At 32.7% G+C, this 118,660-nt stretch overlaps 6 protein-coding genes, 2 long non-coding RNA genes and 1 other non-coding gene across 12 annotated transcripts; 4 read left to right on the top strand and 5 right to left on the bottom strand.

Moving 5' to 3' along the window:
- Positions 1-2,184: 2,184 nt before the first annotated feature.
- On the bottom strand, positions 2,185-4,811 carry LOC108476852 (uncharacterized). Of its 2 annotated transcripts, none has more exons than XM_017779213.2 (2): positions 4,679-4,811; positions 2,185-3,629 (listed from the first exon to the last, which is right to left on the bottom strand). In XM_017779213.2, the coding sequence occupies exon 2, from the start codon at positions 3,625-3,627 to the stop codon at positions 2,626-2,628; it is 1,002 nt and encodes a 333-aa protein (XP_017634702.1). In that variant the 5' UTR covers positions 3,628-3,629; positions 4,679-4,811; the 3' UTR covers positions 2,185-2,625. The 2 variants fall into 2 exon arrangements, with proteins under 2 accessions (XP_017634702.1, XP_017634703.1); XM_017779214.2 differs by having other exon boundaries at positions 4,604-4,753.
- A 2,697-nt stretch (positions 4,812-7,508) lies between these two features.
- Positions 7,509-8,244, bottom strand: LOC128285140 (uncharacterized). The gene is made up of 2 exons (XR_008275557.1): positions 8,098-8,244; positions 7,509-7,796 (listed from the first exon to the last, which is right to left on the bottom strand). It is a non-coding gene; the product is annotated as an uncharacterized LOC128285140 (long non-coding RNA).
- An 8,132-nt stretch (positions 8,245-16,376) lies between these two features.
- Positions 16,377-19,259, bottom strand: LOC108476740 (endoglucanase 24-like). Its single transcript, XM_017779034.2, has 4 exons — positions 18,422-19,259; positions 17,503-17,802; positions 17,263-17,424; positions 16,377-17,174 (listed from the first exon to the last, which is right to left on the bottom strand). Exons 1-4 carry the CDS (start codon positions 18,833-18,835, stop codon positions 16,566-16,568), a joined length of 1,485 nt encoding a protein of 494 aa, XP_017634523.1. The 5' UTR covers positions 18,836-19,259; the 3' UTR covers positions 16,377-16,565.
- A 26,660-nt stretch (positions 19,260-45,919) lies between these two features.
- LOC108476898 (uncharacterized) lies at positions 45,920-47,935 on the bottom strand. Its single transcript, XM_017779264.2, has 3 exons — positions 47,357-47,935; positions 46,452-46,658; positions 45,920-46,354 (listed from the first exon to the last, which is right to left on the bottom strand). The coding sequence occupies exons 1-3, from the start codon at positions 47,885-47,887 to the stop codon at positions 46,295-46,297; spliced, it is 798 nt and encodes a 265-aa protein (XP_017634753.1). The 5' UTR covers positions 47,888-47,935; the 3' UTR covers positions 45,920-46,294.
- Positions 47,936-48,005: 70 nt separating this feature from the next.
- Positions 48,006-48,077, top strand: TRNAP-CGG (transfer RNA proline (anticodon CGG)). Its single transcript has one exon. It is a non-coding gene; the product is annotated as a tRNA-Pro (tRNA).
- Positions 48,078-49,100: 1,023 nt separating this feature from the next.
- Positions 49,101-50,700, bottom strand: LOC108478004 (protein MEI2-like 7). Its single transcript, XM_053022683.1, has 3 exons — positions 49,931-50,700; positions 49,327-49,468; positions 49,101-49,244 (listed from the first exon to the last, which is right to left on the bottom strand). Exons 1-3 carry the CDS (start codon positions 50,611-50,613, stop codon positions 49,101-49,103), a joined length of 969 nt encoding a protein of 322 aa, XP_052878643.1. The 5' UTR covers positions 50,614-50,700.
- A 50,505-nt stretch (positions 50,701-101,205) lies between these two features.
- On the top strand, positions 101,206-104,988 carry LOC108476735 (uncharacterized). Of its 3 annotated transcripts, none has more exons than XM_017779028.2 (12): positions 101,206-101,427; positions 101,964-102,082; positions 102,233-102,338; positions 102,852-102,950; positions 103,065-103,130; positions 103,238-103,354; positions 103,596-103,670; positions 104,008-104,110; positions 104,223-104,270; positions 104,354-104,475; positions 104,577-104,678; positions 104,726-104,988. In XM_017779028.2, the coding sequence occupies exons 1-11, from the start codon at positions 101,365-101,367 to the stop codon at positions 104,676-104,678; spliced, it is 1,020 nt and encodes a 339-aa protein (XP_017634517.1). In that variant the 5' UTR covers positions 101,206-101,364; the 3' UTR covers positions 104,726-104,988. The 3 variants fall into 3 exon arrangements, with proteins under 3 accessions (XP_017634517.1, XP_017634518.1, XP_017634516.1); XM_017779029.2 differs by having other exon boundaries at positions 101,207-101,427; positions 104,745-104,988; XM_017779027.2 differs by having other exon boundaries at positions 101,207-101,427; positions 104,729-104,988.
- Positions 104,989-108,623: 3,635 nt separating this feature from the next.
- Positions 108,624-114,120, top strand: LOC108479298 (coatomer subunit alpha-1). Its single transcript, XM_017781807.2, has 4 exons — positions 108,624-108,884; positions 108,996-109,247; positions 110,135-110,629; positions 110,874-114,120. The coding sequence occupies exons 2-4, from the start codon at positions 109,040-109,042 to the stop codon at positions 113,819-113,821; spliced, it is 3,651 nt and encodes a 1,216-aa protein (XP_017637296.1). The 5' UTR covers positions 108,624-108,884; positions 108,996-109,039; the 3' UTR covers positions 113,822-114,120.
- A 3,263-nt stretch (positions 114,121-117,383) lies between these two features.
- On the top strand, positions 117,384-118,125 carry LOC128285752 (uncharacterized). Its single transcript, XR_008276301.1, has 2 exons — positions 117,384-117,585; positions 117,713-118,125. It is a non-coding gene; the product is annotated as an uncharacterized LOC128285752 (long non-coding RNA).
- The last annotated feature ends 535 nt before the right edge of the window (positions 118,126-118,660 follow it).

The following is a 118,660-nucleotide window of genomic DNA, read 5'->3' as shown; positions in this document are numbered from 1 at the left end:
GAGCATGAGCGTGTGCGATTACACGGGTAAATTAGGTAGGCCGTGTGGAGCACACGGGTGTGTGCAATTACACGGGCAAATCAGGTAGGTCGTGTGGGACACACAAGCGTGTGAAATCACATAGGCAGGATAGGGAACCAATGTGGGCCACATGGGCTGGTCATCTGGGTCGTGTGAAACCACACGGGCGTGTGGCCTATTTTTCTAAAATTTTCATTTAGGGTTGATTTAATCTATAATTTGTAATTAAACCCTCCATGGGGTCCATTTTGCTTTAAAAAAACTCGAAATGATGTATATGTGTTGTTATGTTCAGTATGTGAGTTACATGTATAATATATGTGTCAATAATTTTTGAAAGCATGACTATTTTTTGTAAAGCATGTATGACATTTGTATTCTATTATCTGTTCTGATATGATAGCTGATTCGACTATGAGATATGTACATATGTTATTATGATTTTGTATGTGCATTGAGGTGGGTTTTGATGATGGAGGAAATGTTTCAAGCAGTATTACTGCAATTTTGGCTATTAAACCATAATATATGTTTGGCAGTTGAGTTGCACCATTATTAGTAGCAGACCACCACGACCCGGTGTGATTGGATGGATGGACTTATGTTGTATTATTGGTGTGATTGGTTGGACGGAGTTAGTGTGTAACGAATGGGGTAGGATTTGTTCTGATATGATATAACATTTTGATATGATATATGTTTCTGGTATTGTGTCATTCTTATATGATATTCGTATGTATGAACATTATAAGTAAAATTATGTGTTAGTATTTACATTTGTGTATGTTATAAGGAAATTCTGTTTTGTGGGTTGAGTCACACACTGGGCTTTTAGTTCACTTATTTGTTAATACGTTTCAGGTGAACTATAAATTTAGGATCAGAAGGCTTGCAGGAGCTCGGATTGTTATCGGTTAAACATAAGTTGGTTTTTATGCTGCTTGTTGGATTTTGGTATTTTAACGTTAAACTACAAAATCGCATGATTTACCAAACTAAAAATTTGGCTTTCAAAATTAAAACTCAGGAAATTTTTGCTGCAAAGATTAAGTAATCACTTAAGTGTTTTTCTGTAAAAATTAAATGGTTTAATGTTTGCCTTGGTTTGGGAAATGATCTGCCAATATTGGTATTTTTAAAACACACGATTTCGAATTCAAATTCTGAGTTTGAGATAAGTGATTCCAGACTTAAGTTTTACTAAACATTTGTGAGAGTTTTTCCAAATTTTATGTTTTCGAAACGCACACCAAGTTTGATTAAATCGGAAGTTTTTAAATGAGTTAATGTAATTCCTCAAGATCTAATCGTAACCTCTAGGTCGGGTTTGGGTGTTACATATATAATTAATTATTGTTTAATAATATATTTTATTTAATTAAAGTAATTAATTATTTTCAAATATAATTAAAATATATAAATAATAGGGAAAATTCACCCAAGGTCACTAAACTATTTGAAAGTTTTCATTTAAGTCATTGAACTAGTTGAAAGTTTTTATTTAAGTCACTGGACTGTTTAAAAAGAAAAAACAAAGTCTGGCTAGAGAGCTCCCAAGTGATGATTCGACAATCGGTATAGTGGATCGATACTCATCGACATGTAGGAGAACATATCTTAGATGATATGTCTGTCAACGTTGAGGATTGAAGAAAAAAATTATTTGGATTTTGATTCGCAAATTCATAACATTCAAAATTATTTTATGAAAAAAAAAACTTAATTGTATAAGAGCAAGGGAAGTAGAGCTTTTGATTGATGTAAGCGATGCAAACAAAGATAGCCATACAACAATAATTTTAACAGTCCAATGATTTAAATAAATATTTTCAAATAGTTCAATGAATATTTTGTTACATTTTGAAGTTGAGTGACCAAAACAGAAGGTTAATAATAGTTTAGTGAAATTAAGTGAAATTACCCTAAATATTATAATAGTAATAAAAATTTAATTGTAATTAAACTAGTTGTAGATGAAAGATGTAATCAATCTCTCTCATTCTTTGCCATATTTTCTTTGACGCCACGATACACTCTTAAGCATATTCTAACTGATTGTCGATTATCATCCGGGCCCTCCATAAATTATGGGAAGTCGGATATATTTACTTTGTTGCCCTTTCAGAAAATAGCCAAGAAGAGCATAGCCCGACAACTACCTCGTTTTAATAATAAGAGAGGAGTTTTTCCAACCCCATTATTCATAAATTGAGACACAAGTTTGCTGTCTACACTTGTACCACCCACACTAAATTATATTCTCATACATACATTACCATGTATAAGAATATTGTTTTGCTCTGATGAACTAACCAGCCCCTACACTAACAAAAAAACAGGGTTTTCACCTTAAAAGACGAAAAATGCTTCTTTGAGAATTTAAGTCCAAGGCCGGGCTATAACCACTGAGTTTCAGAAGTATGCGTGACGGTGCTGGGGAGACCACCTGGTCTTGTTTGAAATCCTAACCAAAACAATGGGGCATCTTAAACTGACAAAGCAACAAAACCCTTGTAAACCTCATCGGAAATGTCATAGGTTGCAACATAGTTAGTCTAGGCAATATTTGACAAATCTACATATGTTTATGGACATAGAAATGAACTAAAACTTTTCAGCGTTTAAAGATAGATCTGCAATGCCCGCAATCAAATTATCCAGTGGTTCATCTTCCAGGTCTTTCAATGCTGTTGAATCATCAAAAGGCAATGGCATTGATGGAAAGGAAGTTGTTGTCTCTGCAGCAACCTTGTTCAACTCGTTAATAAGATCATCTTCCTCATCCGGAATGTCCAAATCCCATACCCTGAAGATATCCACTGTTGATGAATTCATCTCTTCTGCAGATAAGCTTGATTTAACTCCTGAATCAACAGCACTATCCTTTCTTTCATTCTCCTTGTAGGTGGGTCGGAAAGGATCTCCCCGAAACATTTTATTGGAATCTTCCTGAAGAAATTGCAGCTGAGTACCAGTCCTCTTTTTGATAGGAATGTTGTTGGTGTTTATTCCATTGTCTCCATCCACTGGAATGTCCAAATCCCATACCCTGAAGATATCCGCTGTTGATGAATTCATCTCTTCTGCAGATAAGCTTGATTTAACTCCTGAATCAACAGCACTATCCTTTCTATCATTCTCCTTGTAGGTGCGTCGGAAAGGATCTCCCCAAAACATTTCAGTGGAATCTTCCTGAAGAAATTGCTGCTGGGTACCAGTCCTCTTTTTGATAGGAATGTTGTTGGTGTTCATTCCATTTTCTCCATCCACTGGAATGACAAGAAGATCTTCATCAGTTCTCCCTGAGTAATTGGCAGCCTCTGCCTCCTTGATGGAAGGAGCTATACTGATTTCAGTTCCACTAAGAAAACCATTGCTTCCAGTTGCAGAAGAGTCAAGTGGCTCAGGTTGGTCACCAATGATCTCCAGCAAAACATCTTTGAAAGAAGACCAATTTCTTTCCAAAATTTCAGTATCTGTAACCAGACAAGAATTAACCCAAGCCAAATCCTCATCAGAAAGCTTATCTCCCTGCCGAGTGGATTCCAAAGATTGAAGGATAATGGAGGAAGCCAAGCCCTCTCTTGTGTCATCTTCTACATCCATTGCTACAAAATTTACAATCAAGTTGTAAACAATGTAAATAACAGTAACCAAAGACAGCACCATACGTGTCGAACTTTCATCAAACCAAACATACTTGCTTCAGGAGCAATGTAAAACAACTATAATGCTTTCACTCAGCGAATGTTGAATTTTACGCATCAGACAAACCGCATAAATGAACCAGGTTACATTATTATTTGGTTAATACACTCCAAGATGAATATGTATATATATATATATATGTACTCATCCTGTAGAATTCATGTTACTATGAAACATTGAAAAGCAAAAAATAACAAAATCGATTCCCCAATATAAGTTTTCATCTAACGATTCTCTGGAAAAACAATTTAAGAGTAAAAAATGGATATCATCAACTAAAATAGGTGGCACACACTTCTTCAATATTGCAATCTGAAGTTTTAAGTTTGATTTCAAATTTTCAACTAAAACAAGCAAATTATAGGACATTGCAGCAATCTTCTCCAAACAATCATGGCCAAATAGTACCCAAGTGAGTCAAATTCTTAATGACAGATACCCTCAGCAGACGAACACAAATTCAAGCATAACCTTCTTCCCTTTTTCATGCCCAAGAACAAAAAGGCGTGATTAAAATAACTATATCTAAGAGCAGGAATTACACGAATCAAGTAACTTCTCGCATCAGCCATCACAACACCTTAAATAAAACTGAGATAATGTTGAAATTAAAACAGAAAGGTTTAAATTGATTTGCGAATTAACGATCAAACAAATAACTATAACAGCAAGAACTTGGAAGTGTCTTTCGTGGGTCATAACAATGGGGATGAATCTTTCATAAAAAAATTTAATGAAACATTAAAGAGCCATAACAAATTAATATAAAACCCTAAACCCTAAAGCCATGCATGAAATTTCCATGTCAAAAACACTGATGAAATGGAAAAAGAAAGTAAGAAGCAAAAAGAGAGAGAGAGAGAAGCATACATACCAAATCGAAAATATCAGCAAAATTTTAAACCCTAATTTGCATAAAAGAGAGTGGGAATTTATGTTCTAGACTTACTTTAAACTTGGAGGTGAAGGGAAGAAGACTTGAATTTGAGGGAAAGCTACAATGTTGATGGGAGGAGGCATGTGTAAAATTTTTTAAAATAGATAATCAATGTTGTTTGGAATGGACCGAATTGGCCCATTAGATTCTTGAATTAAAAATCAGTCGAAATACAATTAAATTTATATTCCTAATTTTTAATTTTTAATAATTTATTCAATTAAATTAAATTAATTAATTAAGTCAAAAATTAATAATTTAATTATTTCGACTGTCAATAACCTTTATTTCAACACATAACTCTAATGAGAGACAAGTATATTAACCATCTAGATTACAACAAATCTTAAAGAAGAATTTAACACCATCGTCAATTTTTTTTTCCTTTCTTGGTCTCTCTACTTTTCTCTTTCGTTTTGTAATCCTGAAGAGAACTTTTTGCCGAACTTTTGTCGCCAGCTGCGGCCTTTTGGTCAGCCGGCACTCCCCTTTCCTTCCCATTGTATCTTTGCTTTCATCTCTTTTTTCTTCCCCTTTGGTCTCTTTTTCCTCTCTTCACCGGTGGGTCGCTGCCTCGTGAGACTCTTCCTTCACTTGTTGCCCGATGCTTTTCGATTGGTGGGGTGATCTCTGATCACCACCCATCGTTTTCTTTCTTTCCTCTAAACTCCCTTATTTTCTTCCCCTCCCATTCTTTTTTCCGATATTAGAGGACCTCGTTTTCTTGTTCTCGACATAATAATGGTGTCTAAAGGTTTTCTTGAGTCTGAGTGGGTCATATTTCTCGGATCCTATGTGTTCCGATTTCTCAAACCCTTAGTGACTCGTTTTTGATTAATTTGTTTTATTTTTTGCAACTGTGCATCTGTTGTTTTTAGGTCCGCAATGTTGTTTCTATTACCACCGAGCAAGGACCTAGAAAGGGGTTCAACGATTCAAGGTGTTTTGTTTGCTAGCAGCCTTAGACTTAGTTTGGATAGGCGGTGTGTTTATCTCTGGTGAGGTTAAAAATAGCGATGACAGTGATATTAGTTACTGTAGCGGTGAGATTAGATACGGTGAGATTAGAAAGAGCGGTAGAGTGTGTGTTTGGATTCAAACGTAGCTGTAGCGGTGATGTGAAAATAAAAAATGATTATTAAGGACATTAGATTAGAATTGATATATAATAGAAGTTTTAAATTATTTTACTTATATAAAATTATTAAAATATGTGAATTATAAATTTATTTAATAAAATATTAAAATGTATCTTCTAATATTTTATTATAAATATTTTAATGAATTATATAATCAATTTAAATTATTTATTAGATAAAATGATAATAATTTTAATTTTTATAGTTAAATATTCTTTTATAACAATGATAAATATTATTTTCTCAAATAGTAACATTATACTTAGATCAAATTTTGAAGTATTTAAATGAATGATTTTAATAAATATATATATATAGTAACATAAGACATAACAAGTTTCATTATTACTAGAAATTAGGTTATGATTCAAAATTGTTTTTACAAATATTGATTCATTTAACTATTTACAATGGTTTCCCTTAACATTGCAATTTCAAGGTCACTTTTACTGTTAGAAAAACTAGATTCATCTCTATCAAAATGGCCTAAAAAGATTGGCATGTCGAGTATATTCTCAAATTGTCAAAAATCCTCATCATTTGACCAAGCATGTTTTCGAATGTAATTATGCAAAACCATTGTTGCAATAACTTACAAGAAGAAACAGAGAATATGGTAGCAAGAAGAAACAGAGAATATGGGAATGAAAAGAAATTACTTACAAGAAGAAACAGAGAGACTTTGCGCTTCACAGGCTTGTCGGTCGTCGGAGGAGTTGAAGAGCTTCACAGAGAATTTGGCTATTTTCTTCACAAATCTGAAAACAAATAAGGTTCGGGAAGGAATTAGGCCAAAATTTCAAGGATAAAATGGTAAAAAAATAAATAAAAGTATGCCTATTTTCCCAATTGCCTTTAATTGCTGTTGAAAGCTTCATCCTGTTTCAAAGACCAAAGAAGTGAGATTGAAATGAAATTTCATCTGACCTGACCAGTGAACTAAGCAAGAATTCAGTGAGGTTGGGTAACCCAACTGAAACTCACTGGTGAAAAAAGCGGTACCAAAGGTAGCCTTAGTCTCAACAAATTAGTTTCGTCAGCAATATGGTTTGAGTCCTGCTTTGCTCTTAGTTAGATGGTAGTTTGCTCTCTTTTTATATGGTTTGACCATCTACCAAGCGTTCGTACGGTATTTACTATAATTTCTAATGGCCTTTCCATTATTGTTGAGACATTTTAAATTTCTTTCTTTATATTAATGTCTATTAAAGTTTATTATATCTGTATTCATTGCATTAAATGTTTGCTTTATATATATTTTAAAATATTTTAGCCCAAAAATTTAAAAATTTAATATAAAAATAATTTAAAAACTTATCACTTTCATTTCCAAAATTAAAACAAATTCAATCAAGATGCTAATTATGAAATATACTAGTTTTGTCATTTATGTTGAAAACTTAACAATATAATAAAAAACAATTTTAATATGAGTCATACTCAGGGCCTATTTAGTAGTGCTAAAAAAAATATTTTTGATTTCAAAATACTTTTGATAAAAAGTTGTACTAAACAAGCTTCTTTTGATTGAAATTTTGAATTTTCACCTCCAATACATAGTATGTTCTTTTTTTCTTGATACATAATTAAAAATATATTAAAATAATTAATTAAAAATAAAAAATATTTTATAAAATACTAATTACAAATATTTAATGGTTATATTTAAATATTTAAAATATAATTTACATATTCTAATTAAATTTTATAAATAATTAATTATTTATTGCTTAAAAATATTTAAAATTTATATTTCATATGTAATGAGCCAAAATTGCCCGCCCAAAACCCATAAACAATAAACAAAAAAGATATCAAAACAGTCTAATTTTTAAGCCTAAAATACAAAAAAAATATAAACCCAAAACAAACCCCAACCCTTTCTTGCGCCGTTCCAGCAGGCCACACGCCTCCCCCGCGTGCCGGACGCCATCACCCCACAACGTGCGCCGCTCCACCACGCCACGTCGGAGTCGTGCTTGATCACGCACCTGTAAACAAGCAAGAAACAGTTGTAAAAAAGGCTATAAAAGCCTTCGAAAACATTTGTAAAAGAGATCGATTTTTTTTTTACAAAAAGAATACAAGAGAAATATAATACAAGATACACACGAAATATAATACAAGAGAAATATAATACAAGACACACACGAAAATCAGTAGAAAAGCGACCAAGAATATTTTTAAGGTGATTATTTACTGCAATTTTGTTCTATTTTTCCTTTTTTTCTTTTTTTTTTTCCATTTAGATCCATAGCACATACGAAAGATCGAAGAGGAGAAGAGGCTTACCGTGCATTGTGCTCGCACCGTTGGAGGACCTTGCTTCACCGGTTACAAGCGGGTGGGGGGGTTGAAGGCCTGGACACTAGCCTTTCGGCTGGGAAATAAGGAGATTGAGGGAATGAAGAAAATAATAAGAAACTTTTAGGGTTTTTTAAGATCTTCTTAAATGTTTTAAAATATATATATATATAAAATAAAGGTTTTTTTCTTAAATTTTGAAATAGCCATATTTTGGAGGGGGGTTAGAAAGAAGTCCGCGTGGTGACTCGATTAATAGGCCAGGTCCGAGCATTTTTACCTTAAATGGGTAATTTTTGCGCTCAGTCCTTCCCATTTGCACTAGTTTTTAATTTGGCCCTATTTAAATTCTATTTGTTTTTTAAATTATCCTTGGATGTTGCGCATAAACTCATTTTAATCCACGCCTGAACGCTGCGTTTTGTGGGCTTGGGATATTTTCCCTATCGGTCATTCCCCTTTGCACGCGCGCCTACTTTGGTCCCAGTTCATGACTTGTTATTTCTTGAAATTTTATGACTTGTGCCCCATGTTTCGTTTTGGTTATGATTAAATCCCAAGCGTTTTATAACTTCAATTATTTTCATTTTTTTGTTGTGCTTATTAAATATTTTATTTATCGCATTACTTCCATTATTATTATTTTGTTTTTGTTTACTATTTCACGTTTTACATGCTTTTCAACATTAGATTGCTAATATATTATCATTATTAATATTATTCTTGCTATTATTGTTACTATTAGATATTATTATTATCATTACTATTTTTGTTATTATTTTATTACTATTTCTGTTATTATTTTTACTATTATTTTACTATCATTTTTTTATATGCTAAAGTGTTTCTTTAATATTACTATTATTTTTCGTTATTCTTATTGTTTTAAAAACCTTTCATATAATGTGATCTTAAAATTATGTATGATATTTAATTAGGTTACCTTTATGTATTATTACATACACAAAATTTATATTAGCTTTATCTGCATACATTATAAATCTTATGTTGTTTCATATTTGTATTTTCTTAAGAATTTACTTATATACCATCATTTCTTTTAAAAACCCTATTTTACCAGATTTTTAAGCACTCTCATCAATTAGTATTTTCTATATTTTATTTTTATTTTCATTCATTTTATAACCGCTCGCGTTTTAAAAAAAACCCCTCTCAACATAAGGAAATTGTAACACCCCCTACCCGTATCCGTCGCCAAATAGAGTACGAGGCATTATCGAGGAGTACGAAACACTTACAGATAATTTAAATATATTTTCATAACAACTTGTCTCGGTTTCATACTGTTTCATATTTAAGCTTTACTCACCAAAATATTTGAAATATCATTTTTATGCAAATAGCACACATGAGGTATATAATTCCATAATTATAAATGAACACATTTGTCAAACATATTCCATATTTATACGTCTTTGGTCAATGTCACGATTCACAACTCAGTATGGTTTTCCTTATTGAAATACCATACCTACATTTCACAACTCGGTATGGGAAATGCCATACCTACGTTCTTAACTCAGTATGGATAATATCATACCTACGTTTCACAACTCAGTATGGATGATACCATACCTACATTTCACAACTCGGTATGGATGATACCATACCTACGTTTCACACTTTGCCATGGATCAACCATTGTCTTTTCCGTCAATTCATCTTATCACTGAACTGAAGTGCTCAATTTGATCATTTATTCAATTTTCATGCTTTTACATTATTCACGATTTTATCATCAATACATATGAAATAACACATCATGAAATTCATAAAATTAACAAATGGTCACTAAAATTTAGTTATACAAACTCACAAGTTTGATTTTTGTATTATAACGATAATTATAATTTCATAATAAATATTCCAAATAAAACATTATATCATTTCTAATTCAACATTTATCGATTATAATCGGGAATGTAATCAATTTATACACACGTCATTCATATATATATATATATATTCCTCCTCCTCTCCATCCACATCCTTGGTATAAATAACACACTTGTAAGTAAGCTTATCCATAATTTTCACTAATTATTTATGTGAATATTCAAGCTATCCACCCGTGTCATAGTCACTAAATTATTTATATCTGGAGCTACGGAACTCCAAATTAAGATCTGATAATTTTCCCTGAAACTAGACTCACATATATTCTTACTATAAAATTTTCATAATTTTTGGTTTAACCAATAAGTACAGTTTATTCTTTAAATTCACCCCTGTTCTGCTGTCTGACAGTTCCGACTCTTCTTCACTAAAAATTAATTATCTCCTCGTACAAGATTCTAATGATATTCACGTTTGTTTCTATTGAAAATAGACTCATTCAGGATTCTATAAATATAAATTTAAGCCCTTAATTATTTTTAATTAATTTTTTATGAATTTTCAAATTCATAGCAGGGGAACCCGAATTCATTCTGACCTTGTCTCACAAAATTCATTATATCTCATGATTTACAAGTCCATTGCTTATACTGTTTCTTCTATGATAAACTAGACTCAATAAGCTTTAATTTCATATTTTTTTCAACTTCTAATTCGATTTATAAAATTTATGGTGATTTTTAAAAGTTAGTCTACTGCTGCTGTCCAAAATTATTTTAGTGCAAGCTGTTTATTATCATTTTTCCCCTAAGCTTTTAATAAATAACAATTTCGTCCCTACTCAATTAACCTCTCAATTGAGCTGATTTTTCTCAATATACACTTTATTCTATCACTTTAAACTACTTTACAACCTTTGGAAATCATAATTTCAGCACTAGACTTTAATTCCAAACATTTTCACAAGTAGGTCCTAAAATCAATTTCCATCAATTTTACTTGATAAAATTATCATATATCTAAATTAAAGCTTCAATTATCTGTTTATTCATCATATTATTCCAGCACTCATCCATATCAACTTTAAAAATTAACCATGAAATCAAAAACTAACGAAATAGTAAGTTGGACCTAATTGTAAAAGTCCAAAAACATAGAAATTTCTAGGAGAAATCAAGAATTAAACTTACATGTAGCTAGAGAATGAAAACCAGCTTGAACCCTCTTCCATGGTTGTTTATCAGCTGATGAAATAAAGAAAAATGAAGTGAATTCTAGATATTCCAATTTGGTCCCATTTTTATTTAGCTAATTTTGAGAATTTTCCAATTTTGCCCTTATTTCACCCCTTTTCCTGGTTTTTCTCAGCTATTGCCGCCCAAAATATCTCCTTTGGGATTATTTATACTTTAGGTCCTTCCTCATTTGACAATTGAGCTATTTAATCTTTTTTGCAACTTTTACACATTTTTCAATTTAGTCCTTTTTATTTAATTAACCACCCAAACATCAAAATTTTCTGACAAAATTTTAATACTACCTCACTAACACTCCATAAATATTTCTAAAAATATTTATGGCTCGGTTTATGAAGTCGACTTCTCGATACCTCATTCTCGACCCAATTTACCTAATTAATTCTTTTAAATCACTCACTTCACTAATTCAAAAATAATTCTATATTCACACTTGCCTCGTAGGTATTAATTTATTAAATTTTTGACTCATTCGTCGGATTTAGAGATCTCAAACCACTATTCCGACACCACTGAAAATTAGGCTGTTACAGAAATATTTCGTGTTTGGAAGTTTGAGAGATCGTGCCCAATCGTGTAGGGTTTTGATTTTTTACATTCAACTAAAATATGGAATACCCTTGTGAAATTTCGTCCACGTTTTCTTAAATTAAAACGAGGCAATATTTTGTGTTTGGGAGTTTGAGAGATCGTGCCCAATCATGCTGGGTTTCGATTTTTCATTCGACAAAAGTACATAATATCCTTTTGAAATTTCATCTATGTTTTCTTAAATTAAAATGAGGCAATATTCTGTATTTGTAAAATCGATAAATCGTGCCCAATCGTGCTAGGTTGCGATTTATCGTTTGGCCAAATAGCCAAATATCCTTTTTAAATTTCAAATGCATGAGTTTCGAAAATTATGAAATGATCTTATATTGAGGGTTTGAAATGTTGTATCCAATCGTGCTGGATATGATATTTTATTCCTTCTGAACGAGAGAATCTCGACTTTCAACCTAAACGTTTTTAAAGGAATCGCATTTTAAAATCTTTTTCAAATTTTCAACATTAGGACGTTAATTAATCAGTACGGTACCAATTTTGGGCGTTGCGAGGGTGCTGATCCTTCCTCGCGCGTAACCGACTCCCGAATCCGTTTTCTAGTTTTTCGCAGACCAAAAAACGTTGTTTTAATAAACCAAAATGCTTTATTAAAATGATCGATCACAGGGTGACTCGATCACACCTGAACAAAAAGGATTGGTGGCGACTCCATACCTCGTTTTAAATTCGATCCCCGTTTTTCAAAATAAAAATGGTTTTAACATCATATATAAAAATATTAACAACATGTTATAATTATTTTTTTATATTCTTACTAAAATATAATAATATTAACTAATTTAAATATTATTTAAATACATATTTATTACTTGATAATAACATGTCTAAAATGGATATTTTATTTCTCAAAAGTATTTTTTGACAGACAATGTTAAACACTCAAATTTTAAACTAAACTTTTCAAAAGTAAATTTTAAAAGTATTGCCAAACTAGTAATCAGTTAAATGGGAAAATTATCCTCCATATTCTAATTTAACAAAGGAGTATTATCAATTGGAAAGTAAACTTTTCATAGACATTAATAAGTGTCTCATTTATTTCTTATTTTTTAACATTAATTTTAATACAGGTTCTTATCATATATATAATTTTATACAATGCCTAGAATTATTTATAGTCCTTCTCTAATCTTTAAATAGGAAGAAAATGCGTTTTAGCGCACACGAACTCACGTCCTCCTGCACTGACAATAATATTAATGTCAATTGAACTAAAACACCTATCAAAATTCTAACACTGATTATAAACTATAGCAAAAAATAATCCTTTAAAAAAATTAATTTAATCTAATACTGTTGAAGTGGAAAAAATATCATAGTAAATGAATGGCTTGAGCCCTAAGCCCCCCCCTAATGAAACTTGAGACTTGAATTAGAGTTTAGTGGGTTAGCCTTAACTTTGCTGTTTCCAAATTTATAAACGTCATGAAGCCCATATTTTGAGAATTAATAGTGGTGGGCGTTTAATCAAATCAAACCGAGTAAAAAAGATTTTGATTTAATTAAGTTAATGTGTTTTATTTTATCATCCTAACTGGATTGAAAGTTTTTCGAATCGATTCCAATGAAATGAAATTCTAGTTGAGTCAAATTGAGTGAAATTATTTGAGTTAAATTAAAAATTAAACATATCAAATTAAAACCTTATTACAATATAATTAATTCCATGTTAAAACACATAATTTGAAACCATATATATTTTGAAAAATTTTCAAAGAAAAAAAAGATACTTTAGTATAATAAACTTAAATCATTAATTAACTTTTTAGATATCAAAATTACTGTTTTAGAAAATTTTAAAAATTTTAACTTTCTTTATATATTTTTAGATTTTTTAAAAAATTATAACTTTTGAAATTTTTATAAATATTTTCAATTTTAAAAATTATTTTGAAATTATTGTTGAGAGAGAGACCAGTTTGCATAGTTTCAAAATTAACAGAAATCAAAAGGGTATCTGCACCAATTTGTTATTTGAATTATTCTAATTATTCAAGTTATTCGAAATTTTAAAATTTCACTTGTCTCGAACTCAAAATCCAAATTCCTTATTCAAATTGACTCGAAAAAATTGAATAATTCAAAATTTAAAAAAAATCGATTTTTTTAATCGAATCAAATCTTACAAACTCCTAAAAACTACCTAACAATGTATTCTAACCAAGGGTGAGCAAAATCCAATTCGATTCAAAAATTCGATAAAAAAATTTCAAATTTTGAATTAAATAGTTCGAGTTACTTGAGTTAATCAAGTTATTCAGATCAACTCGAACAAAAAATTAAGTTTTTTGGTTTAACTTGAATATGAATTACACAATTCGAGCTATCCGACAATCCGAATAAGAAAAGGCAAAACTACGTTGTTTTGATAAATGTTTACTTTTTTCAAAAGTTAAAAGTCAAAATCATTAAGTTGCAAAACTACATCGTTTTGATAAATGTTTACCTATTAAGTTAAAAGACAAAATCATTATATTGTTTATGTAGTTAAATAATCTTGTACTTCGTCTACTAGTTAAATAATCGGTCCATGTAAACGCAACATTGAGTATAAATAATAGGATTCGTTAACTCGACTTGACTCGATTCGATTCGATTAGAAAAAAATTCAAATTAAGTTCAATTACTAAAATAGGATTTGTCAACTCGACTAACTTAAAATTTTTTGATTCAATTCAACTCGACTCGATCGAATATTCACCCCTAATTCTAACCAACTCTTTTATACAATGCCTACTAGTAATCATACTTTCGATAATACATTGATTAAACCCATATCCTTTTAATTGCTTCAATGCCATTGATATTACTTTAATATCCTTTAATTTTTATTTTTATTTTTTACTTATATAATCATTACTAACCCTTTGTATTGAATTTTTAACTTTTAATTCCAGTTCTAAACCCTTCCTTCTCTCCTTTCAAAATGGTAAATTTACTCTTTTAATCTCTTCAAAATTTATAAAATTATAAATAATATAATGATAAAATTGTACATTAACTCAAAAGTTTATTATTAATTTTTGCTCCCTAAAATAATATCTCCTACCCCTTAAAAAAAAACTCAACTCAAACCAGAATAAATAAGAAAACTCACACATCTACATAGGATGAGATTCAACCATCAAATTCGAAATTCCCTACTCTTCAACCTTACCATCAAATCAAATCAAAACCTAGTTTGCTTAATTTTACTTTGTTTTAAAAAAAAAATACACATCCAAAATTATTTAGTAATTTTGTATAAATTCTTATGGTTCCACCATCAAGCATATAAAAATTTAGTTTGCCTGCTGGTTTCAACAAGCTTCCTCACCATTCACCAATTTCATGTATGAAAATGAAAACAGCTGTAATTACATAAATAAATAACTACTTAACATGTGATCTAAACTTATCTGAGCAACAAGTGAGTCCCTCTCCCTCGTGATTCTAAATAGGCAAGCATGTGATTAGTCATTAATCATCTGTTTTATATAATAAGATCATCACATGTTCCTCTTTAATACAAGCAATCATTCATTAACAACTAAAATTCAGACATGTATAGAATGAAGAATGTTTCATTAATGGAATTCAAAGTTCTAATTTGGTTGTCTCATCGGTTCCAGTTTTACACTTAGGACAAGATTTGTTGTTTCTAAATTGCAACCCAAAAAAATGGACTTGAACCGACATTTAAATTAATTGAAACCTGTCTGGCTAAAACAAAATCATTTGGTAAATAAAAGACAATGATTAACCAAGAAGAAAACAAGGCCCCCTACCATTATTATTGAGAAAACCTGTAAAGACAGAAATTAGGTAACATTGTCACAGGTATTTCGACCATACTATCACATGTCTACCCGATGGAGATGGGCCCTTAGATTAGGATTAACAACCTAAAAGACTGAGAGCTACATAATAATGAGGAAACTGCAATGCTATGTATTACGGATCTACACGGTGTGCTTGTTTTCTACCGGCAAGGCTGTGAGACCATTTAAGATGGCAGGTAAGAGTATTGGAATAAAAAAAGAAAGGGAAACATGAATATGGGCCGATGGGGATGATAATCAGTCTTCGATTGTACATAAATCATGGTAGGTGACACATAAAATCAATGTCCCTAACTGCTGTAGGATAGGGACAAAAAGATGGTTGGTTCATTACAATATGTTATATATCTACCCTTGAAGTCCATGCGGTAGGTTAATCTTAGATGGAGCCAGCCGGATCATTACAAACTATTTCAGATCTGATCCAATTCGAATATATAAATGTTTTTAAAGTATGGAACGCAAAAATATTGATACATGGGTTAATTTTGTTTTTAAAAAGGAAATATGAACATCCATCCCACGTAAGAATGTTTGGGGGATTAGTTAGTAGGAGGAACTCTTTCATTAATCAGCTTTTGATGTTCCCAAGTATCCTACAAAGTGTTGTTATGCCAATCAATTAGGTGGTCCAATGGTCTTACATCTCATTTTCAATTCACAAAAAGAAACCCTATATTCACAAATTTAGCTTCATGTCTAATTTATGAATAAAAGGTAAAGATTCTTTCTAGAAAAATCACAAGGAGTTCTTGTGATTCAATATTTAAAATTATAAAAATAGTAGTAATAATAAGAAAAGATGGTGATCTGGCTTAGCCTCTTCCCTCTTTTGCTTCACTCAAGATGAGAGACCTTTTTCCAGCTTCTAAAAAGATCATGAAATATGTACAGAATGTAGTTGGATTTGGTGCTAACTAGGATTGGGATGGGCTGCAAAGTAAGCTAAAGCACCAACAAATGGTGCATTGATGTAAGTAGTGGGCTCTGATTTCCTAAAATCAGCTCTATCATCGCCATAAACATCATCTTCTCCAGGCCCTCCCACTATTGCACCGACCAAAACATTCGGGTTAGGGTTGGTCGAATTAAAATAAATGGAACCGTCCTTGCAAGCAATGAACTCAGGATGATCTTTAACCGAGGGTAGTGAAGAGCCACGATGATGAATCCGTTGCGGGAAATAGTTGCTATAACCGACCATGTACGATAATCCCATCGGGTTCTCACCTAAGATGTAATCAACTTGTTTCTTTGCTTGCGTCCGAAGCAAAACCGGAGACACGAATTCGTTCCCGCAGTTGACGGTTTGTGAAGTCCGATCGAGGTATTTAGCGTAAACGAGGAGGATGAATGAAATGGTGGTAGCATGTTGTAAATTGCTGCCTCCGGGCTTGTAGATGAGGCCGCCAGGGGTATACTCGATATGGGATGAAGATGAATCGGGGATTAATGTGCACATGAAGCTATCAGCTGAGGCTTTGTATGATTCAAGAGTGTACATGTTTCCATCTAGCACTTCCTGAAAACAGGGGAACACCCTAAGTCAACATACAAACTACTGATTCAATGCTTGAAACTTGAAAGAAAGAAAGAAACTGAGGGTTAACCTTGGAGACAAGAATGTTTAATCCAGCATGCTTATTGTCCCACCCAAATTCATTAATATTGTCATCAGCACCAAGGGTTTTCCCATTGTTTTCCAAGTAACTAAGGTAGGAATTGTCTTGTGAAGCCCTTCTTAACCATGCTGCTCCCCATAGCAATTCATCCTATGTAAATCACATAATCAAATTAAGCCAATTCGAATCTATTTTTACTAATGTTTCTTTTAAATTATTTCTACTTACTTGGTATCCGCTAAAATCACAGTAAAATGGGCAGGCACCGTCCCTAATGTGAGCATTGTCACTATAAGCACCTCTAAAATTATCGGCAAATTGGAAAACCTGAACAGCATTCCCTAACAACGTATCCGCATATCCTGGGTCTACTGATCTGAACGCCATGGATGAAGCTGCGAGAGCGGCCGCCGTTTCACCTGCCACATCGGAAGCTGGGTTCGGTGCATCCACAGCGTAAACAGACCGGGCCGTGTCCATATCCTCCGGTCTTTCCCAACAGCTATGGTCTATATTTGGATCCCCAACCTTAAGTGGTAGCACAGATTGCGTGAGAAATGAGCGCGTGAGAGACGCTACACATCCTATCTATATGGAACATCAAGGACGATGGGGACCGATAAACTTGACCCATCCAATTCAATGTCTTTAAAAAAGAAAAAAAGCTTAAAAAAGGAGACAATGGTCTTAGATTCCAACTTAGCATTAACAGTACACCCCAGCATCAAATATTAAACAACAACATCTAATTTCTTTATGTGTAATTATAGAGACGCACGTGATCTAATCTACCTTTTATGTATTTTACTACAAAAAATAAGCATTAGTTTTTTTGTCTTTTCAACAGTTAAAACAAACATGGAATTCGATGTTTAATCTAATCTATCTTTCCCAAACTTGAGTTTTTGTTTTCTAAAGAGTAATACTGGTTCCCATGATCTACAACCAAATGAGCATCCCAAGAAAGAAAAAGTGAGATTTGCAGAGGGAAATTTGGTTTGAAAACGACAACCATGATTGGAGCCATTACCTACGTAAATGGCAGTGAACTGAAGTTTCCAAATTGCCCTCGCCCAAACAGAAAGGACATAGGCAAAGTGAAGAGAGGCAGGCACTGGCAGAACAATAAAATTTAGGTGATTAATACCTGAACGAAAATCCGGTTAGGCTGAGACACAGTTTTGAGTAAATAATCAGTGGCCCAACGAATCGCCACAAGCGCATTCCTCAGCTCATTTGGAGGCATTAAATCTCCGAACTCAATCACACTCCAGGCCAACATTGTGGTGGTGAACGCCATTGGGAACCCGAACTTGACATTGTCACCGGCGTCGTAGTATCCGCCGGTTAAGTCCGTGTTGTACATCCACCCATCGCTCAATCCCGAGTTACCCCTCCATCCTATACGTTGATCTTGTGGCAAAAAACCCGAGCGTTGGCCTTCGAAAAACAGAATGGATTTCGACAGTGCGTCGGCGTAGTCAAGGTAGCTGGATTCAACCAAAGGGGAAAACCCATGGAAAAAAATAAGATATAGGAAAAGAAGAGATGAGGGTCCCATGGCTTGGAAGTGGAACTGTGGTGGTGGTTCTTCCCTTTGAGGTTGGTTTTTTGCTTTATTTTATAATGCCAAATGTTAGCATTAGTAGGAAGGGAGGATTCACGAGGGTGAGTGAAGCAGCGCCGACACTGATTTGGGGTTTTGTCAGTGACGTTTCACATGCCCATCACAAAACGTGAGGAGTGTAACAATTTGCTTGTAAACTTAAAAGGCCAAAAGCAAAGCAGTGAAGAAGGGCAGGGGGCAGACCATGAAGGTCCCTTTTTTAATTATTATAAAAGAGAAAGTGAAGAAGCTGAAACGGGGCTAATTATTCTACTCTCAATTTGAAGGATGTTTGCAACACCCGACGGTTTAATATTTCTTTAACTGCTAACTGCAACAATTTAAGGCCTTCTTTGGTGGCTGCCTCCACAATGTTTATTACTATTTTTATTTTAAATTGATTATAAAATCTTCTTCATATTTTTTCAAGGCTTATGTATAAGAAAATATGAAAAATTAAATTTAATAAATTTAATTCTCTATCATTAATAAAAAATTTAATAAAGCCCTCTGTTAACTATTTTCATCATTAACCATGTTTACCACTAAAAACATTGACCAACTAATTAAAAGGTGACATGTATAGCTTATAATTTAATCTAATATTTTTCATAAAAATATTTTAAAAATTATAAAAAAAGGAAAATTATAAAAATTATTAAAAATTAAAATATTTTTTAAAATGCTATTAAAATTAATATATACTTATAAATATTATTAAAAATCTAATAAAATTTAATAAATTATAAAAATTCATAAAAATATTTAAAATGTCATAAAACTTTTAAAATTCTTAAAACAATTATAATAAATCATTAAAAATACTTAAAATATTAAAATTGATATAAACATATAAAATTATCAAAAAATCATCAAATTTGAACTATATTGGATCCCTCGTTGAATCGGCTAGACTGAAATTGACTAGGTACTAGTCTTGAGAAAGCCATTAGATTGGTTGACCTGAGAACCGAACGATTAAACCGTTTTTTTAAATATTTTTTATGTTTTAATATTTAATTTAATTAAATTAAACTAATTGGTCGACCTGATAAATTGGTGGTCTGACCAATTCGACCACCGATCTAAATATACCAAAAATACTTAATTTTGATTTTTTCATTAATTTTATAAATTTTAATTATCCAACAATTAGCATATGTCAATATAAAATATTCTGACTAAGGTTTTCAGAATCGGACCAATGGTTGAACCGATCAGGCTATCAATTTGTCAATTCGACTGGTCTATCCAATTTAATTAAATAAAATACCAAAAAATAAAAAATTGGTTCAACCGCTCATCTCCTAGGTCAATCAATCTAATGACTTTCTTTGGACTAGTACCCTTGTCGGTTTTTGTTAAACTAGTCCTACCGATTGATTTGATCCTATTTATGTTTTTATGATTCTTTTATATATTTTTATAAGTTTATACCAATTTTAAGTTTTTAATAACTTTTATAATTTTCAATAATTTCTTATGATTTTTATAAGTTTTTAAGAATTTTTATATGTTTTTATAAGATTTTAAATATTTTAAATACGTTTTATTAATTTTATAAAATTTTATAATTTATTAACATTTTTATAATATTATATTAATTTTAATAATATTTTAATATTTAATAATTTTTATAATTTTGTCCCGATATTTTATTTATTTTTATGAGAAAATATTAGATTAAACCGAAGCTACAACATGTCATCATCTAATTGGTTCGTCGGTTTTTTAACGGAACCGTTAACGAAAGAACTTGATTGAATTTTTATTAACAATAAGGACTTAATTGGGCGTGAATTCAATACAAGGACTTAATTGATTTTTTCAGATTATCTTAAAGGCTTTTTAACATATAAGCCTTTTTTAATACAATTTGATAATTTAAGAAATAATTAAGGGTTGGTTGAGTTATGTATAAAAGAAATTATATAAATTTAGAATATTTTATACAAAAATACGTTATTAATATAATTTTTCATATATTGAAGGCCGACATACAATGTTCTTATGCATTTTAAATATATTTTATTTTCTATATTTCATTAAAATTTAATTAAGTGTTCAAATATGTTGTTTTAGTGGGATCTTATTTGATTCTAAAATAATAAATGCTTAATACTTCTTTTGGCCCCTGTATTATAGTTAAATTACCATTTTGATACTTATACTATTTTTTATTAGTTTAGTCCCTGTGCTTTCATTTTGTATAACCCATTACCTCAATTCAAATTTTGTTTTAAAACAATTTAACCCAATCAATGTCACATTGCCACATGTCAAAAGAGTAAAAATACTTAAATAAAAAATCCCAAAAGTTATTAAAATTATAAAATTATGAAAACTAAAAAGTCACAAACTATTTTTAAAAATCATAAAAAAATATTTTTATAAATTATAAGTATATGAAACTTAAAAATGAATTAAAATTTTCATAAATTTTAAAAAATTATTTGTTTGGAATTTAAGGTTTCTAGAAAATTCTAGAAATTATGAAATTTTTAAGAATTTTATGGTTTTCTTTTGCATTTTTATGAAAATTTTGATATTTTTAAAAGGATTTTGAGCTTTTAGTAAAAATTACTACAAAATTCTTAAAATATTTCATAAAAATATAAAATATTCTTAAAAAACCTAGAATTCAAAACAAACTTTTTAAAATTTTATGATTTTTAAATTTTTTAAGTTTTAAATACTTATAATTTTCAAAAATAAATTATAAATTTTTATTTTTATTTTTTTATTTTAAGATGTTTTGGGTTTTTTATTTTATTTTTTATTTTAAAAATTTTGTATGTGAGTTTTGATTTTTATTTTTTGACACGTGGAAAGCGTCATTGGTTGGTTTAAATTTTTTAACAGAAATTTGGGTTGAGATAATGGAATTATAGAGTTAAAGCGTAGGGGCCAAATTGATTAAAAAATAAAATATAAGTTCCAAATTGATGAAAAATATTACAGATAGCAACTAATAATTTAGAGAAGAATTCATACATTTATGCAAGAAAAATGATTAAGTAGGTACTTCCTACCACATCAGCTATTTGTCTCAACTAATAATTTAATGTCATATAGATATACTTTTTACGTGTAATTGTTGACCAATAAATTTTCCACATCAGCTATCTTCTTTCATCTTTCCCCCATCTTTGTCTCTCCTTCCACCCAAAAAGGGCAAAAATCGACCATGGAAGGTTCTTTTTTGGCTTTTTACGAATTGGACCTTATAAATTTTAAAAATTATGAAAATGACCTAATTTCAATATTAATTATGGGAATGACATGATTTTTACAGTGAACTTGTATGTTGCCACTTTCCCAGGCTGCACCACCCTAAAAATTCCCTCAATAGGCTTTAATCATTACAAAAAATAAAAAATAAAACCTTTTTTTGGTGTCGCCTAACAAATTGGCAGCATCGGACTAAAGACATTCAGGGACCTAATAAAGTAATTACCCTTTTTAGATTGGCCAAAAAAATGCCACTTGAGGTATCGCTGCACAAATTAAACTTTTTATCTATTTGCATATTAGGTCTATCTCTTTTGAAATTAAATTTAAATAGTCCTTAAAGATATAAGAATAACAAAATAAACCTTTATCATTTTTTATTTTTCAAAACAAAAAAAACATATATATATTTCTTAATTAAATTACCCAAATATATCCATCAAAAATTTGCTCCAATTTATCTAAATTTAAACATTTTCGATTAATTCCCGACATATTTGAATTTATATAAAATTGACAAAATTTTCGAGGATTTATTGAATAATTTAAATAATAATTTTATATCGTTTTTAAGTTTATTGTTTTAAAAAGATTAAAAAAATAAGAAGGGTTTATTTTGTTATTCTTATATCTTTAAGGATTCTTTAAATTAAATTTAAAAAGAAGATAAACCTAACATACAAATAAATCAAATGTTTAATTTAATGCAGCCATACTCTCATATGGCACCCTTTTTAAGCTAATCTAAAAAGCATAATTACTTCGTCAAGTCCTTGAACGTTTTACTCCTACATGCTTCATCCGGTGTCGCCAATTTATTAAGCACCACAAAAAAATATTTTTATTTTATTTTTAATAATTAAAGAATAATTAGGAGGATTTTATGGTGATGCTGAAAAATTTACTATAAAAATTAAGTTATTTTCATAATTAATCTTAAAATTGAATCCATTTCATAATTTTTTAAATTTATAGTTCAGATTTTTTTCCAATTTGTTTCCTACATAAAATTGTTGGTACACGTCTCCTTATGATTAAAATAATTAAAATAACTTTTAATTTATTTATTTATTTGCTTTCACGATTGTTTTGTTTTTAAGCCAAATTTGTATTAATAAAAGAAAATAAGTTAACCTCAAGGCTGTTCGTACTTTTGATTATATTCGGTGGCAAAACAGGGGTTCGCAAGTGCTGGGCACCATAAAATGAAAATTTTATATGATTTTTTAAATTTTAAATTAATAAAAATAAAATTGTATTTTAACCCTTTAAAATATAAAATTAATTTAATTAATTAAAATTTATAAAGATATAATCTATTAAAAATGATGAAATTATATTTTTTATTATAAAATTTATAATCTAATTTCAACCCTAAAAATTTTCTGATTTCATCTTGGATTACATCTTAATATTGGATTAACATGTAAACACGAAATTGAAAGGAAAAAAAAAATTACAAAGTTGAAGGTGATTTTATGAGTTATTACTTAAAGAGCAAAAGTAGAATTATTAAAGCATTAGAAGTGAAGCTTGAAAGAAAAAAAGAAAAGAGCTAGAAAAGCAAGCAAACATGGGTTAGTGAAATGGAAGTGGGGCATTCCGAATGTGTACATGCCTTAAGACTTAAGAGAGAGTGAGGAGAAATAACAATATTCTTATCCCTTACCCAAAGGCAACTATCGCCAAAAGTGGCGGTGCTGCTTTGATAAAATTGATGGACTCGCTAGAACCTTTATTTTGACTAATAATAAGCAGAGATTACTGATTGTGACTGGTGTTTTACTAAACAAAAATGATTGTGACAGCTGAAAATCATTTTCCTTGAAGTAATAGAAATGAAAAAGCTGCAACACAAGTTGATGAGCATGTTTAAGGGATGATGAGTTTTCGGATAATGGATGTAACTATGTTTTATATTCTTTTAAATTAAAGTTTAAAACATTTTAATATCTTAATTTAGAAAACTTTATATTTAAATACCACTTGGAAGCCTTATCCAGCTTATCTTTTTGGTTCTTGCGAAGCACCTTTTTGGTGGGGGCGGGTGAATTTGCCATTGGTTCAAGCAACAGAGTTTTACCAGCTTCGTTGAGGGGAAAAATTAACATCGGCATATGATATGAATTATATGATAGTAACTCATCTAAGACAACTCCACATACCAACCTCATCAATATTTTGCAGTTGATTAACACAATGTGGATGGGGTAGTTGTAATTAAAGCTCAGCATTTCATCAAATATAATCAAGTAGGTAAGTTATATTTTGTCATTTTAAATTAATTTGAAAAAAATTTAAATCAAAATTTTGAGTTGAGTTTAATTAAATAAATTTGTTTGAGTTAAATTAAAAAAATTAATGTGTCAAATTATTTTTTTTGGACTATATGATTATATTCCAAGCTCTATATATTTGAAAACTCTTTCAAATGATAAATTTGTTTTGATAGTTCACTTGTTTAAGTCATTGATTCATTTGGTTGGAATCTAAAATTTTTATGTTTGGTTGATGGAATATAAGATTACCTAAAAGCACGTTTTATTAATTTGCTCTCAATTATTAATTAGAGTTAATTACACTTGACATCCAGAAACTATAACCCTTATTCTAAATTGGTTCCTAAACTTCAAAACTATAATACTCCATACCTGATCTGGTCATTAGATCTGAGTTACAGGATGCTACCACAGAAAACAGAGAATATCATATGCAATTCAGACTTAAAATCAATTAATCATTTCATAATCCATACAAAACATGACTTATGAACTAATCTGAGTTCTAACCGAGCTTACGAAAGCTCTAAAACAAGTTCAAAATTGAATAAGGACCAATTAAAACTTTTAAAACAAAGGGCAAACATTAAAATAGAGGTCACATAATTGTGTAACTAACTTTGACCATGTGGTTCAAAAATTACCAAACGTACAGTACCCATATGGGCGTGTGGCCAGCTCGTGTAAAGTACATGTTTGTGTGCTAGCCCATGTGGAACAATCATGTGCCATTTTAAGTGTTCATCATGTACGAGATAAGCCTATGAATCAAGTAATGCCTAAGTGGCCACACATCTTGTACAAGAACCAACCAACAATCATGCCAAAACACGAATTAACCAATTACAATACTAATTATCCATATCATATAGAATTTCCTCTTCACCAAGTTTGATAACCTAAACATTAAACATTAATACAAACAAGTCATATACTTCATTATACCATTTCCAACTCAACTCAAAACATATCATATATCCATTTCCTAATCTTCTAACTAATATGCCTCAAGGCACCATCACAAACATAAATCAATACCAAAGTACTTTCTATTTCATGCCAAGTTAAAACATAGCTATGAATGTGCCATATGTACAAACAAAATGCCAAAATTCTATCATTTATCAGTAACCATCTTACCAATATAACCACCTATAAGTTTAACACCGAAAACTATTTTACATGCCATGGTTATAACATCCAATTCAAACATCTATCTATTATGCCATATACTCTAACAAAATCTCACATATTCAATCGTTGCATAACATAACCAAACTTACCAAATACTCATATTATTTCATCACATACCAAACTTAATAACCATATTTAAGGATACTATTTCAAGCCATGATTAAACACATCAACATACCAACAAGCACACATACATACTTTGTGCAACACAAATCATACTTTACTTTTACAAAACACTTATATACAATTCAACTCCTATTGCATGACACATAATCAAAATGAACATTTAAAAGAATATCGAAAATAGAGGCTGGATAGTGTGATCTTTAAGATGATCCGACAGTTGAGTTCCGTTAAACGAAAACTACAAAAAACGAACCAAAGTAAGCTTCAAATAAGCTTAGTAAGTTTATAGAATTTAAAATGATAACTTACCTCAATTCATATTAATCTACATTTAATTTAACTAATTTATCTATATCCCTGTCACAACATGTCACATTTACAAGGTGAGTTTTTTGTACATATAAACTATTAACCATCCATTCATTTTAATTTCAATTCTAAATATCAGTTAAACATATACACATAATTTGTTCTGTTCAATCATATAACATTTCAATAACCATATAAACCATAAATCTTGTGGAAACAATCAATACATTTTCTTTTAAACAATAATTAGCCCAATAAATTAAAATATAAGATATAAATACGCAAGTAACTACATCACACCAAGGCACAATAGTGCAAAGCCCATAGGCACACTATCATGTCATATAATATTTCATCCCTCCACCACACCAAATGACTCAAAAGACCGTTAACTACACCACACTAAGGCACCATAGTGCAAAGCTCGGTAATCTGCAACAAATGTAAGATTCTGACGTAAACTGTGACATCTTCGTCAAATCTTTTAATCCGCATCATCTTTTATACATATCCCGTACTAGCGCTCAATCAACCCTATTGGCATGCAAATTGTATCTTATCCTACATTTATCCGAGCTTTATCAACATATCAAGGCATTTCTTTAAAGTTCAATTATTTTCTCACATTTCCACAATTTAAATACCATTTCAAAATATAATCAATATGCTATAAGCTATTAAATTAAATGCATTAAACATTATTATCCCGTATGAACTTACCAAACATAAACAATAGTAGAAGAAAGGTCAGGGACTAATCTGTAATTTTTTTCCTCAGTTATCTACCGGTTGGTTCGATTCTTAATCTATATAATAATTAAGTTCAAGATATCAATTCCATATACTTTATAATAGTCAAATACATGCATATGAACTTTTAATTTTGTTTTATATAATTTCCTTGAACTTTTATGTGTTATTTAATTTAGTCCCTAAAACCGGAACTATTATATCTCTCAAATTCAAGTTTTATTCTACAATTCAAATTCAATTCCATCCCTATAAAGCACTCCAAAAACATGAATTTCAGAAATTTCATCTCAAACTTTATGTAAACCTGGCCCGGTTGCAGGGCCTAAGTTACAAGACGTTAAATCAACATTGTCACAATTACACATGCACCCATGGCTTCGAGCAAGAACAATTGTTATTAGTTTAAGCCTTTTCAGAGGTGATTACGACTAGACAAACATCATACGACCTCAGAAACAGTTTAATACGAGCTTAAAGATCATTTAGAAAAAATTACAAGGAAATCAAAGGAGGTATTGATACGCAATCGTAGTTATCGATATTTATCAAGATAGGTATCAATACCGTTAAGGAAATCGATACCATTTTAGCATACTATTTTTCTTCAAAATTTGAAACCAAACATTTTATCGATACTTGGGCACAGGTATCAATATTTTTAACACGAGTATCGGTACTTGTGAAAGGGTATCGATACTAAATTGAGTTATTATTTTCCTACACTTTCGTTCCAACATTGAGGTATCGATACTTATGCCCCAAATATCAATGCCCTTGTACAATTCGAAAAAAACACAGCAAATCAAGGCAACATTCAAACTCAAGCGTTTTCCTCCTCAACATTCATCATCAAACATAATATCCTACATCAATTTGACCATAATTATTGTCCAAAGAAACATAAATACTTTAACTATTCAAACCAAAATAAAAACCAATAAAATAATGATAACATCCAAACAAAACTCTAGAAGTCCAAAGATTAATAAACCAACAAAAATATAATAATAACCAGCCAAGGTTCTAACCACGTTGCCATTATTCCCAAAAGTTGAAAAAAAATGTCAAAGTCACCTACTCAAATTTACTATAGCCTAACTTGGATCTCTTCCTTGGGCAGTACCGTCTGCAATGGTTTAGAAAGGAGCGTGTGAGCTTAACAAGCTCAGTGAATGATTATAATTACTGCCAACTAAACACAATATCATACGTTAAACAAAAGCATTTAAAACACAATTACAAAAGTACTCAACTATTGCGCTAAACTAACTTAATTATGCATCACTTACACATACATTTAACTTCGTACTCACATATTTATATACATAGTATATTTCATAACAATTTGTTAATTGATAATTTGACAACTTGAGATTATGAAACATAAAAATAGGCTCTATCACCACATATTAGATACATAGATCTCTAACATACCAATGACTTGAAGAGTCGAACATATCCCATAAGTGTAGCATCAAGCTATTGCTCTCCAACACCAACATATCCTAATGAATAGAGCTTAGCTCACATTCCCTTATCCCTCCAAATTGTCCTAAGCCTTAATGCCCCAAATCACAACACAAGAGTGAATACTCACAAAATCTTATGGCATGCCAACTATATCCAATAGTCTCAAAAGATCATAAAGCCAAAGTATCCACAATTATACACATATTTACTTATCGTTTTCTGCATATTTTCACCGCTCTTTTACAACATACACACAACAATGTCACAATCACTTAGCATACTTACCATGCATTCTGTTGCTGCACTTACAAGTGCTAACATATGACTCAATGAGTTATAACCATAATAAGTCACATTTGCATACATAATACACTAGTTTCATATAACGTATTAACATATTTACATAACTACAATTTTGCAAAATACACAAAAGGAGTAAGAAAAATTACATTCAAAACTTAGGATAGGGGTTTAGGCTACTCCTAAGCTCTCATTTAACACTATAAATAGTCTTTACAAACAGCGATTCCAAAACACTCACCGTTCACTCTTACGTCTATTTGCCAAAGGTTCAAACTAGCTTTTCCTTGCCTTTTGCCTTGCTTATAGAGGGCTCTAACGGTTTCAAATCTTCTCACATATTAACCACACAACATGCACAATTCATTAGTAGCCATACCACTTCTTAACCAAACAAAAACATAGGTCTAAAGCTAGTTCCTCTTGGAACTGATATCTTCAACTAACATAACCGAAACTCAAATATCTTCATCCGTATTCAATCCTATCACTTAAAAACTATTCTAAACATCTCTAGTTACTCACCCAAGGAAAATTCTCAACCTTAAAAACACCCAAAACTTCTAAGATTTATGGTTCCAAAAATTATGACATCATGGCCATTCTTAACGAAAACTTAACAAAACCTTCAAATCTTTTAACGAAACTCTAAAGTGAGATTAAAAACCTTCTAATCATATTAAAACAAATTGAAAAATATATAGAAACAATAGTCTTGTTTAAAAATATAAAATATGTTAACAACTCCAATTTTAACTAACATGGAAAATCCTTAATTCAATTGATTAAAACTTGATTTAAACGGCTAGATTACATAAAAAACCTATAAAAAATATAAAACTTTACCCGATTGAAGAAATGACGAACAATTGATTGAAATTTGAGAAAACCCACTTGGAGAATATCATTGCAAATCAATGGTATTTTGGCATTCTTCTTTGTATTTAAAAGGATGTTTGGAAGATGATAGAAAACAAAGGATTGGAGTAGTGAAGAATAAAGATTGAAGAATTGTATTTGGGGATATCTCTTTCTAACAGAAGGCACAAAGAAAAGAGGAGAAGATGTGTTTCTCTTTTTTTTTCTTTTTCATGTCAACAATAGGGTGAAAGAGGGAAAAATATGCTGATTTTAAAACTGAATATAATTGTTTTTAAGCTACTCTTAAATTAAACCCTTTTAAAAAGTAGTCTACTTTTTTAAAATAAAAATCTTTTCCATATCATTTTAATGAATCAGTTTAAATTTTCAAAAGCCATAGACCAAGATATTTTTCGGATTGCATAATTTGAATTTCGAACCCTATTTCATGCCACAATTCTAAAACTACCATTAAAACTTCTAGACCCAATTTCAGATGTGACAACTTTTCCTCTCTAAAAAGAATTTCGTCCTCGAAGTTTACCTGAGCTAAACAAAGAATTTTGTCATCGACTTCCCAAATAGCCTCCTCTGTTTTGTGGTTATGCTATAAAACTTTAACAATAGAACACTCTAGTTTCGCAAAGCCTTCTCCTCTCGAACCAAAATCTCTATCGGCTTTTCCTCATAAGTGAGATTAGGTTAAACTCCAATCTCCTTTACTGGCACGATGTGCAATGGGTCTAAGCGATACTTCTGGAACATAGACACATGGAAGACGTGATGGATTCACTCAAGCTATCGCGACAACTTGAGTCGATAAGCTACCGAACCAAATCTCTCAACAACTTCGTAAGGTCTAACATATCTTGGACTCAACTTACCCTTTCAACCAAATCTCAAAACCTTATTCCAAGGTGAGACCTTCAAAAACACCTTATCGCCAACTTGAAACTCGATATCACAATGTTTCAAACCCACATAAGATTTATACTGATTCAAAACTGCCTTTAATCTTTCACAAATCAATTTCACCTTCTCTTCAGTCTCTCGAACCAAATTCGATCTAACAATCCTCTTATCATCCAATTCCATGCAATACAATGGAGTTCTATACTTTCTACCATATAATGCTTCAAACGATGCCATTTGAATACTCGTCTGAAAACTATTATTGTAGGCAAATTCTACTAAGGACAAATATCGCTCCCAACTACCATTGAATTCAATCACAAAACTACGCTTGAATTACTCTTTCTAATTAACCATCTGTCTAGGTGATAAGTTGTACTGAAACTAAGTTTTGACCCTAAAGCCTCTTGCAAATTCTTCTAGAACTTAGAAGTAAAACGTGAATCCCTATCCGAAATAATAAAAATTAGGACTCCATGAAGACGTATAATCTCAGCTATATATAACAAGGCTAGCTTCTGTAAAGAATAATTAGTATACACAACCAAGAAATGCACACTCTTTGAAAACTGATCAACAATTACCCACATAGAATCTTTCTTCGTCGGGGTCAAAAGTAAAACTGAGATGAAGTTCATGGTGATCCTTTCCCATTTTCATTCTAGAATCATAATCGGTTACAGAAAATTTAAAGGATACTGATGTTTCGCTTTCACCTTCTGGCAAACCAAACATCGAGTCACAAAATTCGTAACATCACGTTTCAAACTAGGCCAACAATACATCTCTCATAGATCATGATGCATTTTTCCACTATCGGGGCACATAGTGTAAGGGTTACTATGTGTCTTGGTAAGAACCACCTATCTCAAATCCACATCACATGACATACAAAGTCTTCCTTGAAAATTCAATATACTATCTACGTTGACATCAAAATCTCCCTTAACACCTTGTTCAACTTGTTGAATCTTCTTTACCAAATCCTCATCTAATAATTGTTTCTCATTAATCTGTTGAGACAAAGTTGGCTTCACTTGTAGTTCAGCCAACAACCCACCATCATCGGTTACAATCAAGCGCGTAAGCATATCTCACAATTTCGTCATTGATTTTCTACTCAAAGCGTTCGAAACCATATTCGCCTTGTCAGGATGATATTTCATTACACAATCATAATCCTTTAAAAGTTCAATCCATCGTCTCTGCCTTAAATTCAACTCCTTCTGAGTGATAAGGTACTTAAGGATTTTATGATCTGTATAGATAATACATTGTTCACCGTACAAATGATGATTGTAACAACCCAAATTTCAGTGGTGTCAGAACAATGATTCAAAATCACTAAATATGACATGTGAGATTAGTAATTTAGAAATTAATAAGTAAAAGTTAGTTGTGATTTTAGAAATACTTTCGAATTGGTGAATTTTGGGGAATTAAAAGAAATTATTAGGTCAAATGAGTCAAGAACGAGGTATCGAGACCTCAAATTCATAAACCGAGCCATAAATATTTTTATTAATATTTATGGAGTGTTAATAAGATAGTATTAAAGTTTCGTTAAGAAATTTTAACATTTCGGTAGTCAATTGAATAAAAAGGACTAAATTGAATAAGATGTAAAAATTGTGGAAAGTGATTAAATGGCTTAAATAATAAATAAGAGGGACATAAAGAACTATTTTTCCCAAAATAAAATGGGTTGGACAGTTAGGTAAGTGAATGGCTGAAAAATAGTGTGAACTAAGGGAAAAATAGTAATTTAGTTGAAATTAAATAGTTAAAAATTGGATTAAATTAGAATATCTAGAATTCTCTTCATTTTTCTTCATCCTCTTCAGCCAAAAATACCATTGAAGGGTTTTCTTAAGCTGGTTTCTCATATTTTACTACATGTAAGCTCAATTCTTAATTATTTCTTGTAATTTTTATGATTTTGAGACTTTTATAATGATGCCAATCATAAGTGTAAAAACCACAGCAGCTAATTCCAAGTTGTGAGTCGAATAATTACGTTAATAAGTCTTCAGCTGTGTCGAGGCATAAGCTACAACCTTGCCTTTTTGCATAAACATACAGTCGAGTCCCAAGTACGAAGCATCACTAAAAACCACAAAATCTTTCCCAGGCTCCAATTGAGCCAATATAAGCGCTTTAGTCAAAACTGCCTTGAGTTGCTCAATACTTTTCTGTCTTTCATTAGTCCATTCAAACATCATGCTTTTCTGAAGTAGTTTCGTTAAGGGTGCATCAAAAAGGGAAAACACTTCAATGAACCTATGATAATAACCAGCTTTACATTATTACATTTTCGTCCCCAAACTCAAAACTAACCAAAAATTACTTTACAAATTAGTCTTTAAACACATGTAAGCTTATAATAAAAGTATTAAACATAAAAAAAAACTTCAATCTTCATCAATGAAACCTTAAAAATCTTTAATAGTTTTGAAAATGGAGATGCAAGTTAGCTAGGTTAGGCTACAACGATCTTAAAAACATAAAAATTACTAAAAAAGGGCTTGAAAAACCTACTTTGCAAGTGGGAAGAAGCTTGGCTGAATTCCTTGCTCTCTAACAATAGTGGAAATTGGTGGGAGAAGAAAAAACGATGAAGATGACATGTTTTCTTAAGTTTAATACATTTTATTTTATTTTTAATTTAATTTTAACTTTTATTTCTGCCTAATATAAGCACTAAATGTCCATGGCTCTTCAGGATGGTTAAATTGCTTTATTAAGCCTTAAAAATTCATTAATCAAGCACTTTAGCTAATGAAAATCAATACTGATTAACTTTTACTGCTTTTACAATTTAGTCTTGTTTCCTTAATTAACTATCAAATCATCAAAATTTCCAGGCCAAACCTCAATCCACCTATATAAAAACTCCGTAAATATTTAATAATAATATTTAAGGGCTCAATTTATAGAAATAAGGTCCCGATACCTTATTTTCCAAAACCACTGACTCTAGGTTCAAACCACTTGTACTTTGACTATCTAATTAATTAATAAAACAATTCAAATCACAATTCACTATATCACTATTTGACTCGTAAAAATTAATTAATAATATTTATGGACTCACTCGTCAAAATTCTGGTCTTAAAATTATTATTTCCAACACCACTGAAAAATGGGTTGTTACAAAAACAATCTAAATACACCCCTAAACTATTGAGGTTATATTAATCAAGTCCTTTCATTACTAAAATCATTATACCTTTAAATGACATGTCTAATCTTATGTGACATAATTTTAAATTATTATACCACCTCTGTAAACGCCTGCACATGCCCCATTTGTGTGAATGTCACAGTTGGTAGACCTCTGATATTTAGTTGCTCCACGATAAGCCTCTTCTCTAGCGAACCTCCGTTGTGAATTGCCTCTGTCAATAGTAGATAGAACCTCATGCCTATTAATCGTTTAGCTATCTTAATATGTCACGTTATCAATCTATAAGGTCATGTTGTCACCCTTGTAAGAAGACAAGATGTGACCATATCGTTAGTAGGATTTTAATACATGGTGTGCCTTTTATCCCATTTATATAAGCATTCTCATTACATTAAAGAGGGATCCTATTTATATAAACATTCTCCTTACACTAAAGAGGGGGATAATTTAGACACAAAAGAACATATTTTTCTTTCTTAGCTTACTTTCTTCCTTCCTTTCAACCCTTCTTTCCTTCACTTCTACCCACCAAATACGATAGTTCTCTGCCCTACCAAGGTAAACATCAACCATTATTCTACTTTGCCTCTCATTGTTGATTCTCATCGTCAACAAAAGATGTGATGAGCGTGGCGCACCATGACATACCCAAATAGAAATGTTCCACTAACCATTAAGCTCAGCCCCGAAGTCGACCACCAAGTGTTTTCGAGAGATACCAGTGGGTATACCAAGAATTAATTAAATTTAATTTTTTTAATAAAAATAGTGAAGAAATTGACACTTAGTTATGGGATAAGTGTGAGCATAAAAGTATTCTCTAGCTAATGTGGGATTCAAATTTAAGTTTTAACAGATTAAAATTAATTTTTAATAATGAAAAGTGAGTTATGGGAGTATTCTCTAGTCAATTTGGGATTAAAATTGACTTTTTAATGAATATAGTGAAGAAGTTATCTATGAGAGTATTCTCTAGTCAATGTAGGATTAAAATTAAATTTTTAATAAAAATAATGAAGAAATTGTCACTTTCTTATAAGGTTAATTAATATATATGAGTGATCTAAAGGTGTTCAACCCTAAAGACCCAGATTTCACAATTAGCGAAAACTTCGAGTTTTCTTACTCTATTTCTTTTCTTCAATCTACAAGTTCAGAAGGATAAGGAAGTTTACCAGTTCCTAATCTTTCTACGTCTAAACTTAAATTCGTACAAGGACTACAACATACAGAACTTCCCTCAACTATATCCTCTTATTCTTCAGAGTGACTGAAAAAGACGATGTTCAAAGAAAAAAGTTTGAGAAGTAGAATTAAGAGGAATTATGTTCCCACACACACCTATATGTATATATATAAACTCCCTTGGAACGGTCTCCATAGACTATTCCCTTCACTTAACCATAATTATCATGTCTCCTACTTAAAAGCCAATTGGTTAAATCCCAACTGAACCAATGTTGAGATACAAGTATTTGAATTTCACCCACTAAAATTTCTGATTCACCCGTTGGGGTCTCGCGATTCCTAATCCCCTTAATTTAGTCCTAATTTTCCTTAGTTTTGGGCTGAATAGTGATGTCTAGGTGTTACAAAGAGTGGGAGTAAGAATCTTCTCCTAAGTTTCTGTAAAGTGGTTTTTAGGTTTTAAGGTTTGAATGACTTTGATTTAATCGATATATGGTTGTCGTACATAGTTGTTAGGACGATAGAGGCTTTAACATTTGGAAAAGCTAAGCTGGCATGCATGAAGGAGATCAAGTGAGTTCCTATCCTCCATCTTTGGGTGATTGATAATATTGAATTACGTGAATTATATGTGTTTATGTCTATTCTGTGCTGTTTGAAATCGTGGTTATGAATAAACATAGTGAGTGAATATGTTGCATATGCCTAATGAAGTATGTATAAATGAGTATGTTTGGAAGCGTGTATAATAGATGTCAATTAGTTGTGAATTGACATATTAATGGATGGTGTACTGTATACTATAGAAATAAATACAATTAATTACATGAAATGGTTGAATGTTATATAATGTGAAATAATGAGGAGGATGCCTTAGCGAGGTTGTTGAAGATAGGAAAATTTAGCGTATTGGAGGAACAGTCGGATAGTTCGGTCACCAAGGAAGTTGGGCGACATTGCAAAATGATATCAACTAGTTCGCTAGAGAGACACTATAATGACAGTTTATCGACTCTATGGAGCAATACCAAGAGATTTTAAGTTATCTTAAGGATCAAGGTATGTTTCATTAATTTCATATGAGTTTACTAAGCATCCATAATGCTTATCTTGTTTCTTTTTCTATCTCTATATAGGTTATTTTACGAAACGCGTTTGTCGAATTAACCCAGAGCTCACACTATCCAGCCTCTAATTCAGTAGTCATTTAATTATTCCAGACTTGATTATGTGGTATGTAATTAGGGTTGGTTTTGTACTTTTTTTTTTGTTTTGAATAATTATAATTTTGGTCTCATAACGATATTGAGTTTAGGATGGTTTGGTAAGTTTTGCAAAAGTGTGTGGAAATTGACATTGTGTGTTTGAGACAAGTGAATCGTTAAGTTCTAATGTTCTATAAGTTGATATATTATGTTTGGATTTATAGGTTTGTTTGGCTTTGAATGTGATTTGGTAGTATAAGTTTTGGTATATGGAAAATGATATTAAAATGGTGTCAAATGGTAAGATTATGTATATAGGCCTTGATGTGGATAAATGTTGATTTTGGAAAATGATGAAAAGAGTCTATATATGAAACATTTATTTTGGGAATTGTATATGATATGTAAATAGGTGCATATGGTTATTTGAATGGGAAAGATGAAAACATATGAATTGGTTTCTTTTGATGTGAATATAAGCGTAATTTGTATGAGTAATAATGTTGTTTTGGTTGGTTTGAATCATAAAGATGCATATATGTCTTAGGTAAGTTTGTATGCTCTCTTTGATGAGTTTTAGCACCTTGAAATGATGTTGGTTTAGTGAATGTGTAGGGATTGATGTTGTGGCATGTTTAAAAGTGAATGACTTGAATTATTTGTTGTGTTGTGGTGCTAATTATGGCATGTTGGTTAGGTATTGATGTTGGCTCAATGTATATTTTAGGACCTTTTTGAATGTTTAAGTTATTTAGTTAGTGATTTATTTTTGCACCACACCGTTTGACACACAACCGTGTGTCACATATAGACTAGTGACACTGCCATGTGCTCTTTAGAAATTAGGAAGCATATGTACACACGGTTCCTGGATGTCACACGAGCTAGCCACACACCCATATGAGTACTATTGAGTTGGTTATCTAGATTTCACACAATTTCAGTCTATTACACAGCCCAACTACACGACCATGTGATTTTTGGGTGAATTTTTGCATTTAGGTCCACACGGCTTGGATACACGACCATGTGACCCATGTTTTCTGAAATTTCTATATTTTTTTAATTTTCAATTAAGTCATTATTTGTTCACGAGTTAGTTTAAGAGCTTTCGTAAGCTCGATCAAGATTAGAATTTAATTGTATATTATAATATTTGGATGTTTATTATATGATTGATTATTTAAAGAATTTATTTATGATATAATTGATCTGTAATTTTGGAAATGTTGCAAATTAGTCCTAGTTAAATTCTAGGTTGATACTAGAACTTATGTAAGCTCATATAGAGCCCTAGTAATTTCTTTTTTATTTGAAATAATAAATGTGAATTGAATGTTTTCTATTTCGACATTGACTGTAGCACTCCATAGCTCGAGTCCGGCGACCAGACCGGGTAAGGGTGTTATAATTTTCCAGCTAATGTGGGATGGAACTAAGTGAACTATAGGAGTATTCTCTAGTAAATGTGAGATTAAAATAAATTTTTTAATGAAAATAGTGAAGAAATTGACACTTATTTATAGGGTTACAATTAGCATAAGAGTGTTCTTTAGCCAATATGGTATATAACTAAGTGAACTATGAGAGTATTATCTGGTCAATGTGGGATTGAAAGTAACTTTTAAATGAAAATAATGAATAAGTGAGCTATGAGAGTATTCTCTAGGCTATGTGAGATTAAAAATAATTTTTTAATTATAATGGTGAAGAAATTGACACTTATTTATAAGGTAAATGTGAGATATTGGAGTGTTGTCTAGCCAATGTAGGATTAAAATTAATTTTTAATGAAAACAGTGAATACGTGAGCTATGAGAGTATATTTTAGTTAATGTGGGATTAAAATTAACTTTTTTAATGAAAATAGTAAAGAAGTTAGCTATAGGAGTATTCTCTAGTCAATGTGGGATTAAAATTAAATTTTTAATAAAAATAGTGAAGAAATTATCATTTATTTATAAGATAAATGTAGCATTAAAACTAAGTTGTTAATGAAAATAGTTAAGAAACTGACACTCATTTATAGAGTAAGTGTGAACATGTGAGTGTTCTCTAGCCAATATGAGATTATAATTAACTTTTTAAGGGATTAAAATTTATGGAGTTATGCATTGCATTTTCGGCTTTTCTTCTCCCAGTTAAACACTATTTTTAGTTTCCCACTTAAACTCTAATTAGTGTAGGTTATTTTAATATTATTTGACCTACAAATTTACCACCTTAGAAAAATAACCCATTACACATTTAAGTATTAACTTTTATAAGCTTTTAGAGAATTTGCATTTACTTTTTGAGGGTTTTTATTTTGGGTTTTGAGGTTTAGTTTTATCTTTATTTTTGTACTATTTGTTTTTGCCATTTTAGTGAAATTATCTTTGCTCATGATTTTTTATGCTCTTCGAAAGTGTTTTTCCACATAAAATATCTGTGTTTGATCTTTTCAATTTTCTTTGTTATTTTACTTTTCATTGCTTAATTGGGTGCCAACAAACTAGTATTAGAGCTAGTTCGATTTTTGCAATCAACCTATTCAAAGATGGCAGCAATAAGGTTTGATATTGATAAGTTTGATGACATCAAAAATTTCAATCTTTGACAAGTTCGGATGTTGGCAATTCTGATTCAAGGTGATTTTGAAAAGGTCCTTACAAATAAGAAGCCTACAGACATGGGTAAATCAAAATGGGATAGGTTAGATAAAAAAGGCTCTATCTACGACTCAATTATGTCTAAAAAATAATGTGTTGTATGAGGTTTTGATGGAGAAAACAACATTCACCTTATGGAAAATGTTAGAAACCCTCTACGGGACTAAATCTCTAGCTAATTAATTGGTGTTAAGACAGCGGTTGTACACGTTCTACATGAACGAATGTAAGCATCTTAGAGATCACATCGATCAATTTATTACTCTTTTGAATGATTTAAAGAACACTGAGGTTCAAATTGATAATGAAAATTAGACTATGCTATTATTATGCTCTTTACCTTTTTCATACAAGTTTTTCAAGGAGGCCTGATTTATGGCAGTGATAATCTCTCATTCAAGGATGTGAAGGGTCACTTATTGAGCAAAGATAAACTCAAAAATGAGTTTGGTTCATATAGCAAGTCAGATCGGCAACCCTTGGTTTTGGTAGCATCAAGGAAGCGAAACAATAGATGTCACTATTATAAGATGTTAGGTCACGTCAAGGCAGATTGTTACAAACTACGAAATAAAAAGGCTACTGAGAGCAACAAATAAGATTTAAATGGTGATAATTTGGATAATGACAAGGGTGATGGTTTCTTATTAGTGTCAACAAGTGAAAGCTCCAAGCTTACATCCGAGTAGAGCCTGGATTCAGGGTGTTCTTTCCACATGTGTCCCAACGTGGACTGGTTCTCCACATACAATTCAATTAAATGTGGAGTTGTGCACATGGGGAATGGTCCACCCAGTAAGGTAATCGGTATTGGGATTGTTTATATCAGGATGCATGATGGGACAATTAGGACACTGTTAGATGTCAGGTATGTGCCTGGTTGAATGAAAAATCTCATTTCCTTGGGAATTTTAGACTCGAAGGGTTATAGAATTAACATCTAGTCAAGCGATTAAGGTATCTCATGGGACTCTCATTTTGATGAAAGGTAAAAAGATTGACAATATTTATGTTCAGGAAGGATCAGCAGTGACCGGTGAAACAAGACGTCCCTCACCTGTTAAGGAGTCAAAGTCGACTCGTTTGAAGCGAAGACAACTTGGTCATAGGAGGGAAAATGTATGACTTTTTTATATAAAAGAGGTTCTCTTTTGAATGCAGGTTTTGAAAAGATAAGGCACTGCGTTCGTGAAAATCAGGCCTAGGTGAGTTTTGATTTGGCAATGCACAAGTCGAAGACTAGAAGTCTTCCAGCTTCTAAGCACAACTTCGACTCAGTTAATATCCTGCATAGTTTGAGATAAGCCTGTGGTGGGTTTTAGCAAAGAAGGCATTGTGAAAATACGAGTTAAGATGGAGATTTGTGGATTTATGCCTCATATTTTTTGGCTTTTCTTCTCCCAGTTAAACTCTGTTTTTAGTTTCTCACTTAAACTTTGATTAGTGTAGGTTATTTTAATATTATTTGACCTACAAATTTAGCCTATAAATAGACCATTTTTCTACCCTAGAAAGATAACTCATTACACAATTATATATTAGCTTTGACAAGTTTTCAGAGAATTTTGTATTTATGTTTTAAAGCTTTTTATTTCGATTTTTGGGGTTTAGTTTTTATCTCCATCTTTGTACTCTTCGTTTTTGCCGTTTTAGTGAAATTATCTTTACCCGTGGTTTTTTATCATCTTCGAAGAGGTTTTTCCACGTAAAATATTTGTATTCGATCTTTTCAATTTTCTTTGTTATTTTACTTGTTCGTTGCTTAATCTAGTTTATCCTCAACAAAATTAATTAATTTTTAATAAAAATAGTGAAGAAGTGAGTTATGAGAGTATTATCTAGTTAATGTGAGATTAAAATTAACTTTAAAATGAAAATAGTGATAAGTGAGCAATAAGAGTATTCTTTAGTTAATGTACCTATTTATAAGGTAAATGAGAGATATGAAAGTATTCTCTAGTCAATGTGGGATTAATATTAAGTTTTTATTAAAAATAGTGAATAAATGGTCACTTATTTATAGGGTAAGTGTAAGCATATGAGTATTTTCTAGCCAATGTGGGATCGAAATTAACTTTTAAGGGATTAAAATTATATTTTAATGAAATAGTGAAAAATTATCAATTATTTATAAAATAAATGTGAGATATGAGAATGTTCTCTAGTATGTATTTTTATCTTTTAATTCTAGGTTATTTCAAAACCAATGTAACTCTTTCATATAAATGTATTACTATATATAAATAATTTTAAACTAAACTTTTCTCATAAATTTAATTAAAGCAAAAAACTCCAAAAGTTTATGAAAATAGGAAAAAATTTACACTTATTTGTAGTGTAAGTGTGAACTATAGAATGTTTTCTATTCGATGTGGGATTAAAGGCTATATAAAGAATTGTTTCATGTTAACAAAGTGAATATGTCATGTGTCAAAAATTAGGTTATCCAACTCAGTTGAGAGCTTAAGATATTGTAATATAATATATATATATATATATATATGATTTGTTAAACTAATATTTTTGAAATTTTATATTTAAAATAAATAGTTAACTAGATAAAAATAAATTTAAATAAGTTAATTATCCTTTTAATTTAATTTTAATAAATTTTATGTATTTAAATCTATTATAAAACAATAAAGAAATTTAAAAAAGAGTTAATGAAGAATTTTAAAATAGTTTTTATATTAAAAATTATAAAAAATTAAATATGAAATTAAAAATGTTTTAAAACTAATTTATAACACTTTATTTGAGGCAAACAGTAAAGAAATTTAAAAAGTTTAAAAGAAATTTAAACATGTTTTTTAAAAACAATAAAACCAATGTAATAAAAAAATACTTTTAGAAATTTAAAAGCATGGTAAAAATAATTACAACATTATTTGTGCATTAAATATTTAAAAACGTAATTTAAAAAAGTAAATAATAATTAAAAATAATCAGTTTTAAAAAACATATTTTTTAAAAATATATTATTAGCAAAAATGAATTTTAAAAATATAGTTTCAATTATTTTTTAAATACTTTTAAAATTTTAAAATAACATAATTTTTAAACATAAAATTAATTCACGTTTTAAAACTAATTACTTATTTCAAAAAATGTAATTTCATATTATAAAAAAAAGAATTTTTAATATATATATTATACGATGAGAAGATAATTGTATGTTGGTTAGAGATTTTTTGGGTATATTGTGTATAAATTTTTATAGAATAATTTGATTTATATTTCAATTTTAAACAAAAAAAAAATTCCACTATTATTCTATTTGAACTTATCATTAATAAGGGAGAAATGATTACACGAGTCCTTCTCACCACTTGGTCCCAACCGGTTCAACTAATCCACATGATTTTTTTTCCCATCATGTTTACATTAAGCATAAATCTCCCCATTATTTGTTTTATTCAAAATAGTACAGCATCGCATTCTTTTTTCTATCAACTATACATTTCCATCTTTATCAAAACCTAGAAATTGTCCAACCAAAAAAAAAAATACTTTTGCTTGATTCCTCTGTTATTTTTATCAAAACTGTTAGTAATTTGTTTTATTTTTTAAAATTTCTTTCTCCCTAAAATGAATTTTTTACTTTACTTCCTCTAAAATAATAAATTTTAATTTAATTTATGATAAATAATAAAACATTTATAATTGACAACCTTAAAAAAAAAAAATTTGCCTCCCCGCGTTCCTATCTTTTTTAAAATATTGTATTTATGGGGCTGAATTAAAGCGGTCCCGAGAGTTGAAAAATAGGAGGAGAGTGATGGAAAGTTGATACAAATATTGGATTTCTAAAAAAAAATAAAATCAATGCAAATTCTAAATATTATTCAAACATATCATGTTTTTGGCCTTTTTCGGGAAAAAATATTTGATAGAAGAAACTCATTTCCTTACATCGTCTTGTATCAACAGAAGCGATGAAAAAGTCACTCAAGTCCATAAAGAAGAAAGAAATTATTACGTGTCCTGTATTTAATTTCAATATTTTAATTTATTCATCATATTATATTATATGTGTAATCTATAAAAATAAGAAATAGTTTAATATATTTTAATTAATACATATTATTAACCTGTGTATCACATGAGTATGAAAATTAGCATTATTAATAATTTTTGTCACTAGTTTTATTAAAAAGATAAAAGAAAAAAAAAAGCAAAAGTATATTATTTATTTATACACAAAAAGGTAATTTCTTAATTCATTTACTCTTTTGTGAGAGTGTTTATGTGAGATGATGACTGTACCTTTAAGGGCTTGCTTAGCTCTCGTTTGGACCAATCCAATAGGGCTAGCTCCAATCCGAAGGTGAACCATGAATTTAACAGCAGTTGATCCCATCCCATCTCATAGCCTTTGTGCTCATCAACTGCGCCCATTCAAGTTAAGGTTGCAACCTTATAATTCATTTGGTTATCATTTTTTTGAATCTCGAAATTCAATCTATTGGAAAATTTGATTTATTTTATATTATTTTTAAATCATCTCAAATATATTTATATTTTATAATATATAATAGATATAATCATATAAACTCAGTCCAATGACCCAAAGTCGATTAATTAAAAAAATTGATCGAATCAAAATCGATTTAATTTTGTCAATTTTTTCAACTAAAATTGATAAGATCAATTTTCTCATATTAAAATCGATTAAATCAATTTCAAAAACCAACCTATTAAACTAATCGCACTCCTCTACCTAGCGTAGAATTGGAAAATTCTTAAAAAAAAAAAAAAAAATCATAATAGCTAAGTTATACCATAATCTCTAACATTATACTAATACCAAAAATTCCTAATGAAATACTATTTTTGTTTCTGAGTGCATGGTGGAATTTTCGATTGCAGGGCAGGGGTATGGCAATCTGAATTATTTTTAATTTTTTAAAAATTTTGAAAAATTTCATTAAACCTTCAAAACAGTTTCATTTATTTTTGGTTTGATATCTTGTAATAAAAGGTTTGATGCTGAATTTGAAGTTATGTATTGAATGATTGTTAAAAAATCTTTGGCTCGCTGAGTCACTCTTTTTGTTACTATAGAATGCCTCTCACTACGTTTTGAGAAATTGTAATGAAATTCTAAACATTATTTTTTGTATTAATGAAGTAATTGTTCTTTCATTTGGAAGTCTTTAATGAAGTTCTGGCCAGAAACCATTGCAACCGTCTACTGGTCCGTTGGAGATGGTCGTCTAATAAACTTTTGGAATGATGTATGGCTTAGCCAAATGGGTTGCTTTTGTGATTTCTATATAGGTCCAGGGTAGCCAAAGGACCTTGCGAGTTTGTGACATGGTATCTTGAAAGTAGAATCTAGGATAGTCATGTTGTACCGAGTCATATTATCTTGCAATTTTCAACCGTAATGCTTCCGTCACCTAATGCGGGTCAGGATTGCCTAGCTTGGAAATGGATGAAGAGAGATGTGTTTTCTTCTGCTGAAATATAGGAAGTTGGTCCATGTTGAAGACATTGCTTCTCCTGTTGTTTGGAATTTGATCTGGAAAGCGAAGGCACCTCAGAGGGTGAAAGTGTTCTTATGGATATTGTGGAAGAATAGATTGTTGATGAATTGTGAAAGAGTGCAATGACACATGACTAGTGATGGTGATGGTTCTCGATGTAGAAGTGTTTCCGAAATGGCGGTCCATGCAATTCCGGATTGTGCTTTTTCTAGAGCTGTATGGCTTGCTATGATTCCAAGGCGAGTTTATGATAATTTTTTTCTCTTTGTCGTTCAATGAATTGTTCTTATGGAATTTACAGAATAGAGGGAGTTGTGGTAACGCTGATATTGACTAACAAACTCTGTTCTCAATTTTATGCTGGATCCTTTGGAAAAAAATGAAATTTTTTTTGTTTTTTCTATCAATCATAGTTGTGTTCAAGCCCTTGTAGATACAGGTTATACGTAGACAAGAAGTTTTACATAGACAAATTTGAAATTAGCCTTGTTCGGGGAGAGATTGGATAAAACTTAATATGGATGAGGTAGTGCCACATAATGGACGTCATGCTTCCATTGGAGATGTACTTCAAGACTTACTAAATGGTTGAGTGGTTACTTGATGTCATTGGGTAAATAATCCGTCTTCAAAGTTGAGGTTAGAGCGATGGTGGAAGACTTTTTTATAGTTTAGGAAAAGGGGTTCAAGAAGATTAAAATGAAATATGATATTGCTTTGTTGGTAAAGTTGTTGTTAGTAAGTGATGACGCTAATAGTAAATTGGTGGAATTATGTCTTTTGCAACAACTCCTACATATACGGTGGGACATAAAAGTGTGTCACATCCAAAAAAGAACATAATAAAGTTACAAATTAGTTAGTAATTCAATCTTATAGTTATTTAAAGAACTTCTAATTTCGATATAAGATTTATTACTTGTTGATCCTACATTGTCATTGCATGCTTAATGTAATCACTTTATGCTATTTCTTTTTACCAAAAAATTCAAATTGATTTACTATAATGAATTGTATAAAGTTAGGGATAATGCTGGCATCGTACGAAAATAATATGGGAAATAATTTAAACATAGTATACTATGAAAATTAGTATTAAGATAATATAAATATATAACTGTGTGAAAATTTACGTATAACAGATTTTTAACATATAAAAATTAAAAGAAGTTAATAAAAATGCTAACAACAATATCAATATATATGATTAAATCTTACTTAAAACGAGTTCAAATTATGTGAGTTTCACCCATCCCTAATATTATATAAAAAATTTATGGCTTGACATAAATTCAAAACACAATATAACACGAAAATAACAAACACAACATAAAAAATAATTTAGAGAATAACATAAATTTATGATAAAAAATAACATAAATACACGAATGTAGCAAAATCAAGAAGAAAACAATTATTAACATAATTATTGGAAATACCCAAAATATTGGAAATAAAAAGGGAGAAAAACTATTTTGGTCCAACAAAATAAAAGAAAAAGAAACTAGTTCAGTGTTACCATAATTATCCCTTAGAAAAAGTCAATTCCTTGCCTCAATTGTCACAATATCAGCATCCTATAATCTTAAATTGAGCTCTTTCAACATTTAGAGACTAACTTTTATATATGGTTATACATACACTTTAAAAAACACCAACTACATGACGAACATGAAAGAAACAACATGCAAGAATAAAATACAAAAACAAGACCCAAAAAGGACATCCAATCTTAAACCAATTAACAATAAAGGGGACAACTTAAATTGCATATAAAATCAAATGAAAAAACCTTAACGATATATGCATATATTTTAGACTTGTTGATGACTATTTCCATGTAGCAGACCATGACAGGGAAAGTAACATGACACAGGACATATATTTAGCTCAAACTCATATAATTTGCCGTCTTTCCAACTAAAATCATGCTGCATAATATAATAAACATAAGGAGACAGTCACACCAGAATTGCCTAAACCCTATGCTCATTATTATGACCAAAAAGAAAGTTGAAACTGTTTTAACTGAGAATTCAAAAAGCATATCGAATCTACATATACTTGGAAGCTAGAAACTGCTATTACATATCTATGCCTTCCTCAACCTACAATCTCCTTTAAATCCATCACAAATTCATATCAACATTCATTGCATGCGTCATACTTGTCGAGGAACCAAACCTTGCCACGGATTCTATTTACTTGATGAAATCTGTCACCAAAAAAGTATCACTGGGGAATAGTGGAAATCATTATTCAAACCCTGCTGGCTCCCCTTCTACCGCGTCCAGAGAATCTAGGTAAAGGTCCTTTGTTCTGCATATTTCACAAGGGGAATTAGAGGGGTTAAGCAAAAAGGCTACAATGATTACAAGAAAGTAAAATTATTTTGTTTAGTATCTTTAGTCTTTACCATCAATGTAGGTTTCAGCTTTGATTGCCTTCTGATGAAAGCCCTTTGAAACTCTTTCTTTTTCTCTTCAGCCTTCATTTTGGTGAGACTAGGCTTGTATATGATCACAGTCCGACCAATTTGTCCAACGACGACTGAACCGGTTGCTTGCTCTAGTTGGCTCACCACATCCTCTAGCTCTCCAGGACAGGTCCGGTGAATTTTGATCTGTTAACATACTTTGAAGTTAAACACAGATATACCATTTCTCCAGGACAGCTTGTGTTATATAATAAGGGAATCACACTGCATCTTCAACAATAGGCAATAGCAATCTCAATGGCTAACAAACATTGGGGATCCAAATGAACTTTATTTCACAATTAACACAAAAATCAAATTGGGATGCTTGATTTTCCTTTCTCTTCACTTGGCCAGTTTGAACTGACTCAAGTATAATATGAAAAAAATTAACTAAATTGCAAAATTACGAAACATGATGATTGGGGAAAAGAAAAAAAAAACATGAACGAACACAAATGTGTGCTAAAGCTACTTATGATTAAATTTTTTATAAGCAACACGAAACATAACTAGAACATAATACAAATAGATAGATATACAAACATACAAATTGTCAGGTTTCACTTATAGTCCAAAGTTCCTCGGACTAGGACTCAAAGAAGACACAGTTCAACCCAAAGCAAACAGCAGTGATAAAGAAAAAACATCTAACATTTACTACCCATAACTTAGAATGCATCAAATGGCATGAAACAATAACTTCAAGCAAAAATATAATGACTAAAGTAAGTTAAGACATTAAATTTCACATAAAGTTAGTTCATTTATTATGATAGTTTGAAGAACATCCATTAACAATGTCAAGGAGTTTAAACCCTAAAACCTGAAAAGAAAAGAGTTACCTTCAGAAGCTCATTGGCTTCAAGAGTCTCAAGAAAAGAGAAAATGACATTATCAGTAACACCAGATTTGCCCACCAGTTGACACTTCAATTTCTTCCCTAAACCATGAGCGTAAGAAGCCAGCTCTTTCTTTTCCTTAACCGTTAGATTGGGTAATTTCACATTCTTAACCTCGGTATTTTCGGCGACAACCTCCGAATCCAAATTTTTAGGACTTCCCTCTTCCCCGTTCTCACTCCCATAACCACCATCATCATCTTCTTCATCTTCCTCATCATTTCTATCATGTTCTTCAGATTCAAATTCTAGGTCTTGGTCTTCGTTCAGTTCTTTGTCTAACAAGGATAAAGGGTAGCTGTCATTGTGGCTTGAATTTGAGGAATAGGTTGTAGAAAGAGATTGGATTCGAGGGAGCGTGAGGGAAGAAGAAGAAGAAGAAAGAATGGGATTTTGAAGGATTGGGAATTTATTGTGGAATCTGGTGATTGAGAAGCAAAGGGGTCTTAGGAGTAGACCAAGTGTTGCCGCCATTACTATCTGTCACTGCAGGGTGTGATTTTGGTACAACGATATTTAATCAAGTGGATGACGATAACATTCATTCACAGATAACGAACATCTTACTCATGAAGATAGGAGTGAACGTAAAGGGTGTTTGGTCTAGTGGTATGATTCTCGCTTCGGGTGCGAGAGGTCGCGAGTTCGATTCTCGCAACACCCCTTGCTTGTGAAATTTTGACTGTTAATACTATTCCCCATGTCATCGAGTAGTATAGATTCTAGAGGAGGGAGGTTTTTATCCATCTCATCACGCCTTTTGCCTCATCAAATCAAATTATTACTATACATCTAAATGATTGTCTGAGAAAAAAGTGTGATCAATATTTTGGGCAGCTCAAGATTATGAATGAAATCAGCAATGGGTACAATCCACAGTCTGCCACCGCAACTTTCATTTCAATGTCCAGTCTCCACCCCCATCTTTCAATGCTCCCTTCACTTTCCCAATACCTCATTTCAACTCCTACCCCTTTATTTACGCAAAGGTACACGATTCCATAGACTAGTGGATCTCAAGTGTTGGTTTATTTGTATTTTAAGGCTTATATCTCTTTTCAATGGCGAAAAGGTTTTCTATTTCAAACCTATTACTTCAAAAACAAAAAGTTGTTAATGGAAACCTTCAACTACAAAGCTGAGACGTCTCCTTCCAAATATGAAGGAGAATGGAAAAACCAAAGGCACAGGCACAGCTTCCTAAAACGATCCATTCCAACCAGGGATTTACTGCTCTAGTAAAAATCGGCATTTTCCTCCTTTGGTGAAACGGATTTTCAGTCCAAGGACTTCTTGTCGTTTTACAGCAGTTTTAACATACAAACTTGATTGAATGGTGCCCCAAAAACACCGTCAAGGCGTACACCCACATAACTACATGCAGCTTTTGTGCTACTCGAAGAGAGGGATACTGCCATTACACTTAGCGGACTATATACATTTACATAACACCCAACCAATTACAAGGTGGATTTCGCCACCTGCCCTTTGATTTTACATCTGATCCAGGTGCCAAGGTCCACCCCATCACATTGTGACCAAAAAGAGTCTAATAACAAACTTAAGAACACAACCAAATTGAACACCAACAGAACTAAACTAAACAGTTAAAAAAAATAAAAAGAGGCCACCACTGTTTTTGTCTCATACGGCCATACATATTAGTATCCCAGACATGTCACACTAGTTACTTAGAACCTATGCATCTTCCAACTATAGTTTGTTTCACCGCTTGCTTAGAACCATCACGTGCTGGATTGAAACTCAGTGGTTGAAAGTTTTCACTAGGAAATTCCATATTCTCAAAGTGCTTCACTAGCTCCTCTCTCCCCTGTTTAAATGTTGAATTCACCAACTTAAGTACTTAAACAGGCTTAACATTGTTGGGTTTATAGATATACAAAAATGTATACCTGAAGTTTGGCGCAATGTATCTCACGAATCTTGTTTGAGTTGATACAAGGCCAATGTTTATTGTGCCAAGCACGGGAAAACTTCCTGGCTGCTTTTGGGTTCGTGAAGTTTACGAATGCATAGCCCTTGTTTGACTTGGTACTACAATCATGGAAAACAATTGAGTATTAAAATTATAGGTAAAATGAACCAAGTGAAATGAAATGATCAAGGAATGTGAATTTTTGTAACATACACAAAGTCTATCGGAAGGTATAGAAAATCAAACGCTGTCAATGAAGGTTGTTCATCTTCATCTGCACTACCAATCTGAGACTCGGCCTCTTTATTCGTAAGCATGCAATGCTGGTCAAGAACACCCTCCAACATCTCTCGTCTACAAACCCCAATATCCAATAATTCATTCAAATGTTTTAAGCAGACAAATCTATAAAGATCCGTAAGGCAACCCAGAAGATCTTCACAAGTCTTAATCAACAGCAAACACTAATAAAAAGCAATCAATAAATGCTGAAAAATAATCACAGGGAAGACGAAAAGACAACTAAAACATTCATAAACCCATAACATTGAATATAGATGAAACCAAAAGATTATATATACGTGTATCTGTTGGGTATGTTCTTTATCATGACCGTCGTTTCCAATCCGTCAGGCTTTAGAGGAATGGGTGGATGTTTCTCTCGCATGTTATACTTATTACCAGCCCGACCTCGAGCCTTCTTTGGGCAAGTTTTAGCAAAATGCTTCTTGTCTTGAGAACTGTAACTGCTAGGCTTCCCCCTACATTGTTTCTTGCGAGCGTGGCTACTATTACGATCAACAATTACAAACCCTTTTTTCCCATATCTTTTATCGCTCTTCCAGTAAGGTTTATCTCTAACGCTTGGCCTGGTACCTCCCAAGTTTTCCTTTCGAGCCGCTGTTCTAGGCTCCGGCGCTTCGTCGACCACCATGGTAGTCTTGAATGGTTCCAGCAAGGGAGAGACTGTTTCAGTCATGGCCACAGATGCAGAAGCCGCCTTCTCAGGGATGAAGAAATGGGGCTGAAGTGCATGTGGATGAGGATAGGTGTATGAAAGGTGAGAGACCGTGGAAGCTGACAATAAAGGATGGGTATAATAATGAAGAAATATTGGAGTTGAGGGTGAAAACACGGGAGAAGAAGCTGAAAGCAGACGTTTCCTTGCAGGGAAAAACTCAGGGGCTTCTGGGTTTAAGCTCCAGTTTCTCATCCCTATGTTGTGGGGAAAATCTTGGGCAACATCAGCTCTCACGGTCGCCATGTTCAACTGTAACACGCTAGCACGGTTCTAAGGCCATTGACCCTTGACCTTCCACATATATACTAACCCTATAGTTCTACCTTTTCCCTATATATTCAAATTCATTCGGCTTTCTTATTTAAATAATGTAAAAAAAATTACCTCTATATCCAAAAGTTATTTTTCAAATAATTGTTTTAGGGTGCCTTTGTAATGGAGCATTTTATCCATAAATGCCTATTTCTAATTTTATTTATAAAAATAATTAATTTTTATATTATTTACTGGAAAGAGTCAAAATATGTAAAATGCGTGTATATAAAAGTATTTTTAGGTAAAATTTCAGCAAATTGCGTCTTTGGGAGAGCGATTTTGCTATGTCAGCACAAAATGTATTGATGTAGAAGCATTTTACTAATGTGGCAAAATCGCTTTCCCAGGGAAGCAATTTGTTCAGTGCTTTTTTTCCAACGGCTGTTTAAATTTTTTACCGTTGGAAAAAAAAACTATAAAAACCCCTCCTATTTTTTTTCACACAATATTTCTTTTAAATTTGGCAAAAAAGCTCTCAAATTTCTCTCTAAATTTCTCAAAACTCTCTTTAATTAATTAATTATTTTAATTATTTTTCTAATTTAGTATTTTTATAATTTCAAAAATATTTGATTGTGTTAGCAATAACCGGGGAATTAATTTGTTTCAATCATAAACATATCTCCGTCGAACAAATGAAAATGGTAAGGGTTAATTTTAAATTTTGAATATTATTTAATATTTTTTTCATTTATGTAATTTAATTAATTTTTACTTTATAATTTTTTATAACAGTCTGTAGATCGAGTGTTACAATTATATTCGTAATATGTCTGGTCTTCCATCACCGTTGATAGAAAATTACTTGAGGGAAGCGGGTTTTTGGCACGTAGCCACTATAAGTCAGGGGTGCAAGTTGGACTCGAAACTCATTAGCACGTTAATAGAGAGGTGGAGACCCGATATGTGCTCCATGCGGAGAGTGTACCATCACTTTGGAGGACGTGCAGTTACAATTGGGATTGTCGATGGATGGGTTTGCACTCACGGGTCCGTTCAATTTGCTAATTGAGGAGCCGTATGCTATGATCTTTTGGGTGCGATTCCGGATAATATTTACGGAGATCGGATCGAGATAGCCTGGTTACGAAACATATTCCCGAAGTCGGGGAATGATTCAACTGAAGTAGAAAGAATATGATATACTCGGGCATACATCCTTAAGATGATTGGAGGTTATCTGATGTCGGACTTGTCACGGAACCTCATACATTTGAGGTGGCTACTGAAACTCGTTGATTTTAGAACAGTTGGCAAATTTAGTTGGGAGTCTGCTGTGTTGGCAACATTGTACCGAGAAATGTGCGGGGCGATACCACCAAATAAAGCTAAAATTAGAGATTGTCTATCACTACTACAATCATGGGCTCGGTTTCGCTTCTATTTTTACGTCATCGAGTGAACCACCCATATACATTCTAACTTATAACGAGGTAAAATTTAAATATAAATTTTACAATTATTACATAGATTTAAAATATAATTGTATGCTAAAAAGTTTTTTAATTAGGTGGAACCATTCCACGAGTTATGTTGGAATACCTACCGCCCTTGAAGATATACGGCTTCTATTAGACAAACGGTCGGAAGTGCAAGTAAGTATTAAATAAAATATATATACATAAAATAGTCGTTTCATTTTTAGTTTTTAGTATTATATATATAACTAATATTTTTATCACGTTCATATAATTTCAATGGACATCATACGAGGATCCAGCAATTCGGACAGTAATTCTGAATGAATTCTTTCAAAATCTGAACATTTGGCATGTTAAGGTCCCATTGGTCAACTATGTTATTGTCGAGATGTACCAGACTGATAGAGTGTTGTGATAATTTAAATTCTAACAATCAATTCCCGTGACACTTGAGGTGCTCGATGATGAGCACAAAATCGATTTACAGTAATCGAATACGAATTGGCCAGTATTTTTCTCGGAATATATTAAAATTTGAGAAAATCGATATGATCATATACCTACTCGCTAATTGATCATCGTTCCATAGTTAGCATGTGAGCCAGATTTTATGCCATGATTTAGGATCTATGATAAGCCATATTTGTTGTCGGAAGAGCAGAGGTGTCAGCAAATTCATGTCGAAAGAGAACGACGGGGTCCTTTAAATCCAAGAAAAAGAGATGACGGCATGGGCTCATCAACAGCTCCGACACAATCACCGGGCCCAACTCCTCAACCAACAACACCCATATCATAGCCTCTTCAGATTATGCTAGCCCTTATATGTTTCTTTTTCCAATCCTATGCCAAGTTGGAATGCATGGCCCTGTGCATCTCCTTTCCCGATGACTCCGAATCAACCGATAATTTATTAGTCATTATTGCAGAAAGGATCGCACGAGGCACTGTCGGGGAGCTCATCTCATTACCAATTCCCATTGCCTTATAGGATTCAAACACCTCCGCTGTGAGTGATGCAAACACCTCCGCATTCTTTATTCTATCAAGGTGGATCATCCTCCCAACACTCACAACTACAACCCCCGCCTGAAGCTGAGCCAATGAGGAATCCAACGAGTAACCATCGACCACCCCCATGTGGCACTAATTCCGACCGGCACATATATTGATTTTTTTTAAAATATTTGTATAAAGTATTTTTATATTGTTTCATTTAATAAAATACAAGTTGTTTTTAATATTTTAATAGTGAATTATTTTTACATTTTTAATAAAATAGAAGTTCTTTTAAACAAGGCAATAGAAATAATGCAACATAGTTTCATTACAGCAATTATCAACAATTTCGATTTGGACATTATTGAATTGTATGACCTGAGTTCCTACACCATCCGCACAACTTCTGTTAGTTCGTTCTTTCCCGGATATTCATATTATTACGTATTCTACTCGAGTAAGGTCGACCTTTTAGTTTGCGACACAATTCTCTATCCGGTAATAACTTAAATGGAGCAAGCGATACAAACAACCACTTACATTCATCTGGGACCTGTGGGAATATGTGTCTCCACACATTGTGCATGTATTCTATTTTGTACACTTTGTCGACATATCTCATAAGATCCAAACGAAGATTCTGACAAGCTGTAATTGCATAAGCGCATGGATAACGAAATATGTCAAACATCCCACAGTCGCAAGTCCTATTTCTCAAGTGTACACAATATTGCTTGCCGATAATACTTTGGTTCGGTCTGTCAAACTCTGTCAAGCAAAACCATAGGTTACCGCAATAGTAACAAACTATGTGCATGGTGTCGGTCCACACATTCGCTTTGTAATATCCCAAATTAGGGCCTAATTGGAATAGTGGTTTCGTGACCACAAATCTGATATAGAAATAATTATTTTATAATTATTTTATGTTTATGATATGATTGCATGATTGTGTGAAAATTTCGTGATGAAATCCTATGCCTAAAGTGTTTAAATTGAAATTAGGGACTAAATCGAATAATTTGCAAAATTTGCATTCTAGGAGTTTTTAGTATGAAATTGTTTTGGAATATTAATGAGGAGGTCTTAAATAGAAATTTGACCAATTTCTAAGTCTATGGACAAAATTTAGACATGGATGAAATTTTTGGAAAGTTTAGTAGTAAGGGTATTTTGGTCATTTGTATATTAAATGAAATAAAATGGGAAAAATAACACAAAATGATCATCTTCTCCATATTGTTGCTGCCGAATTTTACCTCTCCCCATAGCTAGGGTTTCTTCAACTTTCAAGCTTCATAATCAAGAGAAACGAGATTCAAGTCGCGATCGAGGGAAAAACAAAGTTTACGAAGAATAGGCTCGATTACTAATAATTTTGTATTGAGGTAAGTTCATGTGTAAATGTAGTAACATAATTGTTATTTTGAGCAATTTAATGTTGTTTATATGATATGATGCTTATTATTATCATAAAATGTTATGTTTTGTGGTTATTGTTGAATAATATGTAATTATGTGAATTACTTGATGAGTATGAACTATCACCGAGTATCGGTTCCGATATTCTGTGGAAGACGGCAAAGATGTGAGATCAAGGAAAAAGCCCGTTTGAACCTTAGGAATAGATTAGAATACAAGTGACATGTCACTAGGATACTTGAGTTTCGAACTCGTTGAGTTGAGTTCGAGTTCACTTATGGATGCGAACGCCCGAGCTCGTTGAGTTGGGTCCGAGTTCACTTATGGGCGGGTTACATGGTAGCTTGGCTACATAAGTTCCGCAGGCTATTGAGTTTGTCTAGCTGCGGGTATGGCACTTACGTTCATGAAATCCGCGTATTCGAATTATATTCCGATGTGTTCAACGGGTGAATCTTAAGTGAATGAGAAGAATGCCTAAAACGAAGGTGACAATGAGAAAATTTGACAGGTATGTGCTTAAATCCTCGGGTTGAGAACTTGGTATAATGAAATCGTAGAAAGATATTAAATGCAAATGAAACATGAATGTCTTGGTGTTGTTTATGCAAATGATGTTTTATGTGGAATTTCATGATTATGTTACTTGCTATTTGCATGTGAACTTACTAAGCATTTATGCTTACCCCCTCCTTTTCATTCATTGTAGTTGTTGACAAGCCAGCTTGAGAATCGGGATAGGTCGAAGATTCGTCCACACTATCCGAAGGCCGAAATTGGTAAAATGGCTTGTGTGTTTTGAATGTGGCATGTATGGCAAAATACTCACTTTGTGTAAATGATCTTATGATATGGCTATGGTTTGGAAAGAAAAGGGATTGTAAATGATTAGCCATTGGAATGGCCAATCTAATTCATTTTTGATGTTATGTATGTTTAAAATGCTATTTAGTCCATGAAAATATATAATAAAGTAAAATTTGCCATAAAACAGAATCTGACAGCAGCAGTGATGTAAATTTGAAAAATCACTAAAAATAGTAGAAATGGAATTAAATGATGAGTAAGTTATGAAATTGAATCTTGATGAGTCTATTTTCATATGGATGGAACAAAACAGGTATATGAGTTATATTTTGTGAGATATTTAAGTTTTGGTGGAATAGGGTCAGAGTTATCTCTGTATCCCCTGTTCTGACTTTAAAAATTTACTATAAATTGTAAAAAAACAATTAGGAGTTTATCTTATATGTATGAAATAATTATTGAGTCTAGTTTTATAAGAAACAAACGGCATAGTCATTGAAACTCTGTACAGGGAGATATCTGATTCGTAATACACAGGGGTCAGAGTAGTCGAACCCTGAAACAAGGGAGACTTTAACTAATAAACTGTACTAATTGGCTCGACCCAAAATTCTAGAAAAAAATTAGTAAATATATATATGAGTATAGTTTCAGGGAAAATTTACGGATCTTAATTTTAAGTTTTGAAACTCGAGATATGAATTTTTAAGAGACTATGACGCAGATTGCCAGCTTGACTAGAAATTTTAAAAATAAATTGTTTGAGTTGTTTAAGTAATGAATTAAGCCCGTTAACACCTCGTGTTTGACTCCGGCGACGGTCTCGGGTATGGGGCATTAGACGCCTTGTTAATTTCTTACAATTCCTTCCAGCACCATACACAGCCTCCCTGCATTTGGCCTATATAACTCGTTGCTTACTTTGGAAATAGTGTTGCTCAATAAAAATTTGTCTCTCATACAACTAAGATTATTGGCAAATGACACATTCTTTTAGAACAAAATTTATACATTCAGCCAGGTTTGAGGTCATATAACTATATCTTAGGCCACTGTCGTATGCTTGTATCCACTGTTTAAAAGGTATGTTACAGAAGTAGTCTACACCTTGTTCGTTAACTAAATGCAAAATCGCCAACATATCATGAAGACAGTCCTTATTGACTTTGTACCTTGCCAATATAAGTTAATAGCGAAAATTACATGCCACTCTTTTATTCGGAATAAATTGAATATTACAAACAAAATTATATTAAAAGAGATTAAATACCTATGTTGGTCACTTGATACCATTCAGTGGTAGACCGATATTACCCATAGTAGTTGGACGCAACATGCCTTAGATAATACCGATGGTGTGTGCGATTCCATAGGCTTCTCTGTCGCTCAATTGCAACTAGTATTCTAATGCCTCGATCCAATATAACGCATATATCAGGTTGGGGGCAAACATGCCTTGTAACACCCCTCGCCTGTATCCGACACCGGGACAGGGTTCAAGGTGCTACCTGACTTTTACTAACACTTCCATACTAAACAGGGCCATGAAATCTCAAATAATTAAAAACTCAATCAATCACACAAAAATTGGGCCATAAAATTTTGTTCAATTTAAAAACTTTTCTTTTCACATGCAATCTGTCTCATATACGGGCTTACGACGCCCAAAACATACATCCGGGGTGGTTCAGGACCCAACCGAGAACTCATGAAAAACTTAGAAAAATCTCTTGCGTTAAGGCTTCACACGCCCGTATGCTCAGGCTGTGTGGCCAGAAATAGGCTATTTACCAAGCCTTTTGTCACTCTCACACCACATGCATAGATACATACTTATCCAATAACATACAACATGGCATAAATGAGCTCTTAAACATCTACAAACATGTTATGCTCAAGTCATTTTCTTATGCAATAAATATTATAGAATTTGCCCACATCATTACCACATACTAGTCATAACTATCATTACATCATGAACCTCATGTCCATCACTAAGCATACATAATCATTTCCACAAACCATTCATGAGGCATTATTAACTATTTACCAATCACCAAATCTTGCATCAGTTACTAACTTATCAATGAATCTCATTTCAATCTCTAGGCATACATACTATAAGCCACACCACAAGATATAGTATCATACGTATATATGAATAAACATTTAGGCCCACAACATCATTAGCCAACATAGGCCAATTCACATGGCTACAACACTTTATCAATACAAGCCAACACCTTTGGCTAAATCATAATATCACATACTCAACATTAAAACCCTATACATGCCATAGACTCGAAACATTAGGATTTACTTACACCAATAGCATTAACTCGACAGTGTGATAATATCTCTGACGGCCTCCAACCCGAGCTAACTTGGCAACCCTAGGGAATATGGGAAAGAAAAGGGAAGTAAGCTTTATGCTTAGTAAGTTCATAAGAAAACAATAAGCAACTCATTAACAAGTTTTATCGATGTTTACAACATAATCACAAATTCACTACAAGTTGTCTTCCTGAGCAACAGTCACTAAATTATTTATAACTACAAAACTCCAAATCAATTGCTGTTAATTTTCCCTGAAAATAGACTCATATATCTTTCATCCATAAAATTTTCAGAATTTTTTGTTTGGCCAATCAATACCAGATTTTTCTTAAAGTTTCCCCTGTTTCATTGTTTGACTAATCTGACCACTCTGCACTACGAATCAAATTTCTCATTATACAGAATTAAAAACATGTTCTTGTTGATTTCATTTGAAACTAGACTCATTAAGGAGTCTAAGCATATAAATTTTATCTTATAAACATTTTTGTGCAAATTATAATGATTTTCTAAAAACAGAACAAGTGACCTCGAAGTCATTTGACTCTATCCACGCCACTTCAAATATCTCATTATCAGCAATTCTTTTGCTTACACGGTTTCTTATATAAGAAACTAGACTCATTAATCTTTAATTACATAATTTATTCAGCTTCTAAATCAACTCCCACAATTTATGGTGATTTTCCAAAATCATGTTACTGCTGCTGTCCCAAACAGATTTATTACAAATTTACTCTTTCACACATTCTTTGCATTCACATTATTTAAACATGTATATCACCAATCAATTTCATCACAATTCTATAATTTCACTTAAGCATAATCTCAATACAATACTTCATGCTCAATGATTCGCACACAACCGTTCAAATTAGCAATTATAAGATGGTTCCGCACATAGCCCACCCTTATCGATAATTTTCGATGGTTTTACCCTTACTCACATATATGACATAGGCATTTTCATCTATGCTTCTCATTTCACATTCATGATTCAATTCCAATCGATCTAACATGCATAAGTATATATCACATACCTGGCCAACTTAATGTATTGAACGAATTCAATTGCCGATTTAACACAAGGTCTCATAGTCTTAGACTTTTATCAAATCAAGGCATTTAGCTTTGTTAGGTTTTAAACCCGAATTCATCACCAAGACGAAGCACCGCTAGACTTTAAGTCGAACTCATTCATCGGCATTTCGCCTGCTAGGCTTGAAGCCGATATCATTTCACCGGCATTATAGCCTGCTAGGCCCGAAGCCCGATAATATTATTCACCAGCTTAAAGCTTGCTAGGCTCAAAGCCCGAATATCACCATTATAAAGTCGTCTCATAAACAATTCATATAATATAGCATGTATACCTGTTCACTTTGCTCTATTTAATCATTCAATCACAATTTATAATTGCCCTTTGAATCATTTGATATTTTGCACACTATGTGTCATTCTCAATATCTCGCACACTAAGTGCCATTCTCAATATTTCGTACACTGAGTACCATATTTGATTGCCCCGCACACTAAGTGCCACATTTTGTCGATATGTCGTCAGACATTAAAATAATCACGTATATACAATTTATGAGATATTAAAGCATTAGAAACATAAATTTAACAATGCTTATTGTATACGAACTTACTTCATTCGCGGTAACGACAAATTAGATCGACGAATCCGATACTTCATTTTTCCCTCAATATAGACTCATATGAGGCTTAACTTGATCTAATCAATCAAATTCAACTATTACAGTTCATATTCTATTCATTTTAACTCAATTTCATATTTTGGTAAAATTACTATTTTACCCCTAAAGTTTCACTTTTATTCAATTTAGTCCCTGAGCTAAAAAAAATGCAAATTAACCATTTTTAACCATAATTAAGCTTAACCGAATATTCATGGTATTAAAACAGCCCATAAATTATTTTATGGTAAAATTACATTTTTGCCCCTGATATTTCAACTTTTTTACAATTTAGTCCCTAAGCTCGAAAAATTAAATTCATTCAATTTTGGCCAAACCCATGCCTAGCCAAATTTACTACAACTTCATAACAGCCCATTTTTTCATTTATTCACACTTTCAACCATATAATTTCAATAATTCACAATTTAATCTAAAATTGACATTTTTACCAAAATTCACTTTACAAAACATGTATATCCAACAACAATAATTTATTTTCCATCATCAACTATCAAAATACTCATGCATTCAACAATGGCAACATTCAAATACTTTAACAGTTTTGAAATCAGAGATACGGGCTAGCTAGAATACGAAGCAACGATCTCAAAAACATAAAAATTATCAAAAACCGAACACAAAACATACCTAAATCACTTCATGCAAGTGCCGAAAATAAGTACGCTTCAATGGCTTTCTTTTTCTCCTCCATATTTAGCCAAGAAATAAAATTTACATGGTCATTTTATGTTTTATTTTTATTTAATACATTTTAATATTCCATTTACCTTTTTGTCCTTTATAATAATACATAATTTCATATATGCCAAACCACCAATCTCCACTATCATAAAGTAATGGTTTAATTGATAAATAGGGACTGCTACTTTAGTAAAACATGGAAAATAAACACTTAAACAATTAGAATGCAACTTTTGCATTTTACGCGATTTAGTCTTTTTTGCTTAATTAACTATCGAAATGATAAAATTTTTCAACGAAACTTTAATACCATCTTTTTGCCACTCCGTAAATATTTATAAAAATATTTACGACTCGGTTTATAGAAATGAGGTTCCGATACCTCATTTCTTAAACCCACTTGACCTTAAGGTCATACCACTTGAACTTAATAAATCACTTATAAAACAAATATCACAATATCAAAAACATTTTTTTAAAATCACAATTAACTTGTAAATATTAAATATAATATTTACAAACCTACTCGTCGGATTTGGTGGCCTCGAAACCACTGTTTCGGTTAATCCTAAAAACAGGCTGTTACATGCCTCCTTAACCTAGAAAGAAAGAAATCCTAGCCATCACCTGACTCCCCTAGTGTTATTGCAAACATAATTGAAAGGATTCTCCCACCGCCATCCTATGCTATAGCTAGCAATAATCAATGGGTATATCTACCATACATAAAGGTACCGCCAATTTGTACCAATGACTTGCAGTACATAATGCATCACTGCATTGCTTAAAGCGACGCTTAAACACTTGGCATCCATGGAACAATCGTTCGTTGTAGTACGCAGGGCCCGTTTCAAGGTCTGTTATTGTAACAACCCGATTTTAGTTAAATCAAAACAGTAGTTTCGAGACCATAAATCCAATGTCAAAAAATTATTTTAATATTATTTTTGGTGTTTATAGCATGTGATTATCTATGTGTGAAAATTTTGTAAATTAATTTTATCGTTTAATAGCTTAATTTGAGAAAAAAGACTAAATCGCGTAAAATGCAAAAGTAGAATGTTATAAGTTAAAAGTGCCTAATTGCTATGGCTTATTAAATGAAAGGTCCTTATGTTGTAAATAGACCGTTGATAGTGGGAATGGACATAAATGGACATAGTTTGATGTTTATCAATGTTTTAAACCAATGTCAATTTAGTAAATTAGTAATTAACATATGTTTTAATTAAACAAAACAAATTTATTAATTCATTCTCATCTTTTTACAACTAAAAATGAGAAAAGAAGATAGGGTTTGAAGCTTTGGAAATTTCAGCACTTCCCTAGCTTGATTGAGGTATGTTTTGAGCTCAGTTTTTTATGATTTCTATGTTTTTGTGATCGTTGCTTTGAGTACTAGCTAGCCCATACCCTAATTTTTTAGTTTGTTGGTGATTTTGTGAAATGCCATTGGTGAATGCTTGATATTTGTGATAGATGATGATGAAAAATGGAAGATAAATGATAGATTATCAAGTTTTGTTAAGTGATTTTGAGTGAAAATACCTGAATAGGATTAAATTATGAAAAGTGTAAATTGAGGGGTTAATTTATGAAATAAATGATAAACATGAGCTGATATGTGCGCTAGGAAAATTTGGCTAGCATGTATTTGAAAGAAATTGTGAAATTTTATGTATTTGTGAAATAAGGACTAAATTGAATAAATGTGGAACTTTAGGCGCTAAAGTATAAAAATGCCTAAATATGTGTTTGTGGATGAAATTGATTGATTCGGTGATTAAATGAATTAATTTTTAATATATATATATAGATCAAGAACGAAAGAAATCGAATTTAGATCGAGGCAAGAACAAATTACTCGATTAATCGGCTAGTTTCGTTGTTTCTACGATTGAGGTAAGTTCATATGCAAATAAATGTCTTTAAATTGAATTAAATGTGTTTATTTGTCATTGAAATGTTATGAATGTTGAACGAGAAATTACGAGCAAGAATCGACAGAGTTACGACATCCGAAAGTCCCTTACGAACCTCAGGAATAGTATATGATACGAATGTCATGACATTAGGTTATCGATATGTGATTACATGTAAGACCATGTCTAGGACATTGGCATTGTATTGTGATTACGTGTAAGACCATGTCTGGGACATGGGCATCGTATTATGATTTCGTGTAAGACCCTGTCTGGGACAGTGGTATCGACATGTGATAATATATAAGACCATATCTGGGATATGACATTGTGCAAACTTATGTGATTTTTGAGTATCCTTAACAATTTCGAATGGTTCAACGAGTAAATTCAGTTGAGAAAGATGTGTGAATGAGTTAAGTGATTCAGGTATGTACGAGATTCATACGAGTATTGAAAAGGGAAGTACTTGATGAATTCAATAATGATATTGAATATGAGTAACATGAGAAAGGTTTGTGAACTTGAATGTGTTTAGCTATGCTTAGCATATTTGAATTGATATGCAAAAACTCATTTGATGATTTTATTTGTATATGGCTTACTAAGCTTTTAAAGCCTACTGTGTTTATTTTTCACTATTTTATAGATTATCGAAGCTAGCTCGGACTCGAGGATCGTCGGGAAACGTCATCACACTATCGATTGTCTCGTTGGTACTTTTAGAGTTTTGTATATATGGTATATGGCATGTATATGCTGGTAAGTTAATGATATGTTTTGAGTTAAGATTTTAGCCATAAGATTTGGCTTGTAAATGTTGGTGTATATGGCTATTTAAGTTTGCTTAAGTTATGTGTTTGATAAGTGATATTTGTGATGTATATAATGCCTTATATGTTGGCTTGTTTTGGTATGTTTGTCATAGATGTTGATATAGCTAAATGGTTAGATATTAGTTGATGTATTAATGCTTGGAAGTTGGTATATTGTGGTTTGTTCTTGAGATGATAATATGGTGTGTTTTGTGACATGAAATAAATGATAAGATTATAAGTTAATGCATTTAGAACTTATGTAAGTTGTGATGATTTTGGCATAATAATTTGGTATGTTTTGAATATGGAATTGAGTAGTTGAAATGGTTGAGGATAGATGGTATAAAATGTGTATGAAATAGCACGCTTTGGTTACTTATATATGTATTGAAATGGTACTATTTTGGTTGTTAGGTGTGCATGAAAAAATGGTGACAAATTGGCTTTGCAAATAGCCTATTTTTGTCCACACGGGCAGAGACATGAACGTGTATCTCAGTCGTATGCAACACATGGTCGTGCTACACGGCTATGTGTCCCTTGGGGTAGCTTTCGAATTAGGGCAGTATACCCTACAGGTTTGATAAGGCCTAGACACACGGGCGTGTCTACTGGCCATATGTGGCATACGGGCTGGCACATGAGTGTGTGGCCTGCCGTGTGACCTAAGTCAATAACCCCTTCAATTTTCCACGGCCAAGGCACACGGGCGTGTCTCCGGTCATGTGGTGCAAGTCAGTATGTATGCCCTATTTTCACACGACCTGTGACACGGGCATATCTAGTGGTCATATGAGGCACACGGTCTGTTCACATGGGCATGTGACCCTTAAATACATGAAAATTTTCTAAGTTTCCTAAAGTTTGCAAATGTTATTGGTTTAGTCCCAAACCTATTCCAAGCATGTTTTAAAGCCTCGTAGATCCTTATAAGGGACAATGTGAATGTGTTGGATGGGTTTTATATATGAATGCATAAATGTATGTATTATGTATGTGAATGATGTGTATTGATCGGTAATGCCTCGTAACCCTATTCCAGCGTCAGATACGGGTTAGGAGTATTACAGTTATGAAACTTAGGACGTACCTCTCCAGCACCTCATTATTTGAAGCGTCTCACCCATTATGCATTTCTTCCAACTCCTTCTGCTTAACTATCCAAACTTTTCGGTAAGAGGGCATGTACTTCATTTGGCTATGAATATTGACAATTAAGACCGACACAGAAGTCCTGGGATCCACTTCATTTGGGATGATCTTGTGAAACACCTATCAACGAAGTACATTAAATAAATGCAACAGTAAGTAATAACAGTATTATTCAAAAACCCTAAACACCTAGTGATACTGTACAGGCAACACAGGTATATGGACCTTTGTACTTTTTTATCTCCCACAAGCCTGTCTTTTTCCTAACCGAAACCATGATTTTCCATGAACATGTACTGTCTTGCATTGTACACTTGGCTTCAAACTTCTCAGATTTAGATTTAACCACATTGTAGTTAACCTCGTTCATAATGCTGTGTTGTTTCAATGCACCAAGAAAACTATCCTTACTGGAAAACTCTTTACCAACTTCTAATTCACCTGAATCCAATGATGAACTTATACAATCAAGCCTTTTGTGTGGTAGATCTGGAAACTCCAACGCATCATTTGTCGATAGGTCGACATTATGCATGTGGGCTGGAGGCGAGTACATCCTGAATCGCGGATCTTCTTCTTCTTCATCTGAACCCCCTTAAACATCTTCAGGTTCAGTTGGAATAGGCTCCGGTTAAGAAAATAATGCAACTTCTACACCACCGAGGCTGGGCTCTCGAGGTGGATCCACATCTGACTCATCATCCAACTCACCATTATTTGCAACGTACGAGGTCCCCTTACCGGTGGACGTCGTAAGGAGTACATCATGCCTTTTTGTTGGCATTTCATAACGTCCCTAATCAGATGTGGATTGTCAATCACTAGAATTTGATGTCATTCCCTAATATGTATTTCCAGCATCGAACATCGACCCACCGATGTACACATCTCATTCACTAACCGAGTGTCGTGCAAGAGTTGTGTATTCCATACTTCCACCAAACACAGACGCTTTCGTGTTCTGCCTCCCACTAATAGAGCGTCAAGTAAGGGTCGTGTATTCCTCTCGAACAACAGTAGATTTTGAAGTCGCAAATGCTTCATTTGTCGATGAAAATTGTACAATATAACTCAAGATAGGGTGATCCACTAGCAAGATGAGTCTGCACCATCGCCTCCAAGTTACAACCACATTTGATATCAAATGAGTGATACGTCATGGGATCAACCAAAACACAAAATCAATAATTAATAGACGAAACCCTCATTGGCATCGTTCCGAAGATTTTACACCTAATTCTTTTACAAAGTTCTATAAAATTTATGTTCTGGTTAAAAACCAGTTACGTTGTGTTCTCTGATAAAAAAAAATGTCGTTCTCTGTGTCACTAACCTCACAATCATAGTAAATAACAGCACTAATACGTTCACTCATCTTCAATTTCTATTCTGCTTAACCTCTCTAATTTTTTTTGCTATAACTTATGCAACCTGTGTAACACCCCTAACCTGTATCCATCACCGGAATAGGGTTAAGAGGAATTACCAGACATATCGAAACATTTCGAAATCATTTCATAGCCAACAATCATACATTATCATATCATAGTCAAATATCAACATAAAGTCCCTTTCTTAGGTCAACGAAACCTTAAACATACATTAGGAAGAGGTCGGGACTAAACCGAACACATACAAAATTTTTTAAAACTTTAACAATTTTTCAAAGTTACAAAGGTCACACTCCCGTATGAACAGGCCGTGTGCCTCACACGGTATTAGACACGCTTGTGTGTCTAGGCCGTTGCTAAACAGCGCATAACATACTGACTTATCTACACGGCCACAAGACACGCCCGTGTGCAAGGTCGTGTGAAAATTAAGGAGGTTACTGACTTAGGTCACACTGTCGACCACACGCCCGTATGTCTAGCCTGTGTACCCTTCGAAATGGCCACACACTCCCATGTGCCAAGATTGTGTGCCACACACGGCTACTAGACACGCCCATGTGTCTAGGCCGTGTCAAAACTGTAGGGTATAATGAATTTAAATCGTAGGGTACACCAGGGGACACATGGCCGTGTAACATGACTATATGTTGCACACGGTTGAGACACATGCCCGTGCCTCTGCCCGTGTGGACAAAAATAGGTCATTTGAAAAGCCAAATTGCCACCCATTTTGTGTCATCCCTACAAGCATAAAACCAAGCACATTTCATACCAAATTCCAGCCAATACATAACCAAAACATACACCATTCATGCCATATCATTAACAACCAATTTCATGCTTATATCCATACCAAATCATAAACCAAAATCATACCAAAATATATGTTCCAAACTTTAATTTAATACATTCAATCTCATGCCATAATTTTATCAATTCCTCAAATAGACACATACCAAAATCTTACCAAATTGACCAATTCTCTTTGGCCATCCATGGACACATCAAAACATATCAATTTTTGAACACAAAGATATACCAAAATTCATTCATAATCTCATTCATAACCAAGCCATATCACATGGCTAGATATACACATCTCAAAACACATCCAAAGTTCTCTAGCCTATACATGCCATACTTAGATATATACAATTTCAAAAGGTACCAAAATAAAGTTCGATAGTGTGGTGATGATCCTCGACAAACCCCGAGCTTCCAGTAGTTTTGGTACTATAAAACAATTGGAAAACACACAAAGTAAGCTTTCAAAAGCTTAGTAAGCCATATACAAATAAACTTATTATTTTAAGCATCTAATCATCATAAAATACATATACTCCATAGCCAAATACTATCACGAATCACATAATTCATATGCATTTCACATCTTCTCAATTCATTGTACATATAGGATAATTCTCATACTTATATCACATTTCATCACTTGCACATATACTTACTTTCATTCTCAATCATAATATACATTTCAAACGTACCTGAATCGAATACACATTCACTTAGTTATTCATTTTTCGGAACGCCCGTTGAACCGTTCGGAATCATTAAGGATACTCGGATAACTCGAAAAGATCGTACAATGCCAATGTCCCAGATGTGGTCTTACATGTAATCAAATATCGATGCCATTGTCCCAGACAGGGTCTTACACGAAATAAAATACAATACCGATGTCCCAGACATGGTCTTACACATAAATCTCAAATCGATGCCAACGTCCTAGACGTGGTCTTACACAATAACATATATCGAAATCCTATGTCATGACATATGTATCCTAACTATTTCTATGGTTCGTATGGGGCTTTTCGTACATCGTCGCATTATCAAACTTTCTCGGATTTCATACATTCATCTTTCATATTCATCCATCACAATTCAAACACATATAAGCATAAATTAATCAACTCAAATACATTTATTTGTATATTGACTTTCCTCGTATAGAAATGAATAGATTTAACCCACTACTCGACCACTTTCGACTTTCCCCGATCTAATTTTGTTTTCTTTGGTTCTTGATCTAAACACATTCAAATTTGACTTATTAAATCTCAAATTCATTCAAATCAATCCATAAAAACATATTTAGGTAATTTTACAAATTAGCCCTCATATTTTCACATTTTAACATTTTAGTCCTTAATTCATAAAATCACAAAATACACAAAATTTCCTTATACATATGCCTAGCGAAATTTTACCTTAGCTCATATAAGTCCACATATTTCATTTATTTCACATTTTAATCTCTCAAAATCTCATTTTCACAATTTAGCCTAAAATACTCAAATTCATCAAAAATCCCAGTACAAAACATAGTAATCTAACACATATCTTTCATTTTCTATCATCAAGCTTATTAAAACTCACATTATCAATAATGGCACACCTTAAAATCATCATCAAATTCAGAAATTGAGACATGGTCTTGAAAGAACACAAAACAACGATCACAAAAACGTAAAAATTATCAAAAATCGAGTCAAAGCCGTAACTTAATCAAGCAATCAAAGTGCCGAACTCTAGCAAGCTTATTTTATTTTCTTTTTCTTTGTATTTTCGACAAAGATGATGATAAATAAGCTAATTTCATGTTTTCTTTTATTTATTATATCATTTTTACAAAGTTTACTATTATGCCCTTAATGAAATAACATTAATATTCCATTAACTTAAGACATTTTTGTCCATCCATCATTCAAATGGTCTAATATCATCATAAGGACCTCACAATTAATAAGACACATCAATTCGACACTTTTAACAAATAGCTAGCCACTTTTACATTTTACGCTATTAGGTCCTTTTATTAAATTAAACACACAATCAATAAAATTTTCATACGAAACTTCCACACATATCAAATATCATACTGTAAACACTGAAAATAATATTAAAATATTTTTTGACTCGGATTTATGGTCTCGAAACTACTGTTTCGACTAGGGTCCAAACCGGATTGTTACAACCTGAAAATAAAATTTGGCTCCTTTATAGCCTAAGGCCAAACATGAACTACCGTAGAAAAAAAGCATCCACGTGGGAGCTTTTTTCATAAATTTTGCTGACAGTGCACCCTACTTCAAGCGTTTTTGACACCATTTATTCAGAACTGTCTTCTCAAAATTATTTTTTTTTAGGAACTACTATAGAAAAATAACGTCCACTTAGGAGCTTTTTTCAATATTTTTGCTGACAATGCATCCTGCATAAAGTGTTTTTGACACTATTTGTTCAAAACCATCTTCTTAAAATTATTTTTTTAGGAATTACTGTAGAAGAAGAGCGTCCACATGGGAGTTTTTTCAGTAATTTTGCTGACAATGCATCATGCTTGAAGCATTTTTGACATTATCTTGTTAGAACCGTCTTCTCAAAATTATTTTTTCTGAAACTACTCTAGAAAAAAAAAGCAAAATCCTTATTGTCAGTATAAATTTCCTTAAACCCTAAATCCTAAACCTAAAGACAAAATTATTTTAAAAAAACTAAACCCTAATTTAATTAATTTTCTTTAAAACTTTAAACCCTAATTTAACTTATTTATTTAAAACCCTAAAACCTAATTTAATTAATTTTTTTAAAAAACTCTAAATCCTAATTTATTTTTTAAAATTCTACCCTACACCTAAATTATTTTAACAAAACTTTAAACCCTGAACCTAAATTATTTTAACAAAACCCTAACCCTAACCCTAAATTATTTTAACAAAACTTTAATCTTAAACCTTGAAACCCTAAACCAAAAAACCATAGGGACTAAATATGCAAAAAGATCTAACCCTAGAAAAACACGGAACAAATCGCGTCCCTGGGGGAGCGATTTTGCCACGTCAGCGTGTTTTGTGCTAAATGGTAAAATCACTCTCCTAAGGACGCGATTTGCTGAAATTTCACCCAAAAACGCTCCTACGTGGATGCATTTTGCATATTTCGGCCATTTTCGGTAAATAATGAAAAAATTGGCCCATTTACGTAAATAAAGTTAGAAATGGGCCTTTATTAGTAAAATGATCCTTATAATGCATGTTCTTAAGTTGAAAAAAATATGATTCGACTATATTTATGACATTTTTATGTTGTTACCAAATTATGTACAATAATTTGAGGCTAAATTAATTATATATGTTAATTTTTTATTTTAGATATTTTTAAAAATTAAAAAAATTACATCATTTTAGAAAGAGAAAATCGAGATGCGTTTTCATAATTAATCATATAAGGTAAATATTTTGTTATAATGAATCTTTATTTTGTTTTTTATCATATTCATATTAGATTCAGATCAATAAAAATTTAACAATCAAATAAAATTAAACTCAAATTTTCGCAGCGAATATTTACTCTTTTCTAGTTTAATTGTCAGGTTAATCCATGACCTCTCAGAATCAGAATAAAAAGAAATACAGTGGTCTTTGTTTTGCTCCACCATCATCTCTGATAAATCATTAAGATTCATTTTCAATAGAACCCTCGGCATTTACGGGTTCCGTCATCCCCATTACTCTTGATTAATGCTTAAATCTAAATTCTCCAATGGAGCCTTAATTTAATTTAATATTTCTATTTATTTAATAAAATAAAAAAATTGTTCTTGAGTCAACTTTCTCAGTCTTTATTGACTTAAGTTAAGGCTCTTAATTTTTTTCTTTAATGAACAGATATTCATCTAAATTTTTACAAATGGTAAAATTTTCAATTTTCTCAATGAACAGACTCCCTTAATTCTCTCAATTTCTGCTCTAAATTTTTTGATACGTTCATTTAAAAATATGATCATTTTTAATTATTTCGTATTTTATTCGTTTCGGTTAAATTTTTATAAATGGTAACCTTTTTTATCCGTTTTGACGACAAACACATTCTCACTTGCTCAAACAACAATGATAAGGCGAAATTTTAAATTGCATTATTTTTAATTAAGTTAAATTTATCTTTTAATTTTATCTTAAAAATATTATATATATTAAATTATTAAAATCAAATCTCACAGTGGAAGATTATTTTTTAATTTTAATTTAAATCAAAATTTTGAGATTTTATCTTATTTTAAAAGTTTGTTTCAATTTTTGGTTGGATTACAGTTTCAAAATATATCTCGACACTTAAAAAAAATTGTTTCACCTTCCATTTTATAAATAAATAAAATATTTCGCTACAATTAATAGGAAAAAAAAAGGAAAAAAAGGAAAGATAAAAGGTGGTGATTAAAAAGTATGGAGGAGAGGAGAGAGAGGGCATTAAAATGGCGGATTTGATGGGGTCGAAAACAAAGTTAATGTTATCGATAAGGAAGGCATTTATTTATAATTAGTGTAAAAATATCGATATAATAATTTAATATTATAATAATATTATAATATGATATAAAAAAATAAGTTAAACACACCGCACCATTAAAACTCGACAATGTTCTCTCTTTTCATTGATCACAGTGTTCTCTTTTCAATTTGAATCTACATTGTCATTGATGTATTGCTCAACTCATTGCTTTTTATTGGATTTAATAGGTTTAGTTTTATCAATTCTCAAAATTTGTCTTTACACAATGTTTAATTTTAGAATGCTACTGTAATTATTGAAGCATCAATATCAAATAACCATTCAATTTATGATATTATACACTAGATGCAAGTAAGGCAGACATATAATATGATATATAACTAATATCGGGACTTACACAAGTTTAAGAATGTTATTATATTAGTTCACTTTCGAATTAGTTCACAATATGTCACATTGTGACGCCATGCTTATGCTCGTCACTACGTCATTCTCTATGATGGTGAACGTTGCAACGCCAAAAGTCCGAGGTCGTGACGTTGACAAAATACATACTTGATACCTAATTCAAGAGTTGCAAACCATTTCTTTCTAAATGTTCAATCAACATTGCACAAAATAAAATTATTTAAACCATTCCAATGACAACCAAATCCCAACATACACAAATACATACTAGGCATTTTTATGTATATGCCACATAACCTCGCTAATCTGATTTGATTGTTCTACTTGTGCAAATCTACAAAGAAGAAAACAAGTAAATTAAGCATTAAGAATGCTTAGTAAGTTCAAATGGAAACTAAAACATAATTGATCATTAAGGCATAATTAACTAATCCATTTAGCAACCAACCTAACTATCCTTTGGCACATTGACATATCTATACATGCAACATCAACAATCAAATGCATTAGATGTATTAGAATCAAAGTCATGTAACAATCCATATACTAAACATTGTTAAATACCATTTCATTTCCATATGGAACTATAGTAAAACGAACTTGGATACATGGGAATAAGTTGCTCACACAAGCTAGCATTATACGTAATTGCTCACACAAGCTGGGATATTCGAGGTTACTCATCTGGGCTAAACCTTCGATATGTAAAACCCGAGAATCTGCAATACATTCCAGATCTCATAATGATATGTATTATCACTGATCAAATGCGCATATAACTCTAATGGCATGTCATACGTATCCTAACCTTTTACTAAGCTCACTTAGGCATCATTTCCATATAATTTGCAATACTAATTCCTGTACCTGATTTCATTTTTCATTTACGGATTGTATAATCAATTAACATTCGTATTCACACCCTGTACTATTCCAATATAACCAATACTTACAATCCAATCCATTTAAGACATTTGTGTTAAATTCACTAATTCTACTCAATTCTCATATATAGGTACATTCAAATATAAGTCATGCATAAAATAAAAAAGACTGTAAGTTCCATATGAACTTACTTGTTCAAAATATGTAAAGTGAATATTGTAGGGACTAATTTGCAATTTTAGCTTTTTCCTAATCAATTCCACTTCACTCCGATTCTTGATCTAAACAATCATTTATTTTATCAATCAATACCAAATATTTTTGTTCTATGCTATGATACATATGAACCTATATAATTCGATTTTTCAATATCTCTAAAATTTTACATTTTATTCAATTTAGCCTATGAACTCAAAATAGTTATAACTTTCAATTTCTAGCCTCAATTTAAAATTCGATTTCAATTATTCTCATTAGGGACCTTATAATTTATATCTCTAACATAAATTCATAACAAGTTTTACATTTATTCAATTCGGTCACTAATGTAACAAACTTAACAACCAAGCTAAATTAACTTTACAATCTAGTTTTATTTTTTTTTCATATTCTAAGCTTAAAATCTATCAATTTCAAGCTTAATCCTTCAAGAAATCAACAGTGACAATTTTCTGAAACTTCAACATTTCCACAAATTGGTATATGAGCTAGCTAAATCAAGCTCCCATGACCTCAATTCATAAAAGTTACAAATGACATAAATCACATACCAATTTTATGGTCGAATGAAAAAGAATAGCTTGGGGTTTTTATTATTCAACTTTCGACTATAGGAGGGGAAAGTTTGAGGAGAATGATGACAACAAGCCACTAACTCTGTATCTATACCTTGTTAGTTTAATTAATTTAACTATGGTTTAATTAATATAATCATGTCTTAAACATTTATAATGGCTAATGTCATCATCCACTACTAACTCCTTATCAAAAATTTTTTAATTACCATTTTAGATCTCTAATTGCTATTTAAGTCCTCAAGCCTTTAGTCAATTAAAGATCTATAGCAATTAAACTTTATGATTTAGTCCCAAAACGTTAACTAACTATTAATTAGGCAAAATTCCTTGACCAAAATTTGAACAATATATCATACGCGTAAATATTAATATTTACGGACTTAGTTCACAGAAATGAGATTCTAAAACTGTATTTTTTGATACCACTAAAAATCAGGTTGTTACATGTTCACAACATCATTTACTAATATTCAGATTTATTAACATTAATTTTTTTTTTATAAATATGCATGGTACTTGTTTTCATTGAATGAGAATGTTATAATCTCTAGTGATAATAATTAGTAGTAAGTTTTGGTTTTTCTATCTTTAATTTGTTGACACATTTGGGAAAATCTTATAATATTTTTATAAAATCTCTATAAAATTCTAAAACTTTAAATAATTTTGTGTAATTAAAGTAAAAAAAAAGCATGAGCAAGTGGGCAAAAGTTGTAAAGATTTGTAATTGTACCTAATTTTTTTAACATGGTTAATGGAAAAAAAGTTAATGGCTAGATTGGAAATGAGGAAATTGAAAAGTAAAGTTTGAGAAGTTAAAAGCAGAGGTACTAAATCCACACAAATCAACAAGTATAGGGATTGCCCTTAGAATTTTACCAAAGTAATGTGTATCAATATAGATTTATTTTGTGTATTGTTTGAAACTATTAATATTTTTAAAAAATATTTAATATATGTATATAATTTTTTTACAAATATTAAATGAATGAGCTTAAACAAAGTTCAAAAATAAAATATTAATCAAATATATAAAATACACACCAATAAACTTCACAAATAAAAATACATCATTCAACAAATCCACAATGTTAAAATTGAACGTCGATAATGACAATGAATTGCAAAAAAGAAGAGAGAAAAAAAAAAGAACACACAGAATTTTACATGGAAACCTTTTCAGGAAAAAACACGGACAGAAGATAAGGAAATTCATTATGTCAAATTTGAATGATACAAGAGGAGAGACGATTACGTCTATTTATAGGTTTAAAAACCTTATTCTAATCAAAACCAAATAGAAATAATGCAGTAAGATTAAAACACCTTATTCTAATAAACATCAAACAGAGGAAGGAAACTTCTATACGAATTTTATTCTATCGCCCTCGTAGATCCCATATCTTGCCAATCGTATTTTATTTTAACAAGAATTTAGGTCACGCAATTTCTAATACAAAATAAACAAGAAAAAAATGATTATCCTATACATCAAATGTTAGAGTTGTGTGACCCAAATTCTAAGAGATTGCTTGCAAGTCAAGTTAAACAAAATATATCTTCTTTCTAGAAGATTTAGTATTTATGAGTATAATATATTTAACATTTGTTAGCATAATATATTTTACTTTGATTAGAATTAAGTTTTTTAACCTATAAATAGATGTAGTCGAAACTCTTCTTGTAATTATTTGAATTTGACATAGTGAATTTTCTTTTCCTCTGCCCGTGGTTTTTTCTCAAAAGGGTGATCACGAGGTTTCGTGATAGGTTTTAAATATTTATAATTACTCGTTCTTGAACTAACTATTATAGCAATGTAGGCAAGTGTACCTATCGAGTAGTAGTATAGTTTTAGTAAAACCGGATTGTTGAACCCAAAGGAACTAAAAGTACAAGTAATGATTGTCTTTTTATTATCTAGCCTAAGAATAAAGAGGTTTTGTTTTAATTAACTAATTATCTAAACTAAGAACTCACAGAGAAAAGAATTGGGGAATTGCTTTTGTGAAAATCGATTGAATGAAGACAATACCTAAGGAAAAATCCACCTAGACTTTACTTGTTATTCTGGCTCTGAATCGGATGATTTATTCATTCAACTTGTTCTGTAGAGATCCCTAAGTTAGGTTATTATCACTATTCAAGACTAATAACGTCTAATCCCTAGATTGAATAACCGAGACTTTTCTCTAATTAACACTCTAGGGTTGCATTAACTCGATCTATGGATCCCCTTATTAGGTTTCACCCTAATTCGGTAAAATCTTATCACCCTATTTCTAGGCGCGCAATCAACTCCGCTTAATTATGACAAAAGTACTCTTAGACAGGGTCTATTCCTCCTCTGAATAAGAGCATGTCTCGAATCAGTATCCTGGGATATCAAAACAAGAATTAAGAACACATAATTAAGAACAAGTTAAATATTTATCATATGATTCAGAAAATAATAACAAGATTCGTCTTAGGTTTCATGCCCCTTAGGTATTTAGGGGTTTTAGTTCATAACTAAATAAGAAAACATCTCAGAAGAATAAAGAATACAAAACATAAAGAAAACTCAAAACTCCTGAAGGGAAATTGAGGAGAGATCTTCAGTCTTGATGATGAATCCGGCTTCTGAGATGGATCAATCGGCTTTCTTGGAGTAATTCATTACCCCCTATTCTTCGTCTCCCCTTTTTTCCTCCTCTAGGGTGTATTTATAGGCTTTGGAATGCCTAGAGGCCCTCAAAATTAGCCTTTTCTGAATTGGGCTCAACTTGGGCTCGGCAGGGACATGCCCGTGTGACACGCCCGTGTGCGATTACTTCAGGCCGTGTTCGAGCTTGTTAGAATGGCACGGGCGTGTGCTATACCCGTGTGAGTCGTGCTCCAATTCTGCCAGATTGACATGGCCATGTGGTCTGCCCGTGTGAGGAGGTCCAAGCCGTGTTGATCTCGAACATTAGCCCATTTTCTCCGTTTTTGGCCCGTTTCTCGTTCCTTTCGCTTTCCTATGCTCTCCTAAGTATAAAACATGAAATTAAAGCATTAAGAGCATCGAATTCACCAATTCTTATGGAAAATCATCCATAAAATGCATTAAACATGGGGTAAAAATATGTATAAGTTACGGTTTATCAAATACGCCCACACTTAAGCATTTTCTTGCCCTCAAGCAAAATTCTCAACTCATAATCAAAATAAATTCTCCTCAACTTATAATTCCTATCGATAATATCACAAAATAATCCATAAGTAATCATACATTAAGAATTCAACTAAAAGAACATAAAAGTTTCAAACATTCCAAGTTGAGGATTTAATCATGCAAACATAGGTGTCTCTCTGCATCTAAGTAATTACCTTTGATTTAGAATATCACAGAGTTTCACATCCTCACTAAAGATTCACTCAAATCACTCGAGGTGTTTAAGGACAATAAATGAAGCACCCAATAGTCAATAATGAAAAGTCATTACCATAGGCTTGCATAAAAATCAAATCTCCACCACTATAATTTAAGATGATACATCAATCAAAAGGTCTTTAGAGGGTTGTAACGAGGCTTGGTTAGGGGGTGTGGTCACAAGCTGAAAGAAATGGTTAGAATCGAGATTAAATTGAAAAATTACCTAACTAGAAAAAGAGTTAATCTTTACTTGCGTATAACAGAGTTTCTTCTCAAAAAATGAAATTACAGATATGTATACATAATTTTTTTTCTTTTTTTTTCTTTAAGAACAAGTTAAAATAATATAGACTAACTATCAGAGAAAAAAACATAGCTAGGCAATCCATTCAACTCAAATCTTGACAAAAAATAGGGATTAGTTTAAGGGATTTCAACAATAATGGGTTAAAGGTTAATATTAAGGGTAATACAAGAAATGGTTTGCTAGGTTCAAGGGGGTTTACTAGGGGTTAATCGTGGAGGTTGGCTTTTCATGGCATGAGTGGGTTAATCCTAAGCGTCTTAATCATTTTGACATATCAAATCAAATGGTGTGGTCTCGACAAGCATAATCAAGCAAGGTCTAGAATAACAGTTCAATACTGACGCACTCAAAGCAATAATGAAAGTGAGCATGAAAGAATTAATAGATGCTCAAAAGGCTCAAAAATCTTACAAAAAAATTATGGCTTTTTGATGTTTAGACTCGTGAATTCCAATTCAAAGTAATACCTAGACTTGGGGAAACAACCTATAATTTTAAATTCTTAAAAATCAACTTATCATGCTTGATTCTCTAGTGTTTTAAAGTTTAAATAGTCAATGCATAAATCCTTATGTTTTAATTCAAGATATATCAATCAAAATCATAAACCAATCAAAATTTATCCTAAATATGATATGAGAGCTTTTTAAGAAAACAAGGTAATCATTAATAAATACCTCCCACACTTAAGATGTACATTACCCTCAATGTACAAAGATAGATATTAGAGTATAAAAATAAGATAGGGGGAGGAATGAAACTTCCTGTATTAAGAACGGATGATATCCTTGGATTGGTGAGATCGAGTATTAGAGATAACTCTGGATGGCAAGCTTGACTCTGAAGGTAAGCCGTTTTTTTAAAAAGGAAAAAAATGAATCTTAAAAACGAATGAGTCTTAAAAACTTAATAAAAGAAAAATAAAATAAGATAATTATTCTAATTTTTCAAGTGGCACGGCTGGGGCACACGCCTGTTTGTGCCGTGGCTCGGCCGTGTTTGTTGCGAATTAAGATGTCACCACACGGTCTTCTCGCACACCCATGTATATAGACCGTGTGGCTACAAGATCCTATCGCATGGCCGTGTCTGGTGTGGTTCGCTTCTCCCACGTTCGTGTAAGTTGGCACACGCCCGTGTTATTCTGGCAGTTTTGTCCACGGGTGCTAGACACGGGCGTGTCGTACGCCCGTATTTATTTGGCAGATTCGACCACGGCCATATTGCACGGCCGTTTCGTTTTATCACAGCCCGTGTTTGGGGAAATCTTCTACCCTATTTCTGCACGACCATATCGAACGGTCGTGTTTCTATCCGTGTTGGTCACACGGCCGTGTGCTAGGCCGTGTGGAGTTGGGAACTTGTGCTTTAAGTACTCTGTTAGTGACCTAAATGTTTAAAACTTGAAATGTAAATAATTTAAAACCGTTAGTATTCGGGTTGCCCCCCGAGAAGTACTTGTTTATAGTCTAAGCTTGATTGTTACCTTGTTGGTTTATTCAGGGCGGTTTGTGGAGTCGTAGCTCCTCTCTATTGACTTTAAAATTCTCACCATTATAAAGTTTAAGACGGTGTCCATTTACTTTGAAAGTACCGTATGATGGGTGACTTATCTCTATTGTGCCATATGGAAGAACAGATTGAATTACGATGACCATCGTGATTTTAGTTTCCTGGGAAACAATTTGAGTCTTGAGTTGTATAGTAAGACGAGATCTCCAACTTCAAATTATTTTCATTGCTTTAAATGAACGTCATGGCGCCGCTTTGCTGCTTCCTTGTATAGGCGTGAATTTTCGTATGTATTGGCTCGCCATTCATCAAGCGCGTTCAGCTGCATCAACCTATTTTTTCCTGTAAGTTCGAGATCAAGGTTTAGAAATTTAATAGTCCAAAAAGCTTTATTCTTTAGTTCTAATGGTAGATGACAACTTTTTCCATAAACAAGTCTGTAAAGTGATGTCCCTATGGGAGTCTTAAAAGCAGTTCTATAAGCCCATAAGGCATCGTCTACTTTTATTGCCCAGTTTTTTCTGTTTGATTCTATTGTTTTTTCAAGGATCCATTTGAGTTCTCGGTTTGCTACTTCAACTTGTCCATTAGTTTAAGGATGGTATGGGGTAGCTATTCTATGATGAACTCCATATTTCTTAAGGGTTTTTTCAAATTGGGTATTACAAAAATGAGTGCCCCTGTCACTGATAATTGCTCTAGGTGTTCCGAATCTCGAGAAGAGTTTTTTAAGGAAACGTACTACCACTCTAGCATCATTAGTAGGTAGAGCTTGGGCTTCTACCCATTTGGACATGTAGTCAACTGCTACTAAGATGTATTTATTCCCAAATGAACTAGGGAATGGGCCCATGAAATCGATACCCCAGACGTCAAATATTTCACATGAAAGCATATAATTTTGAGGCATTTCATCACGTTTAGATATGTTACCTGTCCGTTGGCATTTGTCACATGAAGTAACACACCTGATAGCGTCTTTGAATAATGAAGGCCAATAAGAACCTGATTCAAGTACTTTGTGTGTGGTCTTAGTTCCACTAAGATGTATTTATTCCCAAATGAACTGGGGAATGGGCCTATGAAATCGATACCCCAAATGTCAAATATTTCACATGAAAGCATATAGTTTTGAGGCATTTCATCACGTTTAGATATGTTACCTATCCGTTGGCATTTGTCACATGAAGTAATATACCTGATAGCGTCTTTGAATAACGAAGGCCAAAAAAAACCTGATTCAAGTATTTTGTGTGCGGTCTTAGTTCCACTATAGTGTCCTCCGGTTGGCCCTGAATGGCAATGTTCAAATATTTTTTATATTTCTGATCCTGTAACGTATCTTCTGATGACTTTATCTGCACATCTGCGAAACAAAAATGGATCGTACCAAAAGTAGTTTTTCACATCATTAAAGAATCGCTTATTTTACTGGTGTGTTAACCCTTTTGGGATAATGTTAGCAGCTAAAAAATTCGCAATGTCTGCAAACCAAGGTACCTCGGAGTAAAATATAGCGAAAAATTATTCTTCAGGGAACGAATCATTTATTTCAACGCCATCTAGTTCTCTGGTATTGGATTTCTCGAGCCTAGACTAATGATCAGTCGCGAGATTTTCAGCTCCTTTCTTATCCTGAATCTCTAAGTTGAATTCCTACAAGAGGAGAATCCATTGAATGAGTCGAGGTTTTGCATCGGTTTTAGTTAAAAGGTAGCGAAGTGCGGAATGGTCAGTGTAAACAACAAATTTAGACAATATGAGATATGATTGAAATTTATCAAATGTAAAAACCACAACTAGCAACTCTTTTTCCTTAGTAGTATAGTTTTCTTATGCAACCGTTAAGGTTTTGCTGGCGTAATAGATAGGTTGAAAATGCTTATCTCTTCGCTGTCCCAATACTGCACCTACTGCAAAGTCACTCGTATCACAAATTAGTTCAAATGGTAAGTTCCAATTAGGTGCAATTATGATTGGATCATTAATTAATTTATCCTTTAAAGTATTAAATGCTTCTAAACATTCCTGATCGAAGTTAAAAGGTATATCTTTTTCTGGCAATTTAGTCAAAGGCATAGTTATTTTAGAAAAATCCTTAATAAATCTTCTATAAAAACCAGCATGTCCTAAAAAACTCCTAATAGCCTTAACCGAACTAGGGGGTGGTAATTTTTTGATTGTTTCTATTTTAGATTTATCCACCTTAATCCCTTTACTAGAAATTTTATGCCCTAATACAATACCTTCTTGAACCATGAAGTGACATTTCTCCCAGTTAAGCACGAGGTTTGTTTCTTCACATCTTATTAAAAGTAGTTTTAAATTTTTAAGGCAGAGATGGAAAGAGTTACCGAATACTGAAAAATCATCCATGAAGACTTCCATGATATCTTCCACGAATTTGTCGAATATGGCCATCATACAGTGCTGAAAAGTGGCAGGAGCATTACATAATCTAAAAGGCATTCTACGATAAGCGAACGTACCATATGGGCATGTGAATATCGTCTTTTCTTGATCTTCAGGAGCTATTGGGATTTGGAACTAACCAGAGAGTCCGTCTAGAAAGCAGTAATACATGTGTCCGGATAATCTTTCCAATATTTGGTCAATGAATGGCAAGGGGAAGTGATCTTTTCTTGTGGCATCATTCATTGTCCTGTAGTTTATGCAAACTCTCCACCCTGTGACTGTTCTTGTTGGGATTAATTCATTCTTCTCGTTGGTCACAACCATCATGCCTCATTTCTTGGGGACAACCTGCACTGGACTTACCCAAGAACTGTTAGAAATATGATAAATAATTCCAGCATCTAGAAGTTTAATTACCTCAGCTTTTACAACTTCCTTCATGTTGGGGTTCAAATGTCTTTGAGTTTGCACACACGGTTTGTATTCATCTTCCATCAAAATTTTGTGGGTGCAAAAAGAAGGGCTGGTTCCTTTAATATCAGAAATTTTCCAAGCTATGGCCTTTTTATGTTCTTTTAATACTTGGATTAATTCCTCTTTTTCCTTGGGTTGCAAATCAGAAGCAATAATAACTGGTAATGTAGAATTATTTCCAAGGAATGCGTATTCTAAGTGGTTTGATAATTATTTAAGTTCCAGTTTGGGAGGCTCCTCAATATAGGGATTTTGTTTAAGTTCATCGTTTATCTTAATGCCCTCATATTCTACTTGTCTTGACGAATGGTCATTAGGTTCCTCACCTGTCTCCTTGTCTTGAGCTGGATACGGTTTTGTCGTCTCCTCTTGTATAATTTCCTGAAAAGAGTCTTGAGTAATATGATCAATAGAGTCAATGAAATAACATGAATCATCCTGTTCCCTAGAAAATCTCATAGCATCATAAATTTCAAAGATAATCTCCTTGTTACCTACTCTAAGTACCAATTTACCGTCTCCCACGTCGATCACAACTCTAGCAGTGGCTAGGAATGGGCACCTTAAAATTAAGGGTACTTCCACATCTTCATCCATGTCAAGCACAACAAAATCAACAGGGAATATAAATTTATCTACTTTTACAAGTACGTTTTCTATAATACCCCTAGGATCTTTAACAGATCTATCGGCTAATTGAATACTCATCCTAGTAGGTTTGGGTTCCTCAAGACCAAGTTGTTTGAACATTTTATATGGCATCAAATTAATGTTAGCGCCTAAATCAACTAGTGCTTTTTCAACATTCAGACTACCAATTAAGCAAGGGATAGTAAAACTTCCTGAATCTTTCAGTTTGGTTGGCAGCTTGTTTTGGAGTATGGCTGAGCACTCTGTTGAGTTCTACTGTAGATAAGTCTTCGAACTTCCTTTTATTTATTAGAAGCTCTTTCAAAAATTTTGCGTAGGTAGGAATCTGCGAGATAGCTTCAACAAAAGGTAAGTTGATATGTAATTGCTTAAAAAGTTCAAGAAACTTACCGAATTGTGCATCAATGTGATCTTTTTTTAATTTTGCTGGATATGGGCGGTGGTTTATATTCCTTGACCTTTGGTTTGTCACTATTTTTGGGTTTTTCTTCCCTCCTTTCGCTTTCCACGACTTCTTGTGCTAACTTCTTTTCAGATTCCGCTAACACTTTCCCACTCCTTAGTGTAACTGCTTTGACATGCTCTCTTGATTTGGTGTTACTAAGTAAATTTCCTAGTGGTCTTTTCGAGATCAGTTTGGATAGCTGGCTTATCTGAGTTTCGAGCCCTTAGATCGATGCTTGTTGATTCTTAAGTGTTGTCTCGATGTTCTAAAAACGGGTTTCTGACACTTGTATAAACTTTGAGAGCATCTCTTCAAGGTTTGGCTTTTTTTCCTGTTGGTAGGGTGGTTGTTGGTAGCCTGGAGGATGTTGTAGCCTTTGATTTCCTTGACCACCCCACGAGAAATTGGGGTGGTTCCTCCAACCTGCATTATAAGTGTTATTGTATGGATTATTTTGAGGTCGAGGATTATTACCCATGTAATTTAATTGCTCATTATCCATGTTGTGGCCATAAGGATGGTATTCTGAATGGTTTGTTCCACCGCTACTTGCTTCGTACTGCATTACTGGGTGAACCTGTAAAGAATTAAGAAAACAATCAATCTTTTTATTTAAGAGTTCTACCTGATTAGAGAGCATGGTGACCTAATCAACGTTATAAACGCCGGCTATTTTCGTTGGCTTTGTCCTCATGACTTGCCACTGATAGTTATTCAGTGACATCTCTTCTATAAACTCATAGGCATCTTCCGGTGTTTTATTGTTGATGGTTCCGCCAGCAACTGCGTCAACCATTTACCGAGTCGAAGGATTCAGACCATTGTGAAATGTTTGTACTTGGAGCCAAAGTGGTAACCCACGGTGAGAGCACCTTCTCAAAAGGTCCTTGTATCTCATCCTTGCATCGTAGAGTGTTTCTAAATTCATCTGCACAAAAGAAAAAGTATCATTATGTAACTTAGTCGTTTTAGTCGGCGGAAAATATTTTAGTAAAAATTTTTCATTCGTTTGTTCCCAAGTAGTCATAGACCCTCGTGGTAACAATTTCAACCAATGTTTAGCTTTATTTCTCAGTGAAAAAAGGAATAACCAAAGGCGAATGGCATCATCAGAAACGCCATTAATTTTGAAAGTGTCACAAAATTCCAGAAAATTCGCCAAGTGAGTATTGAGATCCTCATCCTGTAAACCATCAAACTGAACAAACTGCTGTATCATCTGAATTGTGTTAGGTTTCAGTTCGAAATTATTCGAAGCAATAGCAGGTCTAAATATACTTGATTCAGTTCCTGTTAAAGAAGGTTTAGCATAGTCATACATAGTACGTGGAGCAAGATTTTGATTAGCCGCAATTGCAGGAGGTAGTTGATTTCCTTGGTTTTCAGCCATCTCTTCGGTTGGGGGTTGAGTATCGTTTTCTTCTTTGTTTTTCGTGTATCTTAAGCTTCACCTTATTTCTCTTTAGTTTCTACGAACTGTACAATCGATTTCTTCGTCAAAAAATAATGGTCCCGACAAGTCTCTTCTAGTCATAAACTATGAAATCCTGCCAAGAGAAGGAAAAAGGAAATTAATAAATAATAAAATTAAATTAAATTTCAAGAAAAATAAATGGCTAAAGTAATAAAAATTGAGTGTTCCTAATATTTTAGTTCTCCGGCAACGGCGTCAAAAACTTGATCGTGAGGTTTCGTGATAGGTTTTAAATATTTATAATTACTCGTTCTTGAACTAACTATTATCACGACATAGGCAAGTGTACCTATCGAACAGTAGTATAGTTTTAGCAAGACCGGATTATCGAACCTAAAGGAACTAAAAGTACTAGTAATGACTGTCTTTTTATTATCTAGCCTAAGAATAAAGAGGTTTTGTTTTAATTAACTAATTATTTAAACTAAGAACTTATAGAAAAAAGAATTAGGGAATTGCTTTTGGGAAAATTGATTGAATGAAGACAAATCCACTTAGACTTTACTTGTTATTCTAGCTCTGAATCGGACGATTTATTCATTCAACTTGTTCCGTAGAGATCCCTAAGTTATGTTATTATCCCTATTCATGACTAATAACGTCTAATCCCTAGTTTGAATAACCGAGACTTTTCTCTAATTAACACTCTAGGGTTGCATTAACTCGATCTATGGATCCCCTTATTAGGTTTTACCCTAATCCGGTAAAATCTTGTCACCCTATTTCTAGGTGCGCAATCAACTCCGCTTAATTATGAAAAAAGTACTCTTAAACAGGGTCTATTCCTCCTCTGAATAAGAGCATGTCTTGAATCAGTATCCTGGGATATCAAAACAAGAATTAAGAACACATAATTAAGAACAAGTTAAATATTTATCATACGATTCAGAAAATAATAACAAGATTCGTCTTAGGTTTCATTCCCCTTAGGTATTTAGGGGTTTTAGTTCATAACTAAATAAGAAAACATCTCAGAAGAATAAAGAATACAAAACATAAAGAAAACCCAAAACTCCTGAAGGGAAATTGAGGAGAGATCTTCAGTCTTGATGATGAATCTGGCTTCTGAGATGGATCAATTGGCTTCCTTGGAGTAATTCTGTAACACTCCTTACCCGAGACTGTTGCCAGAATCGAGCACGAGGCATTACTAAACTTATTCTATCCCTTAAATAGGTTTAAATTGTTTATTTAAGCATTTTGGAATGTGCTGCCATTCTGCGTCGTAGTCGCCTAAAAATTCATATCTTGAGTTCCAAAACTCAAAATTAAGATCCGTAAATTTTTCCTGAAACTAGACTCATATATCTATCTACTAATTTTTTTTCATAGATTTTTGACTTGGCCAATTAGTACAGTTTATTAGTTAAAGTTTCCCCTGTTTCAAAACTCGACTGCACTAACCTCTTGTTACTACGAACCATGTTTCTTCCTGTACAAAATTCATATCACTAAGCCGTTTGTTTCTCTTAAAACTAGACTCAACAAGTATTATAACCACATAAATTATACCTTCTAATTAGTTTTGTACAATTTATGGTGAATTTCCAAATTTGAAACAGGGGTTCCAGAAATCGCTCTGACACTATTTCATTAAAACTCAGATATATCATGAAATATAATACCTTTACCTATTTTTCTTATTCCATAAAAAATAGACATAATAAGCTTTAATTTCATATATTATTCATCTTAAAACTATGTTTATACAATTTTAGTGATTTTTCAAAGTTACGTCATTGCTGTTACTTGAATCTGTTTTTAGGTTACTTTCACATTTTCATAATTTTCATGTGATAATCACCATTCAATCATACATATTAATAAACATGCATATCATCGGCCATTTTATTAGCTAATCACTAGCAAGTATTTACACATCATTCATTGTTCATATTATACCAAAAGTGGCTAAGTTTCTATACATGCCATACACAAAACAAAACGCCTAATTATACCGAGTTATTTCTTTGATAGTGTGATCGGCCTCCGACGTTTCCTTCGATCCCGAGTGGCTAGATAAGTACTATAAGAAGAAGAAAATAAAGAGATTAAGCACTAGGCTTAGTAAGCTTACAAGCAAATAAATCACAACATTCAACATAATGGATAATTATGCATAATATCATCTAACATCATAAATTTCTTTACTTCTCAATTTCTATCTTCTTCTTTATTCCCTTACCTTCTTTCTTACCGACCTTTCCTTTTCATAAGTATAATATACTTTTCCTTTGCTCTTAATTCACTGTAATTTAACTCAGATATCTGACCCGTTGAACCACTCGGAATACTAAGGATACTAGGTCGCTTCTGTCTATCAATATCTCGCCAATGCCATGTCTTTGACATGGACTTACATGAATTATTCCTGTCTCCAATGCCATATATAATATGGACTTACATGGCTCAATCCTGTCTCCAAAGCCATATTTCTAATATGGACTTACATGGCTCATTTCGTTTCGTCTGTCAACCCTAATATCCTAACATTCCTAGGGTTCAACCGGCTTTCTAACACTTTTCCTCTGTCACTTCACCTTAAATTCGACTTTAAATATTTTCATAACATAAATATATAAATGCTGAAATTGACAATAATAATGTAAAATAAAAGAATATTGCATTTATTTATGTAAACTTACCTCGATACAAAATGTGACTAAACTTTACAATTTAGTCCTTTACTTTTCTTTTCCCGATCTACTCTCGAATTTCGCTCTTCTTGATCTATAATAGAAAATTTAGCTTATTCAATATCAACATTTATCAAAACAACCCTTTACTCAAACTTTGGCAAAATTATATTTTTGCCCCTAAACTTTCACATATTTGCACTTTTTCCCCAAGGCTCGTAAATTAAACTTCATCCTATTTTCTTATGTTTTATGACATGCTGATCATTTTTCCCTTCTATGGCAACATCAAATTCACACACTAACATGTACTTATGACTATTAGGTATTTTTACCGATTAAGCCTTTTTACTCGTTTTCACTTAAAACCAAGTAGCACAAGTTGTCTAACATAATTTAAAACCTCATATTCCATCATAAAATATCAAAATACACAAATTTCACCTATGGGTATTTTTCCAAATTTGATTCCTAACTTAAATTATTGCTAGCATAAGCTTTATCGAGCTACCGGGACTTCAAAACGTAAAGATCATTAAAAGCGGGCTTGGAATCACTTACTATGAAGCTTGAAAGTTGAAGAAACCCCAGCTATGGAGAGAGGTAAGGTTCTGCTGGTAACTTGAAGAAGATGATACAATTTTATCATCTTTTTACCTTTTATTAATGTTAATAACCAAATGACCAAAATGCCCTCCTTACTAAACTTTCAAAAATTCCTTCCATGTCCTAATTTTGTCCATGAACTTAAAATTGGTCAAATTACCATTTAAGATCTCCTAATTAATATTCCAAAATAATTTCATACTAAAACTTCTAGAATGCAAGTTTTGCAAATTATTCGATTTAGTCCCTAACCTCAATTTAAGCACTTTATGCATAGAATTTTATCACGAAATTTTCACACAATCATGTAATCATACCATGAACCTCAAAATAATAATAATTTTTTTTACCTGAATTTGTGGTTTCAACCACTGTTCCGTTTAGGCCCTATTTCTAATGTTACATTTCCCCTTTAGGATTTTCGTCCCGAAAATCTTACCCGTGAAGAGATATGGGTACTGTTTTAGATAGCCTCTTGGGTTCCCATGTAGCCTCGTCTACCCCATGTCTATTCCATAGTACTTTCACAAGTACAATACTTTTGTTCCTTAATTGCTTTACCTCTCGAGCTAGAATCTTTCTTGGTTCTTCACCATAAGTCATGTCCGGTGAATCTCAACCTCTGTTTGAGAAATCACATGTGACGGATCTGAACGATAACGACGTAGCATAGACACATGAAATACATTATGAATCTTTCTAACTCAATCGGTAAAGCTAACCGATATGCTAATGGTCCGACTCTCTCAATCACTTCAAACGGTCCAATAAAACGTGGACTTAGTTTGCCTTTCTTGCCAAATCGAGAACTTTCTTCCACGGGATACTTTCAAAAAACTTTGTCACCAACTTGATATTCGATCTCTTTTCTTTTAAATCGCATACGACTTACGCTCGTCGAAGTCGCTTTTAAACAATTTCGATAACTTTCACTTTTCTTCCGTTTCTTTAACTAGATCAACCCCAGTAAATCGGCTTTCTTTAAGCTCATTCAATATAAAGGTGTGCGGCATTTACGTCCATACAAAGCTTCATAAGGTGCCATCTTCAAACTTGATGATAACTATTATTGTAGGCAAACTCTACCAATGGTAAGTATTTTTCCCAACTACCTTGAAATTCTAATACACAACATCTAAGCATATCTTCAAGTACTGAATAACTCTCTCTCGACCGACCATCGATTCGAGGGTGAAAAGTCGTACTAAAACTCAACTTCGCACCTAAAGCCTCTTGTAACTTCTTCCAAAACCGTGAAGTAAATCTTGGATCTCATCGAAATGATCGATAATGGCACTCCATGTAGTCTAACTATCTCGAAATGTATAACTCGGCCAACTTGTCAAGTGAATAATCCATACGGATTGGGATAAAATGAGCCGACTTAGTTAGCTTATCAATCACAACCCATATTGCATCTTTCTTTTTCAGTGTTAACGGCAATCTGTCACAAAATCCATAGTAACTCGTCCCATTTCCATTCCTAACTAGCACAAAGTTGCAATAATCCCGAGGGTACCGATGTTCGGCCTTTACCGTTGACAAATCAAGCATCTAGAAACAAACTCAAATATCTCTTTTCATTCCTACCCACCAATACAATTTCTTCAAATCATTATACATTTTTGTCGCTGGATGAATAGATAAAGAACGCTATGTGCTTCCTCAAAATCTTTGAATAAGCTCATCATTCTTTGGTACACAAATTTCGTCTCTAAACATCAAACAACCATCGAACCAATCCAAATCGATTCTATGCCCGACTCACATTGAACTCTTTTAGCTTGTAAGTCATTATCATCTTTCCGAGCTTCACAAATCTCTTCAAGAAATACCGGTTTAGCTCTAAATTCAGCTAAAATAGAACCATCATCCGACATGGCTAAATTGGTATTCAAAGCTCATGAATGTAAATAAAAGTTTCGCTTAAAGCGTCAAGAACTACATTTGCCTTACGGGTGATAATCAATCACTAACTCATAATCTTTAAGCAATTCCAACCATCTTCTTTGCCTCAAATTCAAATCTTTTGAGTCATCAAGTATTTCAAGCTTTTATGATCGGTAAATATCCAGCACCTTTCACCATACAAATAATGTCTCCAAATCTTCAATGCAAATACAATAGCACTAGCTCTAAATCATGTGTCGGATAATTTTTCTCATGTGGCTTCAATTGTCTAGAGGCATAAGCAATTACCTTTCCTTCCCGCATGAGTACACAACCGAGCCCATTCAAGGATGCATCATCAGAATCACAAATTCTTTACCCGGTTAAATTTGTACTAAGATAGGAGCTTCGTCAACAATGCCTTTAACTTGTCAAAACTTTGTTGGCACTTCTCATCCATTCAAACTTAACATCCTTCCGTAGCAGTCTCGTCAACGGGTAGCTATCATGGAAAATCCTCCACAAATCATCTATAATATCCGCAAGACCAAGAAAACTTCTAACTTCCGATACATTTCTAGGAGGCTTCCAATCAACAATGGTTGAAATCTTACTCAGATCAACCTTAATACCTTCACCGAGACAATATGTCCAAGAAAACCAACTTTCGTAACTGTAACTCACTTTTTTTGAACTTGGCATACAACCGATTATCTCTCAAAATTTGTAAATCGTTCTCAAATGCTCGCATGCTCGGTCTCATCATGAGAATAAATCAAAATATCATCAATGAACACAACTACAAACTTATCTAAGTATGGTCTAAAAATTCGGTTCATTAAGTCCATAAAATGGCGGGAGCATTAGTCAAGCCAAATGGCATCACAAGGAACTCATAATGACCATACCTAGTCCGGAAAGCAGTCTTCAGGACATCTGACTCTTTAACTCGCAACTGATAGTATCCGGATCTCAAATCTATCTTGGAAAACACAGTAGCTCCCTTCAATTGATCAAACAAATCATCAATTCTAGGCAATGGATACTTGTTCTTTACTGTTACCTTGTTAAGTTGCCGATAATCTATGCACAATCTCATCGATCCGTCTTTTTTTTTCACAAATAGCACTGGTGCACCCCATGGTGAACTACTGGGTCTTACAAAGCCTTTATGTTAATTCACCGAATCGAGCTTTCAATTCTTTCAATTCCAATAGAGCCATTCTATAAGGAGCAATAGAAATGGGCGTGGTACGGAATCAACTCAATACCAAACTCAACTTCTCTAACAGGAGGCAAACCCGGTAGTTCTTCCTAAACACATCGGAAACTCACATACCACAGTAATCGATTCAATTTTCAATTCGGATCTTTAGTGTTCAACACAAAAGCAAGATAAGCTTCATACCCTTTTCTCAAGTATTTACGAGCGGACATAATGAAATTATAGGAAATGAACTATCGACTCTTCGAATTAACTCAAGAATTTCACCATTTTCACACTTCAACTCAATGAATTTCTTTCCACAATTCACTATCACATCATGTGTAGTCAACCAATCCATACCAAGAATCACATCAAACTCATCAAATGGCAATAGCATGAGATCGGTAGGAAAACAGTAGCCTCTAATCATTAAAGGACAATTTCTACATACCTTATCTACTAATACATGCTTGCCTAATGGATTCGATACTTTAATCACAAATTCAGAGATTCTATAGGCATACTTATACTAGGCATCAATTTCATACAAACATAATAATGAGTTGAACCGGATCAATCGAGCAATGACATTAATATCATGTAGAGAAAATGTACCGTAATCACATCGGGGAGGATGCCTCTTCGCGCACGAATAGCATAAGTCCTTGCAGGGCTCTAACATCCGGTCTCACAATCGAATCTCTAGAGGTACCTCATTACTTGCTCCTACTCCCGGTTGCCTCGGTGATCGCCTCTAGTAGGAGCATTTCCGGATCTAGCACTCTGTGTTACCTCTCGGCTAGCCACTTCGGACATTCTCGTACAAAATGATCTGGAGCACCACATTTATAGCAAACATTTTCGCCGCCCGACAAGGACCATAATGAAGTCTACCACACCGTGGACACCTCGATCTACCCCGTTCGACATTACCTACACTCGTAGTCGAGGTGGTCCGAGCCTTCGGATCCTTAAATCTGCTACCTCTATTCGACTAGATTGCCCGCCGAAAAGCTAGATCCGGTAGAAAACTCTCTGGGCCTCTTGGATGTAGCTTGAAATGATCGCTCATCTGTCTCTTCTTTGTATCTTGTGTCTCTGTCTCAACTTTGCCTTTTCTTTTTAATAGCTCCTCCGCTTACATGCTCTCTCAACTAAAATAACGAACTCTTTTATTTCTAGGACACCCATCGACAATGGATATCATCATTTAACCCATCCTCAAACCTTTTACACAGATAGCCTCTGTGGACACACATTCTTGAGCATATTTATCGAGCTCGACAAATTCACGCTCATAATCGGTCACCGCTCATATTGCCTTGTTTCAATTCCAGAATTCCTTTCTCTTCGGTCAATAAACCTCGATCGATGTACTTTTTACGAAATTCTTCCCGAAAGAAATCCCAAGTGACCCTCTCTTTCGGTACAACCGATACAAGTGTCTTCCACCAGTAGTAGGTGAGTCTCTAAGAAGTGATACTACACATTTCATACATTCCTCGGTGTACAAGATAATTCGTCAAAGACTCGATAGTATTTTCTAACCAAAATTTCGCTCTTTCGCATCATCATCTTTTGTTGCTCGAACTCTTTCGCCTTGTTTCTGATTCTATCAACGGTGGATTTTCTCTTACCACTGCATTGTGGATCGGGAAGCTTGAGCTACATGGGTAGCCCGAGAATCATGAGGGGTGGAGGTCTAATCCGGATTCGTCGAACGAACTTGGCAAACAAATCATTCAAATCTCTAAGAGAGCTTCTCGAGTCACTCCTCCCTGATCAACTATTACTGGCCTATTCTCATATGGCGCTACCCCTTCTGTGGAAGCAGGTGCATTACTTTCTACATCATCATCACCGGCTCGCCCGAGATCCATTACTATAAAACAAAATATTTAAAAAAAAATCGTCAGGAGTCGTCACACTATCAAAATACAAGTATGGCATGTATAGCTAGACTTTTTCTCACACTAACTGTTCCGAGAACCGACTAAACCTACTCGATACCAATAAATGTAACACTCCTTACCCGAGACATTGTTTAATCGAGCACGAGGCATTACTAAACTTATTCTATCCCTTAAATAGGTTTAAATTGTTTATTTAAGCATTTCGAATGTGCTGCCATTCTGCGTCGTAGTCGCCTAAAAATTCATATCTTGAGTTTCGAAACTCGAAATTAAGATCCGTAAATTTTTCCTGAAACTAGACTCATATATCTATCTACTAATTTTTTTTCATAGATTTTTGACTTGGCCAATTAGTACAGTTTATTAGTTAAAGTTTCCCCTGTTTCAAAACTCGACTGCACTAACCTCTTGTTACTACGAACCATGTTTCTTCCTGTACAAAATTTATATCACTAAGCCGTTTGTTTCTCTTAAAACTAGACTCAACAATTATTATAACCATATAAATTATACCTTCTAATTAGTTTTTTACAATTTATGGTGAATTTCCAAATTTGAAACAGGGGTTCCAGAAATCGCTCTGACCCTATTTCATTAAAACTCAGATATATCATGAAATATAATACCTTTACCTATTTTTCTTATTCCATAAGAAAATAGACATAATAAGCTTTAATTTCATATATTATTCATCTTCAAACTATGTTTATACAATTTTTAGTGATTTTTCAAAGTTACGTCATTGCTGTTACTTGAATCTGTTTTTAGGTTACTTTCACATTTTTCATAATTTTCATGTGATAATCACCATTCAATCATACATATTAATAAACATGCATATCATCGGCCATTTTATTAGCTAATCACTAGCAAGTATTTACACATCATTCATTGTTCATATTATACCAAAATGGCTAAGTTTCTATACATGCCATACACAAAACAAAACGCCTAATTATACCGAAGTTATTTCTTTGATAGTGTGATCGGCCTCCGACGTTTCCTTCGATCCCCGAGTGGCTAGATAAGTACTATAAGAAGAAGAAAATAAAGAGATTAAGCACTGGGCTTAGTAAGCTTACAAGCAAATAAATCACAACATTCAACATAATGGATAATTATGCATAATATCATCTAACATCATAAATTTCTTTACTTCTCAATTTCTATCTTCTTCTTTATTCCCTTACCTTCTTTCTTACCGACCTTTCCTTTTCATAAGTATAATCTACTTTTCCTTTGCTGTTAATTCACTGTAATTTAACTCGTATCCTGACCCGTTGAACCACTCGGAATACTAAGGATACTAGGTCGCTCTCGCTCATCAATATCTCGCCAATGCCATGTCTTTGACATGGACTTACATGAATTATTCCTGTCTCCAATGCCATATATAATATGGACTTACATGGCTCAATCCTGTCTCCAAAGCCATATTTCTAATATGGACTTACATGGCTCATTTCGTTTCGTCGTCTGTCAACCCTAATATCCTAACATTCCTGGGTTCAACCGGCTTTCTAACACTTTTCCTCTGTCACTTCACCTTAAATTTGACTTTAAATATTTTCATAACATAAATATATAAATGCTGAAATTGACAATAATAATGTAAAATAAAAGAATATTGCATTTATTTACTGTAAACTTACCTCGATACAAAATGTGACTAAACTTTACAATTTAGTCCTTTACTTTTTCTTTTCCCCGATCTACTCTCGAATTTCGCTCTTCTTGATCTATAATAGAAAATTTAGCTTATTCAATATCAACATTTATCAAAACAACCCTTTACTCAAACTTTGGCAAAATTATATTTTTGCCCCTAAACTTTCACATATTTGCACTTTTTCCCCAAGGCTCGTAAATTAAACTTCATCCTATTTTCTTATGTTTTATGACATGCTGATCATTTTTCCCTTCTATGGCAACATCAAATTCACACACTAACATGTACTTATGACTATTAGGTATTTTTACCGATTAAGCCTTTTACTGTTTTCACTTAAAACCAAGTAGCACAAGTTGTCTAACATAATTTAAAACCTCATATTCCATCATAAAACATCAAAATACACAAATTTCACCTATGGGTATTTTTCCAAATTTGATTCCTAACTTAAATTATTGCTAGCATAAGCTTTATCGAGCTAGGGACTTCAAAACGTAAAGATCATTAAAAGCGGGCTTGGAATCACTTACTATGAAGCTTGAAAGTTGAAGAAACCCCAGCTATGGAGAGAGGTAAGGTTCTGCTGGTAACTTGAAGAAGATGATACAATTTTATCATCTTTTTACCTTTTATTAATGTTAATAACCAAATGACCAAAATGCCCTCCTTACTAAACTTTCAAAATTCCTTCCATGTCCTAATTTTGTCCATGAACTTAAAATTGGTCAAATTACCATTTAAGATCTCCTAATTAATATTCCAAAATAATTTCATACTAAAACTTCTAGAATGCAAGTTTTGCAAATTATTCGATTTAGTCCCTAACCTCAATTTAAGCACTTTATGCATAGAATTTTATCACGAAATTTTCACACAATCATGTAATAATACCATGAACCTCAAAATAATAATAATTTTTTTTTTACCCTGAATTTGTGGTTTCGCAACCACTGTTCCGTTTAGGCCCTATTTCGGAATGTTACAAATTTCTTACCCCCTATTCTCCGTCTCCCTTTTCTTCCTCCTATAGGGTGTATTTATAGGCTTTGGAATGCCTAGAGGCCCTCAAAATTAGCCTTTTTCGAATTGGACTTAACTTGGGCTCGGTAGGGACACGCCCGTATGACATGCCCGTGTGCGATTACTTCAGGCTGTGTTCGAGCCTGTTAGAATGGCACGTGTGTATGCTATACTCGTGTAGTCGTGCTCCAATTCTGCTAGATTGGCACGACCGTGTGGTCTGCCTGTGTGAGGAGGTCCAGACTGTGTTGATCTCGTACTTTGGCTTATTTTCTCCGTTTTTGGCCCGTTTCTCGTTCCTTTCGCTCTCCTATGCTCTTTTAAGTATAAAACATGAAATTAAAGCATTAGGGGCATCGAATTCACCAATTCTTATGGAAAATCATCCATAAAATGCGTTAAACATGGCACTAGAGCTTCTGAGTTGTTCATCTTGATCACGGTAATGGCATCTTTGAAGTATGAAATTCCGCTGTTAGATCGTAACACCAGATTTAAGTTGTGGTAGATTAAGATGCAAGCAATTCTTGCACAAATGGATTTGAAGGATGCCCTGCTAGGGATAGATAAGATACCTTCGACATAAATGGATGAAGAGAAGAAGCATAAGGATCGAAAGACGCTAACACAAATACATCTGCATTTGCCTAACGAAATTTTACAGGATGTGATGAAGGAGAAGACCGTCGCTGCATTATAGAAGATACTGGAACAAATATGTATGCCGAAAACTCTAACTAACAAGTTACATATAAAGTAGCATCTTTATGCTAATCGTTTGGAGAAAGGTGCATCTGTTCACGAACACTTAACAGTGTTTAAAGAAATTCTCTTAAACTTAGAGGCCATGGAGGTTCAATATGATAAGAAAGATCTAGGGTTGATTCTACTTCATTTATTGCCCCCGTCTTATTCAACCTTTGGAGACATGATTTTATATAACCGCAAGTCTCTCATAATTGATGAGGTTTATGATTTTTTGACCTTATATGGTAAGATTAAGCATCTTGCGGTTAAACCAGATTCTAAGGGAGAGGGCCTCATTGTTCATGGGAGACAGATCAGAATGCTGATGATGATCGTGGAAGGCCACAGGAACGAAATCCTTGCTGTAAAATTTATAACTTCTGCAAAAAAAAATGACATATTAAATTTGAGTACTATAAGCTATAGAACAAGATCAAAATGGAGCTTGCGAATCAAAAGAAAAACAACCAGAAAATTTTGGTGAAGTTGATGTTGTAGAAGACTATAACGATGGTGAACTTCTAGCCACTTCTATCAATAATTCTAAAGTGTGTGATGAGTTGATCATTAATTCAGGCTGCACCTTCCACATGAGTCCCAATCGGGATTGGTTTACAACTTACGAAACAATGTCTAAAGATGTTGTTTTAATGGGAAATAATGCTTCGTGTAAAATTGCAGGTGTTGGAACGATTGAAGTTAAGATGTTTGATGGAGTTGTCAAAATAGTTAGTGACGTGCGACATGTTTCAGAATTGAAGAGAAATTTAATTTCGTTGACTACTTTTAATTCAAAAGGGTACAGATACAAAGCTGAAAGTGAGGTTTTGAAGATTTCCAAAAGTTCCTTCGTTGTGATAAAATGGCAAAGAAAAATTGCTAAGTTATATGTTTTGCAGGGTTCTACTGTTACTAATGATGCAGCTATCGCTTCCTCTTCCTTGTTAGATAATGATATTACTAAATTTTAGCATATGAGTCTAGGGCATATAAGTGAGAATGGCATGACAGAAATGAGTAAAAGATAACTTCTTGATGGGTAAGGAATTTGCAAATTAAAGTTTTGTAAGCACTGTATTTTTGAGAAGCAAAAGAGAGTTCGATTCACCAGAGGAATCCATAACACGAAGGAAACATTGGAGTATATTCATTCTAATCTGTAGGGGTTATCCAAAGTGCTTTCGAGAGGTGGAGTTAATTTTATGCTAACTTTTATTGATGATTTTTCCAGAAAGGTTTGAGCGTTCTTCCTGAAGCAAAAAAATGATGTGTTTTCTGTATTTAAGTCTTGGAAAACTATGATTGAAAAACAGATGGGAAAACAAATAAAACACTTTCATACAAACAATGGCTTAGAGTTTTATTCTGATGAGTTTAATGAACTATATAAGTCAAAAGGGATCATGAGACATTTGACAGTTCGTCATACTCCATGACAAAACAGCATTATAGAACGAATGAACAGAACGATCATGGAGAAAGTTTAATGTATGTTGTCGAATGTTAACTTACCGAAGTCATTTTGGGCTGAAGCAGCCTCTACTGCATGTTTTTTTATCAACTGATATCCATCCGTTGCCATTGAGAAAAAGACTCCACAAGCGGTATGGTCTGGTAATCTTGCTGACTATTCTGATTTAAAGATCTTTGAGTGTCCTGCGTGTGCTCATGTTTATAATGGAAAATTGGAACCGAGATCTATTAAATGTGTTTTTCTTAGTTATAAAACTGGTGTAAAAGGGTATAAGTTATGGTGTTCTAAAAATAGAAAAGTTGTAATTAGCAGATATGTTGTTTTTGATAAAACTGCTATTGTACCTAACTTATCTCTTAAAGACTCTTCCAATAAAGAAAATCAAAAGCAGGTGGAGTATCAGATTAATCCAGAATCTACAACATAGTCGACTCCTCAAACTAGTACAAAAATTCAGAATAGAGTTACTTCTTCATCACAATACTCTATCGTCAAAAATAGAACTAGAAGAGAAATTAAGCCTCTAAAGAAGTATGCCGAGGCTGATCTAGTTGCTTATGCTTTCAATGTGGCTGAAGATATAGATGCAAACCAAGAGCCATCTAATTATTCTGAGGCGGTTAGCTATGAATACTCAGAAAAGTGAATGTTTACTATGCAAAAGGATATGGAATCACTCCACAAAAATAGAATATGGGATATTGTGAAACTTCCTAAAGGTAAAAAGGTTGTTTGTATTAAATGGGTGTTTAAAAAGAAAGAATGAGCTCCAGGAGTTGAAGAACCCAGATATAAAGCAAGGCTTATTGTAAAGGGTTACAGTCAAATTCCAATAGTATACTTCACATATGTGTTCTTTCAGTTGTGAAGCATAGTTCAATTCGAGCTTTGCTTGGTATTGTAGCCATGCATGATTTGGAACTTGAGTAGTTAGATGTAAAAACTGCATTTTTGCATGGAGAACCTGATGAGGATATTTACATGTAATAATCAGAAGGTTTTACAGTCTCAGAAAAAGAGGATTATGTTTGCTTACTGAAAAAATCCCTTTACGGTTTGAAACAGTCACCAAGACAGTGGTACAAGAGGTTTGATTCCTTTATGACTTCTCATGATTTCAAAAAAGTAGCTTTGACAGTTGTGTTTACTTTGAGAAAAACAACGATGGTTCTTTTATGTATCTACTTCTTTATGTTTATGACATGTTGATAGCAGCAAAAGATAAATGAAAGATAAGAAAGGTCAAAGCCCAACTAAATGAAGAATTTGATATGAATGATTTGGGGCTAGTAAAGAAGATACTTGGTATGAAGATTCTCAGAGATAGAAAAGCAAGTAAATTGTACTAAGTATGAAGGGGTACATTGAGAAAGTTCTTTACAGATTCAATATGCAAAGTGCTAAGCCCGTTAGTACTCCTTTAGCAGTTCGTTTCAGACTTTCATCAGCTTTATCTCCACAATCAAATGATGAGATTGAGTACATGTCACATATTCTATACTCTAGTGCAATAGGATCTCTCATGTATGCTAGGGTTTGTTTATGTCAGTGCAGTTAGCAAATACATGATGAATCCCGGTAAAAAACATTGGAAAGCAGTTCAATGGATTTTAAGATACTTACGAGATACTACTGATGTTTGCTTACAGTTTGGAAGAATTAGAGATGGAGTCATTGGATATGTTGATATTGATTTTGCTGGATACCTTGATAGAAGAAGATCTCTCACAGGTTATGTCTTTACAATTGGAGGTTGTGTAATCAGTTGGAAAGCTACTTTGCAAACTACAGTTGCTTTGTCAACCACTAAAGCTGAGTATATGGAGATTACTGAAGCTTGTAAAGAAGCTATTTGGTTAAATAGACTCTTTAGTGAACTCAATGAGGACCTTCAAATTAGTACAATATTTTGTGACAATCAGAGTGTCATTTTCCTTACATAAGATCAAATGTTTCATAAGAGAACAAAACATATTGATATTCGGTATCATTTTGTTCGTGATATATTTTTGTGAGCAAAATTAGTAATTATGAAAATCCTTCAGATATGATGACTAAGTCACTTCCTATAACCAAGTTTGAGCATTGCTTAGACTTGATTAGTGTTCATTATTAAAGTTAAATCTTTAAGGGGTTTTATGGAAGAGGTGAAAAACTTATTTTTTGGGAATTCGTGTCAAGGTAGAGATTGTTAGAGTTGTGTGACCCAAATTCTAAGAGATTGCTTGCAAGTCAAGTTAAACAAAATATATCTTCTTTCTAGAAGATTTAGTATTTATGAGTATAATATATTTTAGCATTTGTTAGCATAATATATTTGACTTTGATTAAAATTAAGTTTTTTCTACATATAAATAGATGTAGTCGAAACTCCTCTTGTAACCATTCGAATTTGACATAGTGAACTTTCTTCTCTTTTGCTCGTGGTTTTTTCCTGAAAGGGTTTCCATGTAAAAATCTGTGTGTTCTTTATTTTTATTTCTCTTTTCTTTACGATATATTGTCATTACCGACGTTCTATTTTTACATCAAAAAATAAGATTATCCAATACATTAAACAATAAGATTATCTTATATATGTATTTTCCATTTTTTTTCAACTTTATTCATGCACCTATCGATATGTATGATCCTAAATGATAAAACCAAAATTTAGCAAAACGAGTTGGTGCGATTGGTATAGGTTGTAACTTTTACTGGTGCATAAAAAGTTGGGTTTTTTGGTTTACCACCGAGATTATGTGCACCAACAGGTACGATTGAAATTGATATGAAATTGATTACCCTTGGCTTGGATCCCAAAATATAAAATTATCAACAAGAATTTTACCAGTAAAAAGGTGTGGGTGTTTTTACTGTGAACATTTAAAATTAGAATTAATTGTTTTGAATGATGGAATTGTGTATTATGTTGGAAGTGAGAAATGTTTATTTTGAATTTTATTTGGATGAGTAAGATTGAAAAATGAGTTGCTAAGTGATGAATTTGATAAATAAGGAATAAATTGTAAAAAGAAAATGAAAAGTTCAAGTTGTAAGAGTTAAGAGGTGAAAGTCCGGAATTTGGATGCTTAAATTAATTTGAAAAGTGAACATTATTTGATATGATTAAAAGTTGTAGGATTAAATTATAAAGTTGTAAATTTTGAAAACTTTTGGAAAAAGGAATTCTTTTGTAAAAATTTGAGAAATAGAGATTATTTTGTAAGTTTTAAAACACTTAGGTTTAAATATAAAAATAATAATTATATACTTGATTCCATGAAATATTTGAAAAATAATTGTGTATGAAATTAAATAATAGAATTTTAAATTGCAAACAAAATTATGTAGTAGAAATTAAATAGATTACCATTGATAAAATGAAATTATAATTTAATCAAGTACTTGAATAAATATATTAAGCATTAAATGATAATATTGAAATTAAGTTAAATAAGAGGTTATATTCTATTAAATGAAAATATAAAAAAATATAAGCTAGATTGGTTGTTATTTATATATGATTTAGAATATTTATTTGAGTTTAAATGAATTTATGATGAATTAGGTAGAATAAATAAAATTAAATTTAAAGGCTATGAAATAAGCTCGAATGGATATAAAATATTAAAATAAATTTTAAAAGGTTGAAATTAAGTCTATTAATAAAAAGTTAAGTGTGAATGTTGTGAAAAGTTATTGAAAATCTTTAACGTGACATTTCTTATTTGGATTTGTTATCGAATTGGTAAGGGATGTTATATTAATTTATTTTTATAATATTCAGATAAAAAACCAGTTTTCTCTATATTTTAATTAATAAAATAAAAAATTTCTTTTTATAAAAAAGCTTATATGAAAAATATGTATCTAAACTATGTAACTTTTATTTATTTATTTATTTATTTAGGTACTGAAGTTTTATTCCGTCATTATTTTAGGGCCCAATAGTTAAGTCTTATTAAAAAGACTTATGAACCAATCAAATTATAAAATTTAATATTTTTAATAAAATATAATATTTTTAATTAAATAAAATATTTAAAATTAAGTTTAATAAAATTTAAATTAAAAAATCATCTCTCAATCTTTCTCCTTCCATCTTCACATTCCCTAAAAATAAATTTTACAAATTTTTGAAATAAACCCAGCATCAAATTTCTTCATTAAAACAAATCCTCATATTCTTTGCCATTAAAATAAACAGACATTTTCAATTTTAAGAACTCAAATTAAGAAGAAAAAAAAAACCTTTATTTTCTTTATTTTGAGCCATGGCAGGTGGTTTTTATGAGCTTTCTGATTTCATGTGAAGAAGGAAGGGGAAGAAAGAGATGAAATTTTTTATTTTTAATTTAATTTAATTTAATATTAATTTTAAATATTTTTATTCATTAAAAATACCACGTGTGATGTTTTGATTGATTTAAAAACTTTTAAGGGGAATTAACAGTGATAAGGAATAAATGAGAAAAATTACATTATTTTTATATAAAGCTAAGAAAAATACCTAGTTGATTTCAGACGGGTGGCAATAACATTGTTCCACTTTAGCCCAAGTGTACCTTTCATGCCCGATTTGGCCCACTTAGCAGCCCAAACCATATTTAGCTAGACCGTGCGGTACGCGACGCGACTTCGCGTGAAAGTCACAGCCAATCACCTGCGGTATAATTTCAATGAAGGAGAAAAGAAGATTTGGTTCATGTTTTTAGCTTATGCAGCTCAAGCTTGAACGGTCTCTAGCGCCTCTGCTCTGCTCTACTCTACCGCCATTTCCCGAATGGCTTCAATCTTTACTCTTCCACGTCCAACCCTTTCTCTTTACTTTCCAAAATATCGCAAGGTATTTTCTTGTGAAATTTGTCTACTTTCCACCTTTGGGTGCTTGAATTTTGCTTGTTTTAGGTTGAAAGTTACTACCCAAATCCTCTTAACACGTTCGAATTGCTTCCGTTCATGTCTACTTTTTTATTTTTTATGATAAGGGTACACATCTTTCAATGAAATTAATTATTTTATCCTCTTTAAGGTTCCTTTTTTTAAAGAAATCTAAAATGTCCCCATGGAATAAGGAAAGGTTTGTGGCTTTGAGTAACCAAATTTGAGTATAACTATGTGTAATTATAACACGTGAGTTTCCTGTTCTAACAGACGGTATGTCATGTTTCTGTTTTGAATGATTTTTTTCGGTTCTTCTTCGTTAGTCGTGATTTGATTTGATTCACTGTTTTAGTTGTTTGGATATATATATATATAGTTATATAGTTATATAGTTATATGGTACATGTTATTGTATTTGTAATAGTTAAATTTTTTAAAAAATAATCCCGTGGTGTTAATTATCTCAAATTTTGTTCTCTGATTGAATTTATTAAATAGGTGTTTAATTGCAATGTATTGCAAAGTCCATTCCTTAAAGATTGGAACCTTGGGTTTTCCAGAAAGGAGAGGTTCGAACCCTTTACTTCAACAGCTTCCATAGAGTTGAGGAGAAGGAGGTAAAATAATTACGCCGTATTTTTCATTTAGCGGAACTCCAGTTTCATAATAACATCTCAAAAACTCTTCTTTTTTTTTTTGGTGACTACAATTTGATCTGGTTGGTAATGTTATATTGATGGTTAGTATTTTGAATCCTAATAAAACAGGAGAACTTTGATCTGTGCAGTCAACCAAGATGCCGAGAAAGCTTTTAAGAAGACTGTAGAAGTGGATAGACTCATTGATATGTTGAGGGAGGCAAACCCGAGTGAAGTAAGCATTCTTTTCCCTTTGTAAACCACCTGCAATTTCATGTGCATGTATGTTGGTAGAGATTCCATCATGGCTATTAAGCTTAAGTCTGGAGAATGAATTTTCATATTTGCTCCTTTAAGGAACAATGGTTTTAGTGGCAAGTTTGTTGATTTGGATGAAATGTTTTAAGGGGTCGTGAACAAAGACCTAACACCACTATCCACCTAATAAGTTTGGATGGAATTCGAGCTTGGGAACAGCTTGCTATTAATCTTTTACTAGTAAATGAAAATGATATGCTTGCATTGATTTGGTCTTCATATGCACTGGCTTGTCACTTTGGGCAGCATTTTGATCTATCTAACCGTGCTTATATTGAGTTATTCATACTTGACATGTGGTTCAGTTCTTTCTATTTCCCAAGTTAATTTGGATGCTATTACTTGGAGTTGCAGATTGTATGTGATAGTGTCTGCTTACTATTTTTATTTTCTCATAACATTGTTTTTGCTGGCTTTTTCATGTGGACAGCTTCAGAAACTTGTCGTTGAAAATATCCTTGCGTTCAATGAGACCTTCTGGATACGACTTGCTGCAAGAAGTGACACCTGCAAATCCGATGATGATAAAGCACGGTTTTTGAGTTGGTTAATTCTAATGTTTCAAAATACTTGTGTGTTTTGACCTCATTATAGTCCATACGTTTTGTAATTCTTATATAGATTTTGTTTTTTCCTCCTGCAGAAAGATTATGAGGAATTGGCTACTGCTGTAATGAGCATAGTCGATCGCATTGTTCACAAGACCCATGTACCTCTCTCTTTGAGATAAAAAGGAAAATAACTTTGGTTACCGGAAAGCTCTGTTCTTTCCTTTGTCACTATTTCTAATTGATTTTTTTTTTCCATTTTTGACAGGAAAAGATTGATTCAGCAACCGATGTTCTCAAGGAGATCTTGGAACCTGCAGTCAACGAGGAGGAAGAGACTCCTTGGCCTCCTAAAGATCCCGAGGCTCTCAAAACAATGGAGAAAGTATATTAGAAAATGTCATCAATCTGTTTTTGGGGTCTATATGGATGATTTACTTCTATGTTTCAGATGCTTAAATAATTTTCTCAGACTTAGTTTTGTTTCATCTATTTCACCCTTAAGATAGGCAGCCGAGATATTTAATTGAAGCAACCTAGGTTTTTTGACACTAGATACGAATTGTTACTTTGTATCTTTTATTCCACTAAAGAATTGGTTCATCTAAGAATATTTTCCTTGTCAGAAAATATTTCAAATGGAGCAGGAAGGGAAACTAGACGAAGGTTTCCTTGCAGAAGTCAGCGCACAATTACGGCAAGTGAGTACATTCTGCTGCCTATTTCATATTGTTTTGATGGTAATAAAAACCGTTCTGCTTGTAGCTTAAGATTGTATGTTAATACATTGACTCTTCTTGAGTCTGTCCCGGTGAAAGAAATTGTTATGGATATTTCATGCTCATCTATCTTATCTCTTTTGGTCCATCAACTTATGTTGAATTGGTTGAATTTGTTTATATCTGAACTGACAATGTACTTCTCCGAAGTTTCAATGGTATATATGATTATAAAACTTCCATTACAACAATGCTGAGGTTCACCTCGCCACATAATGTATTTACTTAAAATGGTAAGATATGTTTTAGTAATTTGCAGGCGAAAGAAGATGCGGATAAGCCAGGCCTTGAGGCTATGTTGCAAAAGGTTCTGCAGCTCTATGCTTCTACAGTTCTTTCAAAGCGTAGTTATGCGAAGAAAGGCAATACTCTTTTCATTGAGTTTTCCATGCATCACCCTTTAGTCACAAAGGTATGCAGCAATTTTTAGTTTCTTGATTATGAAACATTAAGCTATATATATTTTTGGTGCAGGGAATGAAGTGTTGAAGGCTGAACAGTTTCTCGAAACAGTGATAAAAGGTTTTCTTATCTTGTTTAGCATCATATATCTGATGACATTATATTATTCATATTTATAAATGAACTCTTGAACTGTTATTCAGCTCCTGAGCAAGAATGGAACAAGCTTTTGATTGATGGATTAGCTGTTGGTAAAGGAGAAATTTCAGCAGAAGATTTTTATGCTGTAATCAAGAAACGGATTGAGCGGACTTTAATCCGAACTGTAAGAGACACCCTTTGCCTTGACTTCCTATTGGCTGTAGATTCACTCTTTTTCCCTTTTCACTCCACTAATCTCTCTCTCTCTCTCTCTCTCTCTCTCAGGAGGGAGGCTCGTACCAGCAACGTATTCTAACTGAATATTTAAAGGGAATTGAATCGAGAGCAGAGGAGGTTGTCCAGTTTCTTCAGGGCAATACGGCATAGGTATTTTCAGCATGCAAAATATATGAAAATTATTCTACCCCTTAAAGAAGAAATGGCAATTTGCAGATCTGGAGGCATGAAATGTACATTTTCTGAACAGTTCTATTGTGCAACAATGAATGCTGTTCTAGAAGCTATGGGAGTATTGGAGAGCTCCAGGCAGTGTTATCCCCCATTGATCCCCTTCCTTGATCTCCATAATTTTGCTTCTGATTTGAATTTTGTGTATACGTAATTAAGCCTCAAAACCATGTTGCTGACTGAATCACTGTAATTATTAGGTAATGCTATAATGCTATATTGCTATGAACTGAACTCTTAATGCTTTTTGCCATTTTCCATTTTATTGCTTATTTCGGTAATGATTAATTGCTTTGGGGAAAAAAAATAAAGGTTAAAATATGCTATAGGTCCCTGTACTCTTCACAAATTTTAAATTTAGTCCCTGTACTTTTATTTCTTGGAATTTAGTCCTACTTTTCAGATTTCAAATTTGGTCCCTGTACTTGAATTTTGATATCTAAAAATAATAAAACTAAATTTGATACCAGTTTTTAGAGAGTTATTGGAATATTTTTAGAGACTAAATATTAAATTTAAAAAAATAATAATAAAGAGAAATATGGAAACTATAACAGCTTGATTAAATACCGATTCTGTTTTTGACATTGGTTTTTTTGGGTCATACCGTACAAGTCTTGAAAATTTTGAGTTTGACCTGTATTTAATAGAAATGCCAGTAGTAGGTACAACTCTCTGCAGTCATTTTGATGACAGGAGTTGCCATGTTATCTTTTAATCCCTCCTTCAATGATGTATTGAAATTAATGTTGCGGTATAATGTAGTCGATTGTTTTTAACCTTTGATAAAATCCGAGATTCATTTAGAACACATTTTGTTTTATAAAATCATTACTTTTTTTGAAGTTTGATTATTATATAGACAATGCAATCCCAAGCATGTATATGATCAATATGCAGAAACCCTGTAGATAAATAATAGGACAAAGATTAGATTGTAAATGGTGGAACTTAAACTCGAACTTTGAGTGGGCATTTGATGTTTTCCTATGTTATGAATTTAATAGAATGTGATCGATGAGAATCTCATTATTGAAAAAGTTACTTTATAGTGTTTTATATACATTGGAAAATATTTATCGAATCCTAAAAAGTTACAACGATACTTTACAAAATTACATTATTAAATAAAATATAATATTAATGTATTTCAATATTTTCAATAAATTTTATTATTAACAAATATTTGAATTAAATATTTAATAATATTTTCAACAATCTTTATTATTAACAAATATTTGAATTAATATACAATGTATGGTTTTCTCATACTTGGTTGAATTCATAGCATAAATACATCTGAAAAATAACTAGTATATTAATTGAAGATTGTGAAGATGTAAAATATACAAGATTTTTCTTGTTACATTGTAAGGATAAATTCAAATATATACATATATGGCTTGAAATTGTTATCATACTAAAATTTGATATCGATAAAAATATATTTTAAAAATAAACTGATACAAAAACACTTAAGAAAAACAAAATAAATAAATAAATTTACCCTAAATTGAATTCGCATCCAATTGAGCCCTGCAATTAACGGTTTCTATCGTTGACCATATTGATCGTTAAAATAAATTGACGAGTCAATTAGATGATGAGACATGGTAAATTATGGTTTAATATTATATTTTATCATAAAATTGTTAAAAATCATAAAAAATATTAAAATTGATAAAAATTCGTAAAACTTATAAAATTATAAAATTTCTTATAAAGTTAATAAAACATGTTTATTATATTTAAAATTTTATTAAAACTTATAACAAGTTAATAAAAATTTATTAGCAATATAAAAATCTAAAATTTATAAAAGAAATTAAAAATATAAACAAAAAGTAATTCAAACTCCTAAAATCATAATGAACACATGATATCATACTAATCGTGGGATAATGTGAACATTTGTCAAATCGTTAGAGTCTTTTTATGTTGAATAAAATATTCTCAATCTTCTACAAAGAAAATGATAATAGCGAGATCCTCTCCTTTTTATCGATAAATTATTATTTTATTTTTAGAATTTTTATCTTCAATATTTTAAGATTAGTATAGTACAATAATTCGGACTTTGAAAAGTTGAAAATTGTTTGTTAAGTATTGTATTTGTATGATATAAAGTATTATTGATAAAATTAGATGCTATAAAATTAAATATTCATTATCCAACAGTTGCAAATATTAGCATATGTCAGCATGCAATATTCTAACCATGTTTTCATAACCTAGTCAATTAGACAATCAATTTGTAGGTTCGACCAGTTAGACCGGTCCGTCAAGTTCAATTAAATAAATCATTAAAAATTTCAAAAAAAGTTTTAAAAATTAAAAAAATGATCCAATTGGTTCGTATCGATTTTTGGGTTAACCAATCTGATGACCTTCCTTGGATCGGTACTCTTGTCAATTCTCAATCTAACCGGTCGATCCAATCCAATTCTAACAACAATAATTCTTACTACTATTCCCATTATCCAATGATTGGTCTAATGACATGTGTTTATTTCGATTTCAGGAATTTAATTTCTAATATCAGAAACTAATATATGAATTTTTAAATTTATTAAAAATTATAATTTTATAATTTATTACAGCATATTTTGAATTTTTATAAGTTTTATAATTACTGAAAATTTTTATAAGTTTTATAAGTATTAATCATATTTATACTTTTTTAATGTATCTTATAACTTTTTATGAATCTTTTATAATTTTAAAAGTTTATAGAAAGTTTTTAATATTTTTATTTTTAATATATTTTTAAGTTTTATGATTTTTAATTTTTTAATAGTTTTTATGAGAAATAATAAGATTAAATTAAAGATTGCCATGTGTCACCATCTAATTGACTCGTTAATTAATTTTAACGATTAATGTGATCAAAGGCGAAAACCGTTAATAAAGGGGTTTAATTGGTGCAAATTTAATGAATGGGCTTAATTAATTTTTTCATTTTATCCTAGGGCCTTTTGTACCTATAAACCTAAAAAATATTTATAATGAAATAAATGCATTAATTTTGAATCTTAATCCTAAATATAGATAAAAGAAATGTTAATTTTATCCTAGAAAATTGTTTTTATTTTTCCATCTACATAGGAAAATAACTCTTCACGATGAATCTTAGTTCGATTGGCATTAATATTATTGTTAGTGCAGGAGGACGCGGGTTCAAGCACGCTAAAACGTATTTATCTTCCTATTAAGGGTTGGAGAGAGACTATTAGTAGTTCTAGGCACATTTATATCAAAAAGAAAATAGCTTTCGTACCAAAGTAACTTTCAAGGGAATGTTATATTCTATTGGTAAGTAAAATAATTTTCACATACCAAATATTAGAATCTATAAAAAATGATAACTTTCCATTGTATCAAATGCTCTCTCAAAATTCAAGACCTCAATCTTTGTGAATAGTGCAAATGAGGCGATACTTTATTAATGTTAAAAGTATCATGGATGCTCTTATATTAAGAGTTGAACTGTATTTTGTCCCCTCTATTAAAAAAAAGAAAATTAATTCTTATACATTAGATCGAAGAGTAAACTGGTCATTCTGTAAAAAAAATTCATTTATTTTTTTTGTTAAAAATTGATCCCTATACGTTGGCACAAGGTACACATAGCACGTCATATGTCACTATTTGATTATTCTACCAACCACGTCAATTTTTAACAGTACATATGAATGAAATTTTTAAAAGAAATGACTAATTTACTCTTTAATATAATATATACGGATTAATTTAGCTGGGCAAAATTCAATGGTTGTAAGATACTTTTTACCCTTTCTTAACATTTCCTTTTCAAAATAAAAAGAGATTATTTTCGTTTTTACCATGTTTAACTTCATAAGTTGTCGGGTAACTGAAGGTAGTATTAACCTTTTAACCTTCACAAAAAAAACGTCGTCGTAAAAGCCGTGAAATGGGAAGGGAAGTCTCCTCCGTCATAAGACTATACAGAAAAATCACAGAACTTGCAATACTGGCACTAAAAAAGGCTCAGATCTTAAAGAAAACAGAGAATCGAAAACTCTCTCTTTCCTTTTTGAATATATCCGAAGATACAAAGGCGCTTTCATTTTTGTAATTAGTTTTAGATGCTGAATCAGATCTAAGGTAATTTTCTAATTTCTTCTTACCTATGTATTCAATATACAAATCTGATTATCCCTATTTGTTTACGCGGAAAAAATTATTTAGACGTTGGTTTTAATTCGATTTCTGCAGAGACTTAGCTTCCGGAGAGAAAGGAAAAAAAGAAGAAGAAGAAGATGTTGACAAAGTTTGAGACGAAGAGTAATAGAGTGAAGGGACTGAGTTTCCACGCTAAGAGGCCTTGGATCTTAGCTAGTCTCCACAGTGGCGTTATCCAGTTATGGGACTATCGAATGGGAACCCTGATTGATCGATTCGACGAACATGATGGCCCTGTTCGCGGCGTTCATTTCCACATGTCTCAGCCTTTGTTTGTCTCTGGAGGTTCAGATTTCATTTCTTTTCTCATTTTATATTTGCGTATGAGTCTCGTTGATTATTTTACTGATCCATGGATTTGAATGTGAAATTGTGATTTGTGATGGTTAATTGGGATTGGATTAGCTTAAATCCATATGACATTTAAGAAATCTGGTGTGTATGAGCATTTGGATCTAGATTTAGTCATAGAGACTTCATATCCTTGAGCTTGGTTTAGAAATTTTAGATCTGACGTTCTAGAGCAAATGAATGTCAGTGCAACAGTAGATGGATTTATAAGTATGCATTCATGACATATATTATACATTTTTTCAGTGTGGTTTTATGTGTACTACGTGGTACTGCCAAAGCTTGAATCTATTTGTGTTTTGAGCCTTTTTTTTTTAGAAAATGAAAAATCTTCTTTCACAACCTAAAGTAAGCAGACATATCTTCTACTAGCTGATAGTCCTGTGATTAGTCGCTATGTCAGCTGCAGCAGGTCAGTTTTGTACCTTACATTAGCTTGAATGTCCTCGGCAGAACAGATTCCTGAGCTGATCACAACTTATGAACTCAACAAATTTATTTCACTTTTTGCTGACAACTTACACATTCTAGAAGCAACTTTATGGCACTTTTCACTCGTTTAAACCTGGCAAATAACTTGCTGTACAACCATGCGCATTTGATATTAAACTTTTATGTGAGTAGATTATTCCAGAAAAGGTATACTGTCTGTGTTTATTTACTTGAAATTTTCTATAACCTGAAAAGATGGGCAACTAAGGTCAGAATTTGAAAAACTTTAGTGGATCAAAAATTCCCATATGTACTATGACTGTTTTTAGAAAGCGTAGGGTACTTGTGCAATACAAATGATATGAATAATTGATAGTTTCTTTTTTCAGGGGATGACTACAAGATAAAGGTCTGGAACTACAAGTTGCATAGATGTCTTTTCACCCTTCTTGGACATCTGGATTATATTCGTACTGTGCAATTTCATCATGAGCATCCATGGATTGTAAGTGCTAGTGATGATCAGACTATTCGCATTTGGAACTGGCAGTCACGAACTTGCATTTCGGTGTTGACTGGTCATAATCACTATGTTATGTGTGCTTCATTCCATCCTAAAGAAGACCTTGTTGTGTCAGCCTCCCTTGATCAGACTGTTCGGGTCTGGGATATTGGTTCCTTGAAAAAGAAGACTGCCTCCCCCGCGGATGACATTCTACGGTTGAGTCAGATGAACACAGATCTTTTTGGTGGTGTTGATGCAGTTGTTAAGTATGTGTTGGAAGGTCATGACAGAGGTGTAAATTGGGCTGCATTTCATCCCACTCTACCTTTGATAGTCTCTGGGGCAGATGATCGCCAAGTAAAATTATGGCGCATGAATGGTAATTATAGTAAAACTTTATCTTTCTCCAATGTAAATTTCGTTTGCCAGATGTATTGATCAAAGCTTGTTGTCAAGTACATCTATTGGCCAATTAAAATCTTTGTAAGAACTTGCCTGATGGTTTTCTTTTCTTGAGCTTGATGTATGACACATGGCCCTTGATATGTTCTCATCTTTTGTTCAGCTGGAATTTAGACCCCTGAATTATTGTGGAATTGAATAAATTGTTTAATTGGTTGCAGAGACAAAAGCTTGGGAAGTGGATACCTTGAGGGGGCACATGAATAATGTGTCATGTGTTATGTTCCATGCCAAACAAGATATCATTGTATCAAATTCTGAGGATAAGAGCATTCGCGTGTGGGATGTAACAAAGCGAACTGGACTTCAAACTTTCCGGCGAGAACATGACAGATTCTGGATTCTTGCTGTTCATCCTGAAATGAATGTTTTGGCAGCTGGACATGACAGTGGCATGATTGTATTTAAGCTAGAGAGAGAGCGCCCTGCTTTTGCAGTGAGTGGGGATTCTCTGTTTTATGCCAAGGATCGGTTTTTAAGGTATTTTGACTTTTCATCTCAAAGAGAGACACAAGTAATTCCAATTCGGCGTCCTGGTTCCTCAAGTCTGAATCAAAGCCCAAGAACTCTTTCTTACAGCCCTACGGAAAATGCTGTTCTTATCTGTTCAGATGTGGATGGAGGATCTTATGAATTGTATGTGGTACCAAAAGACAGCTCTGCTAGGAGTGACAGTTTGCATGAGGCAAAGAAAGGTCTAGGCAGTTCTGCTATATTTGTGGCTAGGAATCGGTTTGCTGTTCTTGACAAAGGAAACAACCAAGTCTTAATCAAGAATCTGAAAAATGAGGTGGTGAAAAAGAGTGGTCTGCCTGTGCCTACTGATGCAATATTTTATGCTGGAACAGGTAACTTGTTGTGTAGGTCTGAGGATAGAGTAGTTATATTTGATCTCCAGCAGAGGCTTATTCTTGGTGATCTTCAAACCCCTTTTGTGAAGTATGTTGTTTGGTCTAATGACATGGAGAGTGTTGCTTTGCTCAGCAAGCATACCATTGTCATTACTAACAAGAAGCTTGTGCATCAGTGCACTCTTCATGAGACAATACGTGTTAAGAGTGGAGCTTGGGACGAGAATGGTGTTTTTATTTACACCACCTTAAACCATGTAAAATACTGCCTTCCCAATGGAGATAGTGGAATCATCCGAACGCTTGAGGTTCCTATATACATAACTAAGGTTTCTGGCAATACTATATTTTGCCTGGATCGTGATGGGAAGAATAAGACTATCGTCATTGATGTTACCGAATACATTTTTAAGCTATCTCTTCTTCGGAAGAGATATGATCATGTTATGAGTATGATAAGGAACTCCCAGCTTTGTGGTGAGGCCATGATTGCTTATCTTCAACAGAAGGGGTTCCCTGAAGTGGCACTCCATTTTGTCAAAGATGAGAAAACACGCTTTAATTTGGCTCTAGAGAGCGGGAACATTCAAATTGCCGTTGCATCAGCTAAGGAGATTGATGACAAAGATCATTGGTATAGGTTGGGTGTGGAGGCCCTTCGCCAAGGCAATGCAGGTATAGTGGAGTATGCCTACCAGAGGACAAAGAACTTTGAGAGGTTGTCATTTCTTTACCTCGTTAATGGTAACCTCGAAAAGCTGTCCAAGATGCTGAAAATTGCAGAAGTTAAGAATGATGTTATGGGTCAGTTTCACAATGCTTTGTACCTGGGTGATATACAGGAACGAGTTAAGATCTTGGAGAATGCTGGTCACTTACCTCTTGCTTATATTACAGCATCTGTCCATGGGCTACAGGATGTTGCTGAAAGGTTGGCAGCTGAGTTGGGAGATGATATCCCTCCTTTGCCAGAGGGTAAACAACCTTCGTTATTGATACCTCCAACCCCTGTTACATGTGGTGGTGATTGGCCCCTTTTGAGAGTCATGAAAGGCATATTTGATGGTGGATTGGATAGCATTGGCAGGGGTGCTGCGGATGAAGAGGAGGGTGAAGAAGGTGATTGGGGTGAAGATCTTGATGTGGTTGATGTTGATGGCATACAAAATGGCGATGTTAGTGTAAATTTCGAGGATGCGGAAGTGGCTGAAGGAAGTGAAGAGGAGGGTGGTTGGGACCTTGAAGATTTGGAACTTCCCCCTGAGGCAGACACCCCGAAGGTTTCTGGCAATGCCCGTTCTATTTTTGTGGCACCAACTCCCGGTATGCCTGTAAGTCAGATTTGGGTTCAGAAATCATCTCTTGCTGCTGAACATGCAGCAGCTGGCAATTTTGATACAGCAATGCGTTTGCTGAGCAGACAACTTGGCATAAGAAACTTTTCTCCTTTGAAATCCTTGTTTCTTGATCTTCACACTGGCAGCCATAGCTATCTTCGTGCATTCTCATCCGCTCCAGTTGTGTCGTTGGCAGTTGAGAGGGGATGGAGTGAGTCTGCTATTCCTAATGTTAGGTGTCCGCCAGCCCTGGTATTCAATTTCTCTCAGTTGGATGAAAAGCTGAAGGCTGGTTACAAGGCCACAACAGCTGGAAAATTTACTGAGGCACTCCGGCTCTTCCTCAGCATTCTTCATACTATTCCGTTGATTGTTGTGGAGTCAAGGAGAGAAGTTGATGAGGTCAAGGAGCTAATTATTATTGCCAAGGAGTATGTTCTTGGTCTGCAGATGGAGCTTAAACGAAGAGAAATGAAAGACAATCCAGTACGCCAGCAGGAGCTTGCTGCCTACTTCACTCACTGCAACCTTCAATTACCACACCTAAGACTTGCCCTGCTGAAAGCAATGACTGTCTGCTACAAGGCAAAGAACATGGCTACAGCAGGTAACTTTGCCCGGCGACTGCTAGAAACAAACCCCACAAATGAGAATCAAGTGAAGACAGCCAGGCAAGTGCTTCAAGCTGCTGAGAGGAACATGACAGATGCTTCTCAGCTGAACTATGATTTCAGAAATCCATTTGTGACATGTGGGGCAACTTATGTGCCTATTTACCGAGGGCAGAAGGATGTATCGTGCCCATATTGTACTAGTCGCTTTGTGCCTAGCCAGGAAGGGCAATTGTGTACAGTGTGTGACCTTGCATTGGTCGGGGCGGATGCATCAGGGTTGCTGTGTTCTGCTTCACAGATACGATGAGGCAACAAAAGTTGGATCCACTTTTGAACTTAATCCTGCTGATCCTTTTAGATGCAAAACCCATCCTCAGCGATCAACTCATATCTGCAGTTTAAAAGGTCAGAGTTTACTTTAGAAATTATTGAGAACTGAAATTAATTTGTTTGTGCTATTTCCTTCTGTTTTGTTTTTTTCCGGCTTAATAGAGTTCATTATGATTTTCGTATGTAAGAATGAATTTGGATTTATAATTTTCTGGATATTCGCCTTTTTTGTTGTTTCATAGACAAAAAATAGAAAAGTCACGGAGCCTTGTTAAATGATGATTGTTAAGTCATAGGTAGCACCTAGTATCTGATTCTTCGTTTCTCATTTCCTTAAAGAGTATCCATGTCTTGACATTTGCTTGGATGCGAGTACAAGGTACGATAATCTAAACATGATATATAAATATATTTTATATCCAACTCTCACTTTGAAAGTGATTAATTCAATCTTTATTCATTTGATATTAGTGATAATGAACATTGTATAAGCGTGACTCTGAACTTTTGAAATTTTATCAAGCATATGATGAGTTAAAAATCTGACAGACCATACGCGTTATTGATAGATGAAATATTTTGCTGCTTTTGTTCTATTTACATGTTTCTTTTATCAGATCTGTTGAGTTACATTGTTAACAAGTAGAGCTGAATAAAAAGGTTTTCTGTGTAGTGTTCCAAAGCTGATTTTGATTTCAACTAAACTCAATTTTATTTTTCTTTAATTGATTATTAATTTTATTTTTAGTGTAAGAAATAAATATTTTATATTTAAAATAGTAGAAATAAATTAAAATTTTAATTGAAAAGTTATTAAAAAAAGAAATACTATGTAAGACTTACTAATTTTTTATTTACTTAAAAAAAAAACAATTTGTTTAAAATATGTTTACAGAAAAGACTTTAAAATTTGATCAAAAGGTCATAAAACAAAGTGTAGTTTGTCAAAATAAGTTAAATTAAAAATAATAATATGGAGAAGTAGAGAATTGAATTGGATATTATGAATGTTTTAAAATTCAGAAAAGGTTATTAATTTTATGTGCATAAATATAATTATTGATCATGTGCATACATATAAAATTGAATTATTTAGTTATACAGTAAAGGGTTAATAGTATGTTTTGCTAATGGTAGAGGGACTGCATACATATTTTCACCGATTTGATTGATTTACCCATGAGTTCTGATTGGTTAACATTTGTTGGGCAGTGGAAGTATACATATTTTCCAACAATTCATCAAATTAGGGGAGAGAAATGGATTTTATTCCACTTATCTTTACTCCTATCCCATACGTATACACTGGTCAGTGGGTGAGAAATTAGTTTTCACTAGAGTTATTATCCGCCTTCGCCGGGCTTTATTTTAAAATAATTAAAATAGTTTGAAAATCAATGTGTGTTAATTCTTTTAAAAAACTTTTTTAGCACGACACGTACCTCTCAGGTATTGATACCTACAAGCTTGGTATTGATATCTAGCCTTTCATTTTGATTTCGAGGCCACTGATTTGCAATGTATGAATATCTAAATTCTTAATATTGATATTTAGTCCTTAAATTACTTGGTAAACATTTAAAGCACTTCAAAATATTTTATAAACGTCTCAAAAATATTTTATTAAGTATGGTATTCATTTAAAATATGTTTTTAGTACTTTTATAAACCTAGAAAATGTTTCACCTCTAAATGTCTTAGGGATAAAATTTATTTTAAATATTGTTATATCAAAAGCTTAGACATCTAAACTAACAACCACTCCTTGTTTTATATAACAAAAATTTAAGACAAATTTGTAATTGGAAAAGCTTCCTTTTAAGTCATTTAAACATTTTCAAAATCAAAATTTGTGACACCCTACATCCAATACAGTTGTTGGATTCGAATGCGTAACATCACGTTATGTTGTTGGGGCAACTCAAACTACTTCAATATAATTATATTAAGTTTAATATTAATTTTTATACAATTCAAATTAATATAAATTAATAGTCATTCATATTCACATACATACATTTGAGATGTTCGACTTCGTTTAACATGTTTCAGGGTTACTCAAGATCGAATACATTTGTCAGGACTTGATTCCAACTAATTCATCAAAACTTAACTAGAGGTCTAGAGATATTGAGGATCATGTCTTGAGACAGACTTTCCCCTGTTTTGGACTTTTAAATTTGATGATCAGGTATCTCGAGACTAAGGGATTCTTGTCCTGAGACTTAATAGCTATTGTTAGGGATGTCAAATGGGTGAGGTGGGTGCAGGGGGTGCTCCCGCTGCACCCATACCCACCAAGAATTTTCATCTCCATCCCTGCCCCGCAACCCGCTATGGGTACAAAACCCAAAACAATCCCCGCCCCACGACCCGTAAGACTAAAACCATCCCCACCCCACCACCCACGTGCGTCCCTAGACCCACCTAATCCCCGCTATACCTGCCCCACAATCTACTTCATATTATATATTTATAAATATCAGTTAAATAAATATAAACTAAACTTTTTATGAAAAAAGTATGAAATACCTGTCCTTTGGACTTCTACCACATATGTGACATTATTCCAATTGTCACCATTTAAAAAAAAAAACAAGTCGACCCTTTAATTAATAAATAAAATATAAATGTCTTCAAATGCAACACAATGGCAAAAATTAAATACTATTAAAATAATTATTAAATTAAATTTTTATAAATATTTATTTTTTAAATATGCTTATTATATTATGCAGAGCGGGTGGGTATGAGGCAGGTACAATGTCATCCCTATGCCTACCCCACCTCCCATAGTGGGTCTAATTTTTGTTCCCATCCCTGCACCACCACCCTTGAAACTTGTACCCGTCCTCTTCAATTGGGTACAAAGTGGGGTGGGACACCGTGAAACTCGCACCATTGACATCCTTAGCTATTGTCTCAAGACATGTTCAGCGTGTCTCGAGACCATTACCCAGATACACTTGAAATGGTATTTTTGTGCTTGAGGTCTTGAGACATGACCAAAGTGTCTTGAGACCAACAGATCAAATTGCCTAAAATGAGCATTTCCAAACATACAACTATAACACCCCAAAATTTTAGTTTTTAAATTGTTAAAATTTGTCAAGTGAATTAATTTGGTTTAGTGGTTGAGTGTCGTGCTTGTGTGTGTAAAGTTTTAGGTTTGAATCCTTTTACTTAAATTTTTGTTATTTTTGTCTCAACCCCTAATTTTGGATAGTAAGTTTATATATTATTTTCGCTCAGTTAAAGATAAGGATGAGCCTGTTGATTTAATAGTAAGGCTTTAACTTATCTAGAGGTCTCAGTGTTTGAATTCTTATGTCTGCAAAGTGGAAATATTTTTATTTTCATACACTATGCTGTTCATGTGGATGTGGTTAGGTTAGATTCGAATTTTGATCAGCCTATTAGGATAGCAACTAATGGGATTTAATAAGATTTTATCTGGTTCATATTTATTTTTTAAATTTTTTTTTAGAGAAGTATTCTCCCTAAAGTTCTCCCACGTTTCTCTCCCACTCCCCACGTTACGTCTAGCTTCCCCATTTTCCATTTTCTCATTTGTTTTGTTTTGATGATAGCTTACTGGTAAATTCTCTCTGATTTCTTTCTCTCATTTTTTTTTTTCCAAATTTTCTTTTCTTTCTTGCTCGTTATTTTCTTTACTGTCCCAACTTCGGTGGTTGGCGTTTGTCCTGGTGCTGATGTGTTCATGTGTGGTAAAATCACCGGGTAAGAGTATGTCATTTCTATTAGTGTTGTAGTATTTCTATTTCTTGTCGTTAAGTTTCATAAGGTATTGGAATAATCTTTCAAGTGGTTGAAGGGTTCTAGTATGATCTTTTTAATGTACTGATAGGAGAAGATCGGGAGATGCGTGAATTGTCTCTAGCGAATTAGAGAATTTGTTGGGCTCCTATTCTGTTGGGTGGGTGGCAATTACCGCTGTGGTGAGGGCATCAAAAAATGATCAGGTGTGTAATGAAAATCTCGAAAAACAACAAACGACATGAAGCCAAAAACTTATTGTTGACGCTACACAGCTGTGTGGGCCACATGGGTTGAGTTAAGTGGGTCGTGTGGACCACACGGGTTGGGCCAGTTAGGTCGTGTGGGTTATATGGGCGTGTGAGCCCATTTTCTATAAATTTAGTAAGTGTAGTATTCGAAATTTGATTTAAGGTTAGCCACTTCGTAGGTTCCGTAATGTGTTTTGTTGGTCATTAAATTGTGAAATATGATATTCTGCTTATGTTATTACAAATTCTGAAAGCATGATAGTATGTTCTAATATGTATAGCATGTATGATATATATGCATTTGTTATCTGATTAGTGTTTGCATGTGCATTGGGATAGGGTAATGATGTGACGGATGAAGTGTAACAGTTTAATGATCTGCCTTATCTGGTGGTTTTAACAACATACCTGTTCTGGTGGCTTGACCACACTTATGTAATTTTGGCGGTTTACTGCATTATTTCTGTCAGCTTGACTGCATTATTTTGAAAAGTAACATATGCTCACTTATAGGTGTGTGGGATTTGATGAGTATTTAATTACCCTAATTGGTGTGTAGGGATGGGCGAAGATGGTGTAGCGGATGGGGGTAGGATCTATTTTTGTATCTGAATTTGAATCTGTATTTACATTTGTAACTGTGCCTAAATTTGTACTGTGACTGTATTTGTTCTGTTCTGTTTGTTTGGGTTGAGTTACACATTGAGCTTGTTAGCTCACCTAGAAGACGTAAGGGAGCTGAGACCAAAATCTTAGTAATAAAATGGTTATTAAAAGACTTTGCCTTT

This window comes from Gossypium arboreum, chromosome 12 (genome assembly GCF_025698485.1).
Source record: "Gossypium arboreum isolate Shixiya-1 chromosome 12, ASM2569848v2, whole genome shotgun sequence".
Taxonomy (NCBI): Eukaryota; Viridiplantae; Streptophyta; class Magnoliopsida; order Malvales; family Malvaceae; genus Gossypium; species Gossypium arboreum.
The sequence above is the reverse complement of the archived record's forward strand: the minus strand, read 5'-3'. Positions and strand labels throughout refer to the sequence as shown.

What these genes read in the sequence shown, in the direction of transcription:
- LOC108476852 (XM_017779213.2), bottom strand. Translation starts at nt 3,627, where the DNA reads ATGGATGTAGAAGATGACACAAGAGAGGGCTTGGCTTCCTCCATTATC.
- LOC108476740 (XM_017779034.2), bottom strand. Translation starts at nt 18,835, where the DNA reads ATGGGACCCTCATCTCTTCTTTTCCTATATCTTATTTTTTTCCATGGG. An exon ending in CTAACCGGATTTTCGTTCAG is followed by an intron (nt 17,803 to 18,421) that starts GTATTAATCACC and finishes CTACCACTTAAG; the next exon opens with GTTGGGGATCCAAATATAGA. An exon ending in TAAACATTCTTGTCTCCAAG is followed by an intron (nt 17,175 to 17,262) that starts GTTAACCCTCAG and finishes CCCTGTTTTCAG; the next exon opens with GAAGTGCTAGATGGAAACAT.
- LOC108476898 (XM_017779264.2), bottom strand. Translation starts at nt 47,887, where the DNA reads ATGGCGGCAACACTTGGTCTACTCCTAAGACCCCTTTGCTTCTCAATC. An exon ending in AAGCCAATGAGCTTCTGAAG is followed by an intron (nt 46,659 to 47,356) that starts GTAACTCTTTTC and finishes GTATGTTAACAG; the next exon opens with ATCAAAATTCACCGGACCTG. An exon ending in AGCTGAAACCTACATTGATG is followed by an intron (nt 46,355 to 46,451) that starts GTAAAGACTAAA and finishes TGAAATATGCAG; the next exon opens with AACAAAGGACCTTTACCTAG.
- LOC108478004 (XM_053022683.1), bottom strand. Translation starts at nt 50,613, where the DNA reads ATGGCGACCGTGAGAGCTGATGTTGCCCAAGATTTTCCCCACAACATA. An exon ending in AACATACCCAACAGATACAC is followed by an intron (nt 49,469 to 49,930) that starts GTATATATAATC and finishes CCATGATTGTAG; the next exon opens with TACCAAGTCAAACAAGGGCT. An exon ending in TACATTGCGCCAAACTTCAG is followed by an intron (nt 49,245 to 49,326) that starts GTATACATTTTT and finishes ACATTTAAACAG; the next exon opens with GGGAGAGAGGAGCTAGTGAA.
- LOC108476735 (XM_017779028.2), top strand. Translation starts at nt 101,365, where the DNA reads ATGGCTTCAATCTTTACTCTTCCACGTCCAACCCTTTCTCTTTACTTT. An exon ending in GCAAATCCGATGATGATAAA is followed by an intron (nt 102,951 to 103,064) that starts GCACGGTTTTTG and finishes TTCCTCCTGCAG; the next exon opens with AAAGATTATGAGGAATTGGC. An exon ending in TCTCGAAACAGTGATAAAAG is followed by an intron (nt 104,271 to 104,353) that starts GTTTTCTTATCT and finishes ACTGTTATTCAG; the next exon opens with CTCCTGAGCAAGAATGGAAC.
- LOC108479298 (XM_017781807.2), top strand. Translation starts at nt 109,040, where the DNA reads ATGTTGACAAAGTTTGAGACGAAGAGTAATAGAGTGAAGGGACTGAGT. An exon ending in GCCTTTGTTTGTCTCTGGAG is followed by an intron (nt 109,248 to 110,134) that starts GTTCAGATTTCA and finishes TTCTTTTTTCAG; the next exon opens with GGGATGACTACAAGATAAAG. An exon ending in AAAATTATGGCGCATGAATG is followed by an intron (nt 110,630 to 110,873) that starts GTAATTATAGTA and finishes AATTGGTTGCAG; the next exon opens with AGACAAAAGCTTGGGAAGTG.